General features: G+C 41.8%; 2 protein-coding genes across 2 annotated transcripts; both read right to left on the reverse strand.

Moving 5' to 3' along the window:
* Window positions 1–1,967: 1,967 nt before the first annotated feature.
* Window positions 1,968–51,795, reverse strand: LOC137626505 (kanadaptin-like). The gene is made up of 12 exons (XM_068357542.1): window positions 51,572–51,795; window positions 46,431–46,844; window positions 45,462–45,616; window positions 44,918–45,110; window positions 42,324–42,522; window positions 40,427–40,604; window positions 38,883–39,025; window positions 13,489–13,649; window positions 12,572–12,748; window positions 11,929–12,034; window positions 7,943–8,013; window positions 1,968–3,103 (listed from the first exon to the last, which is right to left on the reverse strand). The coding sequence occupies exons 2-12, from the start codon at window positions 46,806–46,808 to the stop codon at window positions 3,017–3,019; spliced, it is 1,848 nt and encodes a 615-aa protein (XP_068213643.1). The 5' UTR covers window positions 46,809–46,844; window positions 51,572–51,795; the 3' UTR covers window positions 1,968–3,016.
* A 14,473-nt stretch (window positions 51,796–66,268) lies between these two features.
* Window positions 66,269–121,653, reverse strand: LOC137626506 (MBT domain-containing protein 1-like). The gene is made up of 16 exons (XM_068357543.1): window positions 121,521–121,653; window positions 115,223–115,395; window positions 102,878–103,066; window positions 101,194–101,287; window positions 99,472–99,653; window positions 90,889–91,134; window positions 90,017–90,134; window positions 87,462–87,714; window positions 85,901–86,025; window positions 84,687–84,952; window positions 81,339–81,569; window positions 80,356–80,590; window positions 74,815–75,057; window positions 70,621–70,821; window positions 68,471–69,123; window positions 66,269–66,655 (listed from the first exon to the last, which is right to left on the reverse strand). The coding sequence occupies exons 1-16, from the start codon at window positions 121,534–121,536 to the stop codon at window positions 66,476–66,478; spliced, it is 3,405 nt and encodes a 1,134-aa protein (XP_068213644.1). The 5' UTR covers window positions 121,537–121,653; the 3' UTR covers window positions 66,269–66,475.
* Between the last annotated feature and the right edge of the window lie 8,396 nt (window positions 121,654–130,049).

The raw sequence follows: 130,049 nt of genomic DNA on the forward strand, positions 1-130,049 counted from the left end.
GAAAACACATATATTTTGGCGGGCAATTCAATCTGATTTGGCGCCAGCGCCATCCTACCTTTCCGTCCGCACCTTGTAATATACTCCCACGCACATTTGAATAAAGTATCAGTTGATCTTGGTGACGTTTGTCTCACTGTCCTTACATTTCCGTTAACTTCTCCTGCATATGTTATTTTCTAATTTTTGCGGGGTCCATCATTGATTAAAGTGTTAAATTAACTTATTCTATATTCTTATAAGCGAGATCTGTATTCTAGATGGGATAGGCTGCATTAGTAACAAGCATATATTTTCTGCCCTACCACAATAAACTCTATTTTATTTTCATTTTTTAGTTTGTAGGTAGTAGGTTGGCCAGGGCACCAACCACCCGTTGATATACTACCCCTAGAGTGTTATGGGGTCCTTTGACTGGCCAGACAGTACTACATTGGATCCCTCTCTCTGGTTACGGTTCACTTTCCCTTTGCTTACACATACTCCGAATAATTTTGCCTCTTCTTTACATGTTCTCCTCTGTCCTCATACACCTGACAACATTGAAATTACCAAACAATTCCACTCAAGGGGTTAACTACTGCACTGAAATTATTCAGTGGCCACTTTCCTCAAGGTAAGGGTAGAAGAGAGTCTTTGGCTATAGTAAGCAGCTCTACTGGAAGGAGAATCCAATATCAAACCATTGTTCTCTAGTATTGGGTAGTGCCATAGCCTCTGTACCACTGTCTTCCACTATCTTGGATTAGAGTCATCTTGTTTGAGGATACTGTACACTCAGACAAACTATTCTATCTAATTTCTCGTCCTCTTGTTTTGTTAAAGTTTTTATAGTTTATATAAGAGATATTTATTTTAATGTTACTCTTCTTGAAAATTTGATTTTTCCTTGTTTTTGTTCCTCACTGGACTATTTTCCCTGTTGGAGCCCCTGGGCTTATAGCATCATGCTTTTCCAAATAGGGTTGTAGCTTAGAGAGTATTAATAATTAATTAATTCCTGGTTACCGATGTATGTTCTATCTCTTGCATTTTCTCTATAATTAGACCCTTAAATATTTCCAATTCGTACACAGTACCTTCTCTCAATGAAGTAATTTTCTAGATATTCTAAAACTTCATTATCAATACCAATGGATTGTGAATCCTTTTTCTGGGCTCAACCTGACTTTCTGTGAAATGCTCCTTAAAGCACCATTTCAAAGGTATAAATACTGCTAAATATACCAGAGAAAAAAGTTGCATGGAATGCTAGGAATATATCCAGCTCGCTCAGCCCTAAAGGGTGTCGGTATTAAAACTGGGGCGAGTGATACCACTACCAGAGATCCCTTTCCAATTAGACTTCTCCCTCCTCAAAATCCCCCGTTACTACGAGGTGTCATTCACTACAGCTACTGCCCCCCCCCCCCCCCCCCACCACCACTACCTAACCTTCTCCCATCATTCCTTGTTAGCACCCGTGAACGTTCGGACGTGTTTTTCGTGTCTCTGTGTTATTTTGTGTTTTTGAAGATGTCAAACGTTTTGGAGATCCACGCTCCCAAATTGAGAATTATATTTGTCTGTTGTTCATGCACAACTGTATCATAAACAGCACTAAGTAGAGTAGAATTAGCACGTCACATTCATCCTCTTCCATTATCTACACCATCCAATACAAAATAAAATGGAGTGGCACTTAGTCGAGAGCATGCCTTTGCCACGCCAAGCAGTCTTATTTCTCTCTTCACACCACTGCATACTTGTACACGAATTAGATCTAAGTGGTAGCGGGATTAAGGCGGTGCGAAACGGAACGAAGAGGAAGGTCCTGGTGCAAGGAGCAAAGGGTCTCAATGAGTATACTGTAGTATTCAATGTTTATGAGAAACAGTTGTGAAATAGTTATCTTTTCAAACTTATACATCACAGTTTCTTTGTTTGGCACAAGAGGGAGTTTGAATAAAAGATATTCTGGATAAGCTCTAATGTTTATTTTGAACCTTGTGGTGTCCCATCTGGAACCCCTTAATACTTAAGTGCATTGGGAAAGAGAACATGATAAGATCTTTAAAGAATATCAACAGTAATTGTAAATAAAGTTTAAAATGCTAAAGGGATTTTGACGAAGGAAAAATCTATTTCTGGGCGAGAGACCTGTGCCGCTCCGTGAAATGCTCCTTTTAGCATCATTTCTAAGGTATATAACTGCTATATATTACCCGAGAAAAAAGTTGCATTGGAATGCCAGGGATGAACCCAGCTCGCTCACCTATATAAGGTGTCGGAATAATAACTGGGGAGTGAAAACAACTGTCAGAGGTCTCGTGCCATTTAGATATCTCCTCTTCAAATTAATACACTGTATAACCTGCACATGTAAAGAAATATTCTAACTTGTGAAAGAAATACCGAAAAACTAAGATGTCAGATAGTAACGCTGAATTGTAACGAACATAATAAAACTAAAAGTTTTTGGGTTGTTTTCAGGTATCAAAGTACAATTCCCAAACAGTTTTGAAACTCCTGTTCTTCAACAGACGAGTACAAGAAGCATTGAAGCCAGAGCACTGAGTTAGAAATCTTACCTCCAGTATCGTTGTCCAAATAATAAAATACAGTATTAACTAAACAAAGATGACAAAAGGCCTCAACATTGTTTGCGAGTTATACCACAACCTTCAAACTTGTGGTTTTATTGATGTAAATTTTAAAAGTTCCTACAAGGGTTACAACTCTCCAAAGTTGAAATTGCCAATCCCGGTTGAAATTTAAGTTGTTTACAAGAAAGTTACGTCAAACATGAACTAAAATTAGAAAACTAACAAGTGATTTACTTTTAGGCAATATAAAATATTAATAACCTGTAACTTAAGATATGAAAAAACACCGAATTCACAAACTTTTCAAAATTTTTGTTTATGAAAAACAATTTCCAATAAAAATTAAACTTATCATTACACAATACGATGAGGGTAAGTTGTTCCTTATAATACTTTAAGCCTAAGTTATTTTCTCCCCTCTCTGGGATTCATTACGTATCTTCGTCAAGTCTGCTCAACTTGATCTTCTTCTCCGGTTCCTCCTCCAAGAAGGCGTGATGTACGCGCAAGCCGCCAACCTGCTGGAGATGACGACTAGAAATTAAAATGCTAAACCTTTTTGTGTGGTTAGAAACAGAATTAACCCTTTTACCCCCAGGCTATTTGGAAATTTCCAATCCTTAACCCCCAGGAGGTTATTTTTTTCCCAGCACATTTTGCAGTATATATTTTTTAAATTGCTCTAACAGCCTTAATTTTTTGTCATAGAGAGGTCAGGTTGGTCTCATTCTCTTTGAAAATGCCTGAATTTTTTCAATAAATTATCAAAAATATGAAAAAAGAAATTTTTATAGCATTTTTTTGCAAGGACGTACGGGTACGTCCATGGGGGTAAAGGGATGGCTTTTGTGAAACGTACCAGTACGTCCTTTGGGGGTAAAAGGGTTAAGCATAAAAAAAGAAATATGTTAAAAAACCTGAATTCCTTTTGTTTCCAGAACCTAAGAACTGACAACATTTACAGTCTGTCGAAAGAATTATTGCACATCTAAAATAGTTAAAAAAGGGATTTTGACGAAGGAAAAATCTATTTCTGGAGAGAGACCTGTGACGCCCGGTGAAAAGTCCTTCTTTCTACCTTTTCTGATATAAATCTTCCAAATATACCAGAGAAAAATAAAAGCATGGAATGCAGAGGTTACTACCCTCGCGCGAGCACCTCGTGAGTATCGTGTATACATCATGGGCGTGTGAAAACCATTATTCACAGGTTGTCTTCCAATTAGATAACTCCTTCATCAAAGGGAAGGGCCGTAACAAAGACCCCAGAAACCACACTTGCACCACGCCACCACCACCTACACAAAAATCCTGTTTTCTAATTATTGTATAGCCAAAATGTTCTCTGTATTTCTTAAACAATTTTGAGTAAATGGAATAGAGTTGTCAACACACAATTCATGACATATGTTAAACTGATATTATTAATATTATTATAACAAGCTAGACTATGATCCATACATCATCGTTGGTACAATCCCTCTCTCATACAGAACTCTCTTTACATTCATTCCTAATCCTCTATTCTTCAGCACTCCCTTCACTTCCACCAACATACTACACGCTTCATTCACTCTCTGACATACATCTGCTTCCATTCCACCATTTGCTGCAACAACAGATCCCAATTACTTAAAACTGATCTACTTCTTCAAGTATGTCTCCATTCAACTTGACATTCAATCACGAACCACCCTCCCTCCAAGTATATAAGTTATAAGTATATTGCACCATGAATGGTACTAGTGGTAACACCTTGTAATACATACATATACCAAGGTACTTCCCCCAATTTTGGGGGGTAGCCGACATCAGCAAATGAAACAAAAACAAAAAAGGGGACCTCTACTCTCTACGTTCCTCCCAGCCTAACAAGGGACTCAACCGAGTTATGACACCTATAAAGATGACAGCAGCTATATTACTGTACTACACACTCTTAAATCTTGTTAATGAAGTGCAATATAGTGAAAGGGATCATCCACCTTTAAGCTTCGCTCACAATTGTTATCATGAAGCAACGTTCATTACGAGAAATTGACAGAAAACTGTTCTATAGTCAAATTCTTTTAGCGATGCAGATTTGCACCACTCGCAGCAGTGCCCTTTTAGCTCAGAAAAGTTTCCGGATCGCTGATTGGTTGGACGAGATCATTCTAACCAATCAGCAATCAGGAAACTTTTCAGAGCTAAAAGGGCACCGCTGCGAGTCGGTGCAAATCTGCATCGCTAAAAGAAATGGACTATAGTTTACGATATGAATCTTTTTACCTCTAAAGCAGAGGGGACTAACGGCTTGTCATTTAATTCAGAAGATATATTTACGCAAAATGCATAATCTTTAAAATGGAAGACTGGCAAAATGTCATCACAATAATAGAGGCGATAATTAAGAAATTAGAAAATTTGAAGGACCATTATCCACATAGAAAGATTTCCGGATGTTATAATCACCAACTCGACTTATTTTGTAGAATTTGAACCAAGCTGTACCAAGATTTTTTATTCACTGAAGGCTGATGATTCACTGAATATACTCATACTCTGCTAGGAAGCTGTACCAAGATTTTTTATTCACTGAAGGCTGATGATTCACTGAATATACTCATACTCTGCTAGGAATTAATCCTTCAAATTTCCACTTTTGGCTAAGTGATATACTGTATACTTCACACATATTACACACAAGATGGCATGATACAGAATCTATCCTACTCGCCAAAGACAGGACCAGAACCACACACACACACATACACATATACCAAGGCACTTCCCCCAATTTTGGGAGGTAGCCGACATCAACAAATGAAACAAAACAAATAAGGGGACCTCTACTCTCTACGTTCCTCCCAGTCTGACAAGGGACTCAACCGAGTTCAGCTGGTACTGCTAGGGTACCACAGCCCACCCTCCCACATTATCCACCACAGATGAAGCTTCATAATGCTGAATCCCCTACTGCTGCTACCTCCTCGGTCATCTAAGGCATCGGAGGCAGCAGCAGGGCCTACCGGAACTGCGTCACAATCGCTCGCCATTCATTCCTATTTCTAGCACGCTCTCTTGCCTCTCTCACATCTATCCTCCTATCACCCAGAGCTTTCTTCACTCCATCCATCCACCCAAACCTTGGCCTTCCTCTTGTACTTCTCCCATCAACTCTTGCATTCATCACCTTCTTTAGCAGACAGCCATTTTCCATTCTCTCAACATGGCCAACAGGACCAGAATCAAGCAGTAATAATAACACATTTAGAACTTGAGGGGCGCTCAGTAGAGAGCAGACCTCTGCCACGGCAGCTTATATCTCAACCTTTTGCTCGACCTTGACCTTGACCTTTGACCTTAACATGTATTAATTGCCATGGATTTTCATACACTCAGATATGAACAAAGTTCGAAGTCTCTGTGACAACCATGTCCAAACTTATGGCTGATTATGTAAATTGGACATTTTGCTTGACTGTGACCTTGACCTTACAAAATTTAATCATTTCCAGCTTTTTATATAACGGTTAATCTCTGCAAGTTTCATTACTCTACAATTAAAATTGTGTCCAGGAAACTGTTCACAAACAAACACAAACAGGGGGGGGGGTTCAAACATCATCTCCTTACAACTTCGTTGGCGAAAGGAATCAAGCCAGTGGCAGTGCTAGACTTATATCTAGGCTAGCCATTGCAAAATCAACAACACTAGGTCCAAAAAACACAGATATTGAATGAAAATTACCCGAAATGAACAGCAAAGAAGTGACCATTAAAAGGAAGAGCTATAGTTCCAAGAATGCAAAGCCTCGAGTTTTTATTGCCCGGTTTCCACAACCTATCGTATACATTGGTATTGTAACAGATATGGTCGTTGATGCTGGCCATCACATTTACTAAAAGTATCAAGAGCATGTTTAGGCTGGGAGGAACGTAGAGAGTAGAGGTCCCCTTTTTTGTTTTGTTTCATTTGTTGATGTCGGCTAACCCCCAAAATTGGGGGAAGTGCCTTGGTATATGTATGTATGTATCAAGAGCATGTGCATCAATAAAGTACTGCTGATGATAAAAGGGGTGTATAAATAATTAAGATATCAGTGGTACAGTACTTAAGTGTTCAAGCAGAACATAAATGTATAATGTTTGTTGATAAGAAATCCATAATTATCCATTATCAATCACCATCACTATTATAACCATTGCCTTGTAGGCCTGGGTCTTCCAACTCTTGTAGTCCCTTGTAGAGCCCAGCTGAACTAATCTCTCCTTTCTTATCATTATCCTTATCATAATCCTCAATATCATTATCATTATCAATCACTATCACAAGCAGCTACACGCAAACAGCATTGCACCACCGATACCGTTAGCTCTGAATCCAGTCTTGGAAAGCCTAAAATGAGTATGTCTCCAACTTCAAGGTGATCTAGCACCAAAAAAGAGACTTCTAGGGGTAGCCATACTAATTCCAGTGACCTTACAATGATTAAAACCATTCTTGATGCTTTAATTCAAATTAAACAAGCAGATAAAGTCTAAAATATAAACATAGTCAGAGTCTTGAATCTGGTAATAAAAGCATAAACCTATCGATTAATCACGTAGTGTATGGAGAATTAAGTGGCCTTCATTAGCCAAATCATCCAACAGCTTTTTAGGCCCATGTGTAGTGACCTATTTTTGAGTAGTCTTCCTACTGTATAAAATTTCAAGTGTAAAATACCAATTGGAGAGGCAGCCAAGTACATTTTTAAACAACCGTAGACCTGCTTTAAAAAGGAAGAAACGCTGTAATGTGAAAACCAAAGCAGGAAGGAAATACCAAAAGTTTAATAACATAGAGTAACAAAAAAGACATCAAACCAAAACAAAATCATGTCTCTTTTTCTGAAAAAAAAAAAAAAAAAAACATAGATGACGTTGGATTTCTTGTTTTCATAAAGATCTAAAAATTGTTGTTGGCAATAACATACAGATAAAGTCTAAAATATAAATAGAGTGCTGTATAAAATTTCAAGTGTTAAACACCAATTGGACAGGCAGTCAAGTATATTTTTAAGACAACCTCAGACCTGTTTTAAAAAGGAAGAAATGCTGTACTGTAATGTGAAAACTAAAGCAGGAAGGAAATCCCAAAGTTTAAAAACAAGACATCAAACCAAAACAATGTCTCTTTTCCTGAAAAAAACATATATGAAGTTTGATTTCTAATTTACATAAAGATCTGAAAACTGTTGTTGACAATAACAGTAAAAACAAGATATCAAACCAAAACACAATCATGTCTCTTTTCGTGAAAAAAACATATATGAAGTTTGATTTCTAGTTTACATAAAGATCTGAAAATTATTCACAATAACATACTGTACCTTGGGAGGTTTAGACGATTCTTTCCGCAACTTCTGGAAGGGATGTTTTCCAGGTAGATTTGGCTGAGAGTCTGGAATAATAGGATTCCTCTTTTACAAGTCTAATAATATAAGTAATAATGATAATGAAAATAATAATACACTGTAAAAAAAGCAATAGGGTTCAAACATTACTTCTCAAAACACTAAAATGTTTAAGGATCTATTAATATTTACGATAAATTTTTAAAGTAATTAGTATTATTCCTAGCTATACATAATTTAAAGGTTTAAAGACCGCCCGTGAATGGCAGAGGTAAGGGACAGTGACATTCCCCTATCAAGCAGCCCTAGAGACTGACCATTTACAAATATGATCAGTGCCCAAGCCCCCTCTTCACCCAAGCTCGGACCAAGGAGGGCCAGGCAATGGCTGCTGATGACTCAGCAGATAGACCTATGGGCTTCCCCAAACTCCCCATACTTAGTTCACAAGGATGATGAGGTTACAGCGACCAAAGGAACTAACAAGTTTGACCGGGACTAACCCCAGTCTGGCATTCACCAGTCAGGGACATTAACGCATCGGCCACCACAACCCTAAGTCCTTTAAAATAGGGAATGTCTTCACCGGAGCTGAAATGGTCGTTGAAATCATCAACGAGGTACTCAAAGACAGGTAGTAAGCGTGGAAAAATCACAAATTTTTAAGTAATTTGTATTTTTCCTAACAGTACTTACCTCGAACTACTTTCTTAGGAGTATCTGGGATTCTCCTCCCAACCGACTAGAATTTTGTGTAGTTTCCCCTATCTCCGTTTTCTATAGTGGGTCCCTCTGTGGCGGATGAATACTCACCCGGGTCAGCGAGAGCGCGTGGCTAGGTCTCGGCCACCAGTAAGCCTCTGGTCGCGGCGTGATTAACATCTCGCCGCTCTCTCACAATTCTTTTTCTTCCCTGGAAGTGTCAGTCTTATTGGTCTAATATGGGAACGAAGAAGATGACTGCCATAACCTATTATTAGTCCATCATAGGGGATGAGTAGGCAGATAAGGCCTGGCTTGTACTTTGTTCATGAAGGCATCTTTCTCCACCAATGAGAAGATGCAGTCTGGAATGAAATATCTGTCACAGAATAGCTAATGTAACGTTTTCATTCCACCAAGCTACACTCACAACAAGAATCTTCTTCTTTTCCGCTGTTATTATTATTATTACTTGCTGAGCTACAACCCTAGTTGGAAAAGCAGGATGCTATAAGCCCAGGGACCCCCAACAGGGGAAATAGCCCAGTGAGGAAAGGAAATATGGAAAATAAAATATTTCAAGAGCAGTAACATTAAAATGAATATCTCCTATATAAACTATAAAAACTTTAACAAAACAAAGGGAAGAGAAATAAGATAGAATAGCGTGCTTGACTGTACCCTCAAACAAGAGAACTCTAACCCAATACAGAGGAATACCATGGTACAGAGGTTATGGCACTATCCAAGACTAGAGAACAATGGTTTGATTTTGGATTGTCTTTCTCCTAGCAGAGCTGCTTAACATAGCTAAAGAGTCTCTTCTACCCTTACCAAGAGGAAAGTGGCCACTGAACAATTACAGTGCAGTAACCCCTTGAGTGAAGAATTGTTTGGTAATCTCAGTGTTGTCAGGTGTATGAGGACAGAGGAGAATATGTAAGGAATTGGCCAGACTATTCAGCATGTGTGTGTGTGTGTGTGTGTAGGCAAAGGGAAAATGAACCGTATCCAGAGAGAAGGATCCAATGTAGTAGTGTCTGGCCAGTCAAAAGACCCAATAACTCTCTAGTGGTAGGATCTACTAAGGGATCCGTTGCCTGATGTGGCCTCTCCAAAGCCTTCTATCAAAGGCATCCTTTTCCTCCTCACAAGAGCAGTGCTTAGAAATGAAATTTACCAGCTGAACTCGGTTGAGTCCCTTGTTAGGCTGGAGGAACGTAGAGAGTAGAGGTCCCTTTTTTTGTTTTGTTTCATTTTGTTGATGTCGGCTACCCCCCAAAATTGGGGGAAGTGCCTTGGTATATGTATGTATGTATGTATCATTGTCTGATCCAGTGTGTAATAGTATAAAAGCTTCATCCCCTCACAAAGAAGCAAAAGACCCAGTCATCCTACCCTTCCACAAGACTTACATCAACCACGTTTCCATAAACCAGACGCAAACTGTACCATAAGGAAGCTTGTCTGTCTATATAACTATAGGGCTGTTATAATATTGTTTTGTCCTTTTGCTCTTTCATACCTCACTCTGAACCGTTTGTCTGGTGATCTTTTCATACTTTGAGGATCTAACATAGTTTGTATTACATTTATTATGGGGTCTGCTAATTATGTTCATGATTGTTTCAGGGAATAATCTACTGAAGTTTAAATTGAATAAAGCTTGGGTAGCAGCAGCCAAGTCTTTTAATGTCACAACAAGGGCTGATACCACAAGGCCAAAAAATAAGTGTTGATGGACTTGTGGGTATACTCCCAGAGGAAGGAATAAGGTTGTTGGTGTATCCCAATTCCAACACCTGTTCAACTACAGGGTAGTTTGTAGCGCTACGGCCAAGCGTCCTAATTTGCTTATTATCGCTCTGACTGTTATCTTGTATAGAATAAAAACGTTTGGAAATGGTCTACGGATCTTAAATATGTGCTTAAACGCACACTTTTATGTTTTTTGCCGAAAACCCTAAATTACGTGAAAATTTGTGGCTCGAGTTCTTACTCCGGCCACGAATCTTCTCGCTCCCCTAGTAGGTAAGGGGGGGGGGGTCCGGTGGGGCAAAGCCCCCTGGGTAAGGATATGGCTTTTAGCATAGGTTAGGTGGCTTTTTTTAAGTTAGCTTCTCCCGCCAAAATCGTTTATAGAACGACGGCTACAGTTCAGAATATTCCAGTTTTCAACGAACTCGATTTTAGAATGACGGCCACAGTCCACCCCACTTTATAATATTCCCATTTTCTATGAATGAAAACGGATCTGGCCGTCACCCTACAAAGGCTCCCAACTACAGATTCTTTGGAGTCTAAGAAGGAAAAATACACAATTATGTTAGCTCTACATTAGGCTGATACCTCAACTCCACACAAGTCAAAGCACATGCTCTAAAAAGCCTCAAGAAGTTAGAAAAAGCCCAAACTGCGACACCGCTTCTTTGGTATTGCCTGTGATAAGGAAGAGACGATGAAACGGTAACGACATCAAAATAAATCATTCATATATAAACTATAAGAGACTTATGTCAGCCTGTTCAACTTGAAAAGATTCTCAGCAAGTTTGAACTTTTTAAGTTCTGCCTGATATAAAATCAAATTTTAGTTAATATGATCATCAGGTCATGAAAGTTAACCCTTTTACCCCCAAAGGACGTACTGGTACGTTTCAAAAAACTCATCCCTTTACCCCCATGGACGTACCGGTACGTCCTTGCAAAAAAATGCTATGAAAATTTTTTTTTTCATATTTTGGATAATTTTTTTTTAGAAAATTCAGGCATTTTCCAAGAGAATGAGACCAACTTGACCTCTCTATGACAAAAATTAAGGCTGTTAGAGCAATTTAAAAAAATATATACTGCAAAATATGCTGGGAAAAATATAACCCCTTGGGGGTTAAGGGTTGGAAATTTCCAAAGAGCCTGGTGGTGAAAGGGTTAACCCTTTTACCCCCACCATAAGGTTAAATTTCGAGCACATTTTGCTATATAATTTTTTAAAATTGCTCTAACAGCATTAATTTTGGTCATAGAGAGGTCAGGTTGGTCTCATTCTCTTGGAAAATGCCTGAAGTTTCTCAAAAAATTATCAAAAATATGAAAAAAAATTTTTTATTGCATTTTTTTGCAAGGACGTACCGGTACGTCCATGGGGGTAAAGGGATGGGTTTTGTGAAACGTACCAGTAAGTCCTTTGGGGTAAAAGGGTTAATATGATCATCAGGCCACTGGTCAAATGAAAGTTAATAAATATTTACACGTATTTCTTACCAAATTCTGAAATGTACGGCTGCATCTCTGGCTTGTTGTACGGTCTCGCAATGTTCACGAGTTTCCTCAGCGACAGCTCCTCCTTGCGAAGTTCGATCACTCTGAGCTGTTGTGATAAAAAGATGAATCATGAAGAAGGATTTTTTTAGCATTATTAACCCTATGAGCCTTTAACACATTAAAACTTTTGGTATTAAACCCCTGGTTCTTTTGGGGGGCATTCTAATTAACTCATCTCAGCACAAAAATTACTAGAGATAGGACTCGACAATTTCTTTTTATCAAATAGCTACGCAAACCTATTTTACATTGGTATATTGTATATATATATATTATTATTATTATTATTATTATTATTCTTAGTATTATTATCATTATTATTACTAGCCAAAATTGGGGAAAGTGCCTTGGTATATGTATGTATGTATTACTAGCCAAGCTACAACCCTAGCTGAAAAAGCAAGATGCTATAAGCTCAAGGGCTCCAACAGAGAAAAATAGCCCAGTGAGGAAAGGAAATAAGGAAATAAATAAATGATGAGAACAAATTAATAATAAATCATTCAAGAAATTGATTAAAGAAATATAGGAAAACATGATTAAGAAGAAATTCGACGTCTTGAAAGAACGACAAGTAACTCGCCTTCCAGTTGACACGTTTATGCTTATCGGGAACTTGGCTCTTTAAATTCTTCATGAAAGAGTCCAAGTCATCCTCTTCCGCGCCATCTCCCAACTCTTGCTTCTCCAGCTGAGACGCTTCGGCCAATTTCTTCTCCAGCGACGAGAGTTCACTTGTGACGGACAGGTATTTCGCAAGCTGTAAACAAACAAGGAAAGTCAGTTCGAATTGATGAGAAGCAGGAACATATAGGGTTACTGGAAGGTGATAGGATGTGTAACGGCTCCTTACTTATCCTTCCCCTTAGTGGATTACATTGGTTAACCCTTTTACCCCCAAAGGACGTACTGGTACGTTTCACAAAACTCATCCCTTTACCCCCATGGACGTACCGGTACGTCCTTGCGAAAAAATGCTATAAACATTTTTTTTTAATATTTTTGATAATTTTTTGAAAAAATTCAGGCATTTTCCAAGAGAATAAGACCAACCTGACCTCTCTATGACAAAAATTAAGGCTGTTAGAGCAATTTAAAAAAAATATACTGCAAAATGTGCTGGGGAAAAAATAACCCCTTGGGGGTTAAGGGTTGGAAATTTCCAAATAGCCTGGGGGTAAAAGGGTTAAGGTCTGTTTAGGGTACAGATATCTATGGTTATCTTAGGATACGTCCCTGATTATACACGATATCTTCAGATAGTCGCACTTATTTTTTCTAAAGAAAATACAATTATTTCACAATAACTTAGAACACTCTTTTGAATAGTAGTTAAGAAAGAACTAGCGCTAATGGACTAGTCTCCCAAGGTATAGTAGGTCTATTAATAAAGAAAGATTGTCTCTATGAATGGCCAGAATAATACAGAACTAAGGGATAAAGAGGAAGTGACGCTAAAAAGTACGAAACAACGCACGTCACAAAAGAAAGACGACTTACCAGGGACTCGTAGTTTTCAGTGACAACCTCATTCCCTTTAGATGCCGCCTTCATGCGCTGCAATCTTTTCCGCTGAACGTCGCCGGTGCGGTCCAAAAACTCGTCGTCGGAATCCGAGTAGTAGTCGTCCCCGGCTCGTTCTTTCTTTCTCTTACGAGACTCTGTAGGAAAAGAGATAGATGAAACTCATTATAAAAGCTGGTGCAGGAAATACCACTTCAACCTCAGGATGGAAAAATATAAAAAATATGTGAAAGGATGTTTTTCTTTATAAAATTTTATTATTCTTTTGTAAATTCAAAAATCAAATAAATTAATTTTTACCTCGTTATTTTGAGATACTGACAAATAAAATATTCAGCTATTTTTTCAATATATTATGTCAAAATGCACAATCCAATCTGATTGATGTATCAGAATTGTTTAAAGACAAACGTAAATTATCAGGATAATCAAAGGGATAGAGAAATGTCATTGCCTACAACTAGAAGCTTATAATCATTACTACTGTATTATCATAATCAATATACAATTGAAATAGACTATCACATGCCATAATCAGCTTCAGTATGGCAATGCACCTCAGGAAATTATCAAATTTTATAAGTAATCTACATTTTCCAAAGCCCTTTAAAATAGGGATGGTCTTCAGCCAAGCTGAAATGACTTGTTAAATTTGTTATTATGATAGTTAACTACGTGGTAAGCACAGGGAAGTGGCCCCACCCATTTTCCAGTCAAAGGCCCTTTAAAAGTCAAAGACTTTTTACTTTTGACCTTTCGCTCCAGAATGAGAAGGTTGGTTGAGGTGGGAAGTTTAACTTTCAATGGCTCAGGTTTGCATACATACATACATATACCAAGGCACTTCCCCCAATTTTGGGGGGTAGCCGACATCAACAAATGAAACAAAACAAAAAAGGGGACCTCTACTCTCTACATTCCTCCCAGCCTGACAAGGGACTCAACCGAGTTCAGCTGGTACTGCTAGGGGTGCCACAGCCCACCCTCCCACATTATCCACCACAGATGAAGCTTCATAATGCTGAATCCCCTACTGCTGCTACCTCCGCTGTCATCTAAGGCATCAGAGGAAGCAGCAGGGCCTACCGGAACTGCGTCACAATCGCTCGCCATTCATTCCTATTTCTAGCATGCTCTCTTGCCTCTCTCACATCTATCCTCCTATCACTCAGAGCTTCCTTCACTCCATCCATCCAGCTTACAGCTGGGACGTTGCCTTCACAGCAGCAAGTGAGAGGCGCTTCTCTTGAAGAAGATAATGAGGAAGTTTGCAATCGGCACTATAGATGCTCAGAGAAGTAGGCCTTCCACGAAACCAAGAACATAGCGATGAAAAATACAATTTACTCATAAAATGTTATTTTTTTCCTATGTACATACAAACCTTTCATCCTAAAAATCGGTGTCAATGACCTTAGATGTCAGGATGCCAGAAAACTACAAATCAATCAATTTAGAACAGAAAGGCTCACTTATCGGATGGAAAAAATCTCACTAGAACTGAACTGGTTGGTTCGTTCTCTTCCCTGGAATATTCCAGTTTCCCTGGTCCTGTATGGGAGAGAGGGAGATGACTCCAGAGCCCCCCTATGCAGTATTCTTATTACAGGGATGAGTAGGCTAAGGCCTGGTTAGCAATTGGTATATACCTTGTATTTAACCCTTTTACCCCCAGGCTATTTGAAAATTTCCAACCCTTACCCCCCAAGGGGTTATTTTTTTCCCATCACATTTTGCAGTATACTTTTTTAAATTGTTCTAACCGCCTTAATTTTTGTCATAGAGAGGTCAGGTTGGTCTCATTCTCTTGGAAAATGCCTCAATTTTCTCAAAAAATTATCAAAAATATGAAAAAAAATAATTTTATAGCATTTTTTTGCAAGGACGTACCGGTACGTCCATGGGGGTAAAGGGATGGCTTTTGTGAAACGTACCAGTACGTCCTTTGGGGGTAAAAGGGTTAAAAGGTCAATGAAGGACCCCGTCTCTCCCGAAGGAGAGATGCAGTCTGAATTGGAATACCTGGCCTATGATGACTAATAAGTTTAGCAATTATTCCACCATCCTCTCCCTCATTAAGGAAGGATGAGAACTACTTACAGAGGTAGTCAAATGAGAGTGGTGCTTAGAAATGTAGCTTTCTAGTCTCTCCCGAAGGGGAGATGCGATCTGGAATGGAACACCTGCCCTATGATGACTAAGTTTAGCAATTATTCCACCATCCTCTCCCTTGTTAAGGAAGGATGAGAAGAACTACTTCTTACAGAGCTCGTCAAGTAAGTGCTTAGAAATGTAGCTTTCTATAGCATTAGCGTCAAATCCAGCAGGTAACAGTATATCAGCTTCATCCCTAAGTGAAGGGAATGAAAGATGAACCAGAAGAGTCAGTTCTTCTACCTTTCATCCCAAACTTGAATCAAACGTGTGGGAGCTATGATGGCTACATAACTTCTTCGGCAGCCACCTCACAAGTGACAAAGGACTTGCAGATACAGTATACTCCCTCTGATAAAAAGCAGTGAAAGTTGTTTAATGATTACAAACTCCTGTCTTAATCGCTTGGTCGATTGTAAGATTCTCTCAGAAGGCCAAGGTATAACCAATATCCCTAATTTCATGAGCATCAGTTGAAGTGTATGCTCATTTGATATCATAAAGCCAGAAAGCGACTGTTCTTCGACACCTCTTCATTGGTTAAGCCAGTTCTAAGGAAGAGTTGCTGGCACTCAGGCCTAAGATGCTGACCCCTTTTCAGAAAGCCCCGCAGAGCTCTCACGAGAAACAAAAGCATCTCTTCTCTACTACCACCAGATGCTTTAAGTAACTAGGAATTGGGGAAGGTCTCAAACCTTGAGCCGTGGGCCGACGGGTTACTAGTTTTGCCCAGAAAACTAACTAAAGTTTTCCTTCCCACACACAGCAAAGAATATTATATAAAAGTCTGTGTAACTAGCCTACTCTCTTCGCTGATACCAAGACTAGCAAAAAGGCATTCTTGAGAGCTAGATAAATATCTAACGACCTTCTCAGAGCCTCGTTCGGGGTATGCGTGAGAGACTTAATAACAAGGGTCATGATCATCTCTGAGAGCCTGAGGTCCAAAGTTGGGAATAACTGCTCGAAGCACCTCACGAGCATAGACAACTTGCACAAGGAGGTGAAATATTTGCCCTTCTGTATGAGGATAGCGCTTACCGCTGGGCTGTTGCCTTCACAGAAGCGACTGAGGGGCGCTTCTCTTAGAGAAGATAGAGGAGGAAGTTTGCAATCTGTACTATAGATGCTCAGAAAAGTAGGCCTTCCACGAAACCAAGAACAGATGATCTACTTTCAAATATGGAACACCAGGGCCTGGGTGCAGGGGTACTGTACACCTTGCCTGGAAGAGAGATGAGATTGCTATGAGTCTCGCAAGACTTCTTGCAATTGGCAATCTCAGAAGAAGTGCCAGAATCAGAAGGAAAAGGGGAAGAGGAAGAACTGTAAGAGGAGAAAGACGATCGTACTCATTTCTTACCCTTAACAAACTTCCTTAAAATGATATTTTGATTATAAAATGAATTTTTGAATATACTTACCCGGTGAATATATAGCTGCAACTCTATTGCTCGACAGACAAACTCTACGGAAAAACTCGCCAGCGATCGCTACACAGGTTGCGGGTGTGCCCAACAGCGCCATCTGTCGACCAGATACCCAGCTCTTATGTAAACAAAGACTCAATTTTCTCCTCGTCCCACTGCGTCTCTATTGGGGAGGAAGGGAGGGTCATTTAATTTATATATTCACCGGGTAAGTATATTAAAAAATTTATTTTATAATCAAAATATCATTTTTAAATATTTAACTTAGCCGGTGAATATATAGCTGATTCACACCCAGGATGGTGGGTAGAGACCAGTAATATATGTTTACATTTTATGAGCTAAGAGTTTTTTATTTCATTTTAGAAGTTATCAAAATAACAAAAACAAAATAAATAGGTACCTGGTAAGGAAGTCGACTTGAACAATTACTCTGCCTTTTAAGTACGTCTTCCTTACGGAGCCTCGCGATCCTCTTAGGATGCTGATCGACCCCTAGGAGCTGAAGTATCAAGGGTTGCAACCCATACAACAGGACCTCATCAAACCCCTAATCTAGGCACTCTCAAGAAATGACTTTGACCACCCGCCAAATCAACCAGGATGCGAAAGGCTTCTTAGCCTTCCGGACAACCCAAAAAACAACATTAAAAACATTTCAAGAGAAAGATTAAAAGGGTATGGAATTAGGGAATTGTAGTGGTTGAGCCCTCACCCACTACTGCACTCGCTGCTACGAATGGTCCCAGTGTGTAGCAGTCCTCGTAAAGAGACTGGACATCCTTTAGATAAAAAGACGCGAACACTGACTTGCTTCTCCAATAGGTTGCGTCCATTATACTTCGCAGAGATCTATTTTGCTTAAAGGCCACGGAAGTTGCAACAGCTCTAACTTCGTGTGTCCTCACCTTAAGCAAAGCTTGGTCTTCCTCACTCAGATGTGAATGAGCTTCTCGTATTAACAGTCTGATAAAGTAGGATAAAGCATTCTTTGACATAGGCAAAGATGGTTTCTTAACTGAACACCATAAAGCTTCAGATTGGCCTCGTAAAGGTTTAGTGCGCTTTAAATAGAACTTAAGAGCTCTCACAGGGCATAAGACTCTTTCTAGTTCATTGCCTACAATCTCCGATAAGCTGGGAATATCGAACGATTTAGGCCAAGGTCGAGAAGGCAGCTCATTTTTGGCTAGAAAACCAAGTTGTAGCGAACATGTGGCTTTTTCTGACGAAAATCCGATGTTCTTGCTGAAGGCATGAATCTCACTGACTCTTTTAGCTGAGGCTAAGCATACTAGGAAAAGTGTCTTTAAAGTGAGATCTTTCAGGGAGGCTGATTGTAGCGGCTCAAACCTGTCTGACATGAGGAATCTTAGTACCACGTCTAAATTCCAACCAGGTGTAACCAAACGACGCTCCTTAGTGGTCTCAAAAGACTTAAGGAGGTCTTGAAGATCTTTATTGTTGGAAAGATCTAAGCCTCTATGCCGGAAGACCGATGCCAACATGCTTCTGTAGCCCTTGATAGTGGGAGCTGAAAGGGATCGTCCTTTTCTCAGGTATAAGAGAAAGTCAGCTATCTGAGCTACAGAGGTACTGGTTGAGGATACAGAGACTGACTTGCACCAGTCTCGGAAGACTTCCCACTTCGATTGGTAGACTCTAAGGGTGGATGCTCTCCTTGCTCTAGCAATCGCACTGGCTGCCTCTTTCGAAAAGCCTCTAGCTCTTGAGAGTCTTTCGATAGTCTGAAGGCAGTCAGACGAAGAGCGAGGAGGCTTTGGTGTACCTTCTTGACGTGTGGCTGACGTAGAAGGTCCACCCTTAGAGGAAGACTTCTGGGAACGTCTACTAGCCATCGAAGTACCTCAGTGAACCATTCTCTCGCGGGCCAGAGGGGAGCAACTAGCGTCAACCTTGTCCCTTCATGAGAGGCGAACTTCTGCAGTACCTTGTTGACAATCTTGAACGGTGGGAATGCGTAGAGATCTAGATGTGACCAATCTAGGAGAAAGGCATCTATATGTATTGCTGCTGGGTCCGGGACTGGTGAGCAATAGATTGGAAGCCTCTTGGTCAGCGAGGTTGCAAAGAGATCTATGGTTGGTTGGCCCCAAGTGGCCCAAAGTCTCTTGCACACATCCTTGTGGAGGGTCCATTCTGTTGGAATTATTTGTTCCTTCCGACTGAGACAATCTGCCATGACATTCAAGTTGCCTTGGATGAACCTCGTTACTAGTGAGATGTCTTGACCTTTTGACCAGATGAGCAGGTCCCTTGCGATCTCGTACAACGTCAGTGAGTGGGTCCCTCCTTGCTTGGAGATGTACGCCAAGGCAGTGGTGTTGTCTGAGTTCACTTCCACCACTTTGCCTTGAAGGAGAGACCTGAAGCTTTTCAAGGCCAGATATACTGCCAACAGCTCCTTGCAGTTGAAATGCATGTTCCTCTGACTCGAGTTCCACAGTCCTGAACATTCCCGACCGTCTAATGTCGCGCCCCAGCCCACGTCCGATGCGTCCGAGAAGAGAACGTGGTTGGGAGTCTGAACAGCCAGGGGAAGACCCTCTCTTAAGTTGATATTGTCCTTCCACCAAGTCAGACAAGACTTCATCTTTTCGGAAATCGGGATCGAGACCGCTTCTAGCGTCTTGTCCTTTTTCCAGTGAAAAGCTAGATGGTATTGAAGCGGACGGAGGTGTACAGTGAACCCTCGTTTATCGCGGTAGATAGGTTCCAGACGCGGGCGCGATAGGTGAAAATCCGCGAAGTAGTGACATCATATTTACCTATTTATTTAACACGTATATTCGGACTTTTAAAACCTTCCCTTGTACGTAGTACTGTTAACAAACCACCCTTTAATGTACAGAACACTTAATGCATGTACTACAGCACCCTAAACTAAAACAGGCACAAATATTAAAGGCGATTTTATATCATGCGTTTCCTAAACACCTAAAAAGCACGATAAAAAATGGCAACCAATGTTTTGTTTACGTTCATCTCTGATCATAATGAAGAAACAAACTCATTTAGTGTACACATATATGTATAGGTTAGTTTTTGCATCGATTATATTGATTATACAGTACTGTATGTTGATTTTTTTATTACCAATGTTTTAGTTTACGTATTTTTCTTAGGACTTCCAAATGAAATCTTTTTCTTTATGACGCCGCCTGAAACGACGGCGTGTACGCTCAGTAAACAACCACGCTCAGAACAAACAAGGCATTTAACGCGCATGATGATAGTGATAAATAATGATACAGTACATACAGTATTTACAGTACAGTAAAAGCATTTACAAAATATGTTACCTTACAAATATAAATTATACAGTACTTGTACGTAGCAAAGCAGGAAAAGAATTTACGAGAGAGAGAGAGAGAGAGAGAGAGAGAGAGAGAGAGAGAGAGAGAGAGAGAGAGAGAGAGAGATTGTTTTACGTACGTAAATGTAAATTTTAAACAAAAAAAATATGATAGGTTACAACATGTAGACTTTTAAAACCTTCCCTTTAACTTAATGCATACAGTACGTACATTACTAAACTATAAAACAGGCAGTAAGAATATTAAAGTAAAAAATAAAGATTGTTACTGTACTCACCACGAAAGAAGTTGAAGAAAAACTTGAATGGTGATGGCGATGAATTTGCTGCACAGTAGAAATGATGATGATGAAGCTGATGATGTGTTCTACTGTGCAGTCAATGATAGTATTTTACGTCTCTTCAGACGGAGGTGTCTTTTCCTGGGACACCTCTTCAACTTCTTCCTGGGAAACTTCTTCAATTTCTTCCGAAGGCGTACTAGCAGGAGGAACTGGCTCTTTTTTGCAAGGCTGGAAGAACATTGTGATCGGAAGTTGTTGCCGCTGCTTCTTTTTTCGATCCAAGAGCATCCTGTAGGGAGTCATGATGTCATCAACCTTGTTGGAGAATTGCATCGAGCGAACCATATCCTCGTCCCACTCTTGTAACATTTCTTTCGCCTCCTTGATATGGTTGCAGAACTTGGCAAGCCGTTCTAATGTTAAGCCCGTTTCTTCGACATTTTCTTGGGTCTCTTCCTGGGTATCACTCTCTTCCTCACTTGCCGATTTCGTCAGGTCTTCGAGGTCTGCGTCAGTTAGGGGCTGGGAATGGCAGTCCAACAACTCGTCGACGTCTTCAGTCGTCATGTCGCCAAACCCGTCACCTCCAATTATGGCAGCCAACTGCACAGATTTCCGTATTGCAGAGTGTTGGATTTTCGACGGAGTAAATCCCTTGTCGTCGTAAACAATATCGGGCCACAGCTTCTTCCAGCTCGCATTCACGGTTGCAGGTTTCATCTCTTGAAGTGCCTTTTGAATATTCTGCAGGCACGTGGCTATGGTGTACTGCCGCCAGTACGCCTTCAAGTTGAAATCTTCATCCTCGTCATCTTGGGCAGCATCCACACACGCAACGAGGTCCGCCAAGGTATTCTTCGTGTAGAGGGCCTTGAACGCCCTGATAACCCCCTGGTCCATCGGTTGAATTAATGACGTGGTGTTGGGTGGCAGGAACTCAACCTGAACGCCCTCACGCGACAGGTCAGTTGCGTGTCCACCAGCGTTATCCATAAGGAGAAGGATCTTGAATGGCAAGCCCTTCTCTAAGAGATATTGACTGACTTGCGGGATGAAACACTGGTGAAACCAGTTGGAGGTCAGCATCTTCGTAATCCATGCTTTTGGATTATGCATCCAGTACACGGGAAGGAGATTCTTATTTTTATTTTTCAAAGCGCGAGGATTTTTCGACTTATAAATAAGCCCCGGCTTTAACAAAAATCCAGCAGCATTGCCACACATCACGAGGGTAACGCGATCCTTGAATGCCTTAAAGCCAGAGGCTTTGGCTTCCTCTTTGAACAGGAAAGTTCTCGACGGCATTCTCTTCCAAAACAAGCCAGTCTCATCCATATTAAAGACTTGTTCCGGCTTGTATCCACCTTCGGCGATAATATTCTTGAACGTCTGGTTCACGTAAGTTTCAGCAGCGGCAGTGTCAGCGGAAGCAGACTCCCCATGCAGGGAAACGCTTTTCAGGGCGAAGCGTTTCTGAAACTTCGCGAACCATCCTTTGCTTGCGGAAAAACGTTTCTGAGGCTGGGAATCAGTGGATGTCCCTGGTTGAGGATCATCTGCATCATCATCATCTTCAGCATGGTTGCCGTCGTCGTCTTTAGGTTCCTTTGCAGCAAAATTCTCATATAAACTCAAAGCCTTTGTTTGGATGGTGTTCGTATCCAAGGCTATGTTCTTCTTCCGGCAGTCGGCAATCCACACAGCTAAAGCACCTTCCATGCGTACGATCGTTTTATTACGCGTTGTAACGACTCGCTTCGCTGATATGCTAAAGGTGATTGCAGCCGTCTTTCTAATGTTCGCCTCGTCCTTTTTGATATAGCGAACGGTGGATTCGTTGATGCCAAAATGGCGGCCGGCGGCCGCGTAACTTCTACCATCTTTTAACATGTCGAGAAGCGTAACCTTCTCAGCTATTGTCATCATCCTTCGGTGGCGTTTAGGCTCACTACCAGCCTTACTAGAAGCAGAACGCTTGGGAGGCATTGTACAGTAGGATTTAACAGAAAGTTCAACAAAAATTTCAACTTAAAACAGTCGCACACAGCACAGATTAAACTTCACAAACTTAAGAACGTCTACTCAGCGATACGCGGTAAGAGAAAGTGAACGATCCAGCCCCGCGAGAACTTTGATGCTGCGGGTAGGAGATGCGGGCAAAACACCAATCACAGGCTAGATAACAAAACTTGAGTTCTGATTCGTCATCTATCAGCGCTTGAACCAATCACAACCCGTCTTACAGTACTATGATGCGTTGGTTACTCATAGAAGATGCCCCGCGCATACTGAACGTACGTAGATTAAGTACAATACCGTAATAATAATAAATAATGATAATAATACTGTACAGTAATAATAATAATAATAATGATAATAATAATAACAATAATAATTTTATTAACAACAACAACAATAATAATAATAATAACAATAATAATAAAAATTTACGTACGCTATTTTACGCCTCTCTCTCTCTCTCTCTCTCTCTCTCTCTCTCTCTCTCTCTCTCTCTCTCTCTCTCTCTCTCTCTCTCTCTCTCTCTCTCTCTCTCTCTCTCGTACACTTATTCGAAATGTGATTTTTGCAACAAAGAATATTATTGGATGCAGTACTGTACTACGTACGTATACATACAAAAGATTCATGGAAAAGAAGCACATCCATTACAGTACACACCATTCTAATATGGTATGACTGCATCTGATTTGCGTTTCATGTTCGATTTAATTTTACTACGTACTGAATTATCGTATGATCACATTCTCTTTTCGTGTTTTATTTCTTTCTGTGCTGAATTATATATCATATGTAATGCAATGAACAATCAGTAAGAGCAGATATTACTAATTACAGTATTAATGGAATTACAGGTAACAAAATATCGTATTTGGGGGTCTTCAGATTTCGCGGTATTTTCGAATTTTCCGGAAAATCCGCGATATGTATTTATATATGGGTTATGGAAAAACCCCGCGAAGTGGTGAATCCGCGATTGTCGAACCGCGAAGTAGCGAGGGTTCACTGTAGTCTTCCTAATGACACAAATTGTTCCAGGGATGATAGCGTCCCTACCAGACTCATCCACAGCCTGACTGAGCAGCGTTCCTTCTTCAGCATCTTCTGGATGAATAACAGGGCTTGACTTATTCTGGGGGCCGACGGAAAAGCCCGAAAAGCTAGACTGTGAATCTCCATCCCTAAATACACAATAGTTTGGGATGGGACCAGTTGCGACTTTTCCAAATTGACCAGGAGTCCCAATTCCTTGGTCAGATCTAGAGTCCACTTTAGATCCTTCAGACAGCGACGACTGGAAGAGGCTCTGAGAAGCCAGTCGTCCAAATAAAGGGAGGCTCGGATGTCCGATAAATGGAGGAATTTGGCAACATTCCTCATCAGCCTCGTAAACACGAGAGGAGCTGTGCTTAGGCCAAAGCACAGGGCCCGAAACTGGTAGACCACCTTTTCGAAAACGAATCTCAGAAAAGGTTGGGAGTCTGGGTGGATGGGGACGTGGAAGTAGGCGTCCCTTAGGTCTAAAGAGACCATCCAGTCTTCCCTTCTGACCACTGCTAAGACTGACTTTGTGGTCTCCATGGAGAACTTCGTCTTTGTGACAAAGACATTCAGAGCACTGACGTCTAGCACCGGCCTCCACCCTCCTGTCTTCTTTGAAACCAAGAAGAGGCAGTTGTAGAATCCCGGAGATTGAAGGTCCGAGACTTTGACCACCGCTCCCTTCTCTAGCAAAAGAGACACTTCCCGTTTCAAGGCTCGTCTCTTTTCTTCCTCTCTGTACCTGGGAGAGAGATCGATGGGAGACGTTGCTAGAGGGGGTTTTCGTACAAAAGGGATCTTGTACCCCTCTCTGAGCAACTTCACAGATTGTGCATCTGCGCCTCTCTTCTCCCAGGCCTGCCAGAAGTTCTTGAGTCTGGCTCCCACTGCTGTCTGAAGTTGCGGGCAGTCAGACTCTGCCCTTAAAGGACTTGGATCCTTTCTTCTTCCCTCGCTTCCCTTCGGCACGAGCACCTCCTCTGCTGGAGGCTCTGCCACGAAAGGGCGGAATAAAGCGAGACGCTGGAGGAGTGTCCATCCTTGGTCTAGCTGACAAGGTAGGCAAAGGGGGAGCTTTGCGAGCTGAGGACGCAACAAGATCGTGAGTGTCCTTCTGCACTAACGAAGCGGCTATTTCCTTTATCAGGACTTCTGGAAATAGGCACTTGGAAAGAGGAGCAAAGAGAAGCTCAGATCTCTGGCACGGTGTAACTCCAGCAGAAAGGAATGAGCAGAGAGATTCTCGCTTTTTCAGGACTCCGGACACAAAGGATGCAGCAAGCTCATTAGACCCATCACGGACGGCCTTGTCCATGCAGGACATAATGAGCAAAGAAGTCTCTTTATCTGTCGAAGAGATCTTCCTGCTTAGGGCTCCTAGGCACCAGTCTAAGAAGTTAAAAACTTCAAAAGCCCTAAAGATTCCTTTCAAAAGGTGGTCCAGGTCCGATGATGACCAACAAATCTTTGAGCGTCTCATGGCAAGGCGGCGGGGAGAGTCTACAAGACTTGAGAAGTCGCCCTGGGCAGAGGCAGGAACTCCCAAGCCGAGAACTTCTCCCGTGGCATACCAGACGCTCGATCTAGAAGAGAGTCTAGCAGGGGGAAAAGCAAATGCTGTCTTCCCTAAACTCTTCTTGGACAGTAACCAGTCTCCTATCACCCGCAAAGCTCTCTTGGACGAGCGTGCGAGGACGAGTCTAGTAAAGGCAGGTGCGGTAGAAGGCATGCCTAAAACAAACTCTGAAGGCGGAGAACGAGGAGCCACAGAAACAAACTGGTCAGGAAACAGCTCTTTGAAAATAGCCAAAACTTTTCTAAAGTCCAAAGAGGGTTGAGTAGACTTAGGCTCGTCCAATTCTGATTGTTGTTCATCTTGATGTGCAGCAACATCATCATCAGAAAGTTCCTCATCCGACAACTGATGAGGAAACGGCAACGGAGTGGGTAACGGCTGGTTCGCTGAGTCCGGTCGCACTGGTGCATGCGTGACTGAGCCGGACGCAACGTCATGGAACTGCTGCACAGTCTGTGAGCTGTCAACAACCATGGTAGCGCGAGGACGCACAGCGTCTACCCGAGACTGTCTAGACTGACTGGGTTGCGCAGTGGAAACCACACTGGGTTGCGGAGGTTGACGCACCGCGTCAAAACAAGGCAACTCTGATGGTTGTTGAACATCCAGAACGTCAAAGGCAACCTCCGTGCGTCGCTTAACGTCAACATGCGGCTGGCAGCCCACACTGGAACGCATGGGTGGAGGAACTCTCTCAACTGGTGTACGTGAGAAGGTTACCTCAGCGTCCACAGGACGCACAACCGATCGCTTGGAGGGTTGTAGGCTAGGTACTGCACTAGCTGGTACGGCAGCAACCTTCTCCGCATGAAAGTCCTGCATCAGAGACGTAAGCTTAGACTGCATGTCTTGCAGTAAAGACCACTTAGGGTCTACTGGAGCAGGTGCGGCGACAGACGGTGTTAGTGTCTGAAGCGGTACCGCTTTGCCTCTCTTAGGCGGTGAGCAGTCATCGGATGACGGCAACGAGTCCGAACTGACCCAGTGGCTACAACCGGGCCGTTGGACTTGTCCTGAAGGGACCGATTTACGTTTTAACGGTCGCGAGACCTTGGTCCAAAGTTTCTTGCGAGAAACACCTTCAGACGACGAGGTATAAATGGGCTCTCTCGTCTTAGGTAGGTAGGGGCGATCTTGAGGAGATACGCCCGATACCACGGAGGGAACGTCTGTTCGCTGATTAAAGCCTCTCGAACCCATGCGTCGTACGACATTGCTTCTCCCCTGGACTTGGGAGCTTGCAAGAGGTCCCGGACTAGGAGGACGACAGGCACGAACAGACGAACCCTCAAGCGCAGCACTGTCCACAACACTATCACTTGGCACTTTAGCACTTCCCACTGCACTTTGGCACTTAAGCTCCTTAACATCCGCCATGAGCTGATTGCGGTCACTTGCAAGGGACTCAACTCTCTCACCCAGAGCCTGGATGGCACGCATCATGTCAGCCATCGATGGTTCCTGAGTGCTAGGAGGGGGGTTAGGAACAACCACTACAGGGGAAGGAATAGGTTGTGGGGCATGAGGAGAGGATACATCAATAGATCGAGAAGAACTTCTCCTAACTCTATCTCTCTCTAGCCTACGTGTGTACTTTTGAAATTCGATAAAATCGAATTCCGAAAGGCCAACGCACTCCTCACACCGATCTTCCAATTGACAGGTTTTACCCCGACAATTGGAACAAACAGTGTGAGGGTAGATAGAAGCCTTCGGAAGACGCCTAGAACAGTCCCTAGCATTGCATTTCCTAAATTTGGGAACTTGTGAAGGGTCAGCCATTTTGAATTGGTCAAGGGAAAATTCCAAAAAACGATCTAAGTCATCAACAAAGAATCCGATACAAAAAAGAGTTCAAGGATTTGTTTGAAGAAAAACCCTGCACAGCGAAAGCTCAAAACCAGAATATATTACTTCACCAATTAGATGTGAAAAACTCCAGTTTAGCAACAGCGAGTAAAGTACGTCTTGTCGACACGTCGACAGAGAGAAAATTGAGTCTTTGTTTACATAAGAGCTGGGTATCTGGTCGACAGATGGCGCTGTTGGGCACACCCGCAACCTGTGTAGCGATCGCTGGCGAGTTTTTCCGTAGAGTTTGTCTGTCGAGCAACAGAGTTGCAGCTATATATTCACCGGCTAAGTTAAATATTTAAAAAGTAGAAGAATCGAGGTCTGCGTGATTACCGATGATAAAATTCCCATTCACACACGGGCTCCTCCAATAGGAATGCAGCACTGGTTTCATATCACTAGCACTGTGGGTTCAGACAATAGCCTTGGGGAAGGCATCACAGGTAAGAGGTTCACTGGTACAGGGATCGCTACTGGAGCCCTGGAACCTGAGTCACTGGCACAAGGGGGAGCAATGGGAGGCACACCTTTAGGTTTTTCAGACAATGGTCTCAATGGAACTAGAGTAACTGGCACAGGATCGGGTACTGGAGGCTTCCTTTTCTCAACCCTCACAGATACCGTCTTAACTGGCGCTGAGGTTACTGGCACAAAGATGGACACTGGGGAGACACTTTTAGGCTCCGAGATCACCGTCACTGGAAACTCAGGGGGAATTAAGTAGCCTTAGCCACCAGCTCTTTCAAAAACTTCATAGAGGGGCTACCTGAAAGATCAAAAGAAGGCCATGCCTTCCTTATGTCAAACTCTTTGGCAGTTGCGAATGGCAACTGGAGAACTCTCAGTGCATATTAGACTCCGGCATTCTCTAGGGAAACTCCACATGCCACCACACCCTTATACACTCGTCAATTTAGATTCAAGTTCTCCTGGCTCTTGACATGTAATCAGATGGACCAAACCAGGGGTGTATATGCCGGAGATTCAGTGGCCTGCACTCTTCATAGAGAAGGGAGCAACAGAGCTTCTTCGGCATTGGTGTGGCCATTGCCATGAATGACATTGAAGAGTCCTTAACCTTTCTACTCTCTCAAAACCAAATACTTGCCACTCAACAAGGAGGTCATCAATTTAAACTGGGCACTTGGAGATGACTGAAAACAACCATACACGTACCCCTCCTTCAAAAAAATAAAGTGTGGATCGATCTTCGGCTTAGCCATAAACCTGTTACATTGTTCAGCCTTTACGGTGTTTTTACAGTACTCATATCCTGCTTCGCCTCCATAATAACAGATGCATGAGAGAATTAATAGCCTTGGTTTTAGGTTGCAAACAGTACATCCGTACTCGTTGCGACTGACGGCAAAAGGGAAGAGGCTTTGATAGGAAAGTGGGCGGGATTACTCGCTCTCTCTCACCACCTCTTGTTAACCCTTTTACCCCCAAAGGACGTACTGGTACATTTCACAAAAGCCATCCCTTTACCCCCATGGATGTACCGGTACGTCCTTGCAAAAAAATGCTATAAAAATTTTTTTTTTTCATATTTTTGATAATTTTTTGAGAAAATTCAGGCATTTTCCAAGAGGATGAGACCAACCTGACCTCTCTATGACAAAAATTAAGGCTGTTGAAGCAATTTTAAAAAATATATACTGCAAAATGTCCTGGGGAAAAAATAACCCCTTGGGAGTTAAGGGTTGGAAATTTCCAAAGAGCCTGGGGGTAAAAGGGTTAACTACCTCATTAACACACTGAACAGCCATTCCAGTCCCACTGAAGACATTCCTGATTTTAAAGGATGGAAGGTTTTCAAACGAGGAACAAAAAATCTACCAAACTACCTATTCAGACATTAAGCCAGGTATAAAAAAAGACTCCAGCTGTCAGCCTCAGTATTGTACCTCAGAAATTATCTTTGGAAGAGTGAGAGATCAAGTAAAGTTATCTAATAATAGAATTTAGTGAAGTTTCGACGGTGTGAAAAATTCAGCAATTTTTTTATCAAAGCAGAACCATTTTCATTTTACACAATAAAAAGGTATTCATCATTCTAAGATAACTACTGTTATCTACTATTAATAATGAATGGAAACATTAGTTACTGGTGAAATAGAATGAATTCTCTGTCAATAAGGAACCAGTTCATAAACTATTGAAGTCATCATCCTAAAAGGAAGACATGTATTATTCAAGTTATAATTGAAAAAGAAACTCACTGAAGGTTGCTGTCTCTGGAAAGATGGCTGATTTAAGTAATTTCCTTGAGCAGTACAGGGTGGTTTTAGAAGAGGTAGGGGTTGTATGAATCAGATTTTTTCAGTTAGGCAGATATGCGAGAAATATTTAGCGAAAGGTAAGGAGGTGTATGTTGCGTTTATGGATCCGGAGAAAGCGTATGACAGAGTTGATAGGGAAGCAATGTGGAATGTGATGAGGTTATATGGAGTTGGTGGAAGGTTGTTGCAAGCAGTGAAAAGTTTCTACAAACGTAGTAAAGCATGTGTTAGGATAGGAAATGAAGTGAGCGATTGGTTTCCGGTGAGAGTGGGGCCGAGACAGGGATGTGTGATGTCGCCGTGGTTGTTTAACTTGTATGTTGATGGAGTGGTGAGAGAGGTGAATGCTCGAGTGCTTGGATGAGGATTGAAACTGGTAGACGAGAATGACCATGAATGGGAGGTAAATCAGTTGTTGTTTGCGGATGATACTGTACTGGTTGCAGACGCGGAAGAGAAGTTTGACTGACTAGTGACATAATTTGGAAGGGTGTGTGAGAAAAGGAAGTTGAGAGTTAATGTGGGTAAGAGTAAGGTTATGAGATGTACGAGAATGGAAGGTGGTGCAAGGTTGAATGTCATGTTGAATGAAGAGTTACTTGAGGAGGTGGATCAGTTTAAGTACTTGGGGTCTGTTGTTGCAGCAAATGGTGGAGTGGAAGCAGATGTATGTCAGTGAGTGAATGAAGGATGCAAAGTGTTGGGGGCAGTTAAGGGAGTAGTAAAAAAAATAGAGGGTTGGGCATGAATGTAAAGAGAGTTCTGTATGAGAAAGTGATTGTACCAACTGTGATGTATGGATCGGAGTTGTGGGGAATGAAAGTGACGGAGAGACAAAAATTGAATGTGTTTGAGATGAAGTGTCTAAGGAGTATGGCTGGTGTATCTCGAGTAGATAGGGTTAGGAACAAAGTGGTGAGGGTGAGAACGGGTGTAAGAAATGAGTTAGCAGCTAGAGTGGATATGAATGTGTTGAGGTGGTTTGGCCATATTGAGAGAATGGAAAATGGCTGTCTTCTAAAGAAGGTGATGAATGCAAGAGTTGATGGGAGAAGTACAAGAGGAAGGCCAAGGTTTGGGTGGATGGACGGAGTGAAGGAAGCTCTGGGTGATAGGAGGATAGATGTGAGAGAGGCAAGAGAGCGTGCTAGAAATAGGAATGAATGGCGAGCGATTGTGATGCAGTTCCGGTAGGCCCTCCTGTTTCCTTCGGTGCCTTGGATGACCGCGGTGGTAGCAGGAGTAGGGGATTCAGCGTTATGAAGCTTCATGTGGTGGATAACGGGGGAGGGTGGGCTGTGGCACCCTAGCAGTACCAGCCAAACTCGGTTGAGTCCCTTGTCAGGCTGGGAGGAACGTAGAGAGGAGAGGTGCCCTTTTTTGTTTCATTTGTTTGGTGTCGGCTACCCCCTAAAATTGGGGGAAGTGCCTTGGTATATGTATGATCTATGTACAGGTTTCATTTCCCCTGAGTTACTACAGAGGCTGTATAATTCTCATACAAACAGAGCTCACCCACCTTTATTTCAACATAGATTGATAGCCCCACACATCAACAGATATGACAAATTCGAAGATAATTTGTATTTTTCCTAACCATACAAACCTTAGCTATTTACAAAGGGTTATTACTTTTAGCGTAGCTGAAATGGCGAGCCATTAGAATTTAACGAGGGTGTATTACCCCCGCGCTAGTTAGCGGGGGGGTAGGGGAGTGGTAGCTAGCTACCCCTCCTCCCCCTCACACACAGGTGAATACTCACTTTCACTTAGAGGTAGGACTTGTCTTGGGGGACAGGGCTGGCGGGCAAATATGTGTAAATAGCTAAGGTTTGTATGGTTAGGAAAAATACAAATTATCTTCGAATTTGTCATTTGTTCCGTAACCGAAATACAAACCACGCTATTTACAAAGGGTGACTTATCCCTTAGGAAGGGTGGAAAGTCCCCAGCCATACTGGCTTTGGCTTTACCCGGGGACTCAGAATCCGAGTGAGTCGCACTCGAGAAAAGGAGTCCCTGCACCTCACAAGTTCCTTGCACCGCAAGGAACCATGTGGCCTACGTAAGCTTGTGTGTGAAGGAAGAAGTGTGACCCGTCTTAGGCAGTTGACCTGGAGTTCCAGAAGGAACTCTGGGTTAGGACGTTCCCAATACCACCTCGTCAGGGTATGGGGGACGCGACAGTATTGACTCAATACTCGGAACACAAGGAAGCATGGTTTACCTGCAGAGGTTCGAGGTCAGCTATGCAGAGACCAGGATGCTGCTTCCCCGTAGAGGGGATGATGAAGAAAGAAGTAAGGGCCAGACATACTTCTTTCGTTCATGCAGACTAAAACCTGATAACAATGCCCTCAACCTTCTGCTACCTGTCCAAAAAGGAGCCTGAGGTTAGACCAGCTGTTGTGTAGCCACCACAGAGCGATAGAAAACGTATCGAGACTCCTGTGGGTCACGCCCTGCAGGAAGCGGGCTGCGAAGGTCATCAGACGCTTCCAGACTCCAGCTTGTAGCACCTGCGTCACAGAGTAGTATTACTCGAAGGCGAGGGACGTTGCGATGTATCCAACATCGTGCTGTAGGGCGACGTGACGGGGGAGGGTCTGAAGACAGGTCGAGATGAATGTCCTTGAGTCCGGGCTGAAGAGGTATACTGGTGACTCTCCCCCCATGTCCTCCTTGTGTTCCCAAATCGGCTGCAACTGAGGCCAAACTGCAGCTGTTCCCAGCGCTAACCTCTCGATTCCTGTACTGGCAAGAAAGAGAAGGTCTTGGGACATCAGACACAGAATGGAGACTCAAAATCTTGAATGAATCGGACCGAAGGGTCGGGACCCTCAGATTCTGAGTCTAGCCAACAACTCAGGAGCGAGCCTGAATGTTGCCTTCCCCTCTTCCTTAGAAAGGGGGGGAGTAGTAAGAGACCAAGAAGATTGCTTACACACTGGCCGTGGCCAGAGTGAGCAGAAGACCCAAGGCGGAATACTATCCGAGGCCTGTCGTAAAAGGGTCTTGAGAAGATCTCTTAAAGGACTAAAAGTCCGAGCCATGCTCCAAGTTGGAGGTCTTCCTCCGACTAGGGCAGGGACGATCGTAGCTTCGCATGAGCGAGGATAGATCCAGCGGGCAGGAAAAAGTTATTCCTTTAAGCCTGAAGGTCAGGGAAAGGCTGAGCGACAGGCTTCATTGCCAAGAGCGGAAAGGAGTTTCCTCCCGCCGAAAGGCAATAAGACCGTTATTGCTGGAGAAGAGGCCTCACGGGAAGAGGTATATCTCCCACGGCACCAACCACCTTAGACTCTTCACTTTGCCTGGGAGACCCCTGTGGATGACTATCGCAGATGACGCGACCTCCGTACCGCGACTGTAGCGGGTTGTCTCTTCTAGAGGAGGAGGCGTAGTGTCTCCAGGCATGAAGCCGAAGCGACGCCCCGGTTCGGGAGAGATGTCGCAGTGTGGTTGCTTGAGTAGTCTGCGCCGTGGGAGAAGCTCTCCCGGGAGTTCCGTCAGGGGAAGCAGAGGGTCCAGAAACCGTTCTGCGCATAGTCCCAGTGGAGCTCTCCCATTGAAAGGTTGACAGACAACCTGGTTTTGTTGAGACCCATTGTCCGCAGACAAAAAGGAGGGAAGACGCAGGCGTCGAAGTTGTCCCACCATCACCGGAATGCATCTTGCCAGAGTCTCGGGGTCTGAGACTGGGGGGAAAACTAGCGGAAGCTTGAGGTTCCAAGCTGTCGCGATCAGGTCCCCCAGACCAGCACTTGCTGGTTACCCAAGGTCAAAGACCCCTAGGTACACTCTCTCTATGAGGCTCTGCTCGGATAGTCTGAGAGAAACATTCCCCTGCCTGGAATGAGAGAGCCGATGGTGGAATTGAGAGAATCTCAATCATCCCGGTATCTCTACTGCAAGATGTGAAGGTGTGAAAATGCGTCCCCTGCTGGTTAGCATGAAGTCGACACGCAACGGGGCGACTTGGCAGGAGCGGTAGGATCTGAAGAGGGGCCAGACTAAGGCCCTTAAGCCTGCCTGAATGATGGAGAGGTATCCTTCAGGTCTTGACCATAGGCCTGGACCGGAACATGCCCCCCCCCCTTTCCTTTGACGAGTCCGAGAACCGCATCAAGAATGTGGGGAAAGGACGAGAATATCCACTACCATCAAGAGGCTCCATAGGTCAACACCCATTGCAGGTTTAATAGTTCCGCTGGTCCCATAGGGCCAGGGAGTCCGGTTAAACATTGCCTGAAGCCACCGGAACTTGGATCGCCCCACATGGAACTTATCCTGAGGCGACCGTTCGGACTATAAACGGGTCAATGAGGAAAGAAGAACTAGGAAACGTTCCAAGGTAGGGCTGAAAATTCTGCTTGACTGAGAACAGGTACTGCGACTCTCCTCAGTCTTGCCACAGTCAACCGAAAGGAAGGCTCGGGGGATGTGGTAACAGAATCTGGCGTCCCCAGGTGGTCACCCATCCAAGTACCGACGTTGCTTAACCTCGCTGGACGGACGAGAAGCGGGGTTTCCAACGTGGTAAGGCGGTTGACTCAATATCATGGCCAGATACTCCAGATGTTGAGGCAGAGGAAGAGAAGGCTCCAAGCAAAATACCATGAGCCCACACTCATGGTCAGCATTCGGAAGCTTTTCCCGGCGCTGAAGAAGGTCGAAACCCGAGCCTACCGGAGTTGACCAGCCCTCCAAACAGCAGAGGAGGCGGAAGTCTGCACCTGAGCGGCCAAGAGGAAGGCAGGGAGAGTTCTCTGGGGAAACAAACCTGCTATGCCACGGCGGGATAGCCACACTGCATCATAAGCAGGAATACTTGCAGTTTAGGCTGAATTCGACGAGCACCCTGGAAGATGGATGGAATGGAAACTGAAAGTACCCGTCCTTCCGATCCAGGGTTAAAGGAGTCCTGTCGCCTCGTTACCAGTCTGATCGATTCTGCTGGTCTACGCTGGCCGAAGTTTGTTCGACAAACTTGATCAGGGCTGAGAGGTCGACTATGGACATCCCCTCTCAGATCCTTCCTTACAAGAAAGGATCGACTGAGGGGGCCGGGGGTGAAGCCGTCGATGATCCTAAGGAAGACCTTCGCCTAAGGTATGGATCATTCTGCCCAACCGGGCAACTCTGCTGATGCTATGGCATAGAGGTTCAGAGACACTGAATTCGCTGACAGAGACGGCAGGCGCGATATCCTTGGCTACTCACAGAGATTGTGCGGGAATGGGCATCGGGAAGCTGTCATTCGGATGAGTAACCTTAAGCATCCTCCCAGCGAAAAAACCTGCAATCCTAGAGTTCGTGAACTCCTTTTAGGACTATGCCCCCCCGGGGGAGTCTCCCGTGCCATCTGTTCCTGACAGGAGGAAACTGCAATTGGACACCTTGTCCCAGTTGTCGTAGCCGATAACTTAGGCCGACGTGGTTGAAAGAAAAGGGAGCTGGAGCCCTGCAGAGTCTGGAAGAAAGCGCCTTGGAGGAGTGAAACCGGAAGTCGATTTACTCCGCACAGCAGATGTTTAAGTCTCTGTCCTTGGGCAAAGACAAAACTCTTCTCAAGGATGGAAGGGTGTCTGAGGTCGTTGACCTCCACAGATGAGACACCCGAAGGAAGCCTTCAGTCAGTGCGTCCAGATGGTACAACATCGAGCTTGTCCGCAAGTAGATACTTAACGACGAAAGGCCAAGGTGCCTGAGCTCGAGAGGAGGAAAGTACCCTTGATCTTCCTGTAGCTTCCTTGAACCAAACCTCGGGCCGTAACCGAGGAGGGAAAGAACCTGGTAAGCTCCTAGAGGAAGAGGTAAGCAGTCACCCCTTGTCCGATGGAGAAATCTTCGACGGAAAGACCCCCCGCCAAAAATCCTTCCAGGGCGGGAGAAGGAGAGAGTACTCGTACAGGAGAGGGGACCCTCGAGACCGACCTCTTGGGAACCAACTTCGCCCTGGGGGAAGTCACCACGAAGTCCACTCCTCTCTTTCTCTTCAGCGTAGGAGAGACAGCCGCTGGTTTGTTACCCTGGCCGGTGAGTGCTGGTTTCATAACCCTCATTAACGCCCGTGCCAGCGGATCAAACCATGTCTGCTGCTCCAAGGACACAGAGTCCGAAATCCTCGCTAAGGTGAAAGGGATCGGGCGATCCTTTGGAGAGGACACGACGGTTCCTGCCTGAAAAGAAGGTGGGAAGAATGCTGTACTGACCTGTCTTCGTCCTGCACTACCAACCTGTGCTTGGATGGAGGTGATCCCGAGTGCCGCCTAGGAGCACGCGTCCCTGCTGCTACCACCGGCTGTGGAATTCGCCGCGAACTATGGTCGCGCGAGGGCGAACGGTCGCGCGAGGGCGAACGGTCGCGCAAAGGCGAATGGTCGCGCGGGCGCACAGGCGAGTGGTCGCGCGGGCGCGCAGGCGAGCGGTCACGAGGGCGCGCAGGCGAGCGATCGCGCGGGCGCGCAGGCGAGCGATCGCGTGGGCGCGCAGGCGAATGGGCGTGACGGCGAGGGATCGTGCTGCCGCGTAGGTGAAGAAGATCGCTGGCGGTAAGCGATGGCGAGCAGCATGTGTAGGTGAATGATCGCGTGATAGGGTGCGATGGTGATCAGCATCCGCAAGAGGGCGATCGTTCAGGGTTGTGCGATGAGGAGCAGCATGCGTAAGCGGGCAATCGTTCAGGGTTGTGCGATGGCGAGCAGCATGCGCAGGTGAATGATCGCGTGAAAGTGTGCGATGGTGATCAGCATCCGCAAGAGGGCGATCGTTCAGGGTTGTGCGATGAGGAGCAGCATGCGTAAGCGGGCAATCGTTCAGGGTTGTGCGATGGCGAGCAGCATGCGCAGGTGAATGATCGCGTGAAAGGGTGCGATGGTGATCAGCATCTGCAGGAGGGCGATCGTTCAGGGTGGTGCGATGAGGAGCAGCATGCGTAAGCGGGCAATCGTTCAGGGTTGTGCGATGGCGAGCAGCATGCGCAGGTGAATGATCGCGTGAAAGGGTGCGATGGCGATCAGCATCCGCAGTTGAGGGTCGCGCGATGGCGATCAGCATCCGCAGTTGAGGGTCGCGCGATGGCGATCAGCATCCGCAGTTGAGGGTCGCGCGATGGCGATCAGCATCCGCAGTTGAGGGTCGCGCGATAGCGATCAGCATCCGCAGTTGAGGGTCGCGCGATGGCGATCAGCATCCGCAGTTGAGGGTCGCACGATGGCGATCAGCATCCGCAGTTGAGGGTAACGCGATGGCGATCAGCATCCGCAGTTGAGCTAGTAGCTGGCGAACCATGTTCCTTCATAAGTGTTGGAGAACGTTGGCGTGCCAGCTGTAACACACGTGGGCGATCCGGAGATCGCTGGCGAGCTGATGATCGCTGGCGAGCTGATGATCGCTGACGAGCTGATGATCGCTGACGAGCTGATGATCGCTGACGAGCAGAAGGCTACGCGTGGAAGCCTGCGCAAAGAAGAAGAGTCCTTGACCCCGACCTGAACCGAAGTTCTAGATCGCGAGGGCGAACGTGGGCGCACAGGGCACGTAACAGGAACCGCAGGGAAGATCATCTTGAAAGCGCTGACGAACAGGAGAGCGCTGACGAACAGAAGGACGCGCAGGGAAACCCTGACACGCAAGGGAAGAACCCCCGTGGGGGCAACCCTTTGCCCCGAAGGGATCGTTGTCCGCCGGGAGACTGATGTCCGTCGGAAGACCGCTGTCCGTCGGGAAGACCGTTGTCCGTCGGGAAGACCGTTGCCCGTCGGAAGACGAGATTAGACTGCTGTCCATCTGCACCAAGACGGAAGATCGAGAAAAAGAAGTTGTAGGCTGCAAACGGAGATTCAAAAAGGCGCCTCAAGCACCCTTATAGGGAGATGAGAGGCCCTTACGACGAGGCGGACGGAGGGCCTTACGGCGAGGGAGGCCAACAGCAACAGCAACAGAAGAAACCTCCGAAGAGGAGTCTCTATGAGTGTACTCTCTCGCGAACGAAAGAGAAACACTTCGAGGAAGAGACTGGTCAGCCAGTGACCTAAAAGGAGCAATCCTCCGAAGAGGAGCTCCTGCAGTTGCCCAGCCCCTTGAGCGAAACTGCAGGTGCGACCGCTCAGCACCAAGAGCATAGTCGCACGAAAAAAAGGCAAGAGAAGAACCCCCCAAAAGAGGAAAAGCTCAAGCCTGGACAGGAAAAAACTTCCCTCGGAAGGAAAGTTATCCGCCCAAGGAGGCAAGCCTCCTGACTGTTCTAAAATGAACTGGAGAGCTGTCCGTCGACACGGGAGTACTACCAGTAGAAGGAGACACGCCCCTGACGACAATACAAGGGGGGAGGCAGCAACAGCCGAATCCCCAGGACTCAACCAGACAGCTCACACCGTTGCTATATTACAGAAACGAACTAGATCGGTAACTGTAAAAAAATAAAACAAATAATATTAGTACACATTCATTCCCCCGGGAAGGCTCCGAAGAGGAATCCCGAGGAAAAGGAACAAGAATTACACAACAGGCACGTGCCCTCACAACCACTTACACTCGCGGAAGGAGAGCTGTAACCAAAACAGAATTATAACAATTATAATTATGTAACTATGTAATTATGTAATTTAAAAATGAATGAACACTAAAGAAAAAACGAAAACCCCGAAAGGAATCGTTCTACAAGCTGAAAAATTAACAACTACAATTAGATTCATAAACTAATTGAGACAAAATGTACGGCGTAGCAACCCCACCCACACGGGAAGGAAGCTACAAGGGCGTAGTAAAACATAGTAAAAGGGTGAACGACCTCAAGATAGAGAGAGAGAAAGACCGAAGTCAAACTCGATCGCAACCCATAAAAAGGCCGTGGTGGCCTAACTGCCGAGGCCTCCACGTAGATATCGCACACTACACACACACATCTGAAAAGGAAACTTACTTATTTCTATACTCAAATATATATACAAACATGAAAACATGTTTACATATATATTGAGTAAAAGAAAAGTAAGCGATTAAGTAAAGACAAAACAGACAATGGCTGCCAAGCGAGGACCAAGACAGAGACGTCTGTCACAGTCCGAGCCAAAAGTGAAAGTGAGTATTCACCTGTGTGTGAGGGGGAGGAGGGGTAGCTAGCTACCACTCCCCTACCCCCCCGCTAACTAGCGCGGGGGTAATACACCCTCGTTAAATTCTAATGGCTCGCCATTTCAGCTACGCTAAAAGTAATAACCCTTTGTAAATAGCGTGGTTTGTATTTCGGTTACGGAACAAACAGCAATTAAAAATGCACACTGTAATCATACTTTTTTAGTATAACCAAGTTGCAATGCAATGAATTTGCTAAAAATACAAAGCGGAAATGAGATCCAATAAATAACCTATTAAGTAATCCAACCTTACCATGTTTCGCTTGGCGGAGAACACCCTGCTTGTCGAGCAGCCGGCAGGCTTCCATGGCACACTGGACAACGGCTGCTTTCTTCTTCCCCCTCTGCTCGACGATTGCTACTAAAGGGCCGCCTCCAGGACCAGGTATGGGAAGCCTGAAGGAAACTATTAATGATGAAGAAGGAGCGGATGATAGTATTATCATTAAAAAATTTAATTTACAAGTGAAGGAAATGCTACGCAGTTTCAAATTCATGGATTAATGAGATAGGAGAACATATTTGAGACAATCGTTCTTGTCATTATAGATTCTTAACCCTTTTACCCCCAGGCTATTTGGAAATTTCCAACCCTTAACCCCCAGGGGTTATTTTTTTCCCCAGCACATTTTGCAGTATATTTTTTCTAAATTGCTCTAACAGCCTTAATTTTTGTCATAGAGAGATCAGGTTGGTCTCATTCTCTTGGAAAATGCCTGAATTTTCTCAAAAAATTATCAAAAATATGAAAAAAAAAAAATTTTATAGCATTTTTTTGCAAGTACGTACCGGTACGTCCATGGGGGTAAAGGGATGAGTTTTGTGAAACGTACCAGTACGTCCTTTGGGGGTAAAAGGGTTAATCAAATTTATTCTCTTTAGGGTATCAAATATGTGAAATTTTGTAGAGTTTTGGCCAGAATTCTCACCTGGACAAGAATCTGTAAGTATCCTTTTCTACATCATTTACTATCACTTCAAATTGGTCTTTATCCATCCAGTTTTATGCTTACTACTTTTCTGACCAAGTCAAAAGTTGTCAACTTAGTGGAAATGTCATCAACTTACAACCTACGCATCCACAGCCATTGCCTGGTCCTCAATGGTGCCAGCTTGGGTGGAGAGGGGACTATGGTACTGATCGTGTGTTCAAGTTCAGTCTTTTGAACATCGCACAAGGACATTTTCATTGGTGTTCATAAGTGATCTCCAGTTGTTCCAAAGTCTTTCATATCACATGCTCGAAACAGTTTAAATCTTGAGATCGCAAATAACACGTAAAGTTACATGGTAAAGTTGTCATTTCAACTCCAGGATGATTAGAGATGGAATTTTCTTATTGAGGAAGAAAACATCGTGAGTTTGAGATGGAATTTTCTTATTGAGGAAGAAAACATCGTGAGTTTGAGATGGAATTTTCTTATTGAGGAAGAAAACATCGTGAGTTTGAGATGGAATTTTCTTATTGAGGAAGAAAACATCGTGAGTTTGAGATGGAATTTTCTTATTGAGGAAGAAAACATCGTGAGTTTGAGATGGAATTTTCTTATTGAGGAAGAAAACATCGTGAGTTTGAGATGGAATTTTCTTATTGAGGAAGAAAACATCGTGAGTTTCACCATGTTTTAATATTGTTTCCTCTGTTTTCTATTTTCCAGCCACCGATGAAACTCGGATTGTTTCTAATACGGTCAAAACTGATATCGGTAGTGAAATAAAAACAAAATGTTACAAACGCTACTCGAGGTAAGACATTTAACCCTCCTACCCTGTAAGGAAAAAACAATTTATACTCACTCTACTTTGCATTTATAAACTCCAGGGCTTACATCTTCAGTGATGTACTCCGGAAGGTCGTATCCCTCCCGCTCGAACCATCCGCGGAGAGTCTTCTTCGGGTCGTTCAGGTAAAGCTCTTCGTTCAAGGTTGCGAACGGATTGACGTCGTCCTCTTCTTCTTCCTCGGCGTCTTCTCCTGCAAGACACATGGTAATAAACTTTATGAGAAACTCAAAAATAACTAGAGGGGTGCTCAGTAGAGCACAGACCTCCGCTGCTGCAGCTTATTTCTCGAGTTTTTACTCAACCTTGAACCTTTGACCTTAACCCTTTTACCCCCAGGCTATTTGGAACTTTCCATCCCTTAACCCCCACTGGTTATTTTTTATTCAAGCACATTTTGCAGTATATATTTTTCAAATTGCTCTAACAGCCTTGATTTTCGTCATAGAGAGGTCAGGTTGGTCTCATTCTCCTGGAAAATGCCTGAAATTTCTCAAAAAAAATTATCAAAAAAATAAAAAAAAAATTGTAAATAGCAGTTTTTGCAAGGACGTACCGGTACGTCCATGGGGGTAAAGGGATGTGTTTTGTGAAATGTACCAATACGTCCTTTGGGGGTAAAAGGGTTAACATGTATTAATTGGCGTGGATTTTCATTCCCTCGAATATGAACTAAGTTTGAAGTCTCTGTGACAACGATGTACATACTCTGGGGTAGTTCTCCAAATACCAACCAAATGGCTCCTGTGTTCAGGACATTTCTAATATCAACCTATCACAAATTCAGAGGGCGCAGTGGGGCATGTCCCATATTGCACTTTCTTTGAATGGATAAACATTATTGTTCTGACTAATCTCCACGCAGCTCTTTGTCGTTCCTTACATTTACATTTACGTTGTGACGGGCCGAGAGAAGGTTGTGACTCAAAGGCAGGAAGCAATCAACTGAGTAAGTTTATTAAAGAACACTCTCCTTTATATACAAAACCTCAAGGCAACAGGAAATTTCATGTTCGAGAAACAGACAATGTTACAGAGGAAAAACGCAGACATGTTTATTCTGGTTCATTTTAGTGCGAGGGAAGAGCGCAGATACAAGCATAATATATACAAAATAATCTATGTACGATCGTGTGACACACGGTTGGTACAACGTCACCAATACGGGGGGGACTATCTTAAATTTCTCAAGCTTAGTCAGGGATTTATTCCATCATAATAATACTGTGACAAATTATAGGGCAGTTTATTTAAGAACAGATTACCGTACTCGGTTAGTTTGGTAAAACCTGTTCCTTTTTAGCTTTGGGCACAGTATTTCCTACATCAAAGTTGGTCATGGGTACAAGGGATTAAAACCCCCAATATGGCAGTTCATGGTTACCAATTATACATTATATACTTAAGTAGAATAGAGTAAGGTTAAATATGTTTCTTCAGGACTGTAATAATTTGGATCTTTATGTTACTCAGCAAAGCAAATGAACTACCGAGTGAAATAAGTTAAGAAAATAGCTATTTTCATAATACAGTACATGTATACCATTTCTGGGTCGATCTGTGTCACCCGGCGAATTCTATGTAATACTACGGAGAATTCGACGACCTAAAGAGTAGTTCTGGACCTGTCCAAACTGAATTCCTACATTCTCTGCGACAGGTTCCGCATGCTGACTGTCTCTCAGGTGCGGACCTTACTTCCCCGTGGGGCCGTCACCACCTCTATCGATCTTACCGACGCCTATTGTCACGTCCAAGATTTTTCATTCGTCAAAATCCCTTTACTGTACTTAAAATTAGTAAATAAAACTAATGAAAGGCTTTGAAAAAAAATTAGCCATTGGAGGTTCCATTACAAGGACTATCATTTATGCTTATAAAAACCCACAATTTGGATTTTTGCTCGACTCACCCATTCCCCAGTCAATGCCGTCGTTCGACTGGCTTCCGTCTTCCTTCTTCACGTCGCCCTCTTTCAGTCTTCGATCCCTGTCCTCTTCCTCTATCTCGCCAGTCTCTAGGGCGTTCAGCTTCTCCGCGCGTTTCGCGGCCTCGGCTTTCAACTCTGTGACCGTCATCTCGGATTCGGGTTCCTGGTCTTCGTCAGGGCCCTGGGGGAAGCATGAACAGTTACAAATACAGTCTAGCACATATACAGTACTAATACAGCCTTTGTATTTGTATTCTCTTGCTTGAGGGTACACTCTAGCACAGTATTTTATCTTATTTCTCTTCCTCTTTTTTTATACCGTTTTTACAGTTTAAATATATGAAAGGTTTATTTTAACGTTGCGACTGTTCTTAAAATATTTTATTTTAATTTGTTCATTACTTCTGTTGTAGTTTATATATTTCCTTGTGTCCATTCCTCACTGGGCTGTTTTTTCCTGTTGGAGCCCTTGGCTTATAACATCCTATTTTTTCAACAAGGGTTGTAACTTGGCTAGCGATGATGATAATAATAATAATAACAATAATAATAATAATAATAATAATAATAATACAATACTGTAATAATAGATAATTCAACACTACAAAAAATTAAGGTAGGTAATATTTACTTAACCAAAATGTATTTTTTTTAAAGATTAAAAAGTTGAATGGAAATCTGAGAAGTAATAGATTTTCAGAAGTCAATTTTTTCTCCCTATTTTCAAGCTAAAGAATTCTACTTGCAGTTTACTACTGTTTAAGGAAACCTCACTAGTTACCTCCAATATAGGAGATACACTAACAGTGGGGCATGTTTAGCTTAACCCTTTTACCCCCAGGCTATTTGGAAATTTCCAACCCCTAACCCCCAAGTGTTATTTTTTTCCCAGCACATTTTACAGTATATTATTTTTTAAATTGCTCTAACAGCCTTAATTTTTGTCATAGAGAGGTCAGGTTGGTCTCATTCTCTTGGAAAATGCCTGAATTTTCTCAAAAAATTATCAAAAATCTGAAAAAAAAATTTTATAGCATTTTTTTGCAAGGACGTACCAGTACGTCCATGGGGGTAAAGGGATGGCTTTTGTGAAACGTACCAGTACGTCCTTTGGGGGTAAAAGGGTTAAGGAAACCTCACTAGTTACCTCCAATATAAGGGGTACACTAACAGTGGGGCATGTTTGGGTTGCTGTAGGCGGCTATTCAGGGTTCTCTGTGCAGCTGCATTTATTTTCTACTATCTAGTTTATTCTTAATAACCTTTCTACCTCACTATTCATCATCCTTTTCCTCATCATCATCATCTCCTCCTACACCGATTGACGCAAAGGGCCTCGGTTCGATTTGGCCAGTCGTCTCTATCTTGAGCTTATAAATCAAAACTTCTCCATTCATCATCTCCTACTTCACGCTTCATAGTCCTCAGCCATGAAGGCCTGGGTCTTCAAACTTTCCAGTGTTTGACTTCACTACTAAATTACTTCAATTTTAACTTACTCTGAACTTTACCTCTCATAGGAGAACAAATCTATCAAGTTTTGTTTCTGCCTGTTAAAGCCTATTAAAAAGAGGCTATTCAATAAAAAAAAGAAAGGATGCAAATGTGAAACAACAGTACATCGTACGTCAACTGAAAATTCTTGTCTGGTATGAACAGGAAATAAAATGCTATATGACACTATGGCTTTCCGATCCTAGTACCACAGGAAATTCGACTCGGCATTGCCACATTTACTGAGATAAGTTGAGAAATTAGTGTAATATCTCTTGAATAAATCAAATACTAGTTATTGATCAAAATCAAATACTTTTTACTGATCAAAATCAAATACTAGTTATTGATCAAAATCAAATAAGGGATAACACCACATCCCTGCCTGACAATCTATCGGACAGGAGTTTGAGACTGGTTCAAGCTCAATAGTTTCCAGCAGTGTCTTTAACCTTGCAATTCTTTTAAGCTAAAGATGGGGGGTTGAGGGAGCCCATAGTTCTACCTGCCGAGTCATCAGCAGGATGCCATAAAAACTCAAAATCAATCAATCTATCAGCAGCTATTGCCTGGCTCCAGCGGGTCCTAGCTTGATAGAAAGGGTGCTTGGGTACTGATAGTATGTACATAGGGTCAGTTTCTTGTCTCTGCTAATCACGATAAATATTCAACCCCTTAAACTCTGGTCAGAGAGTCTGCCATGTTAAGAAAGCCGAGTGATAAAAAGGAGGGGTTGCAAAGACACAGCTTTGAGGTCCACCATTTTCAGGAATCAATCATCAGTGTACTTTAACCCTTTCACCCCCAAAGGACGTACCGGTACATTCTTGCAAAACACTGTTAATTACATGATTTTACATATTTTTGATCATTTTAAGAGAAACTTCAGGCATTTTCCAAAAGAATAAGACCAACCTGTCCTCTCTAGGACAAAAATTAAGCCTGTTAGAGCAATTTGAAAAAATATATAGCAAAATGTGCTCGAAATTTAACCTTATGGTGGGGGTAAAAGGGTCAAAGAAACATACTTCGGTTATAAGATGAACAGAATAAGATGTTTCACACCTGGTCACCTCACCCACCTGTAAGATGAGCATGCGAGAACTCCCGCCAAATTTGACAATGTGGCCGACGTGCAGTCGGTAGTACGTGCGCGGCTTCATCCGGTGCTTGTTGTGGAAGGAGCCGTGGGTGCTTCCCAAGTCATAGGCATAAAACCCTTCCTGGTCTCCCTCCGGAGAGGGTTCTTTACGGTACTGAATCACACAGTGAAACCTGGTAAAATAAAGACATCAATTATTTTTGTTTTTGAAGCCTCGGGACAATATGAGTACAGTATTGTGCTTGGCAGTTATTTCGGTTTTTGTAAAATTCGTCATTCAAGTTTAATTCTTTACAGTCTTGTCTAATCAAACTGTGAATATATTATTTTCTTAATATATAAGAGAAAATAGGACATAAAATTCAATGCTTTTCTTTAGCATGCATCAAAAAAAAAAAAAAAGGGAAGGAACCAAACCAAAATGATAAATTATATCATTCAGAGGTCCAACCATCTACAATGAGAATGGCAATAACACAGGTAAAAAAGCAAACCATCCCTAAACACTAAAGTCAGTTTATTACCTGGAAAGAGAAGGATGTTCCAAGATGATATCGCACTGGGCGAGGCGGCCGATCACCAAGAAAGGTTGATCCAAAGGTATGCTTCCGACAATCACTCCGTTCTTGAGGATTTCGAAAGAATAGTTAGCCTTCGGGAGGCCGCTCCAAGGAGGTTCCTGGAAAAAATGCGATGAAGAGAACATGATACATCACATACATACATATACCAAAGGCACTTCCCCCAATTTTGGGGGGTAGCCGACATCAACAAATGAAACGAAACAAAAAAGGGGACCTCTACTCTCTACGTTCCTTCAGCCTAACCAGGGACTCAACCGAGTTCAGCTGGTACTTCTAGGGTGCCACAGCCCAACCTCCCACATTATCCACCACAGATGAAGCTTCATAATGCTGAATCCCCTACTGCTGCTACCTCCGCGGTCATCTAAGGCACCGGAGGAAGCAGCAGGGCCTACTGGAACTGCGTCACAATCGCTCGCCATTCATTCCTATTTCTAGCACGCTCTCTTGCCTCTCTCACATCTATCCTCCTATCACCCAGAGCTTTCTTCACACCATGATACATGGGATGGGAAATTAATAAATTCATGCATAAAAGCAGAGTATATTTCATGTATCAAAGTAGAAAGCAAATTAGAAGGAAGAGTATATTTTATATATCAAAGTAGAAAGCAGAGTACATTTTAAATGTCAAAGTAGATTCTTTTATACATATTCTACTTAGTAGGTCGTAGGTTGGCCAGGGCACCAGCCACTCGTTGAGATACTACCACTAGAGAGTTATGGGGTCCTTTGACTGGCCAGACAGCACTACATTGGATCCATCTCTCTGGTTACGTTCATTTTCCCTTCGCCTACACACACAGAAAACTTGTAAAGTAAACCAAGGCAATAATGTATCGTTTTACATAAAGTGGAGAGAAGGGTATTTTCCTTAACTTTATAAAATAAAGAAACAAGTTTCCTCACCTTATACGGAAGAGGCACCGACTTTTCTAGGACCAACTGAGCAGGAGATTTCCCGCTCATGCCTGAATTCTGCGACTCTTCTACAGGACAAGTATTTTTCGGCGGGCTTTCGCTAGGTTTCTCGACCGAGACTGGAGCTTCAGCTACGCTTGTTTTGGTCGACGTGGGTCGCTTCTCGCTTGTGACGGCAGCTGTAAATGCACTCTTCTTGGTGAATATCGGTCGCTTGAACGCTATGTCCTCTGGAACTTTAAAGACGTTATCCATTTTGCTGGGAGAGACGTCTTCGTCTTTTTCCTGCGGATCTTGGCCACTCTGCTCCCCATCCTCCGGTGGTTTTGGCTCCTCCATGTTTGATGAGCTTTCGACCTTTTCCATTGTAGCACAGACGATATTTACCCTTGATATCACCAGCTAGCGGAGAAAGCAAAACATCAGAATAACAAACAAAATTAACTCTGAAATATAAATACTGTACAAGAAGTTATTACGGTTCAAATACTGTAAATACATACATACATATACCAAGGCACTTCCCCCAATTTTGGGGGGTAGCCGACATCAACAAATGAAACAAAAACAAAAAGGGGACCTCTACTCTCTACATTCCTCCCAGCCTAACAAGGGACTCAACCGAGTTCAGCTGGTACTGCTAGGGTGCCACAGCCCAACCTCCCACATTTCCACCACAGATGAAGCTTCATAATGCTGAATCCCCTACTGCTGCTACCTCCGCAGTCATCTAAGGCATCGGAGGCAGCAGCAGGTACAAATAAAGACCTAAAATAGATTTTAATATTTTCTAACATAGAAATCTGTTTTTTGTATTATGACAACCTATCTTGCAGTTGGCACTATATTGTATTTTATTTAGCCATACACTAGTCAGTACTGTACAATATTACTAATTGTGTCCTATTGGTAAAGTCTCTGCCTGGTGATCGCCAGACGGGGATTCGAGTCCTGCTCAAACTGGTTAGTTCCTTTAGTGTCTTCAACCTCACCATCCTTGTGAGGTAATGATAGGGGGGGGGGGGGGGTTGAGTCATCCGCAGCCATTGCCTGGCCCTCACTAGTCCTACCTTGGGTTGTCACTATGTACTGTATATATGATCAGTCTCTAGGGCATTGTCCTGCTTGCTAGAGCAATGTCACTGTCCCTTGCCTCTGCCATTCATGAGTGACCTTTATACATTTAACCCTTTTACCCGCAGGCTATTTGGAACTTTCCAACCCTTAATCCCAAGGATTTTCTTTTCAAGCACATTTTGCTATATATATTTTTTAAATTGTTCTAACAACCTTAATTTTTGTCATAGAAAGGTCAGGTTGGTCTCATTCTTTTGAAAAATGCCTGAAGTTTCTCATAAAGTTATAAAAAATATGCAAAAAAAAATTTAAATAGTAGTTTTTTTGCAAGGACGTACCAGTACGTCCATGGGGGTAAATGGATGAGTTTTGTGAAACGAACCAGTGCGTCCTTTGGGGGTAAAAGGTTTAATCTTAAGCATTATTACTTAGGTCTTTCGGATATAACATATTGATATTTTGCATAAATAAATTCTCTTCCTCAACAAGAGCCATTTCATCACTTTACTGCCTTTAGAGTAGGAGGTGTTAACCGTTTTTTACAATGTACACTTTTCTGCATTCAATGCATAAAAAGCTTTCGCATATGTAATCATCTTTCAACAGCATAAGCGTATAAGACAAAGTCCTCTTTCCTACTCCTTCTCTTGTACAGTGCTTGAGTATGCAGTACAGTACAGTACTGTTTTCTATAAACACTCGAACCTTCCATCAGGACAACATGGCTATCTCGCCCAAAAATAGATTTTTCGCTTCGCTCAAAATCCGTTTTACTTTATCCGACTCAGAAACCAAGACCAATGCATAAGATTTGGGGGAAAAAAAAGACAGGTTAGGCAGTGCAAATAGAAATAAATAAAATAAATATTATTCTTGAACTATCAGGCAGCGAAAACATGAAATTTTTTTTTTATATAGTTCTTAAGGAATTTCCCCATCCATGTTTATGGCAAGGAAGAAATGGAGGGTTGGAAAATTAAAAATTGGTGAGATATATGAACATACTTTAGGCCAAACAAGCCTAACTTAAGGCTTCACGTCCTCTCTGACTACAAGACTACTGTACAAGATTTTTGCCCCATGACTACAGTACTTCCTTGCACATCACAGACGCTAACCGTTGGAAACCCGTATTTTTCAAGTAACAGTGATATTTGAAACACTAGAAGTTAAAACTAATAAATTATATTTCACGTGGAAAACACGCACATACCCGGTAAATAAGACGCAACCTGAGACGTCTGTGACACGACCAAGGAACCCACATCCTTACCTTATATCAAATGTCGGGTAGTTTGTAGCGCTACGGCAAAGCGTCCTAATTTGCTTATTATCGCTCCGATTGTTATCTTGTATAGAATAAAAATGTTTGGAAATGGTCTACGGATCTTAAATATGTTGTGTAAGGGGGGGGTCCGCCCCCCTGGGTAAGGACACGGCTTTTAGCATAGGTTAGGTGGGTTTTTTAAGTTAGCTTCTCCCGTTGTACTCGTAGGTAAGGAAACTGTTGTGTAAGCGGGGGGGGGGGGGTTCCGGGGGCGAAGCCCCCCTGGATAAGGATACGGCTTTTAGCATAGGTTAGGTGGGTTTTTTAAGTTAGCTTCTCCCGCCAAAATCGTTTTTAGAACGACGGCCACAGTTCAGAATATTCCCGTTTTCTACGGGATATGGCCGTCACCCTACAAACGCTCCCAAATGTCTTTTAAGATAAGTCGTATCTTCCCATTGGCTTCCCTTTTGAAATATGGCTTTCTGGGCGTCTCTCATGTTTCACTCATTCTCATAAACTGAGAAATAAGGGTTACCGACAGCTATCGACATCAACAGCTTTCAAAACAAATCAACCGCACTTTAGCCATCAGCTGCGTTCAAAAGAATGAGAAGCAGGAATGTATAGGGGCACTGGAAGGTGATAGGATGTGTAACGGCTCCTTGCTTATCCTTCCCCTTAGTGAATTAGATTGGGTAAGGTCTGTTTGGAGTGCAGATATCTATGGTTATCTTAGGATACCTCCCTGATTATACACGATATCTTCGGATAGTCGTTTCCGGGGGTTGGAACCCCATGATACCTGATGGTAATTCTCTTGTAATATCAATCGCAGAAATATTATACTGTAGAAGTTGCCAGAAGGAACTTCCTACAGGACGACATGGCTCGAGCCCAAAAATAGATTTTTCCTACGTCAAAATCCCTTTTTTTTTTCCCTTTATTTACATTCATTCATTGTTGTTTTTTATGAGAAACTTGATAAGAATATAAAATACGTAAGAAATATAAGGCTTCATTTACAAAGAAACGGTATAGATCTGTTGCTTGAGGGTACACTCGGGCACACTATTCTATCTAATTTCTCTTCCTCTTGTTTTGTTAAGAGTTTTTATAGTTTATACTGGAAGGATTTATCTTAATGTTGTTACTGTTCTTAAATCCTCTTATTTTCCTTGTTTCCTTTCCTCACTGGGCTATTTTCCCAGTTGGAGCCCTTGAGCTTAGAGAATCCTGCTTTTCCAACTAGGGTTGTAGTTTAGCGAGTAATAATAATAATAATAATAATAATAATAATTTGGAATGATTAAAAGTGACTTCCTTCCCCAACAAGGAACATGAAAGACCAATTTCAAAATACCGGAGGATATCTTTAGAAGTGAAGGTAGATGATTGGGACGGCGATTGCAAACGGGGTCCAGTTTTGAATGGTATAGAAAATAAGAGGTTAACGTGCAACGGCTTTGGAATTAGGAATTTATAATTAAATTAAATATCTTGATTATAATCAGTTTCCTAGTATAGGTTGTGTGGTTCAAGTAAAAAGATTTGAAGACCTTTATTTAATTATGTAATCTCCACTCCAAAGGCTAATACTATTGTCCTCTTACATTTTGATAAATTGGAAGGTGGTGCATAACCCTCGCTTAAATAAATTGACCCAAACTCATCGCACACCCAAATCTCACCGAATACCCGAGTATCTCTGAGCGGTGCATGGGTAAAATGGGTAATATTACGGTAGACTTCCCCCAGTGCCATTACCGCTTGCCAGTACATAGGAGCTTGATGTTTTTATTGGGGTGTATGTATCATAGCGGCCACCCGTATATATTATTATGGTTAACTTAGATTACGGCAGTGTAAGGGGGGTTGCGGTGGGGTGTTAGCACACTCCCCCCCCCCATTAAGCAAGTAGGTAAGGACACGGCTTGCAGGTTAGGTTAGGGGGGAAAGTTTAGCTTACTTGATGTCTATTTTTAATCCATGCGTGAGGAACTGGCCGCTGATATGCAAAGGCTCCTTTTTATTTTTTCATGAGCGAAAAAAGCCGCGGCAGAGCAACAACCATTCGATTTCGGTAATATTTCAATAGAGTGTCATGGGTTTTGCTTGGCCGTGGGCTCGCTTCGCTCGCGAATAAAGACTAACATTACCATAGAAAAGAACGCCTTATCTTCACTTTAGAAATGAAAGGTTAAGCCAAATCTATCAAATGAGGTCTTACTATAAAAGGAGCCTTTGTAGGGTGACGGCCAGATCAGTTTTCATTCATAGAAAATGGGAATATTATAAAGTGGGGTGGACTGTGGCCGTCATTCTAAAATCGAGTTCGTAGAAAACTGGAATATTCTGAACTGTGGCCGTCGTTCTAAAAACGATTTTGGCGGGAGAAGCTAACTTAAAAAACCCACCTAACCTATGCTAAAAGCCGTATCCTTACCTAGAGGGCTTCGCCCCCTCGGACCCCCCCTTACCTACTACGGGAGCGAGAAGATTCGTGGCCGGAGTAAGAACTCAAGCCACATAAATTTTCAGGTAATTTAGGGTTTTCGGCAAAAAACATAAAAGTATACGTTTAAGCACATATTTAAGATCCGTAGACCATTTCCAAACGTTTTTATTCTATACAAGATAACAGTCGGAGCGATAATAAGCAAATTAGGACGCTTGGCCGTAGCGCTACAAACTACCCCTATGATATAATATTATGCACTAGAATAGCAAAAATATATCTTTAACACTTAAACATATACACTTAACGTTATAACATATGATTTACCTATTCGATGCTTTAGCACAACACAAGAGTCCTGTCTTAGGCCTGGCCTAGTCTAGGCCTCTGAGGGGATTTCACTAGAACAGGCCTAAACTCCAGGTACCTTCTTTTCCATAATTAGCATAAATAATACCTAATAAAGAATATTTTTCTTACACTATAATTATAGTAATCACTGAATGTCAAATGTGTAAAGAGCGTGAAGCCTAAAATAAATAACTTTGAGAATAGTAGTCTTTAAGAGGTTTAACTTTAGAACGGCTCCTCATGCTTGGTATAATTTCATTTTTACATTATTATTATTATCATTATTATTATTATTATTACTTGCTAAGCTACAACCCTATTTGGAAAAGCAAGATATATGCCCAAGGGGCCAAAAAAGGGAAAATAGCCTAGTGAGGAAAGGAAAAATACAATATTAACTTGATGTAATTTCATTTTTACTACATTATTATTATTAATATTATCATTATTATTATTATTATTATTATTATTATTATTATTATTACTTGCTAAGCTACAACCCTAGCTGGAAAAGCAAGATATATGTCCAAGGGCCCCAAAATAGCCAAGTGAGGAAAGGAAAAAAGGAAAAATATAATATTTTGAGAACAGTAACAACATTAAGATAGATAGAATTCATGTAGTCTGTTATAATTCTTTTTATATCAGTTGTAATGTCTGAAAATATAACAGCATCTTGTAGTTTGTAGCTGATTTGTGTGTGTGTGTGCATACTGTATATCTAAAAGGATTTTCCATTTTATGTAATAATTTCCCATCCTATTGTAAATGTGTTCTTTGTGGGCAAGTATCCTTAGTCAAAATCTTTAACAAATATTAAATATAATACTTTCATATGTTTGTTATTTTGCAAAGCATCTAACGATTAGGAATTAACATCATATATTTTAGGGGTAATATGAAATTTTTGTCACACTTTCCTCATTGGTTTTAAACATAAATTAAAGCCTGTTTTTGGTATAAAAATTTATTGTCCCATATCTAATTTAATGTTACTGTTTTTAAAATATTTGGTTGTATATTACTTCTTCTCATATAGGCTAGTTTATTTATGTCCTTTTACTTTTTGTATTATATGACAATACATTGCTAAGTATTTTCAACATACATGAGGGTACACTCTGGCACGCTATTCTATCTAATTTCTCTTCCTCTTGTTTTGTTAAAGTTTTCATTTCTTATGTACGAAATATTTATTTCAATGTTGTTACTGTTCTTAGAATATTTTATTTTTTCTTGTTTCCTTTCCTCGCTAGGCTATTTTCCCTGTTGGGGTCCCTGGGCTTATAGCATCCTGCTTTTCCAAATAGGATTGTAGCTTAGCAAGTAATAATAATATTAAAAACCAAAGGACCATCAGGTCCTACAGGATCTTCAGTGTTCCAAGCAGGTTCATCCTTCGAAAAACACTACGGTCCTATGAATGGGATCATAAGTATAACAAATAATCACTGTGGTGAATCTTGAAGTCCTCTGGATCACACTCATGAGTTCAAAGAACTTCAAGAAATGGTACTTTTCAGTTCAGTGGCTTTTGTGTTGGAGTCACAACATTATCATCATTAGAAGCTAAACTACAACCCTAGTTGGAAAAGCAGGATGCTATAAGCCCAAGGGCTCCAACAGGGAAAAACTAGCCAATTACAGAAAGGAAACAAGGAAATTAATACATCAGAAAGAAACGAATACAATCAAAATAAAATATTTTAAGAACAGTAATAAAAAAAAACAAGATTAAGATAAATAAGATAGAACAGCGTGCCAGAAAGCAGGATGCTATAAACCCAAGGGCTCCAACAAGGTAAAATAACCCAGTATGGAAAGGAAACGAGGAAATGAATACATTACTAGAGAAGAATACAATTAAAATAAAATATTTCAAGAACAGTAATAACATTAAATCAGATCTTTCATATATAAACTATAAAAAAATAAAGAAACAGAAGAATAAGAAGATAGAACAGCGTAACATACTGTACTGTACCCTAGAGCACTGTATAAAGCAAGCCTTCTACCCACAGTTCTACAAGGTGACCACTGGCATTTTAAGATCTCAAACTGTAACAGCCCCTTTATTTTCTGGGTTTAAATTATCACAAGAAATGGCAGTCTTCCTCCTATGTCTCTCAAAATTGGGAAAGGGTTGCATTACTAAAGCCTAATCAAACTTTGGAGTTACAGATCCTGTTTGAGAAAGATTACAACAATTGGTGTAATAGCAGCAGCTGCCACCGTGACTCTCAATGCTGGTTAACTGACAATTAAGATAATACAGTAGCTACTGCTGTGGTAGAGCACCACAGTGGGGGGTTGGGCTTGCCTGGCTGACGTTCTGGTGAGCATCTATTCTGATAAAACTGGAACTGAAACCAGACACCTTAAACCTTTAGTTCTGCAGTAAGCTTCATCACTCAACTGCAAAAAAAGATATTAATTGAAAGCCCTACAGGAATTCTTGTCAGACTTGTAAGGACATCGTCTTACCCGCCGTGTTTCCTCCCCACGTGGAGCGGAGACGCCCAAGGGCTAGATGCCTTCTTGCATGTGCCCATCCGTTCCATGTCTTCGAAGGCACGTTTAGCATCTCTCAGCTTCTGCGGCGGGAGGCGGCGGAACTTGGGCATCTCCGCTCAACATGGGGAGGAAACACGGCGGTTAAGATGATGTCCTTGCAGACCTTACATGGCTTTTCTTCTTGTAAGAAACATACAAGGAGGAAACACACTTCTTTCTCGTACCCTTCAGCAAATACTCCTCAACTACACGCAAGAGACTTAGTGCAAAGAGCTGCTACAACTGAGGAGGAACCTACAGGAGCTTTTGGACTCGCTATCATAAGGGCCCGGCTAGCGACAAGAGGTAATGGCGGCAATTTGAAACCTTAGGCATCTTATGTAGGTGGCCAGATAGGAGGCGTGGGAAGCCTCGCGCCTCCTATCTGGCCACCTACATAAGATACCTAAGGTTTCAATTTGCCGCGAGAACCTCTTGCCGCTAGCCGCGGTTGGTCTGGCCGAGCCATAAAGGAGACAATGTCACAGCGCTGGGTCTGCAAGATACCTACAGATGAATGAGCTTCTTAACCTAAAGAGAACCTCAAACTCTTTAGGTATTGAATCTCTCTGCAATCTAAAAATAAACTTGGGGTATGACTACCTTAAACGGTAAAGTTCTTCCTCGATGACCTCTAACACTACACAAGACAAGTAGCGCCCCAGGCACGGGTCGCTATCTGCATACTAATTCGTACTCCACGTAGACTAACAACCCCAAGGAGTACACATAGCAGATGCAGATCAGGCCTGGGAGATTTAAAAAGCTTCTGTGGAATTAAAAGGTGCAATTCTAATAGTCAGGCCTTCTCTATCATGAGGCTCAATACGACACAGTATTCTAGAAGTTTTGTTCCAGCTGTTACCAAGTTGGGGAATGATCTTCCTAATTGGGTGGTTGAATCGGTAGAACTTCATAAAGTTCAAACTTACTGTAAACATTTTTAATTTGAAGTCTGACATGTCTTTTTATATTTCATTTATAAAAAGATGTTTTAACTGTGTATGGAAGAATGTTATATTTATATTATTCATAAGAGGTTTATTATACATTTAGGGCAATCACCTTACATTTTCTGCCAGGTCTATTACCTACAAAAATGGCAATTATTTTCTTTGGCATCTAACCAGATCTATAGTTTACTGATAACTCTTAAAAAGTGTGAGCTAAACGAGGATTCTTCTTATTTGAAAACTTCCTTCTATATTATCGTGATGCTCAGATGCAAAAGAACCACAGGGAAAATGAAAATACGAAATATACGATTAAGTCCTGACTAGTTTCGTGATAATTCTTCAGAGGACTGATTTCTGTATATATATATATATATATATATATATATATATATATATATATATATATATATATATATATATATATATATATACACATTAAATATTTTTTCAGATTCCCCTTAAGGTTGACGGAAAATTAATGATCTCCAACTTGTCAGGTCTACATAATCATCCAATACCTTTTCCTTTGAATTCCTTGCGACTTTCTTTAATATTCTAAGGTTTAAATGAGTTCTCTCTCTTTTTATCCTACTTGGTGTTGCTTGCCACCATGACTTTGAATATTCATTTATTCTGCCAACGAAGTTGGAAGGTTATGTTTTACACTGTTTGCGTGTTTGTGAATAGCTTCCCGGCCACAATTTGAATTGTAGAATAATGAAACATGCCATAGTCCATTTCTTTTAGCGATGCATATTTGCACCGACTCGCAGCGGTGCTCTTTTAGCTCGGAAAAGTTTCCGGATCGCTGATTGGTCGGAGAAGATAATTCTAACCAATCAGCGATCAGGAAACTTTTCCGAGCTAAAAGGGCACCGCAGCGAGTCGGTGCAAATATGCATCACTAAAAGAAATGGACTATAGGATTAACTGCTACGTAAAAGTTGGAAATTATTAAAATTTGGAAGCTCAAATGTTCATGTAATCAGCCATAAGTGTGGACATTATTGTCACAGACTTCAAACTTAGTTCATATTTGAGTGTATGAAAATCCACGCCAATTAATACATGTTAAGGTCAAAGGTGAAGGTCAAGAAATAAGCTGGTTGGCGGAGGTCTGCGCTCTACCGAGTGCCCTTCTACTTCACAGATAACATTGGCCACAAGTGTAATTCGATTATCATCAATAATTTGTCTTACCAGAACAATAAGTTAACTTTCTTAACTCACACAATATTAGACTAAAATAATAAGAAAAAAAAACCATCGGAAATATAGTTGTCAATAATGGCGTTATATTATTTTCCCATTAACCCTTTTACCCCAAGGCTCTTTGGAAATTTCCAACCCTTAACCCCCAAGGGGTTATTTTTTTCCCAGCACATTTTGCAGTATATTTTTTTAAATTGCTCTAACAGCCTTAATTTTTGTCATAGAGAGGTCAGGTTGGTCTCATTCTCTTGGAAAATGCCTGTATTTTTTCAAAAAATTACCAAAAATATGAAAAAAAAAAAATTTATAGCATTTTTTTGCAAGGACGTACCGGTACGTCCATGGGGGTAAAGAGATGGCTTTTGTGAAACGTACCAGTACGTCCTTTGGGGGTAAAAGGGTTAATATTCAAACCTTTTCCTGAGAATAAATCTGATATACCCAGCAGTATATTTCCACCCGAAAACCGAGGTAATGAAAGCAACCATGAGTATATTTATTATACCAGTTTTACTGTATAAATGATTTTATTGTACAATGAAATACGCATGCAACTGTACTTTGCAAACAAGTCAACTGCGACAGTTCGCATCACATTTTTAATCTATGGCAGTTAGCAGTTGAATGAACACACTGAGTTAACATCATTTCAAAAAAATTAGAAATAAATAAATACATTAAAAAAAACAATCAACAGAAAAGACTACTTTTTGTAAGCCCAGAGAAAGAGAATTTTAACTAAAACACTTTCCTTAGGAAAAATTCACTTTTTGAATGACGATAAATTTGTAGACATTGGAAAAAATATTGAAATTTTACATTAAAAGATTTCAATTTAAATACCGTAACATATAAAAAGGACCTCACTAGTGTCAACAAGAATTTCGTTGCAGTACAAATATGGAGAACAAACTCAAAATTTTACTGCTATATATAAAAAAAAAAAATAAAAAAAATAAAAAAAAAGCCCATTTGATCACAAAATGCCTAATAACTTGAAGCAGTCTACACAAAAAAACAAGATCACTACTACAAATCTATAAAACAAATCAATAGAAGTTTAAGAGATAAGTGAGAGAGAGAGAGAGAGAGAGAGAGAGAGAGAGAGAGAGAGAGAGAGAGAGAGAGAGAGAGAGAGAGAGAGAGAAGCTAGCCAGCCAGCTAGCTTGTTATTAAGAGGTAAATATTAATTGTGTGAGAGAGAGAGAGAGAGAGAGAGAGAGAGAGAGAGAGAGAGAGAGAGAGAGAGAGAGAGAGAGAGAAATTAAATGTGATGACATGAATCTATAAAAGAACAGCTGTCAACCCACTGTCTAGATTCTGGCTTTAAAAGTCAACTTTCAAATAACGAAATCTCATCTCGAGAAAAAGAACCTATCGGATAAATCAGATCAACGTGGAGTTTGCAGCCATTGCAAAATAAGTTTTAAGGACTAATTTACATGAGAAAACTATAATAACGATCTATTTACAATATGAAAACTGAGCAAGAAATGAAGTTTACGCTAACGCTGCGTTTATAAATGGAAATGCCGCTACCGAACTAAAGTTATCGACGTGTTCCATAAGGTCACCGAATCTTAACACTCGAACCTGCTTAGTTTAAACCTGGATGTATAGAAACAAAAAAGGGGGTTTTGAAAAGAATGACCTATTTTTGGGGAGGTGACAATATCAAGATGTGCGGGCTAACGATGGTGGAGTTGGAAAGGAAAGCTCAAGACTGGAATGAATGGAGATGTTTTGTGCAGAGGGCCACGGCCATTCGACATCGAATACCCCGTACTTGATGATGATGCTGTGCATAGTTTTCAAAGAACTGGACGAAAAGGGGGGAAAAAACTAATGTCTAGGCGGCAAATTTTCAAATCCTTGTAAAACAACCCAATTCAAAAGCTTCACAGACTAACTTAAGGCCATCTCAAACTCAGACTTTAACTTTCAAATCCTCGTAAAACAACCCAATTCAAAAGCTTCGCAGACTAATTTAAGGCCATCTCAAACTCAGACTTTAACTTTCAAATCCTCGTAAAACAACCCAATTCAAACGCTTCGCAGACTAATTTAAGGCCCTCTCAAACTCACAGACTTTTCAAGTTATCGTCCAAATATATACAGTACCAAGCAGCGTTATCTGTGCCGTAAGTATTTTTCAAAAATATTTAATAAATATATCTAATTGGTAGGTTTGAAATGGTTCACAATAGTCCCACAGACTTTCTGTGTTTCTTCAAAATAAAAAGTTAAATAGTCTAAATAGTCTGAAAAGATCTCATAATACAATGAGGGTGAAAGGCAAATAATTCCGAGATGTCACACTAATCAAATAACGAACACAACTGACTACAGCTTCATCCCTTTGCAATTACCCAATAACTCTCGAATCGCTCTCTTTGGTCCCCTCTTACCCGTGTATAACTTTACCAGTGACGGAGCAAACCCTACACCCCGAGACTCGAAATGCGACTGCTTCAACAATGGATGGATATACGTCCCTACCTTCTAGGCATCTTTTATTGTCGTTAATTTCCTTAATAAACCGGAAGGGTTTCGATCTTTTCCCCTGGCTCTACCATCTGTCCCAAAGCATTTGCTTCTATCATTGTTACAATTTCCTTTTTAAACATGCATAGTTTAAACTGCTATCACTGAAATAATGCACCTTCACTTATCAAACCCAAGGATATGACGCCAACATACGACACATGGCCACACACTTAAATATCAACTAATTTATATGAAAAAATAGTTACTGTATTTCCATATGAAATTGTCTAGTAATTTTTAGAGACTATAAAAAGGGTATTTGTCCAATTCTATAGCTTTCAGCAAGGAACATCCGATCTCTAGGACTGTAACGCTGGATTGAGAAGTTACGAATAACAAAGTGGGATGGACCAAAAGCAAAGGGTAACGGCACAAATAAGGAGGAGCGATATAGTACAGCTTCACAAGACAGTAAATGCCTTACGAGGTCCGAGACAGGCCAAAGTCTAGGCTTCTCCGTACTGGAATTACTAACTGAAATACCATACGACAATCTAGCAATGTCTAAAACAATGCATCGCTGCTAAACATGTATTTCATCGTCCCTTTTGTACGTTTCATTCAATCACTGCTTTTAAAACTACAGTTTAAAGGTTTAAAGGTAGCTCATGAATGGCAGAGGCAATCAGGACAATGCCCTAGAGACTGACCATATATTATATGATCAGCGCCCAAGCCTCCTCTCCACCCAAGCTAGGACCAGGGAGGGCCAGGCAGTGGCTGCTGATGACTCAGCAGATAGACCTATAGGTTCCCCCAAACCCCCTCCAACCTTAGCTCACAAGGATGGTAAGGTTGCAGACACTAATGGCACTAACGAGTCTGAGCGGGACTCGAACCCCCGACCGGCAAACACCAGGCAGAGACGTTACCAATTAGGCCACAGCAACCCCACTTTTCTTGTTTCATAAACCTTCTGTCTTAAGAATTTAGGCTTTGCTATGTTCCTTCCCGATGCTAGAAGAGAATAAGTATCGATAAGCCAGTTACGTTAGTCTCCGCTCACTGCCGTTGCCCCGAACGCTCGAGATCACTACTGCTTCCGATCACAGTGTGCCATTAAGTTAACAACAGTGGATTGCCATTGGGAGAAAAATAAAATAAGTGGATTATTAAATTAAAAGCTTGAAAGAATCAGCTGGACTACTGCTATTATAATTGTATCCTAATCAAAAGTGGTTTAACAAGGATACGGAGGAGTAGGAAAATTGTGTTTCACGTGTAATTTATACTTTATGAAGTTGGATTAAAAAAAAAAAACATACAGAATATCAAAGCCTCCACTTAAGATAATGGCCCTTAACATAACCACGAAAAGAAACTTGAAATATGGGTATTTTTATTTTAATAAAGTATAAAAATTTTGATTCACAATGAGATACATAACAAAGAAATGTCGAGTATGAGTAAATGATAGCAGGGACCTTGCTAGATATTAAAAAGAGAAATATTTACCAAGACATTTAAATATATAACAGAAAAATGTCAAGTATGAGTAAATGATTGCAGGGACCTCGCTAGATATTAAAAAAAAAATATTTACCAAGACATTTATAAAGGTTTACATACACACCAAAAAAAAAAAAAAAAAAAAAAAAAACCCTAGACTAGAAAACAGGTCACCTTACCTCAGAAAATAATTCAAATTTATACCCACAATGCCTTACTTAAAAAAAAAACCAACGGCTCGACTCGAAGCCGATAAATATCGAGAATACAACTCAATTAATTCAATTTGATCAGAGCATACCATAATGACGATGACGATGATATGGTGAAAAAGTGATGACGATGACATCAGAATTAGTTATTTACATATCTAAAAGCCTCAAAAAAACTGTAAATGTGTAAATGTACAAAAAAAAAATTACAGGGGCAAATGAACCTTAATACTATACATGAAATCAGAAAAACATGCACTACACAATAGGTGAATGGAAAATTGTTAAGTTAATGTACAGTCACCCGAATATATTTACAGAACACACACTGCCATTTACAAAAAAATATACACAACTGTATACAGCACATGGATAAAAAAAATATACTCACCGGGTACATGAAGACTTTACAATGAATAATCTATCACTTTTTTGTTTCATGAAATAGTAATCCATAGAGGGAGGTGTTTGACGAGATTAAAACGAAATGTGACCGCTATCATATTGTCTTTTTAGTTACACTACAAACGCAGGTCTTAATTTTGCATTTTAGTACGGAACGATTCGCGATGCGTAAAAAAATTTTGCCAGAAAGCTAGACCCTACTGAGGTAGTCGATTTAAATAAACTAATGAACGAAGATAGAGATGTCTCGCTGATTTTAAAGAAAACTAATGACCGAAGATGGAGATGTCTCGCTGATTTTCAAGAAAACTAATGACCGAAGATAGAGATGTCTCGTTGATTTTTAAGAGCTTTCTTTAAAACTGGAAATCACACGAGGGTGTCAGTCAAATTAAATAGGGATTCTATTTTTATGTGATTAGGTAAATGTTCTATTTTTCACTATGTCCTTCATATCATAACTATTCTTGAATGCCCACCATGAGAAAATGAAAGTAATTTATAATAACTGGCTGGATTTGAGTAGGATTACAATCTGGTTTGAAAATTTTCAGATCGACAACCTCCGGTCAACCATAAGCAAAAAATCCCGCTACTCGAAAGGTACTCTAACGATGTTTTACCGTTTAACTCGATCCCAAACCTCGTCAGTAATGTAAATGGAGTTAGTCAAGACCGAATTCCATATACCAAGGCATTTCCCCCAATTTTGGGGAGTAGCCGACAAAAAAAAAAAAAAAAAAAAAAAAAAAAAAAAAAAAAAAAAAAAAAAAAAAAAAAAGGGAGAGAGAGACCTTTCCTTCCAAATTGCTATTTCCTTTAATGCCGTCACATTTCCGTCCGAGGTTCCGAACGAATTCTTCGTAAACCGTTTCCTGCGTGTCCCTTACTACTTACCCTAAAAATCACGAATACAAAAAATCCTTAATATTACTAAATAATTTAAGACCATTGAATTTAAGCTGTCCATTCCGTTCGGGGTTGGCATGAACCATAATTATCTACGCTTTTTCCAAATTAAGGACGTCATAAAACAAACTGATTTGTCACAGAGTTAAATTTGCTAAAAATAGATATATTTTTCCCCGATGATAAGTATCCTTTATAATTATATTTGACCAAAGAAATGTTTTATGTGATTTACAACAAAATTATAACCGTTTTCATATTTGCCACAGGTATTATCGTAGTTTTTACCGTATACATAATTTGCCACAATCCTAACTTATTTTTGTATGTGATTTTCGACAAGGTTGAAAACCTTTTTACAAATTCTCCAACCTTATAAGACGGATCAGTAAATTTGGTGAAATTAAATTACTGGAAACCAATGATTACTGTCTGAATAATTTGTCTAGTGGGATCAACCAGGATAAACTCTGAACAAAAAGGGAACCAAAGTTTGTAAAAGTATTACAAAGTTTTTAAAAGTATTACAAAGTTTGTAAAAAGTATTACAAAGTTTTTAAAAGTATTGAGAGGTTTCTTGTACTCTACACCGACAAGAATGATGTTAATTCACCCCATAATATGACAAATTTGTAGATAATTTGTATGTTTCCTAACGATACAAACCTTAGCTATTCATTAGGGATGGTCTCTCTTTCGGCATCGCTCATTAATGAGAAGGGTGATAGGCAATGTTCAGTTTCGTCCCCGAGTATGTCGCCAGATACAGTCTCCAGAGGTGACGGATCCTACACAAGTCTCCACTCGAGAATTTGATCCAGATCATCCGTTACTGTACCCGGGGTAAGGTATGAGGCTCATACCTTACCCCGGGTACAATAAAAGATAATCTGGATCGTCAGTTACCGAGTGGAGAGTTGTGTAGGATCCGTCACCTCTGGAGACTGTGTCTGGCGCCATACTCGGGGACAAAACTGAATGTTACCTTTCACCCTTCTCACTAATGGGCAACGTCGAAAGAGAAACCATCCCTAATAAATAACGTGGATTGTATTCCAGTTAAGGAACAAATAAGACCTTTCTTTGTGCATGTAAACCTTTTCTTCACGAGGGGGAAAGACGCGAGACTTTGTTGGACTAAAGAACGATTCTATAGAAATGGACATGGAATAGCAGTGAACCTATACATACTGTACATTTTGAGTTTAGAAATTCGGAAAGTATTAATCAGTAGTGTCTATTTTTGATGCAGTGCTTTAAACTGAATATATAAAAAATCTATAAAAAATCATTAGCTTTATGTGATGTATTTCTTTCTAATGCGAAGCTTGAAGATTTCCTCTTTCTGACCATCTGAATGGTTTAAATTTTGAAAACTTGAAGGGTCAACCATAAGGTATTAATAAACATATTAAGATATCAAAAAAAAAAAAAAAAAAGAGAGAATCAAATAATGTAACTGTATAGAAACCCATATATCTAACATTTAATTTAATAAAATAACTCGCACAAATTGAAGCTACTAACACAGTAAAATGTTAGCGGTAACTTTTTACGTCTGGCCAAGTTAAACTACTTTACGATAACTTCACGCCTCCCGAAATAATTCACCAAGACATTATCGCCACGAACATTTACCCAAGCTCTTCCCTTTGCGGCAGACGAGACAAAAAAAATATCTATCTGTGTTCGCAGTCTTCCACCTGAAGTCCGAACTTCAATTCTGGATCCTCATTTTTTCAACCGGGAATTTTTTAAAATTCATACAGCTCTGTACTGCCAATACTCTTCCGGACGTCGGTTCTTCGTCTCCTCTCGTCTATATTCAAGATCTCCATTTACTTCCCAACTCTCGAACATCAAGTTTTTCATCCACATCCATGCGATAAGATCTTCCCACTGTTCCCTTCCGGCAACGAATCGCAACATTCTGCCGTTCGTTCTAGTAGCACACTTACAAAACCTTTCATTTTCTGTTCCCTTCCGGCAACGAATCGCAACATTCTACTGTTCATTCTAGTAGCACACTTACAAAACCTTTCATTTTCTGTTCCCTTCCGGCAACGAATCGCAACATTCTGCCGTTCATTCTAGTAGCACACTTACAAAACCTTTCATTTTCTGTTCCCTTCCGGCAACGAATCGCAACATTCTGCCGTTCATTCTAGTAGCACACTTACAAAACCTTTCATTTTCTGTTCCCTTCCGGCAACGAATCGCAACATTCTGCCGTTCATTCTAGTAGCACACTTACAAAACCTTTCGTTTTCTTTCCGTCGAGTGTCCGTGTTTACACCCCAAAAATAGTGCTTGCCTATGTAGGGAACACTATCAACACCACAAGGGTTCTAGGTTAGCTCTACCCTTTGCGAGGTTAGACGTGAAACGGCAATTTCTCTCCCGTCCTCCTGAACACCCATCAACTCCAGGTCTTATTTTGTTTTCTTTTTCAATGATACTAGTGAAAGCTCTATGTATTTAGAAATTCTATAGAACAAACGAAAAACTATAAAGGTATTTAAACATCATACAAAGGCATAGACCATTGGACATCCTTTTTGAACTACTCCAGCATCATGCAATCGTCACTAAACAATTTAACCAGACCAGCAAGTTTAAATATCACTACCTCTTCTCTCTAGAGATTAAAGTGCATCTATTGTAATGGTATGTAACTGTGAAATGAATAAAAAAACAAAAAAACCCTGCAAGAACTTCCAATTGCAACAGATACTCGAGGAACAGTGTAAGAAATAAAATCTAAGAAGGCTTGCTAGCATGAATAGCCTGCTATAATACCACAAACAAATGACAGCAATTTTACAATGTTTTTTACTACAATTTTGAGAAACTGGACAAAATAAATAAACCGAAAATTAGGACAGATACTCTGGGACTTGATAACAAATTTCATAAATGAAAGTAAAGATTCATTAGCATAAGAAAAATACATTTTTTGAATGAGAAAATGATCTTACTACAACACAGAACGCCTCAGTGGACTTGCTGCAAAAAAATGTCTAGTCTTTTTTTTACCACAAAGCGAATCAAGTACAACTTTGTACAGTCTTGTAAAAGATGCTTTAGCACAATGTACCCTTTCTTGGGAGCTTCCACGAGATTGCATAAATTAACAAAAACGGCACATCGAAAAATATCCTGCGTCGACTTCACTGAGGCTTGAGCACTGAGTACAAGATTTCGTAAACTAATCTGCTTTTTGAATATCCAAAGCCGTACTTACTATCCCTGCTTAATAGGTCATCAATTTTGTCTGTCCACCACATAAATCCTATCTTTATATATATTACAGAATCATTCTAATTCACACACATGGATGTATTACTTAGCTCCACACTACGTTACTGCAAACGTTCAATGGGGCATCCCCATAGTAACAGTATCTGAAGAGACATAGCTTATGCTATCGTCTTCAATTTTTGGTACGTTCTTAATACTGCTTCATACTTCTATTACTACTTAAGACAGTATATGGCAAAGAAAAATATTAATATATATTTATATATATATATAATTTAGTTTTATGCATAGTTGCAGAGAAATGCTTGCATACAATCGCTTTACACGGGAGTGCAAATGTCTACCCCACAATCAACGTACAGTGCTTCTCCCGATAATTTCCGTCACTGAGCACTCCGTACCGTATACCGTACGTGCCGTTTGTCGCCTCCCCCAGACTCCAATCGCAGTTAAAACTGATGCCTGATGCCGGGTGTTAACCATTCGGACGTTCCTCGGATGGGGAGAGGCGAGTTTGCAACGACAGAAATCCACAATTGGTATTACAGCAGCAGCCTAAAATTATATTGATAGCAATATAAGGAGTCTCCTACACATATATATACAGCACATTACCTGTAATGCGACACTTGTGTGGTATTTCTCTCTTGACTGTTCTAGCCCCACTCGCTCCGGCATGTGCCGCGGGCTCCCATAAATATCCGAGTCACATTACGATCTATCACAAACTGTTTAATGACAAAACAAGCGACCGCAATCACTAGCAGTCTTTTCTAAAATCTATCATGACTTTCATCGAGACATCATTCTCCACGCGCCGAGGCATCTCTCTCTCGGGAGAAGTGGCCAAGGAGCCTCTACAAATGATCATCAACCTTTAGCCTTTTCAACTACTTCATCTAAGAAGGTGGGAGTAGATGACTGTGTCACCTGCGGTCCTTAAAATTTCGTATTATATACAAATTATACAACTGCACAAAGATGAGGTATAAAAAAGGATTCATGATTAAGGCTGATCATATTTGTTTGCAATAAATAAAAATTTTTATGTACAAAATCACTAGCTATGTGGAGCACAATGCTTTTTGCAGCAGTTACTTAAATTCATCAGCGGTACCAAAATATGTCTCGAGGCTCGAGGAGAGTTGTTCGGAGGAATTTAAACTCGGAGGTGGCGTTGTAGCACTGGCTATTGTAAAATGGCTACAACTCGGAGCTGGCGTTGTAGCACTGGCTATTGTAAAGTGGCTAAAGGCTTGTAAACCCTGACAAAGGTAGGCTACTATTAGTATCATAAAAGGTGTCTATGCACTGACAAGAACCTTCAAACGTGCTATCCCTCGGACATTCAATGGCCTCTCTTTTCTCTTTCAACTTCACGTGAAGGAGAGCCCTCTCTTCATGAGGGTCGCTTGGTAGCGAGCTTGCGCTGGGTTGACGAGGGCCAGCAGCTGTTGCACCAAGTCGTGGATTTTGAGTGACGGCCCTACTTTCATGCCGGTTAGACCCATGACTTCGTTCTGGGTTAGAGTTAGTAACTTTGAACCGGCAATGTTCTGCAAAAAAAAAAAAAAAAATTATAAATAGTACATATATACATATACCAAGGCACTTCCCCCAATATTGGGGGGTAGCCGACATCAACATATGAAACAAAACAAAAAAGGGGGCATATAAAAATTAGAATAGCGCCAACGTTATCCCTGCGTGTCGTAAGAGGCGACTAAAAGGGACGGGACGAGGGGGCTGGGAACCCCCTCTCCTGTATCTACAACCTGTGAGACATCACTCATAAATAGTATTTACATAATTTAAGAAAGTAGACTGAGGTGGTATGGTCATGTCATGAGAGGAGATGAACAGTATATTGGGAGGAGACTGATGGAAATGGAGGTACAGGGAACGAGAAGTTGAGGGAGACCAACCAAAGCGAAGGTGGGTGGACTGTATCAAAGGGATTAACCGGTGATGAGGCGTGGGACAGAGGTAGATGGAGAACGCTGGCCAAAAATATCGACCCTACATAGAAGTGGGAAAAGATGTAGACAAAGAGGAAGAAGAAGTATTTACATAATTTAAGAATGTAGACTGAGGTAGTATGGTCATGTCATGAGAAGAGATGAACAGTACATTGGGAGGAGAGTGATGGAAATGGAGGTCCAGGGAACGAGAAGGAGAGGGAGACCAAAGCGAAGGTGGGTGGACTGTATCAAGGGTGACCTTCGATCAAACGGATTAACCGGTGATGAGGTGTGGGATGGAAGTAGATGGAGAAAGCTGGCCAGAAACATCGACCCCACATAGAAATGGGAAAAGATGCAGACAAAGAAGAAGTAGTAGTATTTACATAATCTAAGAAAGTAGACTGAGATGGTATGGTCATGTCATGAGAAGAGATGAACAGTATATTGGGAGAGTGATGGAAATGGAGGTATAGGGAACGAGAAGGAAGGGAGACCAAAGCGAAGGTGGATGGACTGTATCAAGGATGACCTTCGATCAAAGGGATTAACCGGTGATGAGGTGTGGGATGGAAGTAGATGAAGAAAGCTGGCCAGAAACATCGACCTCACATAGAAGTGGGAAAAGATGCAGACAAAGAAGAAGTAGTAGTATTTACATAACTTGGATTAGGCAGCATTTTAAAAAACAATTCCATATATCGATTATTATATATATGGAATCCGTGGTATAATAATCATTACTTATATGAGAATGCTTAGGTGGATGTCTGGGGTGACAAGAGAAGATCGGATAAAAAATGACTACATAAGGGGGTCGACAAAGGTGGTGGAAATATCAAAGAAAGTGCAGGAAGGGAGGCTGAGATGGTAAGGATACTTGATGAGGAGAGATGAGGACCACGTTGGGAGACATACTATGAAAATGGAGGTTCAGGGAAGAAGAAGAAGAGGGAGACCAAGAAAGAGATGGAGGGACTGTGTGAGAGGAGACTTACAGGAGAAGGGGATTGATGAGGCGCAGAATAGAAAAAGATGGAAACGGCTCATCCGCAACGGCGACCCCATATAAAATTGGGAACCAGCTGGGAAGAAGACTTATACCATATTTATATACAAGGGTCCTCGACTTACAAACTTAATAGGTTCCAAAATGCTGTTTGTAAGACAAATTTTATTAAATTTTAGTCTAGGGTAAGCCTAAGCTGACTCCCATACCAACGATTTCTAACTACAAAACTCAACAAATAGTTCTGTTTCACATGAAATAAATATCAGGTTATTACATATGTTACTAAAGTCTAGAGGACCTTCTTATCAACTAAAGTCTAGAGGACCTTCTTATCAACTAAAGTCTAAGGTACTGCAAAATTTCAGAGGTCACCTCTTGCGGCAAACCACAATACCTACTTGCATAATGAAGTTGTCGCAATATGCACCGCAGTCGTTGGTCCTCAAAAACTCCGCTACGTCGTGCGGAGTCCACAGTTTGGGCTGGACTTTCGACCCGTCTTTGACCGGTCCATCGATTAACCTAGGAATAAACATTTCGCTGGAGACAGCCGTGGATGACACTACAGAGGACTGCGAGGTACTTATTGCTTGTTTGAACATGCCGTTCTCCACCGTGGACAGAGGGGCGACTTCCGCTGCCGGCAGAGGATTGGACGTTCCGGCCGTCGAGTTGCTTTCGCTCGACTCTAAACTGATGTCTTCGCACCTGTCCTCCGATAACGGGAGCTCATTTTCGACGTAGGAACTGGCCAGCAAATCGTCTTCGTTCTTGATGACGTCCTCTTCCAACTCCGTGAGGGAAGGCGATTCTCCTATCCTGTCGTCGTTTAGTAACGTCGACTGGATTTCTAGGTCGGTGAATTCCTGAACCTTGATATCCCCTAAGCAGGAGGACTCCAACTCACTGGGGTCTGGAACCTCTTGGTTTGGAAGCTGCGGAAGCGATGGCAGACTGGCCGAAGCAGGGTTGGAGGAATCGGCATCGAGGTCCCACGGCTCTCTCGAACTGTCGTTGCCGTCCAAGGAAGCAACACCCGACGAGGTTTCATCTGTAGAAAAAGAATTTGCCATCAAACTAATCCCACTTTCTTTTGCTATCTTCAATAAGCTTAGGGAATGATATCTATAGATTGGATGAAGCGCCTGGCCTCTTGATACTGCAAACGAGCCCATTCCTCGCTCTCATAAATATTCGAGTTGTTAAAAGTTCAGAAATATGATTAAAATATTCTAAACTTTTACTTATATCTGCATACATCCACACATTTGAAAATAATTTAATCCCCTGAAGATATAATGATACTTGGGTGACATCAATTTATGACAAACATAACTGTTGTATTATAAATTCATTCAGGTTTCAAATGCAATTTTAAGTTCCTATCTTTATTCCTTTGTCATGACCTAGATCACCAGAGTTAATTAAAGATATAAAAGTTAGTAAATAAGACCAATTACAAATAACTACCCAACAAGAGAATCACACCAGTGATTCTTAAACTGGGGGGCGCGCCAAGAGCTTTCAAGGGGGTTGCAAGTAGTAACAATGAAAATAAAAATATCACAAATTTTGAAGTAATTTGTATTTTTCCTAACATACTTACCTAGAACTACCTTCTTAGGAGTTACTGGTTAACTCTACCTAACCGACCAACTTTTAGTATAGTTTATCTCCCTCTTCCCGTTTTCTACGGGGTCAACCTCTGGCAGTGTGGTACGTGCCCCGAGGCGACCCCGGGGTCAAGTAGTAACAATGAAAATAAAAATGTAGTAATTATGTCTTTTGTTTTACGATACTACATAAATATGGATAAATCAATGACTAAGGAGGATGTGTAATATTTTTTGGTGTGGTCATGATCCATGAATGATTGTATTAAGAGTAAAAATTATGTTTATCTTTGCAGTAATTTGTATTTTTTCCAGTATTTTCTATCAATGTAATAATTGTAGAATGCTAAAACAGTTTGAAAAAAGATCATGATAAAATTTTGTTTCATCATAATATATTTATTTTACCCATTTTCTATGAACAATGTTTATTTTATTGAAATACTACTTTCTACTTTGGCAGAAATTTCAAGGGTGGGGAGGAGGGGGCATGGGATCTATGCTTAACCCTTTTACCCCCAGGCTCTTTGGAAATTTCCAACCCTTAACCCCCAGGGGGTTATTTTTTTCCCAGCACATTTTGCAGTATATTTTTTTTAAATTGCTCTAACAGCCTTAATTTTTGTCATAGAGAGGTCAGATTGGTCTCATTCTCTTGGAAAATACCTGAATTTTTTCAAAAAAATATCAAAAATATGAAAAAAAAATTTTTTATAGCATTTTTTTGCAAGGACGTACCGGTACGTCCATGGGGGTAAAGGGATGGGTTTTGTGAAACGTACCAGTACGTCCTTTGGGGGTAAAAGGGTTAATGCAGAAGGGGGGCGCAAGGCAAAAAAGTTTAAGAACCACTGATCTACACCAACATCTAAAATATCAACGACAGAATCAAAACCGAGATGGAGTAAAAAATAACCAACAAGAGCAAAACTGACCCGAAGCGTCTTCCTCGTCGGAAAGACTGTCTTGGCTCGGTAGGGTCTTAGCTCTGGTCGTTCTGACGGGAAGCGTCTTCGCGATACTAGACGTGGTGGTGGAAGATCCGCGGGGGGAGGACCGCCTCGCGTCTTTCTTGTTGAACCCACGGCGTCCTCTCCCTACGTCCAAGTTTTCTTCCTCTACGGACTCTGAAATATCTGGAAGAGAATATTGCTTTTAGAAGAGGCTAATTCCCAGAAGGAAAAAAAAAAAACTAGTCAAATAAAATAGGATAGCTATCTCTTCCCTGAAGCCTCATAATGTCTTCTGGTTTCCTCCAAAAGTAAAATATCAGGGCATACTATACCAACATCTTGGACTTTGAAATTTCTGTAAAAGAATATTATTTTTAGAAGAGGCTAATTCCCAGAAGGGAAAAAAAAAAGTCTAATAAAATCAGGGCATACTGTACCATCTTGGACTTTGAAATTTCTGTTAAAGAATATCATTTTTTGAAGAGGCTCTTTCCCAAAAGGGAAAAAGTTTAATATAAAAATTAGGGCTTACTGTACCATTGTTTTGTAAAGAATTCACCTTTACTAAACACTTCATTATTTTGGTAAACACAAATGTATTAAAGAAACTTATAAAGTATTGCTATACATACATTTCTTCTTGACCTGCGACCTGGTAAACATGTGGCCTACCTTGGTATTGCCCTCAGGGCACGTATTCCTCCGCTAGGTCTACCACTATAGAAAATGGGAGTAGGGTAAACTACACAAAACTCTGGTCGTTTGAGAGGAGGTTCCAGTAACTCCTAAGAAAGTGTTTCGAGGTAAGTCTGTGTTGGAACAACATACATTTCTTCTTGACTTGACTAAATTTATCCAAATTCATTTCAGATATTGAAATTAAACTCCACATGTTCTGAGATGTCCTATGATGCATTCCTCTATTAGCCTCCGGCTGTTGCAGAAATCTTACCCTTTCAGCATATACTTGGAATCTTTTTAAAATAAATTATTTCTCTTACAAACAAACCCATCATTTCTATATGCTTTAGAAGGTGATAAATGCAAGAGTTGATGGGAGAAGTACAAGAGGAAGGCCAAGGTTTGGGTGGATGGATGGAGTGAAGAAAGCTCTGGGTGATAGGAGGATAGATGTGAGCGAGGCAAGAGAGCGTGCTAGAAATAGGAATGAATGGCGTGTGATTGTGACGCAGTTCCGGTAGGCCCTGCTGCTTCCTCCGGTGCCTTGGAAGACCGCGGAGGTAGGAGCAGTAGGGGATTCAGCGTTATGAAGCTTCATCTGTGGTGGATAACGGGGGAGGGTGGCCTGTGGCACCCCTAGCAGTACCAGCTGAACTCGGTTGAGTCCCTTGTCAGGCTGGGAGGAACGTAGAGAGTAGAGGTCCCCTTTTTTTGTTTTGTTTCATATGCTGATGTCGGCTACCCCCCAAAATTTGGGGAAGTGCCTTGGTATATGTATGTATGTATGTAAATTTTTGGTCTTCGGACGGGCCGAGAAAATCCCAGCGTAGATAAGGAGCATTGAACCGGGACCCTAAGGTATTCATCAATCACATACCTGACATTTCACATGGATTGGATACGACGCTGAGGAGGGACCTCAACACGTGAGGCTCGGAGAATCGACCACTGAATTAGTCATTACTATCATAACTTAGAATCTAACCAGACCATTGCTTTTAGATTCTTGCATATAAAGTCTAGTGTGCGTCAAGAAATTGCCAATCAAGCTAAAAGTCAAGATATATGGCACAGTAATAAGACCAGCGTTTATGTATGGATCAGAAATGTGATCTCTAAAGAGGATAAGAGGAAGCAGAAGCCTGAGAGAATGAAAAAGAGAATACCTGAAAGATTAGAAAATTAAGAAATAAGAAAAATGGCAGGCATAGTGAAGATTACAGAGGTGATGAGAGCGTCACGACTGAAGTGGTGCGGACACGTTTTGAGGATGGATGGTGGGGAGGGAGTGAGGAGAGCTCGGGAGGAACCTGTTAGGGGAGGGGGAGATCGAGTGAGAGGCGGAATGATTAGATGGCGAGATAATGAGAAGGATGATATTGAGAGCAGAGGTTTGGTGGAAGACGACGCCTTTGATAGAAGGCACTGGAGAGGTAACCGTTTATTGAGAAGAGGTTTGTTGGAAGACGACCCTTTTGATAGAAGGCATTGGAGAGGACGCATCAGGTAACAACCCCTAAATGTAGGGATAACAGCGCAAAGAAGGCCGACTTTACGTTCATAACTAAGACCAGGCTGGTCCAAAAAATTAGTTCTTGATAAACATACAGCAAAGGAACTTGATCAAAAGGCCGCAACGCTAAACAGAAAAGTCTGCGAGAACAATTTTGACCCATTACATCTTTCACGTGCGTGCAGGTAACATCGAGCAAGCTCAATGTCTTCAAGCCTTAGCTACCTGATACTTGAGTGAGTTATCTAAAATCGATGAGTTGACACGAATAAACGTCAGGCCTCATCTGAAAACATTTTACACATTCACTGAGGCATCAAAGGTAAGAGAATCCTGTAAAATAATAGCAAAACCAAATAGTACAATGCTATGCCAACATTAAAAAGCAGAAGGACCACTATATATAAAACATGCACATAGAGCCGACATCAAAATGCTTAAATGTAGACTGCAAAAGAATATATTAAAATACAATACTGTATTCACATATAAAAAAAGCGGCAGGATACAGCGAAATCTAGCAAACAGTTAAATAAGCATATTTCTTGCATTACAGCAGACATATAATACAAAATACAAAAAATTGCCTATATAGCCAAAAGCCTGGAACAACACTTAAAAAAAAAAACAAGCAAAACAAGAAGTTCAAATACAAAAGTAAGACTTAGAATCATTGGAATACAGTGCAAGAACTTCAAAATAAAATAGTCAGGGAAGTTATATATAATTGTCCACAAGACAATATATCCACCACAGACTAACAAGCCCAGCAACTCATCAGGCACTTGTTCGCATGTAACCAAACTACTAATACGAAGATTAGTTATAAAAAAATATATTCGTACTGGAACTCGAGCACACAATCCTATCTTGTTTCCCTTCCTCTTGTTATTTTCAAGTCTTTATAGTTTATATGTGAAATATTTATTTTAATGTTACTGTTCTTAAACTTCTCTTGTAGTTTTTCCTTATTTCCTTTCCTCATTGAAAATTTTCCCTAAAGTCCTTAGCAACATATTCCCTTTCCGTCTTTTTCTCATTTGTTCAGAGCTATCCTTTATCATATCGCAGTGTCGAAAGCATACCATACATTCACATACTGTTACAAAACCTAGGTACTGATAGAAGAGTTTGCTTTAAATTTTCTATTTTATCTGTACCTTTACTGAGTATTAATAAAAGATATTTTATAAGCTCTTAAATTTCACAAACGGCTGGGTAAAAACCTTTATATTATTTCTTACAAAATGAAGTACTGTATATTTACAGAATGATGACAAAGTATTAGAAAGAGTTGTTCGTCCAAGTGAGGAGGGACGGGTATTGAATATTCTATCACCTGTGCAGTTCATTAGTAACCTTTGACTGATATACCGAAAGCTTTCATTGCAAATTTTATAACCGACTATTAATAAACTATTGTAAAGATGGAAATGCCTTTTTTGATGAAAGCATCTACCATACATACCTTGCAATGTCACAAGAGTTCATTTCTTTCAAGATCGTGGATGACCTAACGTATCAGTGTAAGCTCTTGAACTTTTAATTTCAAGTAGCATTGAACTTTTAATTTCAAGTTTATATGAGTCTTTCAGTCGAGAAACATGCCAAGTGCCATTTTTAAAAAGTGTCAAAAATCGCGATTGAAAATTGCCAATTTTCAACCCCAAAAAACTGTGCATCGTATTGAAAATATTTTAGGTTAACTGTGTTCTGCATAAAATTTACTCCTATTTATAACAAATATGAAACTCCTAACTATTGTATTTACCGAGTAATTCGCGATTGAAAATTGGCAAGTTTCAATCGCAATTTCTGACACTTTTTAAAAATGGCGCTTGGCATGTTTCTCGACTGAAAGAATCATATAAAGATATCATAATAGCTGGTAGACAAATCAAGCGACACTATTCTCAAAGGAGTATAGAGAAGCCTGAGTACTTCCAAGTAGTCTAGGAAAAAAAAAACTTGCGTATCATTACCAGTTTTAGTTTGTTGCTGCATATGTGGATCGGCATAACCGACATTTCCATACAGACTTCTATCTTTGGGCGGCCTCCCCCTCCGCTTTTGGCTGACGGCCGGTGCCGCAGACGTGGGCGTCGTGACAGGAACTCCTCCGAGGCCCTTCCCCGCCTTCTTAAGGGCGGGCCGACCCCTTTTCCCACTCCTCCCAAACTTGCCGACTCCTTTGACCTTTCTCTTGGGAGCAAGTGAAGTTATGACTGAAGGAGGAAGAAAAAACACAAGGGTAAATAAAAAAGCAAAATAAATAAACAAAGCACAAGTAACATACCGTATATTTCCGCGTATAAGGCGACCTTCATATAAGACGAGGTACAAAATTTGAGCAAATTTTTATGAATTTATCTCATATCGGTAGTATAAGACGACTGCTCAATCATAAAACCATCCGTGTATAGCCTAGGCTAGCTTTTGCAACACCAGATATCTTATGAAATTTAGGTTATGTAAAGATGATGATATTACTTTCATTATACATTTATATATTAACGTAAATCATTTCATGTGTATCAGTGGTTATCGCACCTCAACCTAGGCTAACCTACTGATAAACCAGACTTAGAATTCAAGGTGTGATTTTTATAACGGTTGTATAAGACGACCCCCCATTTTTAATGGTTAAATTTTGGAATACAGGGTCGTCTTATACGCGGAAATATACGGTACGTGTTTTTACTATGGTCATAGTTCTTCAAATATTAAAATCAAAACATTAGATGTAACCAATATGCAAGGGAGAGAGAGAGAGAGTTCCACGGGAAATGCATGCCATCGTAGAAGTAAATTTCGGTTCGCCTCGACTTTTTTTTTTCTATGAACTATGAGCATTTGCATTGACGAAATATAATTGCAAGGTGAAATAATAATAAAAAAATCATATTCTATTCTCTATAAAAGGTCAAGGAAACTATAAATAATGAAAATGAAGATTCAAGAGAATGAATGCAGTACTTACAATGCAGGGAAAACAGAAGGAAAGTGTCAGCGAGATAAAACACCAACATTTCTAAAATCATGTCACAACATTGTTTGTAAAAGACCAACATTTCTGACATTGTTTTGGGCAAATAATCATCACTTTGTAAAGACCTACGCTGATAAATGGGTCGATGCATCACGTAATTATCTAGCTGGACGCGACGTCACATATCAACCCGAGCTAAGTCATTCTAAAAACAAAACCTGAGGATTTAACTTTAGTGGGAATAACTTCAGACCAAGAGGAACCACACTTCTTTGACTAAAGCTTTCCCCGCTATTCATGGTCGCTATTTCTAGAAAGCCATTTCCAATTTCTTGTCTCCGATGTCCTCCACCGTGAGATCTCTCTCCTCCATATCTGCTATTACACACTCCATCCACCTTCTCTTCTATCTCCCCCTCCTCCTTCTCCTACCTGGAGATCTTTCTCCTCCATATCTGCTGTTACACACTCCATCCACCTTCTTTTTGGTCTCCCCTTCCTCCTCCTCCTACCTGGAGATCTTTCTCCTCCATATCTGCTGTTACAAACTCCATTCACCTTCACTTCCATCTCCCTCTCCTCCTCCAACTTGGAACTTCAATCTCCAACAACCTCCTCCAAACATATTCCTGGTCTCTCATTACTTGCCCAAACCAGTGGAGTCTCTTTTCTTGGATTTTCTTTGACACCTCTGTAACCTTTGTCGTTCCCCTTACCAAGTCATTCCTAACCTTATCCAGTCTCGTGATTCCAGCCCTTCAAAAGGAGCCATACGAATATACAAATTCACCATTGCGTGGCACACAATGTTACCAATGTTTTTTTTGCAAAGTCATTTGAACTTCACTTGAACCCGTCTCATTTTTCTTAGCACTTACCTGTCCAGCACCTTTTCCATACTCAAATTTTCATGTTACATTTAACACAACCTTTAGAACTTAGGCTGTTTAGCTAATATATATTTATTTCAGTAGATCAATCTCCTTTCTCTGCGAAGGGTGTCGGCTTTGCCCCCTTAATCTTTCTACTTATAACCTGAAGTATGGCTGTTGATTGCGGGAATAAATCCTTATATGTATCCCTCTTTTCAGTATGCTTCCTGAAGTTAATTGTTATTACAGTACATAAAATGTAATACAGAATACATATTACACATTACTCAGGATAAAGAGGTCAAATTGAAGTACTGTATGTGCTTCCTGCCTCTCCAAGAAACTTGGGAGCACATAACTGAGTGACATTACTGATTAGTCAGTTTTCTACCATACATCTATTCTCTGTTTCAAACCATAATTGTTTTATGTGGTTATTAAGGTAAGATGGAGTGAAGGAAGCTCTGGGTGATAGGAGGATAGATGTGAGAGAGGCAAGAGAGCGTGCTAGAAATAGGAATGAATGGCGAGCGATTGTGACGCAGTTCCGGTAGGCCCTGCTGCTTCCTCCGATGCCTTAGATGACCGCGGAGGTAGCAGCAGTAGGGGATTCAGCATTATGAAGCTTCATCTGTGGTGGATAATGTGGGAGGGTGGGCTGTGGCACCCTAGCAGTACCAGCTGAACTCGGTTGAGTCCCTTGTTAGGCTGGGAGGAACGTAGAGAGTAGAGGTCCCCTTTTTTGTTTTTGTTTCATTTGTTGATGTCGGCTACCTGCCAAAATTGGGGGAAGTGCCTTGGTATATGTATGTATGTATTAAGGTAAGCTTCTAACTCCCAAAATAATTTTATGGATGCAACAAAAAATTGGTATAGCAAGTCACACACCAACCGCTTACTGTAGCCAACAAAAAATAACAAAAACAAGTGGGCCGAACCAACACGTAGTTAGCCAACAATATTTTTAGGGATGACATTTGACGTCACGGGAATCCTAGCGGCCTCAAACCTTGCTTATTTGGTGTATAATTTGGTGTTTCATTTTATTTTGAAGTTTTCACTTAGTGTTGGCTGGGAAGAACGTAGATAGTAGAGGTCCCCTTTTATGTTTTGTTTCATTTGTTGATGTCGGCTAACCCCCAAAATTGGGGGAAGTGCCTTGGTATATGTATGTATGTTTACTTACATATCTTTCTACTCTGTATTAATGGGTACCTTTAACCAGTTAAGCGTCCCCATAGATGACACCAATGCTATTGTACCGTCACCCTATCTATTTTCTACTTTAAATTTCCCCACCGTGATCAGCAACAAATTCGAAGGGACCTCATTCTCTTTCTCTACCTCTCGTCATCCAGTCACTGGGCAATGAAAAGATATCGCTCGGTATCAGAAAGTAAATCGGCTATTTCGATATCCTTATCGCTGGAAGAAATCAGAACGAGAGCTTTCCTTGTCCAATGGGTTATCAATATTCAAGCCCTCTTTTTCTAGTGATTATTCAACTTGGCAATCTCATTGTGAAAAAAAAAAGCAAAAGTTTGAATTTTTATGAAAACACTTGAAGCGTACTTAAGAGAATTTGAACCTTTTAGTGTCAAATTTCAGACTTAAAACACATTAAAACAGGCAGCTTATTACTTATCATTTACATCGTCAGTGCTGAAAACGTCGCCAAATACAACAGAAAACATATCATTACAGGGATGATATCTTGTCACGGGCGTTTAAATTCATAAACGTTAATAGCACGTTGAAGGCGGTGATAAGTAGAGAGCAGTGAACGTATTATCACATTAAAGTAAGCACCGGTTCTACTCGGTTCTCTCCCGCAAATGGGATCGCCGTGACCATGGAATCCACTATTCCAGTTTAACTCCAACAGGGGGAGGGTGGGCTGTGGCACCCTAGCAGTACCAGCTGAACTCAGTTGAGTCCCTTGTTAGGCTGGGAGGAACGTAGAGAGTAGAGGTCCCCTTTTTCGTTTTTGTTTCATTTGTTGATGTCGGCAACCCCCCAAAATTGGGGGAAGTGCCTTGGTATATGTATGTATGTATGTAACTCCAACAGTATTCTCCCTGTAAGTCATCAGCAGCCACTGTCTGATCACTCCAGGTCCTAATTTGAGTGGAGAAATCCTATGGTCAGAGATCAATCTCTAGGACATTGTGTGCCAGTACTATGATGTCTTTAGACCTTGAAGTCTTTGACTGTTCAATATCCCTCTATCCTCTAAGCTTTCATGCATCATGCTAGAACAAAACCTATGCTAATCTATGATATGGTTAAACCCCTACTCAAACGATCACACCGGAACCAAGTGTGAATGTCAATACTACGAACTGAAGCGTGCATAAACATTCCCGAGAGATGAGACGAAAAGGATGTGAAATTGATATATTTTCGCTCGACTAAATACCGAAAGGCAAATAAAAGTGGAGTAGGTCTTACACAAAAACAGCAAATATCACAAACATTACATAAATTAAATACTATACATGCATAACATAACATTCCAGGGTATCGTAAACACAAGGCTGGTGCAAAACAGCCATAGATACTTGTAGAACCCAACAATCATAAATGTAACAAGCAACATAATAAAGAAGACTGTGATATCGCATTTGCGATTTTACTATTTGCAAAATGATACCAGCACGGAAAGATCTAATCAACCAGTTTCTCGTAGCAAAGGTGAGGATTTCCAGCCTCCAATAAAGGGATTTTGACGAAGGAAAAATCTATTTCTGGGAAGAGACCTGTGACGCCCGGTGAATAGGGTCCTTCTTACACTTTTCTAATATAAATCTTCCAAATATACTAGAGAAAGATCAAAGCATGGAATGCAGAGGTTACTACCCTCGCGCGATCACCTTGTGGGTGTCGTGTGAAAACCACTATTCACAGGCTGTCTTACATTTAGATAATCCCTTCATCAAAGGGGAGGGCCGTGACAGGCCCTAGAGAACACAGTTGGACTACCCCACCGACACCTACTACGCGCGCCCTCCAGGGTCATCCTTCTGTTTTGGACTTGCCCGCTAAGCCGTTAATTGTTTTGTTCCCCGATCAGTTTCCTACTCGAGCGCTTAAAGGAATCTTAAGAGAATTACAGAATGTCATAAATAACGCTGTCTTCGCAATGGGCATTAGTTTATCATGAAATAAGTATACAGGACAAATGTGACATATTCAAGTTTTAAGACTTGAGACTTAAGACTTAAGTGTGACAAATGTGACATTCAAGTTTCAAGACTTGAGACTTACGTCTTAAAAGCTGTTACCGAGAGTATTATATTTCAATTCTCTTTCTCAATAACTACGCACACCCATTTGCCCAAAATGTTCCTAAGACTACGGATGTATTTTACTGCTTTGCTCGTCGTATTTGACAACGACATACAGTAAAGTAAAAAAAAAACATTTGAGTGCTGACGAACAAAACGTCTAGCATTAGTACTCCGTACTATCAAAAAGAGGAGACTTACGAACTTAATGAGTCAAGCCACATTACTCAGTAGTACAGTACTGTAGATTAACAACATAGGCACGCTAGCTGCACGATTTCCCGCTTTTTATTTACTAAAAAACACTACGAAACTCGCGAGGTCATACAAACCAATCACATCCGGTCACGAAGGGACTTTTACCGAGACTCTCACCTTCTGATTTAGGTCCCTCCAATCTGTACCCGGACATGTCACACCACCCGACCGGATAGATGTCGGGCGACTGGCAGTCGATCCACTGGTCAAAGTCACTTTCCCACCCATCGAAGTGGATCTTTAATAGCCTCCCTTTGACCTGCTTCACGTTCGCCACGCAGACAAGTCTGGGATCCATCAGATCGGCCGATTCGAGCGCCATGCCTTCCTCGAAGCCGGGATTTGAGACTTCCTGTTAAATTAAAATAAAATAATGTTAATAATAATTTGGCAAAACTAAAGGTAGAAAAATAATCTGAAAAAACATGAAGGACTGAAAAATAATTTAGCAAACTTGAAACCCGAATAAGTAAATTGATTACAAGGAAAAAAATAATATACTGTAGTTCTACTTAGATAACGTTTTTGGGTTATTTCACAAGATTTGATGTTTGAACCTCGTCTCTCCAATCACCCATACATGTGGAGGCTTCATTAACCCTTTTACCCCCAAGGCTATTTGGAACTTTCCAACCCTTAACCCCCAGGGATTATTTTTTTTAAAGCACATTTTGCAGTATATTTTTTTTAAAATTGCTCTAACAGCTTTAAATTTTGTCATAGAGAGGTCAGGTTGGTCTCATTCTCTTGGAAAATGCCTAAAGTTTCTAAAAAAATTATCAAAAATATGCAAAAAAAAATTTAAATAGCAGCTTTTTGCAAGGACGTACCGGTACGTCCATGGGGGGTAAAGGGATGTGTTTTATGAAACGTACCAGTACGTCCATGGGGGTAAAGGGATGAGTTTTGTGAAACGTACCAGTACGTCCATTGGGGGTAAAGGGATGAGTTTTGTGAAACGTACCAGTACGTCCTTAGGGGGTAAAAGGGTTAACAGTAAGTCAACCCTCCTTCAAATTATACTGAAGGATACAATGTATACACATAAGGACATGCACAAAATCATATAGGAAATTCACGAAGCAAATAAACCTGCTTACTCTATTGAACAGAGCAGGTGGGGCTGCTCTTGCTTGTGTTTTTGTAAGGTAGTTGTACCAGGAAAACTGGCCTTCGTAGCCTCTCGGCGGCGTTAGGGTTATGCTGTTCATTTCGCAAAAGCCGGCGGGAAATATACACGGAGAAGTGGCGTGGTAACAGAACCAGTCTGAACACGTATTGTCCGACTCGTAGCTGTCTATTCTTATCATGAGGTAATTGTTGTATAAGACCTGAAATGGAGAAATTTAGAGGTAATTGGCGTTTTAACAAAAGAAAGTAACTGCTCAACGTCAATATACAAACCTGAGATTTCCATATTATTATCAATATATTAATACGATAGCGTGTGTGTTATTTATTTTATATGTCACGCTTTAAAGAAAACAGAAATAATTTCATGGTATACTCTTAAAAATTCACGCTTTAAAGAAAACAGAAATAATTTCATGGTATACTCTTACAAATTCACGCTTTAAAGAAAACGGAAATAATTTCATGGTATACTCCTACAAATTCACTCTTCAAAGAAAACAGGAAATAATTTCATGGTATACTCTTACAAATTCACTCTTCAAAGAAAACAGGAAATAATTTCATGGTATACTCTTACAAATTCACGCTTTAAAGAAAATGGAAATAATTTCATGGTATACTTTTACAAATTCACGCTTTAAAGAAAACGGAAATAATTTCATGGTATACTCTTACAAATTCACGCTTTAAAGAAAACAGAAATAATTTCATGGTATACTCTTATAAATTCAAGCTTTGAAGAAAACGGAAATAATTTCATGGTATACTCTTACAAATTCACATTAGACTTTGATTACTTAACCAAAGTACATCTTATATAGTTTTCCCAACTCATGTATTGCTCATTTTTTAAATTGAATATACAAGTAAAACCTTATCACAATTTATTCAAACATGTATAGGTTAGGAACAAGATAATTAGTATTGAAAATATAATTTCGTGTAATTTACACGGGTTCCGCTAGTTATCATTATTATTACTTGCTAAGCTACAACCCTAGTTGGAAAAGCAGGATGTTATAAATCCAGGGGCTCCAACAGGGAAAATAGCCCAGTGAGGAAAGGAAACTAGGATAAATAAAATATTTCAAGAACAGTAACAGCATTAAAATAAATATTTCCTACATAAACTATAAGAACTTTAAACAAAAAAAGAGGAAGAGAAATAAAATAGAATAGTGTGTAGGAGTGTACCCTCAAGCAAGAGAACTCTAACCCAAGACAGTGAAAGACCATTGTACAGAGGCTATTAGGCCAAGACACTAAAAGATATGAAGTCCGTAGAGTCAATGGTTTTGAGAGAGAGAGAGAGAGAGAGAGAGAGAGAGAGAGAGAGAGAGAGAGAGAGAGAGAGAGAGAGAGAGAGAGAGAGAGAGAGAGAGAGAGAGAGAGGGGGGGGGGGCCAATTAACTTGTTACACCGTCATCATCTCCTACGCCTATTGATGCAAAGGGCCTCGGTTAGATTTCGCCAGTCGTCTCTATCTTGAGCTTTTAATTAAATACTTCTCCATTCATCATCTCCTAATTTGCGCTTCCTAGTCCTCAGCCATGTAGGCATGGGTCTTCCAACTTTTCTAGTGCCTTGTGGAGTCTAGGCTGAATGTTTGGTGAACTAATCTCTCCCGGGGATTGCGAAGAGCAAACTATTTTTCTAATATGGATTATGAAGACGACTTTGGTTTATTTTCATGATTCAAGCAAAATTAATTTCCTATTATTGAGGATAAACCATATACTTAATTACACTTTCAAAGCAGCCTAGGTTAGACTTTCTATAAAATAAAAGTAAAATTTTATACAAAATGTGGTTTAAAGGTCGCTCATGAATGGCAGAGGCAAGGAACAAGACAATGTCTAAGAGATTGGGCACACTGTTTTCTCTCGTTTCTCCTCTTCCTTCTTTTGTTTTTAGTTTACATAGGAAATATTTATTCTAATATTGATGCTGTTCTTAAAACAATTAATTTTTTCCTTGTTTCCTTTCCTCACTGGGCTGTTTTCCCTGTTGGAGCCCCTGGGCTTATAGCATCCTGCTTTTCCAACTAGGCTTGTAGCTTAGCAAATAATAATAATAATAATAATATATACTAATCAGTGCCCCAGCCCCTCTCTATCATGCTAGGACCAAGGAGGGCCAGGCAATGGCTGCTGATAACTCAGCAGGTAGACTTATATGCCCCCCAAAAGGACCCCATCCTTAGTTCACAGGATGGTGAGTTATATGCTCCCCCAAAAGACGCCATCTTTACTTCACTAGGGTAGTAAGGTTGCAGACACTGCTAGATACTATCGAGCTGAAGTGGGTCTCCATTCCCCATCCAGTATATTGCCAGGCATCGACATTTCCAATAGACTAAGACTGTAAATAGAATATTTTGTGGGCCCTATCCTTCTGCTGTACTCTTAAAGAAAGTGTACTTTATATAAATATACTTGTAAACCCTATGTATAAATATACTTATATGCCCTCTATATAAATATATACTAGTATACAGTACCCTCTATATAATATATTCGTATACCCTCTACATAAATATACTTTTATACCTTCTATATAAATATAAACTTGTATACCCTCTATATAATATACTGTACTTATATACAGTACCCTCTATATAATATATTTGTATACCCTCTACATAAATAAAATTGTATACCCTCTATATAAATATATTTACTTATATGCCCTCTATATAAATATATACTAGTATACAGTACCCTCTATATAATATATTCGTATACCCTCTACATAAATATACTTTTATACCTTCTATATAAATATATACTTGTATACCCTCTATATAATATACTGTACTTATATACAGTACCCTCTATATAATATATTTGTATACCCTCTACATAAATAAAATTGTATACCCTCTATATAAATATATTTACTTGTATACCTTTATATAAATATATACTTGTATACCCTCTATATAAATATATTTACTTGTATACCTTTATATAAACATATACTTGTATACCCTCTATATAATATACTTGTATACCCTCTATATAAATATAATTGTATACAGTACCCTCTATATAAATATATACTTGTATACCTTCTACATAAATATACACTTGTATACCCTCTATATAAATATATACTCGTATACCCTCTATATAAATACTGTATATTTACTTGAAAACTTTTATATAAAAATATGCTTGTATACCCTCTATATAATATACTTGTATACCCTCTATATAAATATAATTGTATACTGCACCCTTTATTTAAATATATAATTATACACCCTCTATATAATATACTTGTATACCCTCCATATAAATATACTTGTCTACCTTCATTACAGTGGCAACACATATCGCAGACAGATTCAACGGATCGATAGCTTCCAGCTTCAGGCCATTAGAGAAAGCGAGTTTGGAGTTACGGATAAAACTGGGGACAGGAGGCGCGAGAAACAGCTCAGGAGGGGCGTCGTTCGTGTCGTAGGTTCCGCGGATGCACTTCTCGTGGTAGGACTGACTCGCGACGATCTCGTGGCCCACTTCCCTCGACCAGCCGACTGGATGGATGATGGGGGCATCTTCGTGACACCAAAATCCTGAAAGAAAAACGCATGTAAATATTATAGCATATGCTGACGACTAACTAAAATTAAAATCTTATTCTGAACCAATCGTAGGGCTATCTACAACTCTGCAAGAATCTTACAGCAAACACTAGGGTTCTGGTGTGAGTTGGGATAGGCCACAACAGGGTCAAAGAATAATAATAATGTAATGGTTCCTTAGCACTAATACAGCATCATCTATTCTCCGCTAGTCAAACGTTCACTTAAACTCGCCTCTGACGACTACTACCGAGCTAAAATGACTAGTATCTTACAGCAAACACTAGGGTACTGGTGTAAGTTGGGATAGGCCACAACAGGGTCAAAGAATAATAATAATGTAATGGTTCCTTAGACACTAATACAGCATCATCTATTCTCCGCTAGTCGAACGTTCACTTAAACTCGCCTTTGACGACTACTACCGAGCTAAAATGTTTAGAATCGATGCTTAGAATCTTACAGCAAACACTAAAGTTCTGGTGTGAGTTAGGATAGGCCACAACAGGGCCAAAGAATAATAACAATGTAATGGTTCCTTAACCCTTTTACTTCTAAAGGACGTACTGGTATGTTTCACAAAACACATCCCTTTACCCCCATGGACGTACCGGTACGTCCCTGCAAAAGAATGCTACAGTATTTACAATTTTTTTTTTTTTTTTTGATAATTTTTTGAGAGAATTCAGGCCTTTTCCAAGAGAATGAGACCAACCTGACCTCTCAATGACAAAAATTAAGGCTGTTAGAGCAATTTGAAAAATATATACTGCAAAATGTGCATGAATAAAAAATAACCCTTGGGGGTTAAGGGTTGGAAATTTCCAAATAGCCTGGGGGTAAAAGGGTTAACACTGATACAGCATCGTTTATTCTCCGCCAGTCAAACGTTCACTTAAAACCAACTGTGAAAACTACTACCGAGCTGCAACAACTCACCATTGTCGTCGGGTGGAGCACCGTGGTACTTCAAGTGCAATCTCTTCCCAACAATCTCCGTAACAGTGGCCACCCTCATTTGAGCAATCCTGTTCTTGTCGACGACTTCCACGTTGAGACCGGGTCTGTTAAGAAAGAGGAGGGAAGGGTTAATGTTCATTTTCAAAAAGTTATTTAATACTGGGGACGCCCTCAAAGGTGTTGACACTCGAGGCGTGAAACCTTCAAAAAGATTGACCAAAACATTGTGAAATCCTGGAGAGGGGGGTCACCCCAAATGCTACAAATAATTATAAAAAAAAAAAAAAAAAAAAAAAAAAACCACCTTCTAGTATATACATTGTTCCTAGAATAATTCACATATCCAAATGAAAATTTCAGGGATTGAAAAGAAATATATTTACCATCAATCTCCTGAAAAACCTCATATTCTCGATACTGGATGATGTTACCAAACACCTGATCTCAAAGTTACTTGAAAATTAGGAACTCTTACTTGAGAGTACACTTCGGCATACTATCTTATTTCTCTTCCTATTATTTTTTTTTTTTATTTTAGTTTATATCTGAAAGACCTATTCCAATGTTGTTACTGATCTTAAATATTCTATTTTAATTGTTCATTACTTCTCTTGCAGTTTCTTGAAAATTAGGAACTTTTGCTTGAGGGTACACTTGGGCATACTATCTTAATTCTCTTCCTATTCTTTTTTTTTTTTTATTTTATATCTGAAAGACCTATTCCAATGTTGTTACCTAATCTTAAATATTCTATTTCAATTGTTCATTACTTCTCTTGTATTTTATTTCCTTGTTTCCCTTCCTCACTGGATTATTTTTCCCAGTTGGAGCGCTTCTAGCATCCTGCTTTCCCAACTAGGGTTGTAGCTTAGCTAGTAATAACAATAACAACTGAGAATGCATAGATCCTTGACATACCTAACTATGAAAATAGACTCTACCAAGATCTTAATTCCCTAAATTGGTTAGTTTTGTTAATATTTTAAACCAAACTATCACACATATTTTTAAGACATACACTCTTTGTTTGCATATCTTCTCAATCACATAGATTTCACAAAACAGCAGAACAGAAAATTACATTTCCATGAAATGTGAGGTCTTTTGTTTCTGATAAAAGTATAATGCAAATCTGGATAAATGAAAAATGTGTAGATGTAATATAAATTTGGATATGAATATAAACGAGCGAATATATATGACGGGACGCTGAACACAAGGTTAGCTAAATTCAAACAGATTTGACACTGGGAATGAATGAATGAATGATCGGAAGTTCTCCGGCATCCTGACATCGAATGTCATTGACGCCGATATCGTTTATTAAAAATAAAAGATTAAAAGACCCTAAGAAAGTAGTTCAAGGTAAGTTCCTGTGTTGGAACAAACAAAAGATTAAAAGAATATTTAATTAAAACCAGAAAAGTAAATATAAATAAACTTTAAAGCTAAGTACCAAAACAAAATATTAATACCCCAAAAAGAATTGCTAAAGCGTTGAAATAATTAGGCAAAAAATCAACGAATCGGAAGCGCTTACCTGAAGCGGGACTTTTGACTCTCGACAACGCGAGACATGAAGTTCGTCGGAAGCGTCCTTGCGCCGGTCAATCTCTTCATCAAGAATTCTTTCCAATCTCTGTACTTATGCTGGATGGATCGGGGAGGTATCAACGGCCGGCCCTGCGTGGCGCACCAGCCGACGGGGTGGACTTCCTCCGAACAGAGGTCGACGAAGAAGTCTTTGGAGTGGTCTTCGACGAAGCCCTCAAATCTGAGCTTTGCTTTGTAACCTGAAAGTGATTAAAATATTAAATTTGGAGTGTAAATAATGTAAGCATTTAAGGTACTGTAAATAAATTTAAAGCGTACGCAATAAACATAAGGAAAATTAAAAAGGGATTTTGACGAAGGAAAAATCTATTTCTGGGGAGAGACCTGTGACACCTGGTGAAAAGGTCCTTCTTGTCACTTTTCTGATATAAACCTTCCAAATATACCAGAGAAAGATAAAAGCATGGAATGCAGAGGTTACTACCCTCGCGCGAGCACCTTGTGGGTGTCGTGTATACATCAGGGGCGTGTGAAAACCACTATTCACAGGCTGTCTTCCATTTAGATAATCCCTTCATCAAAGGGAAGGGCCGTAACAAAGGCCCTAGAAACCACACTTGAACCACGCCACCGTCACCTAACAAGGACGACGCCCTCTAGGACATATTAAAGAATTAGTAAGTAGAAAATTAACGTCCTGACCTAAATGACGTACCCTGAACTTATAATGTCGTCTATCAAATTTGCTTTGACACCAAATTAAAAAAAAAAGTTGAAATAATCAACCTGACAGAATTCCTGTTGTTTACATATTTGTGATGAGAATTTTCTAGTTTCATTTCATATACAGATACAAGAGTAGTTATTGTGATAATGATATCTTTAAATTTTGACATTTTCATGTTTTTAACTCCATAATTTACTTAAAACAATATCCTCTGTTGTATGAAACCAACTGAAATGTTTAATCTTCATTGAATGATTTATAGATTTCAGAATTTCCAGTCCATAACATCGGATTGAGAGGACATTCAGTTCACCAAAATTTGAAAGGTTGGACAGCAAAAGGGAAAGTATTTATAGTGAAATAAAGAGGTCAAATGGATGCCATACTGCGTAAGTGATGTACGCTATCGACAATAAAATGATTGGGATTTCTTATTACAAGTTGCGAGGAATAGGTCAACTTTAGTCGATTTCTTTTAGCGAGGCAGATTTACACTGACTCGCAGCAGTGCCCTTTTAGCTCGGAAAAGTTTCCTGATCGCTGATTGGTTGGACAAAATAATTCTAACCAATCAGCGATCAGCAAACTTCTCCGAGCTAAAAGGACACCGCTGCGAGTCGGTGCAAATCTGCCTCGCTAAAACAAATGGACTATAATTAACAATAAGGGTCGTTTCTTTGGTCGCTGGAACCTCACCATCCTTGTGAGCTAAGGAAGCCTATAAGGTCTATCTGCTGAGTCATCAGCAGCCACTGCCTGACCCTCCTTGGTCCTAGATTGGATGGAGAGGGGACTTGGGGACTGATCATATGTATAAATGGTCAGTCTTTAGGGCAATGACCTCTTCGATAGGGAAACGACACTGTCCCTTGCCTCTACCATTCATGGGCAACTTTTAAAACCTTTAAATGAATCATTCGACTGTAAGATTAGAATTACTTAAGAGACAAGTGTAACAAGCTATTGAAATTAAGAACTTGTCTAGGTATTATTACTACTGTAACTACTACTACTAGAGATACCTTGGTTTAAAGGTTTCAAGGTCACCCAAGAAAGGCAAAGGCTAAGGCCATTGACAAAGCCATAGGTACTGACCACATACATATGATCAGCAAAGGAGACTGACCGTATATACATATGATCAGCATCCAAGGCCCCTCTCCACACAAGCTAGGACAAAGGAGGGTCAGGCAGTGGCTGCTGAAGATTAAGCATGCTCCATCCTTAGCTCGCAAGGATAGTGAGGTTGCAGCGACCAAAGAAACTAACGAGCTTAAGCGTGACTCGAACACCAGTCCTACAGATAGCCAGGCAGGGATGTTTCCTATAGGCCACTACTATGTAGTGAGTGAGCATCTTTCCAAGAGAATATCTTATATCCTGAAAGAAATTGCATGACACACTATACAATTAGCAACGCTGCAGATTTAAAGGTCGCTCATGAATGGCAGGGGAAAATGTAGAGTGACAGTGCCCTATCAAGCAAGACAATGCCCTAGAGAATGAACATATACACATATGATCAGCACCCAAGGCCCCTCTCCACACAAGATAGGACCTAGGAGGGGCAAGCAATAGCTGCTGATGACTCAGCAGATAGACCTATAGGCTCCCCTAAAACCCCCTTCCTTAACAAGGATGGTGAGGTTGCAGCGGCCAAATAAATGAACGAGTCCGAGTGGGGCTCAAACCCCTGTCTGTCGTTTACCAATCAGATACATTACCACATCCGCCACCACAACTTGGAACTATAACTTTGTGTTATCAGAAGTCGACAGATAAGCAATCCAAAATCGATTCACGTATCGACCTACCTGCGATCGATATAACGGTGGCGACCCAATAAGCATCTTTCGTGACAGCTTCCTCCCCACACGAAACCTCGACTTTCATTCCGGGGCTCATCTGTTCCCAACACTCGGACATAGGTGCCTGAAAGGAATAAGTAAATAAGAAAAAACAAAACACGGACATAAACAGTTAAAAAATGATCATGACGAAAATTTAATATGACAAAAAATAAATAGGCAAAAAACAGGATGAACTACAATATTAACAATGAATGACAACTACAGGGTATACTAGAAATGTAATTAAATAATTTAATATGGAAGGTTTGAGCCAATCACTCTAAAACCTCTTCTGTACCTTTTCTTTACTCGATAGATTACTATACTAAGAAGAGGACGTAGTGTCAGGTTCTAAAACATTTTAAAAAATACTTTTAATGTTGAAATTTATAACATCTCTGAGGACAGAAATGGATTCTACCGAATCTACATAGCCAAAGACTTGCCCTCAGTTTGAGATAACATCACCAATCTCAAGGTATCTTCAAGTGGAACCAGAATGCGTTAGAGAATTTGGACCATCTAACCAGGTTACTGGGACTGGGGCAGGGAATTCAGCTCCGAGGAGTAAACGTGGTACAGCAAGTTTAATAAAAAATTATTGAGAATGGAGATAGAGTGGCCACAAAGTCTATAATCTTAGAGCTTTAACCAAGTTATTGGAACCGGGGTAGGGAATTCAGCTCCAAGGAGCAAACGTGGTACAGCAAGTTTTTCAAGAATTATTGAGAGATGGAGTGGCTACAAAGTCTATTATCTTAAAGCTTCTTCAAAATAGCAAAGACGAAAGAAAGCCAATATCTGGTGAAATTGACCAATGGAATCTAAATGCTCACATGCTTGAAGGAGCTGACAGGTACGGCTAAGAAATTTGGATCCTTCAAGTACGACTCGGACCACTGGAAGCTCCCTTCCAGGTCCACGGTGGATTCAGCGGGGGGTAGATACGTGGGGGAGGCCATCTCCTCTTGCGGAATGGCAGGCTGCAGTTGCGGCATCGCCTGATTAGGATTCGAAGGAGACGGCTCTAAGGGCGAGGCGGGCTTTTCGTTTAAAATTGCGGTAGCAGGATTGGGCACGACCTGTAAAGGCGGGAAGAGAATTAAGTGATGGATGGCTGTTCTCTGCCAATGTAAAATTTGTTAACCCTTTTACCCCAAAAGGACGTACTGTACTGGTACGTTTCACAAAACTCATCCCTTTACCCCCATGGACGTACCGGTAAATCCTTGCAAAAAACTGCTATTTAAATGTTTTTTTTTTGCATATTTTTGATAATTTTTTGAGAAATTTCAGGCATTTTCCAAGAGAATGAGACCAATCTGACCTCTTTATGACAAAAATTAAGGCTGTTAGAGCAATTTGAAAAAAAAATATACTGCAAAATGTGCTTGAAAAAAAATAACCCCTGGGGGTTAAGGGTTGGAAATTTCCAAATAGCCTGGGGGTAAAAGGGTTAAACAAATATTGGAAATAAACAATATTAAACAAATTCTTATTCTCTTAAAGCTGACCTGACGTCTTTGGTCTTAAAAAAAAATATAAATTGAAATACAAGAAAGACCAAGTTAAAGGAATTAGAGAAATAGGTTTGAAAAAACCAAAGGTAATTGAAAAATACTCAAAAGTCAATTAACCCTTTCACCCCCAAAACACTGTTATTTACATGTTTTTACATATTTCTGATTATTTTATGAGAAACTTCAGGCATTTTCCAAAAGAATGAGACCAACCTGACCTCTCTAGGACAAAAATTAAGCCTGTTAGAGCAATTTAAAAAAAATATATAGCAAAATGTGCTCGAAATTTAACCTTATGGTGGGGGTAAAAGGGTTAACGTAACAGCCAATATTAAACATTGATTATCCTTATTATCTTTAAAACAAGCAAAATTAACGATAGAAAATGACAAATTCGAAGATAATTTGTATTTTTCCTAACCATACAAACCTTAGCTATTTACAAAGGGTATTACTTTTAGCGTAGCTGAAATGGCGAGCCATTAGAATTTAACGAGGGTGTATTACCCCCGCGCTAGTTAGCGGGGGGGTAGGGGAGTGGTAGCTAGCTACCCCTCCTCCCCCTCACACACAGGTGAATACTCACTTTCACTTAGAGGTAGGACTTGTCTTGGGGGACAGGGCTGGCGGGCAAATATGTGTAAATAGCTAAGGTTTGTATGGTTAGGAAAAATACAAATTATCTTCGAATTTGTCATTTGTTCCGTAACCGAAATACAAACCACGCTATTTACAAAGGGTGACTTATCCCTTAGGAAGGGTGGAAAGTCCCCAGCCATACTGGCTTTGGCTTTACCCGGGGACTCAGAATCCGAGTGAGTCGCACTCGAGAAAAGGAGTCCCTGCACCTCACAAGTTCCTTGCACCGCAAGGAACCATGTGGCCTACGTAAGCTTGTGTGTGAAGGAAGAAGTGTGACCCGTCTTAGGCAGTTGACCTGGAGTTCCAGAAGGAACTCTGGGTTAAGACGTTCCCAATACCACCTCGTCAGGGTATGGGGGACGCGACAGTATTGACTCAATACTCGGAACACAAGGAAGCATGGTTTACCTGCAGAGGTTCGAGGTCAGCTATGCAGAGACCAGGATGCTGCTTCCCCGTAGAGGGGATGATGAAGAAAGAAGTAAGGGCCAGACATACTTCTTTCGTTCATGCAGACTAAAACCTGATAACAATGCCCTCAACCTTCTGCTACCTGTCCAAAAAGGAGCCTGAGGTTAGACCAGCTGTTGTGTAGCCACCACAGAGCGATAGAAAACGTATCGAGACTCCTGTGGGTCACGCCCTGCAGGAAGCGGGCTGCGAAGGTCATCAGACGCTTCCAGACTCCAGCTTGTAGCACCTGCGTCACAGAGTAGTATTACTCGAAGGCGAGGGACGTTGCGATGTATCCAACATCGTGCTGTAGGGCGACGTGACGGGGGAGGGTCTGAAGACAGGTCGAGATGAATGTCCTTGAGTCCGGGCTGAAGAGGTATACTGGTGACTCTCCCCCCATGTCCTCCTTGTGTTCCCAAATCGGCTGCAACTGAGGCCAAACTGCAGCTGTTCCCAGCGCTAACCTCTCGATTCCTGTACTGGCAAGAAAGAGAAGGTCTTGGGACATCAGACACAGAATGGAGACTCAAAATCTTGAATGAATCGGACCGAAGGGTCGGGACCCTCAGATTCTGAGTCTAGCCAACAACTCAGGAGCGAGCCTGAATGTTGCCTTCCCCTCTTCCTTAGAAAGGGGGGGAGTAGTAAGAGACCAAGAAGATTGCTCACACACTGGCCGTGGCCAGAGTGAGCAGAAGACCCAGGGCGGAATACAATCCGAGGCCTGTCGTAAAAGGGTCTTGAGAAGATCTCTTAAAGGACTAAAAGTCCGAGCCATGCTCCAAGTTGGAGGTCTTCCTCCGACTAGGGCAGGGACGATCGTAGCTTTGCATGAGCGAGGATAGATCCAGCGGGCAGGAAAAAGTTATTCCTTTAAGCCTGAAGGTCAGGGAAAGGCTGAGCGACAGGCTTCATTGCCAAGAGCGGAAAGGAGTTTCCTCCCGCCGAAAGGCAATAAGACCGTTATTGCTGGAGAAGAGGCCTCACGGGAAGAAGTATATCTCCCACGGCACCAACCACCTTAGACTCTTCACTTTGCCTGGGAGACCCCTGTGGATGACTATCGCAGATGACGCGACCTCCGTACCGCGACTGTAGCGGGTTGTCTCTTCTAGAGGAGGAAGCGTAGTGTCTCCAGGCATGAAGCCGAAGCGACGCCCCGGTTCGGGAGAGATGTCGCAGTGTGGTTGCTTGAGTAGTCTGCGCCGTGGGAGAAGCTCTCCCGGGAGTTCCGTCAGGGGAAGCAGAGGGTCCAGAAACCGTTCTGCACATAGTCCCAGTGGAGCTCTCCCATTGAAAGGTTGACAGACAACCTGGTTTTGTTGAGACCCATTGTCCGCAGACAAAAAGGAGGGAAGACGCAGGCGTCGAAGTTGTCCCACCATCACCGGAATGCATCTTGCCAGAGTCTCGGGGTCTGAGACTGGGGGGAAAACTAGCGGAAGCTTGAGGTTCCAAGCTGTCGCGATCAGGTCCCCCAGACCAGCACTTGCTGGTTACCCAAGGTCAAAGACCCCTAGGTACACTCTCTCTATGAGGCTCTGCTCGGATAGTCTGAGAGAAACATTCCCCTGCCTGGAATGAGAGAGCCGATGGTGGAATTGAGAGAATCTCAATCATCCCGATATCTCTACTGCAAGATGTGAAGGTGTGAAAATGCGTCCCCTGCTGGTTAGCATGAAGTCGACACGCAACGGGGCGACTTGGCAGGAGCGGTAGGATCTGAAGAGGGGCCAGACTAAGGCCCTTAAGCCTGCCTGAATGATGGAGAGGTATCCTTCAGGTCTTGACCATAGGCCTGGACCGGAACATGCCCCCCCCCCTTTCCTTTGACGAGTCCGAGAACCGCATCAAGAATGTGGGGAAAGGACGAGAATATCCACTACCATCAAGAGGCTCCATAGGTCAACACCCATTGCAGGTTTAATAGTTCCGCTGGTCCCATAGGGCCAGGGAGTCCGGTTAAACATTGCCTGAAGCCACCGGAACTTGGATCGCCCCACATGGAACTTATCCTGAGGCGACCGTTCGGACTATAAACGGGTCAATGAGGAAAGAAGAACTAGGAAACGTTCCAAGGTAGGGCTGAAAACTCTGCTTGACTGAGAACAGGTACTGCGACTCTCCTCAGTCTTGCCACGGTGAACCGAAAGGAAGGCTCGGAGGATGTGGTAACAGAATCTGGCGTCCCCAGGTGGTCACCCATCCAAGTACCGACGTTGCTTAACCTCGCTGGACGGACGAGAAGCGGGGTTTCCAACGTGGTAAGGCGGTTGACTCAATATCATGGCCAGATACTCCAGATGTTGAGGCAGAGGAAGAGAAGGCTCCAAGCAAAATACCATGAGCCCACACTCATGGTCAGCATTCGGAAGCTTTTCCCGGCGCTGAATCAGGTCGAAACCCGAGCCTACCGGAGTTGACCAGCCCTCCAAACAGCAGAGGAGGCGGAAGTCTGCACCTGAGCGGCCAAGAGGAAGGCAGGGAGAGTTCTCTGGGGAAACAAACCTGCTATGCCACGGCGGGATAGCCACACTGCATCATAAGCAGGAATACTTGCAGTTTAGGCTGAATTCGACGAGCACCCTGGAAGATGGATGGAATGGAAACTGAAAGTACCCGTCCTTCCGATCCAGGGTTAAAGGAGTCCTGTCGCCTCGTTACCAGTCTGATCGATTCTGCTGGTCTACGCTGGCCGAAGTTTGTTCGACAAACTTGATCAGGGCTGAGAGGTCGACTATGGACGTCCCCTCTCAGATCCTTCCTTACAAGAAAGGATCGACTGAGGGGGCCGGGGGTGAAGCCGTCGATGATCCTAAGGAAGACCTTCGCCTAAGGTATGGATCATTCTGCCCAACCGGGCAACTCTGCTGATGCTATGGCATAGAGGTTCAGAGACACTGAATTCGCTGACAGAGACGGCAGGCGCGATATCCTTGGCTACTCACAGAGATTGTGCGGGAATGGGCATCGGGAAGCTGTCATTCGGATGAGTAACCTTAAGCATCCTCCCAGCGAAAAAACCTGCAATCCTAGAGTTCGTGAACTCCTTTTAGGACTATGCCCCCCCGGGGGAGTCTCCCGTGCCATCTGTTCCTGACAGGAGGAAACTGCAATTGGACACCTTGTCCCAGTTGTCGTAGCCGATAACTTAGGCCGACGTGGTTGAAAGAAAAGGGAGCTGGAGCCCTGCAGAGTCTGGAAGAAAGCGCCTTGGAGGAGTGAAACCGGAAGTCGATTTACTCCGCACAGCAGATGTTTAAGTCTCTGTCCTTGGGCAAAGACAAAACTCTTCTCAAGGATGGAAGGGTGTCTGAGGTCGTTGACCTCCACAGATGAGACACCCGAAGGAAGCCTTCAGTCAGTGCGTCCAGATGGTACAACATCGAGCTTGTCCGCAAGTAGATACTTAACGACGAAAGGCCAAGGTGCCTGAGCTCGAGAGGAGGAAAGTACCCTTGATCTTCCTGTAGCTTCCTTGAACCAAACCTCGGGCCGTAACCGAGGAGGGAAAGAACCTGGTAAGCTCCCAGAGGAAGAGGTAAGCAGTCACCCCTTGTCCGATGGAGAAATCTTCAACGGAAAGCCCCCCCGCCAAAAATCCTTCCAGGGCGGGAGAAGGAGAGAGTACTCGTGCAGGAGAGGGGACCCTCGAGACCGACCTCTTGGGAACCAACTTCGCCCTGGGGGAAGTCACCACGAAGTCCACTCCTCTCTTTCTCTTCAGCGTAGGAGAGACAGCCGCTGGTTTGTTACCCTGGCCGGTGAGTGCTGGTTTCATAAACCTCATTAACGCCCGTGCCAGCGGATCAAACCATGTCTGCTGCTCCAAGGACACAGAGTCCGAAATCCTCGCTAAGGTGAAAGGGATCGGGCGATCCTTTGGAGAGGACACGACGGTTCCTGCCTGAAAAGAAGGTGGGAAGAATGCTGTACTGACCTGTCTTCGTCCTGCACTACCAACCTGTGCTTGGATGGAGGTGATCCCGAGTGCCGCCTAGGAGCACGCGTCCCTGCTGCTACCACCGGCTGTGGAATTCGCCGCGAACTATGGTCGCGCGAGGGCGAACGGTCGCGCAAAGGCGAATGGTCGCGCGGGCGCACAGGCGAGTGGTCGCGCGGGCGCGCAGGCGAGCGGTCGTGAGGGCGCGCAGGCGAGCGGTCGCGAGGGCGCGCAGGCGAGCGATCGCGCGGGCGCGCAGGCTAGCGATCGCGCGGGCGAGCGATCGCGCGGGCGCGCAGGCGAATGGGCGTGACGGCGAGGGATCGTGCTGCCGCGTAGGTGAAGAAGATCGCTGGCGGTAAGCGATGGCGAGCAGCATGTGTAGGTGAATGATCGCGTGATAGGGTGCGATGGTGATCAGCATCCGCAAGAGGGCGATCGTTCAGGGTTGTGCGATGAGGAGCAGCATGCGAAGCGGGCAATCGTTCAGGGTTGTGCGATGGCGAGCAGCATGCGCAGGTGAATGATCGCGTGAAAGGGTGCGATGGTGATCAGCATCCGCAAGAGGGCGAGCGTTCAGGGTTGTGCGATGAGGAGCAGCATGCGAAGCGGGCAATCGTTCAGGGTTGTGCGATGGCGAGCAGCATGCGCAGGTGAATGATCGCGTGAAAGGGTGCGATGGTGATCAGCATCCGCAAGAGGGCGATCGTTCAGGGTTGTGCGATGAGGAGCAGCATGCGAAGCGGGCAATCGTTCAGGGTTGTGCGATGGCGATCAGCATCCGCAGTTGAGGGTCGCGCGATGGCGATCAGCATCTGCAGTTGAGGGTCGCGCGATGGCGATCAGCATCCGCAGTTGAGCTAGTAGCTGGCGAACCATGTTCCTTCAGAAGTGTTGGAGAACGTTGGCGTGCCAGCTGTAACACACGTGGGCGATCCGGAGATCGCTGGCGAGCTGATGATCGCTGACGAGCTGACGATCGCTGACGAGCTGATGATCGCTGACGAGCTGATGATCGCTGACGAGCAGAAGGCTACGCGTGGAAGCCCGCGCAAAGAAGAAGAGTCCTTGACCCCGGCCTGAACCTAAGTTCTAGATCGCGAGGGCGAACGTGGGCGCACAGGGCACGTAACAGGAACTGCAGGGAAGATCATCTTGAAAGCGCTGACGAACAGGAGAGCGCTGACGAACAGAAGGGCGCGCAGGGAAACCCTGACACGCAAGGGAAGAACCCCCGTGGGGGCAACCCTTTGCCCCGAAGGGATCGTTGTCCGCCGGGAGACTGATGTCCGTCGGAAGACCGCTGTCCGTCGGGAAGACCGTTGTCCGTCGGGAAGACCGTTGCCCGTCGGAAGACGAGATTAGACTGCTGTCCATCTGCACCAAGACGGAAGATCGAGAAAAAGAAGTTGTAGGCTGCAAACGGAGATTCAAAAAGGCGCCTCAAACACCCTTATAGGGAGATGAGAGGCCCTTACGACGAGGCGGACGGAGGGCCTTACGGCGAGGGAGGCCAACAGCAACAGCAACAGAAGAAACCTCCGAAGAGGAGTCTCTATGAGTGTACTCTCTCGCGAACGAAAGAGAAACACTTCGTGGAAGAGACTGGTCAGCCAGTGACCTAAAAGGGGCAATCCTCCGAAGAGGAGATCCTGCAGTTGCCCAGCCCCTTGAGCGAAACTGCAGGTGCGACCGCTCAGCACCAAGAGCATAGTCGCACGAAAAAAAGGCAAGAGAAGAACCCCCCAAAAGAGGAAAAGCTCAAGCCTGGACAGGAAAAAACTTCCCTCGGAAGGAAAGTTATCCGCCCAAGGAGGCAAGCCTCCTGACTGTTCTAAAATGAACTGGAGAGCTGTCCGTCGACACGGGAGTACTACCAGTAGAAGGAGACACGTCCCTGACGACAATACAAGGGGGAGGCAGCAACAGCCGAATCCCCAGGACTCAACCAGACAGCTCACACCGTTGCTATATTACAGAAACGAACTAGATCGGTAACTGTAAAAAAAAAAAACAAATAATATTAGTACACATTCATTCCCCCGGGAAGGCTCCGAAGAGGAATCCCGAGGAAAAGGAACAAGAATTACACAATAGGCACGTGCCCTCACAACCACTTACACTCGCGGAAGGAGAGCTGTAACCAAAACAGAATTATAACAATTATAATTATGTAACTATGTAATTATGTAATTTAAAAATGAATGAACACTAAAGAAAAAAACGAAAACCCCGAAAGGAATCGTTCTACAAGCTGAAAAATTAACAACTACAATTAGATTCATAAACTAATTGAGACAAAATGTACGGCGTAGCAACCCCACCCACACGGGAAGGAAGCTACAAGGGCGTAGTAAAACATAGTAAAAGGGTGAACGACCTCAAGAGAGAGAGAGAGAGAAAGACCGAAGTCAAACTCGATCGCAACCCATAAAATTAGGCCGTGGTGGCCTAACTGCCGAGGCCTCCACGTAGATATCGTACACTACACACACACATCTGAAAAGGAAACTTACTTATTTCTATACTCAAATATATATACAAACATGAAAACATGTTTACATATATATTGAGTAAAAGAAAAGTAAGCGATTAAGTAAAGACAAAACAGACAATGGCTGCCAAGCGAGGACCAAGACAGAGACGTCTGTCACAGTCCGAGCCAAAAGTGAAAGTGAGTATTCACCTGTGTGTGAGGGGGAGGAGGGGTAGCTAGCTACCACTCCCCTACCCCCCCGCTAACTAGCGCGGGGGTAATACACCCTCGTTAAATTCTAATGGCTTGCCATTTCAGCTACGCTAAAAGTAATACCCTTTGTAAATAGCGTGGTTTGTATTTCGGTTACGGAACAACTCACCTTTTGCACAGGAGTAACTTTACTTTCAGGCTCCTCACTCGCCTCTTCTTTCAACCCTTGACTTTCCACCATGTTCTGCGTGGGCGGGAGAGGTCCCCGGGCACAGGCGAGGCTGCAGAATTTGCGCTCCTTGCCGTAAAAAGCATGTTTTACACCTATGGCACCACATTTCTCACAGACGGCTGCAAATTATCATCGTTATTGAAAGGATAATTTAACCTGAACGATGGGTTCATATTTCTAATTCTCATATCACTGATAAAATTCCCGACTCTCAGGCCAAGCTTAGAGAGGGTAAGTTTTTAACCAATTATTATTATTAGCAAAGTTACAACCATAGTTTGAAAAGCATGATGCTATAAGCCCAAGGGCTCCAACAGAGAAAAATAGCCCAATGAGGAAAGGAAATAACGAAATGAATAAACAATTAACCCATTATTATTATTAGCAAAGTTACAACCATAGTTGGAAAAGCATGATGCTATAAGCCCAAGGACTCCAACAGAGAAAAGTAGCTCATTGAGAAGAGGAAATGAAATGAATAAACAATACGAAAAGTCATGAATAATGAATATAAAATATCTCGAAATCAGTAACACTAAAATATCTGTCTCATATAAACTATGAAGCGAGACTTATGTCAGTCTGTTCAACATAAATACAATCACTGCAAAATTTTAACTTCTAAAGTTATCTGTAGAAAATATGTTTTAAAAATAGGATACATCTATTTCCTGCTTGACCCCTAAACAATCGTATATTCTAATAGCCAGGCCTTCTCCATCATAAGACTCAATACTACACAGTACTCTAGAAGTTTTATTCCAGCTGTTACCAAGTTGTGGAATGATCTTCCTAAACGGGTTGTTGAATCAGTAGAACTTCAAAAGTTCAAAGTTGGAGCAAATGCTTTTTTGTTGACCAGGCGGACATGAGTCTTTTTATAGTTTATATATGACATATTTGTTGTTGACGTTGTTAATAGTTTATATATGATATATCTGTTTTGACGTTGTTACTGTTTTTAGAATGATTTATTGTTAATTTGTTCTCTTCAGTTATTCATTTCCTTATTTCCTTTCCTCACTGGGCTATTTTTCCCTACTGGAGTCCTTGGGCTTATAGCATCTTGCTTTTCCAATTAGGGTTGTAGCTTGGATAGTAATAATAATAATAATAATCCTTACAATCGTACCAACCTCTCCGAATAATTAGCACTTAACCTTATGGTCTTTTTTTCAGTTATCTGAACCCATCTTAGCACAAAATCTATTATTATTATTATTATTATTATTGACTGCTGCCTCAGTGACGTAAATTTTGTAGTTAACTTTTTCTATTGTTCTGATTATCTTTTTCTCTTCATTTGAACAATCCGCCAGTAACTGGGAAAGGGACATATCAATAGGAAGGTGATGATATGCCTGGCGGATTGTTCAAATGAAGAGAAAAAGATAATCAAAGTTAATTACAAAATTAACGCCACTGAGGCAGCAATCACTTTCAATAAAACCTGCTAAAAAGAGGGTCTACTCCCGAAATATATTATTATTATTACTAGCCAAGCTACACCCCTAGTTGGAAAAGCAAGATGCTATAAGCCTACAAATATTAAAAAAAAAAACTCAGATATTACAAAAACTCCCCTAAACATTAAAAAAGCTCCCCAAATATGAAAAAAAAATTCCTTCGAATATTAAAACCACTAAAAATCCAACTCACCCATCCCCTCTCGCATGATCGGAATGGCGTCGAGGTCCGTATCCTTCTGGTAGGCTATAGGCGTCTTTAGCTTCAGCGCTGGGTGGTGATGAACCTGGTATAGAAAATGGAAGTACTGTTACACCTCTCTTTATTCAGTTAAGGTCAGATTCATTGTTTTAAGTAAGCCCTGTACGTTACGAACTTCCTGGTTAAGGGGTAACTAACTCACTCTATTCAGTTAAGGTCACTTTCATTGTTTTAAGTGAGCCCTGTACGTTACTACCTTCCCGGTTAAGGGGGTAACTAACGCAAATTCAGAAACGTGGCTGAAGAGCATCTTCTGTCTATCACTGCAAGTGAGTATCAGAAGCAGAAATTAGGGACAAAAGTAAAATACGGTTCGGAATTCATGAAATAATATATACCGCTGCTAAGAATTATAATAGAAGCAGCCATTCATACCCAAGATTAGAGTACAGTATATAAGAGAAATTTTAATTCAAGATACAAAAGGTTCTTGGAATATCACAAATTTTAAGTAATTTGTATTTTTCCTAACAGTACTTCCCTCGAACTACTTTCTTAGGAGTATCTGGGATCTCCAGAAGGAGATCGTGTTCTTCGACTCGGCCTTCTTTACCGGACCTGAGGAGACAAACAGACTTTTGATGCCCTGACGGAGTCTGGCTGTCCTGCCGAGGTATTTCCTGACCGTTCTCACTGGGCACAGGAGCAAGTCTTCCGGGTTGTCCGGGTGAGGGATTGGACAACCCGGAAGACTTGGAAATACCTCAGCAGGACAGCCAGACTCCGGCCGGGCATCAAAAGTTTGTTTGTCTCCTCAGGCCCGGTAAAGAAGGCCGTGTCGAAGAACACGATCTCCTTCTGGATATCAGACTAAGTGGAAATGTAAAATTCATGTTGGAAACTACGTTAACTAGAAGGGCACTCAGTAGAGCATAGGCCTCCACCCCGGCAGCTTATTTCTCAACCTAGACCTTGACCTTTGACCCTAACATAGGCCTATATTAATTGGCGTGGATTTTCATACCCTCAAATATGAACCAAATTTGAAGTCTCTGTGACAACGATGTCCAAACTTATGGCTGACTACGTAAATTAGATATCTTGCTTGACCGTGACCTTGACCTTCCAAAATCTAATCATTTCCAGCTTTTTACATAACAGTTAATGCCTGCAAGTTTCATTCCTCTACTTTTAAAATTGCAGCCAGGAAGCTATTCATAAACAAATACGCAAAAACATAACCTTTTTCCAACTTTGTTGGTGGCATTAATAAAACATACACTCACTTTATTCATGTGTAAGTTTAAATATCGTCACCCTCATAAACTAACTACCCAAGTCATTTTCTCCACTTGTTGGGAAATAAAAAACCTTCTCATTTCCTAATTCTTTATATCATTATATTGAGCTTCAATTAACAAATTCTAATTCACAAATTCTTCTGCTAAGAATTTGTGAATTGAAACAAGAAAATGAAAGAATAAGGAAATGAGAAGGTTTCTTTTTTATTTCCCAACAAGTGGAGAAAATGACTTAGGCAGTTAGTTTATGAGGGTGACGATATATAAAACACAAAGCCGGGTAAACCATGCAGATGAATTAAAAATAGATGCTTCATAAACAATGGCCAACTTTGCCCTTGCAGAATTCAAAACAAACAAACCTCTCACATTACCTTGGGTTTCTTAGATTTCGGCAAGGCAGGAGGCGACTCGTCGGCCGCCTGCATGGCCGAGGCATCGGTCGTCGGCGTGCCTTGCTGCTGAATGACCTGACTTCCGGACGAGTCTTCATCGTACCCTTCGTAGGACTCGTAGATGTACTCTGGCTGGGACACGTAATCGCCCGTGTTTGGGTCGTACAGCTGCAAGTTCATTAGACATTATAGAAATTGATTTAGTAATTCACTCTTAAAGAGTTCATAATACTGTACTGAAATTTCAATACGTAATATCACAAATTAAGTAATTTGTATTTTTCCTAACATACTTACCTAGAACTACCTTCTTAGGAGTTACTGGTAACTCTACCTAACCGACCAGCTTTTTGTATAGTTTACCCTCTTTCCGTTTTCTACGGGCTCAACCTCAGGCAGTGTGATATGTGCCCTGAGGCGACCCGGGGTCGGGAAGCGTGCTAGCTCAGGTCGTCGACTCGTCAATAAGTTTCTGGTCGCGACGTGATCAACATCTCGCCGCGCTCTCTCTTACCTTGTGCGACCATGTTAGAACAAATTTCACTAACTACAGTACTTTGTTGAGATTTCATGATCGTTTTAACATGCTCTCCAAATTGTTTTTTGCTAGCAAAAATTGCATTTTACCTATTAAAATTTCAGTACTTCCTCTTCTTCGTTAACATCGACCGCACATAAAAGTGGGAAAAGATGCAGACAAAGCAGAAGAAGAAGTACTGAAATTTCAATGGGTAATTTGCATTTTTCCTAGCTATAAAAAACAATTTGGAGAGCATGTTGGAACAATCGTGAAATCTCAAAAAGATACTGTAGTTAGTGAGGGACAGGTTAGGGGTTTTCTCAATTGTGCGCCCAAAGTCCAGCCACTTTTGTTTTTACTCCTCCCAAAGGTGGATTGGTTGAGGGGAGAATTTAATAATACAATAATAAAGAACTCTGGGTTTCTAGGACAAACAATATATTTTCCCTAGCTATACAAACCCGGGTCCTATATAGCGGTGCCATAGACATGAAATGGATATTATATTTAGAACTTGCTAACAAGATTGTTAATTGTTGATAAGAATGGTGAGGTACTACCGACACTCTTTACATGAACTATTCACCAAAGGACTACAGAAGAATGGAATGACCATCAACGGACTCGCCTTTGTAAAGTTAAGAATATCATATATCTATTTAAAACAACCACAAAATGTCTTTTAATACAGATGATTGGTAAGAGGAAGTGCCTCTGAATCAACCAAGATGCAATCCCTTCTCAAAATGTAATTTTGTTGGCCCAGGAACGGACCAAGGAAAGATTGCTTCCGTGACATATTCAGCAACACACATCGGATGCTAAAGCAGTTAAGGCCCAGGCCAGTACTAGTTTGATAAAGATAACCAGTACATAGCAAAAAAAAAAAAACAATCGATGGAATCTCTCGCAAAAAGAAAGAATTGACAGTAGAAGGCTGATGACTGGTCCGTTGCGACATCCACCACTCTTACGTGGCTTCTGACTTCATCAACAAGGCCACTGCATTCCGCAATCCTGGAAGGTAGCGTCAAAGCATTCACTGAAGGAAAGTAAGTAACTGACACTAAGAACCTAATGTTTAGCCTACTGTCATTACCACAAAGGCTGACAGTCATCTCAGCACTCATGACAGCTGAAGAGGGGGAACTACGTAACTCTATGTCTCACGTCCCCCTCCCACCTTCCACTAAAAACCTTTCTGATCTGAGCACGAGAGGGGGAACACATGCCTTTAAAAGAATCCATCACTGTTAACAAAGAAAATTCTTAAGCTCCCTGACGAGGTTTTGAAGAAGCTTCTGAAGCTCCCTGCCGAGGTTTTGAAGAAGCTTCTGAAGCTCCCTGCCGAGGTTTTGAAGAAGCTTTGCCGTCTTCAAACCAAAGCCAGCAGGCATAGCCTCCTTTTACAGCTTGACTGCAGTTCCCTTTATGGATCTAAGAGTCCTGAAGGAAACTGGCAATGCGTCAGTCCTAAATGTCAGTCCTTCCAGACAGCAGTTGTCTCAACTTGAATGTTTCTAATAAAGCGAAAGGGAACTTACTCTTAGTACCATCTAGTTGAGAAAAGTAAGATGCAACTGTAACCATTCTAAGACAAAGTTGGCCCCCCTTTGTCATCTCCTGAGGTGAGAAAAGTTTGCCAAATGGGCAGTTTGCTACGAAGGGTGACCACCACTCAAAACGGAACAGAAACAGGAGAAATTACGGGAGACAACTGATGGCGTGTCTCCGTCACCGAAGTCGGAGAATCCTCAGCTACGGGCGAACTCTGTGCATGAGGGACAGCAGCTCCTCCGTAATGCCAGGGAAGGACACACCCAGGTGGAGCAGTGGTATAGAAGAGAATGTTTCTGAGATCTAGCGATTGTCAATATCAGCAGTGGCTCCGTTGATGGGGCACCATCAATACCAAGGTCCAGGTCCTTGCAGGTTTAGTCATAATTAGTCACACAAATGGAAGAGCCTTGAGAGAGACGGGGAGGGATTACCTTCCTCAAGGCAAGGGAATACTATCTCTCACAGAAGTACCCAAGGGCAGGAAGAAAACTTCCGTTCCCTTCCTATCTCCTACGTTGGTTTTAGCCTCAGGGAAGGAAAAGAGAAAACAGCAGGCTCTACACCCGAAGGAGATATTAAGGAGCTTGAGAATTTCTTTGCCATCAATTTGGGGGACACCAAGTCTGACACAGAAGAGTCCCTCTTCAACTTCTTACTCAGTCCACTGCACAAGAAGAAACTTCTAAACCTGGAACAGGGGGAATGGAAGCCTACGAGCTTGGAGGGAAAATAACTGGAGGTGCCCTGACCCGGATTAAGAGAAGCCAGTCTTTACCAGTCAAGACTGTCAGTTCTTGATCCCCCCAAGTTAATCTGTGTCACTGTATTGGAATTTTTAGTCAGTTCTATTCAGACCTTTTTTAGAGACGGTAACCCTTATTGTGCTTTCATTAGCGATGGCTCCTTCCTGCGCTGCTCTTGGTTGTACGAAAAAATCAGTTGCCTGCCTTTAGGCAAAAATCAGTAACAACAGTTGTGAGATTATCACAAGCAGTGTTCAATGTCATCCATAGAGGGCTATAAAAGTCAACGACTTTACTGTAGTTCATTATTCCAAGGAGTTGAGCAACAAGTTTAACATTATTTTCTTTTTTTAATAAAGCATCACAGGAAGGGACCATCGCTAATAAACACACATATATATACCAAGGCACTTCCCCCAATTTTGGGGGGTAGCCGACATCAACAAATGAAACAAAAACAAAAAAGGGGACCTCTACTCCCTACGTTCCTCCCAGCCTAATAAAATAGCACAAAAAAATAGTTATCGGCTATAAACAAAGGTCTGAGTAAAACAGACTAAGTTCCAGTACGCTGTCGGAGGATTAACTTGAGATCGAGATGTGACAGTCTGACGGGTGAATCTGGCCAAACCCTGGCCTCACGGGTTCAGGAAAGAATTCTGGGCAAGGGAATCTCCAGTAGTATTCATCCTCCTAGCCTACGAGCAATCGCCACCCCTTGCAAAAACTACACAAAAGATGTGGATCCACTTTAGATTTGCCCGTGTACCGGCCGCAACCTAGGGGAGTTCAATAGGGCCAGAGTCACATATGCCTAAGGAGCCAACATCATAAAGCACAACCAACGGCAAAGAGGAAGAAAAGCGTAAGTTGAGCCACAGCAGAATGAGGGGCAAGCACGTCAGAACACCACTGTTGCCAAATTGAAGTGACGATAGCATCGCCTGATGGGTGGGCGGAGGTACCTACCATCCAGCAATCAGCCGTTTACCTTGTTAAAAACCTTAACAGACGATCCAATTTCAGTGAAGCCACAATCATTAAAGGTCATTGGATTTTTTCACGAATAGGAACCACTACCTCCTCCTGAAGTGTACTCCCCCCAGACTAAGAAGCCCAATATTAACTTGGACTAGCAGAAGGTGGAGAGGTTATGAAAAGCTCCTTTGAAATCAAAGTAGTATTCACCCAACTATAAAGACTGCTGTGGCACCCTAGCAGTACCAGCTGAACTCGGTTGAGTCCCTTGTTAGGCTGGGAGGAACGCAGAGAGTAGAAGTCACCTTTTTTTGTTTTGTTTCATTTGTTGATATCGGCTACCCCCCAAAATTGGGGGAAGTGCCTTGGTATATGTATGTGTATAAAGATGCTTAACACAATCCTTTTTGTTCTCCTCTTCCTCTTAAACCTCTCCCACTATGGAGGAGACCATATCCAGCAACGTGAACAGGGGAATACCTATAGTGTTAAGTGAAACTTGTAAAGTAAGATATCTATGAGACATGTAAACTATATCTGTAAATCTTTGTATGAAAGCAGTATCCATCCGCTATTTATTCTAAATCTGCTGATTCTTTTCAAACATGTTATAGAGAATAAAGTCTTGAGTTAGGATGTGACTTTTCTTTAAGAGGACCCCACATGATTATCAACAGGCTGGGAACCAAACAAACAGGAATGACCTATAAAAAACACACAACTGGTAAGAAGATCTAGAAATAAGGTCGACATAAGCTTTCCAAGCGAGTTAACTGAACCGGAAGGCTGTTTGTCAACTTTCTGACTATCCATGTAAGGAAAGATTCTTATAGAACCACCAAACCTACAATACAGTACTTGGTGAAAGGGTAAAATAATGTCTCAACATTATCTAGGCTTAGGGGAAAAAATTAAGTATAACATGAAAAATTTTAAGTAATTTTTATTTTTCCTAACATACTTACCGAAGAATTACCTCTTTGGAGGGTCCTTGATCCTCTCTCAAATTCGACCAAGATTTTCCCGCGCTACCCCCCTTTCTCGCTCCCGATAGTTACTACCCCCGCCGCCAGGATAATTCCTTCGGCCCAGATTAGGGCAGGTCACTGCCTTTCCCGGGTCAAGACCTCATTAAGTTCTCCGTTAAGCCCGACTTGGCAATGGAAGAATGGCACTCGGGGCCAGAAGGGAGGGCCATTACTTCAGAGGTAATTCTTCGGTAAGTATGTTAGGAAAAATAAAAATTACTTAAAATTTTTCATTTGTTCCGACACGAATACTTTACCTCGAATTACCTCTTTGGAGACTTACACTTTAGGAGGCGGGAGAGCCATTCTGCTACTTGGTTAGGCACATGGTGCCCGGAGGGCTACGTAATGCGGGGGTACAGAGAGCGGTAGGGGGTAGCAGTGGAAAACTTACACTTATAATTTAAGTCTTACCTCTTGACATGTTCTCTACTGAATCTTCTCCTGAAGAAGTAGGGATGAGTCTATTCACTTGTTGGGGACGTCTTCCAGCCTGCCACTACACAGCTTGGAGGGCGGCGATGACTGTCCCAATGGAGAATCCATCCAAAGACTTTCTTGAGTAGTCTTTGAGGTAGTGGGCCGTGAAGGTCGACTGGTGTGACCAAGTGCCGGCCTGCAGGATCTGGCCCACTGCCATATTTCTCTCAAAGGCCAAGGACGTGCTCAGGCCCCTGATGTCATGGGGACGGGGAGTGCCTGGTACCGCCACCTTGTCTTCTTCATAAGCCCTAGTGATGACTTGTCTCAGCCAGAAGGAAATAGTGTTCTTGGACACTTGCTTCTTATTAACGCCTGAAGAGACGAAGAGGTTCTTGGCACCTGGACGGAGATGGGCCGTCCTTTCCAGGTACTTCCTGATCGTCCTGACCGGGCATAACTTCAGGTCGTCCGTATTACCTGTCTTGGGAATGGCCGGAACAGAGAAACCTTCGAACCTCGGGTCCCAGACTGCTGGGTTCTGAGTTTTAGCTACAAAGGAGGGTACGAACTTGAAAGATACCTCCTTCCACCCTTTGGAGTGTGCCACGTCGTAGGAGAGACCGTGGATCTCACCTACCCTCTTAGCCGAAGCTAAGGCTAGCAAGAAGACTGTCTTGAGGGTGAGATCTTTGTCTCCGATATCTCTGAGCGGTTCAAAGGGAGGAAGACACAACATTTTCAGGACCTTGGCCAGGTCCCATCTAGGCACTCTCCTGGCTTGGGGAGGACAGGATTGTTCGAAACTCCTAATCAGCATCCCTATATGTCTTGATGTCCCTAGGTCGATGCCTTTCAGGAGAAAGACTTGGCCTAAGGCTGCTCGCACTCCTTTGATAGCTGGGATTGACATTCCTATTTTATCCCTAAGATACACTAGAAAATCAGCTATGTCAGGGACCGAGGCTTCGAGAGGTCTTATTTGTTTTGTCGCGCACCATTTCGTAAAGGCGGCCCACTTCGCCTGGTAGACTACGGTAGAGGATTTTCTTAGATATAGGGACATCCTCTTAGCTGTGGGGGAGGAGAACCCCTCCTTCCTCAGGAGTCGCTCGATAGTCTCCAGGCGTGAAGGCGAAGAGAGAGAGGGTTGTCGTGGAACCTGAGGAAGTGCGGTTGACTTAGTAGATCTGACCTGGGGGGCAGAGGCCATGGCTGATGGCTTGCCAGGTCTTTCAGATCCGCGAACCACTCTCTCTCCGGCCACCAGGGCGCTACCAAAGTCATCTTTAGGTTTTGGGCGGTTCTTACTCTGTTGAGCACTTGTCTTAGCAGCGTGAAGGGGGGAAAGGCATAAACGTCCAGGTTGTCCCACCTGTGCTGGAAGGCGTCTTCTAGGGCTGCTCCTTCGTCTGGTACCGGGGAGCAATAAACCGGTAACTTGGCGTTGAGCTTTGTTGCAAATAGGTCTATCACCGGGGAGCCCCATCGTTGAAGGATGAGTCTGGCTACCGCTGGTTGTAGGGACCATTCCGTCCCTACTATCTGACCTACCCTGCTGAGGCCGTCGGCTAGCACATTCTTTTTCCCGGGGATGAACCTTGCTAGCAGTGTTACCTGGTGTTCGTCCGCCCAGTGCAAGATGTCTACAGTGAGGTCGCACAGTTCCTTCGACTTCATGCCCCCTTGTTTCTTGATGTAGGCTACCACCGTGGCGTTGTCGCACATTAGGGCCACGGTGTTTCCCTTCAATCGACTTGCAAAGTGCAGACATGCCTTTTGTACTGCTTTTAGCTCTAGGACGTTGATGTGGTGATGCTTTTCGGTCTCTGACCAGGTCCCGCTTGCTGTTTCTTCCCTCAGGTGGGCTCCCCACCCTAGGTTGGAGGCGTCCGTGAACAGGAGAAACTCGGGAGGACAGGACCCGAGGGGCATCCCCTTGAGGGAGTTCGACCGGCATCTCCACCATTTCAAGGCTGTTTCCGTGTGCGGAAGGACTGGGATCGATATTTTCTGAGAGCCTGTCTGGGACCATAGAGCCTTGAGGTTCCATTGTACGGGTCTGAGTCGTAACTTCCCTTGGGGAACTAGCTTCTCTAATGAGACCAGGTGGCCTATCAGCCTCTGCCAGTCTTTCGCTTTCCTGGGAAGCCCCGCCAGGAACGGCTGAATGATCTTGACGAGGTTCTGTATCCTGTCCTCCGAGGGGAAGGCCTTCCCCTGCACGGTGTCCAACGTCATCCCCAAGTACCCCATTTTGTTGGACGGCGTTAGGTTCGATTTCTCCAGGTTGATGATGACTCCTAGACTCCTGCAGAAACGGAGGAGGTCCTTTCCTTGTTCTTCCAAGAGGGCCTTTGAACTGGAAAGGAGCAACCAGTCGTCCAGGTACCTGATGAGGCGGATACCTCGTTCGTGAGCCCATACTGAGACTGTCGCGAAGACCCTCGTGAACACCTGAGGGGCCGTCGACAGTCCGAAGCAGAGGGTCCGGAACTGCAGGATCTGGGAGCCCCATTTTACCTGGAGGAACTTCCGACTCGACGGGTGGACTGGAATTTGGAAGTACGCATCCTTGAGGTCGACCGTCATCATAAAATCTTTCTCCCTCAAGGACATCAGGACGGATTTTGGGGTGTCCATCTTGAAGTCCGTCTTCTTGACGAACTTGTTGAGGGCCGACAGGTCTATCACCGGTCTCCACCCCCCCGTTGCTTTCTCCACCAGGAACAGGCGGCTGTAGAAGCCTGGCCCTGGGAGAAGGACTTCTTCCATGGCTCCCTTTTCCAACATGGAGGAAACTTCTTTTGGTAGGGTAGCCCTTTTCAACGGGTCCCTGGGAGCTAACCATTCTGTTTGGGTGGCTGGGATCAGAGGGGGTGAGTCCGCTATGAAGGGGATCCTGTAGCCTTCTTTCAGGACGGACACCGTCCAAGCATCCGCCCCATACGTTTTCCATGCTTGCCAATGGGGTCTGAGGCATCCCCCAACCCGAGGCTTGGGCGGGAGTAGGGGGCCTCTCCCTCTACCTTCTCCTAGAGGAGCGGCCTGATCTGCCCCTCTTCGAGGCGGAGTAACCCGACCTGAAGGAGTTGGCAGAAGTTGTAGTTCCCCTGCGGGAGGGCTGAGGAGATGATGACCAGGAAGAGGAGTGGGCGTCCCTCCTTGAAGAGCTGGGACCCGCTTGAGGGGTCACGGTCCTATCAGAGACTGACCTCTTATACGGAGGTCTCCTGGAGGATGATTGCTTAGGGACGTTGACTTCTCTCCTCTTGGACACCTTCTCCATCAGTTCTTCCAATTCCTTCAAAGGAAACAGGGACTCTCCTCCTAGGGGTAGGGTGCGAATGGCTCGCGCCTGCCTGTCTGGGATCTTCCTTGCTACCCTGGATAGCACTGTGTCCCTCTTCCGGAGGACCCAGTTGGCCGTCAGGGAGAGAGCCTGGTATGCCATAAATTTTAGCGCTTTCCCCCCGGAAGTGATAATGTCCGACAGGAGACTCTGTTGTTCCGGGTCGTCGGGGTCTGTGGAGGCCTGTACATCCAGTAACGTGGAGGCCCACCAGTCCAGCCATGAAGAGACATTAATCATGTCCCTCGACATCTCCTCCATCATGCCCGCTTCAGAAGCCGAGAAGGACACAGGGGCTGAGCTGGCCCTTTCGTCCGAGCCTCCTTGTCCTAGGACATCTACGGCTGAGTCCACTCTACAGGGACCCGGGCGACGTCTTTCTGGAATATAAATTTTGGCCTGTAGTTTCAGACCCTGGAGGAGTTTGGAGGAACTCTGGGACCTGGGGGCCTCCGCAGTGCTGGCCACCAAGTTATCTATGTACTCCTGGCCGAGTACTAGGTCTGGGGCGAGGGGCAGGGCCAGAGAAGACTTCGGCAGGACGTCCCGATGTGTGTACCTCAAGAGGCTCGACCTCCAGGTATTGACCTTCGGCACCTCGGGTTCAGGAATCCCGTGAGTCCTCCTGATGCGGGCTACCACCTTCCTGTAGGCGGAGTCCTCCGACGGGGAAGCCTCGCCTCCGTCGACCGAGGTATCGGCTTGGCTGGGGGGAGCCGTGCTTGGTAGGTAGACTGGCTTCTCCCTACCAGGTCCCAGGGAGGCCGTCCCGCAACCGTAGGGCGCACCGTACCCGGACGGGTCTCGCCGTGTGGCGGGTGCCACCGACCCCGGGAAGCCTTTCGACTGGGCCAAGGCTCTGGACGCGGAGGACACGGTCCCGGTGGGAAGACCCGAACCCGGCAACCGGTCCCTCCCGCTCGTCGTCCGACCCGGTTGGGCTGGTTCAGTCGGGCTGTCCTCTCGGAAGCGCGCTTCCTCCCGACGGGTGGGGTGAACCGAAGGCCTCGAGGACTTGTGCCTGATCGTGAGGTCCTTCTTGCGTGGCCGGTCGAGCGGTTCCAAGTTGTATGTAGGCAGTGACAACTTGGAGGCTCGATCACTGGACCGAGAGTCTGGCGAGCGGTGCTTCTTGGAGTCTCCTGGGGGCACGTAAAACCATTCGCCGCCGCCGGGAGAGACCTCCCTCTTGTACCTACGGGAGTGAGAGCGTGGGCGCCTCCTACCGTGCCGCGACCTCGACCTAGAGCGAGAACGATCGCTATCGGTCCGCGCTCTCTTACGGTGCCGCCTTTCCCTGCGTTCACCCTCGGAGGATGAGCCTTCTTCCGACGAGTCCGAGGGCGCCACGTTCTTCCCGTAACGACTGCTAGAGTGATGTTCAGGGGAGGCCCTTCGCCGCCGACCGTCCGAGACCGGGTGCTGGAGAAAATCCTCGGGAACTGCCGTGGATACCGAGGGTACTGAGACCACTCTGCCCCTACTAGAAGGCCATGGACCCAGGGATACGTCCATCCTCAGCGGAGACCTCCCTGGAGTCTTCGGTAATTTCCAACCGAAGGAGTCGCTACTCGGGCGACGAATTCTCGAGTGGTTCTCTTCTGGCGGGGGAAGACCCGACGCACCGGCCCACGAGGGCGGGGGGGAGACCGAGAACGCCACACTGTCCCATACCGGGTCATCCGAGGAAACGTGCTCCCCTTCCACGTGGCCCGATCCGCCCGAAACACTCGCGGCCCTTCCGTTTACTCCCGAGGGGCCAGCCCTTGGTTCCTTCGTTACACTAGGTTCACTTGGGAGGACACTATGGGTCACAATTACACTGGGGGCTTGCTGGCCACTCCTCTGCGAAGGAGACGGAGAGGCCGAGGCTTCGTCGGACCGATCACTGACCGACTGTAATGAAGTCACGCTATTCACTTTCTTAGGGGAACGCTTAGATGACTTCTTTTTCTTAGTACCAAAACGTACCCACTGAATTCCGTCCCAATTCACGCACTCGGGACATGTGTCCGAGGAGGAACAAACTTTACCCCTACACGTGGAACAAAGAGAATGCGGGTCCACCTCTGGTTTAGAGAGGAAAGCCCCACACGACTTTCCTGCTCTAGGACCAGGACAACGACGCACGTTCTCCATCGTTCGCACACGAGTTACAGAAAAGCCTGGATAACACAAGGGAAACGGACTGAGGACACTATTGCGAAAACGCACTATCGCAGCAAAAAACACAAGTCCGTAAACTGGGAACACGTGGGAACACAACGCGCTGATCGAAAGATTTAAAACGAGAGAGTGAGATGCTTCGGATCTCACGACCAAGAACTTAATGGGGTCTTGACCCGGGAAAGGCAGTGACCTGCCCTAATCCGGGCCGAAGGAATTATCCTGGCGGCGGGGGTAGTAACTATCGGGAGCGAGAAAGGGGGGTAGCGCGGGAAAATCTTGGTCGAATTTGAGAGAGGATCAAGGACCCTCCAAAGAGGTAATTCGAGGTAAAGTATTCGTGTCGGAACAATCTACAATTACACGTACAGTCCACATTTAGAAATTTCTTACAACACAAATGCAAACCATCATATTTTGATAAGTAACGATTTTTAACCCTTTTACCCCCAATGGACGTACTGGTAAGTTTCACAAAACTCATCCCTTTACCCCCATGGACGTACCGGTACGTCCTTGCAAAAAACTGCTATTTAAAATTTCTTTTTGCCTATTTTTGATAACTCTATGAGAAACTTCAGGCATTTTCCTAAAGAATGAGACCAACCTGACCTCTCTATGACGAAAATTAAGGTTGTTAGAGCAATTTAAAAAATATATATTGCAAAATGTGCTTGAAAAAAAATGCATGGGGGTTAAGGGTTGGAAAGTTCCAAATAGGTAAAAGGGTTAAGAAATGTAAGAAAGTAGTTGTAATTGTAGAAGGTAGTAAAGAATTCTCATACTTCTCCAGTGGAGGGGGAACCCCTCTCTATCATTCGTTAATTGCCTTAATAAATATCAACAAAAGTTCCTCTATCATTCGTTAACTGCCTCAATAAATATCAACTAAAGTTCCTCTATCATTCGCTAACTGCCTCAATAAATATCAACAAATGTTCCTCTATCATTCGCTAACTGCCTCAATAAATATCAACAAAAGTTCCTCTATCATTCGTTAACTGCCTCAATAAATATCAACAAAAGTTCCTCTATCATTTGCTAACTGCCTCAATAAATATCAACAAATGTTCCTCTATCATTCGCTAACTGCCTCAATAAATATCAAAAGTTCCTCTATCATTCGTTAACTGCCGTAATAAATAGCAACTGCCGTTCAAATGCACATGTTGACTCATCTCCTACGTAGCTTTGTATTTGTACAGGAACAAAAATAAAACCATGTACTGTACCTGTAAAAGTAAGACATGAGGATACTGTACAGTATATTGAAGAGATGATTTCACATTACTTACATCGTCTTCATTCATGAACTTTTCTTATTTACACCTTTTAAGAAGATGGTCATTTACTCTAGAAACTTGCTGATCCACAAGAATGATCGTAAACAATAATATTTATATAAACAATGCTTTAAAACCATTAGGTTTAAACGTTTCAACTTTCTAATTCGTATAAATACCTCGGACTTGACATCCGAAAACCTACTTACAACGCGACTACCTTTTTCTGATAAGACCCAAAAAAGTACCAGGCTCAGAATCTACTTGCCCATACCATTGGCGTGTGCTGCGTGGCCGTCGCCTCGCTATAAGACACTGGCGTCGGGACGAGAGGACGCGGGTGGTCTGAGAGGAGAGGAGCCGCCGTGCCCGTGTTCAGCATAACTTCGGCCGGATCAGCCGGATTGAAGGACACCCCTGTCACCCCATACCAGAGCATTCCCAGGTCTGGAGGGAGAGAGAGTTTGTTGATTAGGAAAGATTAGCAACGAAAAATACAGACAAAATAGTAAAAACAATGTTACGTAGCTGGGATAATCACACTAATTTAAGTATAAATACATTAAAAAATTGGGTAACAGAAAGCATTCCCAGGTCTGGAGGGAGAGAGAGAACGCAAACATTAGGAAAGATTAGCAACGAAAAATACAGACAAAATAGTAAAAACAATGTTACGTAGCTGTGATAATCACAATAATTTAAGTATAAATAAATCATGAAATTGGGTAACACACACACAAAAGGAGTACATTTTTTCTGGTACCTAAAAATAGATGATTAACCCTTTTACCCCCAGGCTCTTTGGAAATTTTCAACCCTTAACCCCCAGGGGGTTATTTTTTATCCCGGCACATTTTGCAGTACTGTATATATTTTTTAAATTGCTCTAACAGCCTTAATTTTCATCATAGAGAGGTCAGGTTGGTCTCATTCTCTTGGAAAATGCCTGAATTTTCTCAAAATATTATAAAAAATATGAAGAAAAATTTTTTATAGCATTTCTTTGCAAGAACGTACCGGTACGTCCATGGGGGTAAAGGGATGGGTTTTGTGAAACGTACCAGTACGTCCTTTGGGGGTAAAAGGGTTAATCAATGCAATGAAGATCTGTAACCGTTTTATGCACCAGAAAACAACGCAGCGCACGATACTTTAGAGGAGGTAACTGTATTATCATAATAATGACGACATATGATTAGAAAATCCTTGACTTTAAAGCAAAACACAATGATAATTTAAACCATTAGGCATTACAGTTCATTAACCCTTTCATCCCCAAAGGACGTACTGGTATGTTTCACAAAAGCCATCCCTTTACCCCCTTGGACGTACCGGTACGTCCTTGCAAAAAAATGCTATAAAATTTTTTTTTCTTCATATTTTTTATAATTATTTGAGAAAATTCAGGCATTTTTCAAGAGAATGAAACCAACCTGACCTCTCTATGATGAAAATTAAGGCTGTTAGAGCAATTTAAAAAAATATACTGCAAAATGTGCTGGGAAAAAAATAACCCCCTGGGGGTTAAGGGTTGGAAATTTCCAAATAGCCTGGGGGTAAAAGGGTTAAATATTTCAATAAAGTGGGGAAATGTTATCTCAGGTCTTCCCATGTTAAGTGTTCGGTATGGTTTAGGGCATTTCTTTACAATGACTTAATTTTGACGCTGTTATTCAACCGACCACCATAACCAGACAGGTGGAAAAATGGTCTATTCTGCCCCGCTGTGCAGCGATTCAAACGAGTTGAGTCTTTTTATAGTTTATATATGACATATTTGTTTTTGACGTTGTTAATAGTTTATATATATTAAGACATATCTGTTTTGACGTTGTTACTTTTTTTAGAATGATTTATTGTTAATTTGTTCACTTCATTTATTTATTTCCTTATTTCCTTTCCTCACTGGGCTATTTTTCCCTATTGGAGCCCCTGGGCTTATAGCATCTTGCTTTTCCAACTAGGGTTGTAGCTTGGATAGTAATAATAATAATTACCGCTAGAGTGTTATGGGGTCCTTTAACTGGCCAGACCAATACTACATTGGATCCTTCTCTCTGGTTACGGTTCATTTTTCCTTTGCTAAAACACACCGAATAGTCTGGCATATTCCTACATATTCTCTTCTGTCCTCATACATCTGGCAACACTGAGTTTACCAAATAATTCTTCTTCACCTAAGGGGTTACTGCGCTGTAACTGTTCAGGGGCCACTTTCCTCTTGGTAAGGGTAGAAGAGACTCTCTAGCTATGGTAAGCAGCTCTTCTAGGAGAAGGACACACCAAAATCAAACCATTGTTCTCTAGTCCTGAGTTGTGCCATAGCCTCTGTATCATGGTCTTCCAATGTCTTGGGTTAGAGTTCTCTTGCTTGAGGGTACACTCGGGCACACTATTCAATCCTATTTCTCTTCTTCTTCTTTTGTTAAAGTTTTCATAGTTTATATAGGAGATAATTTTAGTGTTAATGGTCATTAAGTATTTTATTTTTCCTTGTTTCCTTTCCTCACTGGGCTATTTTCCCTGTTGGAGGCCCTGGGCTTATAGCATTCTGCTTTTCCAACTAGGGTTGTAGCTTAGCAATTAATAATAATAATAATACTGTAATTGAAATCTAAATTTGAAGTAGGATTTTTAAAAATAGTAATTTCTCCTATTTCATAGCTCATGTGAATGTCTCGTTCACGAAGTTTTATATTCTTAATTCATTATTTTCCATATATTTAATTCATTTCTTTATTTCCTTTCCTCTCCGGACTTAGATGAAAATAATAACAATAATCATGTCCCGTAGGAAACTCAAATTCTCTCTCATATGTCAAAACAGTCCGACTTTTGGCCCAGCCAAATACTGTACCCGCAAATGACATAAATCCGCGAACTATTCGTGTAACACAACTCAATACATTTTTCACTCGGTCAACTCAACACCTTTCAAAAGGTCACATCTGTGTTTGCGCAGTCGACTCGCAGCTTTCGCCGAGCCACGGCTTCAAGGAAACGGCGAGTTGATAAATGATTTTCCTAAAGTAAAAGACTTGATTGTGCTTTGGCAAATCTTCCTTCGCCAACTCGCTGCCACCTTAAGGTTACTATTGGGTGGCGAGTTAACCATGTTCTATAGAAAACCTAGGTAAATAAGGTAGAGAAGCGTACTGGGTAATAGTTTACAACACCACGCTCTCCATTTACTTCAAAATAATGCAATCCTGCAGTTTTCATCTTCTTGCACAGTAATTTTCTTTTTATAACCCCTTCCCCCTTCCTCAACATATCTTGCTAATTTTTGCTTTCCCATAATTTAAATAACCACCTAATTACTGTGCAAGAAGATGAAAACTGCAGGATTGCATTATTTTGGAGTAAATGGAGAGCGTGGTGTTGTAAACAATTACCGCGTACTGTATATTACTATATGTCTGTACTATCACTAACGTACCAGTATCAAACAATATGGGGTCATGGCATTAAAGAAGCACTATGGATGCTATAAAAGTTCAAAACAGGTGACGTTTACCCTTGCCGAGAGTCCCTCGGCACTGCTGCACACTTAGCACCGCACTACGACACTTCCATTTACGGCAGCACAAATGTCTGCCTCATTCTTCTCGATGTATCACACTGTACCGTACTCTCCTTCACTTACAAGTTTGCAACCTTAAGCTTATGGCAGCAAATAACATACCTTCACTGTGCCTATTTGACACTTTATATTGCATGGGCATCAAATATTTTAGGTGATAAAGTTCTCTAGGAGGTCAAATAACCAAATATACTCGGTCTTTACAAATTATACCTCGTGACAAACACCACAGGCAGTAGACGTCGAAACTTCACATTATTGACTGACCTAAACAAAAATATGTGTTCAAAAGTATCAGGGGATAGAGGATGCCACTTACCTAACCTGGTCTAGGACATTGTTCTTACAGTGAACAATTATCTTTGACACACTGAAAGTTCTATCCAGGTTAATTGACAGAGACGACAAAAAACCAGTTTACACTGCAGGGGTCTGTATGTAAGAGTGGCCACCTGTATCTATGATGACAGCTGACTAAGAATATGGCAGTGTAGGGGGGTGTCGGAGCCCCCCCACCTTAGGTAAGTAAGTAAGGACACAGTTTGTACGTTAGGTTATTTGGCGTCCATTTTTTAATGTAAGCAGGAGGAACTGGCCTTGGATAAACAAAGGCTCCCACTGCAGTTCCTCTTAATCTGATAAATATAGGCGTGAGTAAAGTTATCAAAGATCGCCATGCCCCATAATTCTCCTATTTTCAACCTATTCGCTAAGAATACGAAAGTCTAAGGTGGGTTGCAGGGGGTGTTAGCCTGTTAGGTAAGGAAACGGCTTGTAGGTTACGTCAAGTGGGGAAATTTAGGTTAGATGCTGTTCCTGTCCGTCGTTATATAAAGGCTCCCATTGCAGTATCCATTTGTATCATACATTAGTATGGTTTTAAATTTGAGGGCTCATTTTCCCCAACTTCAAGACCTATAATTTTTAAAAAAGTTAGCTAGAAGAAAAACAGTACTTCACAATCGAAGAAGCCTAACATGAACCTAAAAAGCTACATAGACAAACCTACATTCGCGAAAGTTAAAGTCCCGTTTTCTATGGTGACTGCTTTAGCCGTTAAACTCGAGTTGAAATTAAAATAGCCTGAATTTAATCTCCAGATGATGATGTTTTTACATAACGTGGTTGGAAGGTTACGAGAACAATCAAAGTACTTACATCATCAGAAGCCGATGAGGTCGTAGTTTCCCTGGTGGCAAAATTATCCGTTGTTCAATCTCAAGACCATGAAATTAGAATCATCTTCATAATCAATTGGTAGGAATTCTCTTTTTACTTATAAAAATCATCCAAACAAACTCACAAAGACAATATTAAAACCGCGACAACTCAACACCAAATACGCGTGCAGGTCGCTTACCCGGCCTGCAGTTCACATAGAAAATGGGAATCCTTACTGTGTCCATCATAACCCAAACTTGAGCGTACTTATGCGTGTAGATCCGCCAAATTAACAGTAATTATTCATTCAATGGCCTTTGCTTCACAGCGATTAATTTAATTTGCAATTCGACATCATCTCCTTACACCTCTAGTCAGGCAAGGGAGCCTTTGTATAATGACAGTCAATAACACAAGCATCTAACTTAAACTTCCCAACCTAACCTAACCTACAAGTCGAGTCCTTTACTACTAGCCTAAAGAGGGGGGCTAATGCCCCTTGCAATCGCCTTTAGACTGCCGTACTCATAAGACCAGTTTACAGGGGATAGTTCCCTGGCGCCAATAACTAGCGGCAAGTAACCTTTCAAGGATGGTAAGCGTTTGCAAGCGGATAGTTTGCAAATGCCACTGAACTAATCCCTTGTTAACGGCCCTTTAACGATAGGGTTTAAAATAATCCATGGGACAAGATCGTCAACCTACATACACCCCCTTTGCTCCGCCGTGACATATTCCACATGCAATTTAACGTTTTTCCTCACACCTCTGTTCTGGCAAGCGGCACATGTTGCGATACGCGCGTAACTGTGTGGGCGAGCGTTCTGGCAGACAAAAATTCAACGACTCATTAGACTCCACAATTGAAGACATTAACATCATGAAATAAATTACGAAATCGGTTGCGTCAACGAAAAATTCCACATAAAGCCGTTGTGATGGTCGGAACGATCCCCCGGTCTCAGAATTCTCCTTGATAATCTGCGCATGCGCGAACATTACCATTTGCCAATGCATACGAGGTTGATGTTTTATTTTCCTGTAATGTTAGCGTGCGCAGCTCAACATTACCGCTTGCCAGTACATACAAGCTGAGGTTTTATTTTCATGCGAGCAAAGCGAGCTAATGGCGGAAAAGAACCATTATACAATGTCAAGGAGAATTCTGAGACCGGGGGATCGTTCAGACCGTCCCTAAGAATGGCATAGAATACGAATATCACTAAATTATAGAAACGGGCGCTTTGCTTAATATTGATTCGCAGAATGCAAGAATTGAATTTAACATCAGATATGTATGAGCTTAACCAAGCTAAAGTTAACGTTATAACTTAAGTAATAATGATAATGTGTTTAGCAAGGCTTAGGCGACCCTAAGGCCCCAGTTATTTACCAATTCAACTTGTATATAACATTTCCTTATTATTTTGATTTACCGCCTTAAGGATAATTGAAGGCTTTTCTTTCATTACTGACCAACTGTTTTCCACCCATTTTCATCACATGTCCAAGCCATCTCAGTCAGGTGTTAGACTACCCTTTGTGAAGGTACCACCATGGAACGAATGAAATAATACATTAAGTATGACTGTATCAATACACGGCAATATGGCAAAATAAACCTGGCTTATTTAACCGTGAAATGCGACAGACAAACAACATATTAATCATTTTAATCGAGAATAATAAACGAAATAACGATCTATAGGAGACGTGGTTTTCAGACCATAAACATGCCCATCTCAGACAGGTCTATTTCCCAATTTCCCGCCAACTCCAGAGCCATTTCCCGTCTAATTTAATCTCCCCCGCTTCCAGATATACCTACCATCTTGGGATGCCATCACTGGGATGAGGGACACAACCTAAGAGCATCAATTTAAGGGTTTTTTTAGAGGATTTTTCTGAACTCTCAGTTACGACCACATCGATCAAGCCAAACAATACAAATCAGGGTTGCCAGATTATTTCGACTGGATTATCGTACATGAGCCTTAAAATTGTCGTTTTTCAAGCAAAATTATCGTACACAGTTTCAAAATAATAATTAGGGAGTTACATGATCGACTTATTTCAAAAGATTTTAGTATAATTGTTTAATTAAACCCACACACACCTACATTATTTATACCTTAGGTATGTATCGTACATCGTACCGGACCCAAAATAATCGTACACGTACTATAATTATCGTACGAATGGCAACCCTGATACAAATACGAGTGCGCATGCGCGAGCATTTTGGGCTCGAACTTAAACGTTGAGTTTTAAGTGGTTTAAAAAGGTTTATATCTTTTTATTTACGTTAAATAATCAATATTAAAATTAATATATAATCTATTTATAATATATTATATCATAATATATCGTTAATTATACTCTATTAAGCGCTGATATAAAAATAAATCGAATGCTGCAGAATTGCTGGAATCAAATCAAATCAGCATGATGTCGTTATGTGCTTGAAATTTTGATTTAGAAAGTATATTATCAGCAATACTCAGTGTTTAGAATGATTTAAATAAATATAAATGATAAAACAAAATAAAATGAGACTATATAACCCAGTTCTGAAATTGAACAAGGAATATACTAATTCAATTTGTAAACAACGCATTCTCAAGGAATGTTGTTACTCCGGATTTTTCTTTTTTTTTTAATCTAACTATTAAATTCTAGTATTGCTAATATATTCTCATTGCTGTATGTTATGTATTTATTGTATTATGGCCAAAATACTTAATAAATCATGTTTATAAGTCATAATATATCACCAATTCTATATTGATGATGAAATATCCACATGACATATAGTACAGCATGTTTTTCTTTCTTTTAATCTAACTATTAAATTCTAGCATTGCTAATACATTCTCATTGATGTATGTTATATATTTATTGTATTTTATCCAAAATACTTAATAAATCATGTTTATAAGTCATAATATATCATCAATTCAATATTGATGATGAAATATCCACATGACATATAGTACAGCATGTTTTTCTTTTCTTTTAATCTAACTATTAAATTCTAGCATTGCTAATATATTCTCATTGCTGTATGTTATGTATTTATTGTATTTTGTCCAAAATACTTAATAATTCATGTTTATAAGTCATAATATATCATCTATTCTATATTGATGATGAAATATCCACATGACATATAGTACAGCATGTTTTTTTTTTTCTTTTAATCTAACTATTAAATTATAGCATTGCTAATACATTCTCATTACTGTATATTATGTATTTATTGTATTGTGGGCAAACTACATTCATAAATCATGTTTATAAGTCATAATATATCATCAATTCAATATTGATGAAGAAATCTCCATATGACATATAGTACAGCATGTTTTTTTTTCTTTTAATCTAACTATTAAATTCTAGCATTGCTAATATATTCTCATTGATGTATGTTATGTATTTATTGTATTATAGCCAAAATAATTAATAAATCATGTTTATAAGTCATAATATATCATCAATTCTATATTTATGATGAAATATCCACATGACATATAGTACAGCATGTTTTTTTTTTCTTTTAATCTAACTATTAAATTCTAGCATTCCCAATATATTCTCATTGCTGTATGTTATGTATTTATTGTATTATGGCCGAAATACATAATAATTCATGTTTATAAGTCATAATATATCATCTATTCTATATTGATGATGAAATATCCACATGACATATAGTACAGCATGTTTTTTTTTTCTTTTAATCTAACTATTAAATTCTAGCATTACTAATATATTCTCGTTGCTGTATGTTATGTATTTATTGTATTTTGTCCAAAATACTTAAAAAATCATGTTTATAAGTCATAATATATCATCAATTTAATATTGATGATGAAATATCCACATGACATAAGTCAACATTTCAACTAAATTTCTATGACATTCCAATACAGAGAGAATTATGCCGCTATGCAAATTATTATTATTAAATTTAATATCATTTGCTTTATTTGCTTCGGTTTATTTGATTAAAGTGGCCTTATACCAACACGAACACTTATTCAGGGAAATCTAAATAGGAAATGTAAGCTAGATAAGAATTATTTCAATACAAGCAGCGGTGTATATTGTTTTTTTTTTCCTTTTTTGTTGTTGTTATAGTTATTGTTTAGATTTCAATATAAGCAGCTGAATATATTGTTTTTTTTCTTTCTTTCTTTTATAGTTATTGTTTAGATTTCAATATAAGCAGCCTAATAGCTATATTGTTTTGTTTTATTTTTAGAAATTTTGGGGTTATGGTTATTGTATAGATTTCAATATAAGCAGCCGAATATATTGTGTTTTTTTTTCTTTTTAGAAATTTTGTCAACATTTTGTTGTTATAGTTATTGTTTATGTTATAGTCAAGTGAATCCAATTGTTGAAAATCTTTCTTATATAAACAAAGGTCCCATACTGTTATTTTAATTGGTATGCTTGGAAATATTATTATTATTCTTTTTATTATTATTATTACTTGCTGTTCATCATTTAATTTTTCTTCCAAGTCAGGCTGTCGAAAGATTTTAAAACTTGTTTTGATGTTAAATGGCAGGACAGGATTAGAAATGAAACTATAAGAGAGATTACTCGAGTCCCATACTTGGATGAGATTATGAAGAGGGGTAGATGGAGATGGTTTGGACATGCTCTTCGCACTCCCCCAAGAGATTCACTAAACTTTCAACTGGGCTCCACAAGGCACGAGAAGAGTTGGATGACCAAGGCCTACATGGCTGAGGACTATGAAGCGTGAAGTAGGAGATGATGAATGGAGAAGTATTGAATTAAGAGCTCAAGATAGAGACGACTGATAAAATTATTATTATTATTATTATTATTATTATTATTATTATTATTTGTTGAGCTAAAACCCTTATTGGAAAAGCAGAATGCTTTAAGCCCAGGGGCTCCAATGGAGAAAATAGCCCAGTGAGGAGAGGAAACAAGGAAAAATAAAATATTTCAAAAACAGTAACACCATAAAAATTAATATTTCTTATATAAACTATAAAAAAAAGAGAAACATAAGATAGAATAGTGTGCCTGAATGTACCCTCAAGCAAGAGAACTCTAACCCAAGACAGTGGAAGGCCATGGTACATAGGCTATGACATTACCCAAGACTAGAGAACAATGGTTTGATATCGGAGTGTCCTTCTCCTAGAAGAGCTGCTGACCATAGTTAAAGAGTCTCTCCTACCTGAGGTTTTGTTTCTCATTAAAAATGTCTGAATGGGTCTATGTATATTGCAAAAGAAGCAGGTGAACAAAGAAAGTTCGCGGGTGGGGACTGGCATAAAAAGACCACAAACATGCGTGAGTGGAAGGACACGTCCGAGGCCTTTATTCCGCAGTGGACTAGTAATGGATGATGTTAAAGGTTAAAGGTGTCTGGTTTCAGTTCCAGTTCCATCAGAATAGATGCTCACCAGAACGTCAGCCGGGCAAGCCCAACCCCCCACTGTGGTGCCCTACCACAGCAGTAGCCTCCCCAGTAAACAGCTTAAACTCACGGCCCTGGGCAGGGATCGATCTCTTGCCACGCGAATGCGAGGCAAACACGTTACCACTGTACTAGCCAGGAGGCTAGTTGATGATCCGTATTGAAGAACAGGATTGTTCACTGGATACTGTCCGCATTGAAAGTAAGGATTATATACTGAATACTATATACACTGAAGGTTACTATTGTACGCTGTTTACTTCTTCTTCTTCTTCTTTGTCTGCATCTTTTCCCACTTCTATGTGGGGTCGATATTTCTGACCAGCTTTCTCCATCTACGTCCATCCCACACTTCATCACCGGTTAACCCATTTCATCGAAGGTCATCCTTGATACAGTCCACCCACCTTCGCTTTGGTCTCCCTCTCCTCGTTCCCCGTACCTCCATTACCATCACTCTTCTCCCAATATACTGGTCATCTCTTCTCATGACATGACCATACCACCTGGTTGCTATCTGCTTTAAATGTCGGGATTGTACATGGGTTACTACATGCACTGAAGGCGCTGATTGGTCTTTGTCGCATCGGAAGAAATTTGGCTCCAAGAGGAAGCGATGCAAAAGGACCCTATCTTTGTTTTGCATAGGAAATACCATGAAATACCATTCTTTTTACCATTATACCACTTTGAGGATCTAAATCTATCATGAACCCTGTTTTCTTTCTTGAAATTGTTCCTGGATGTAGCCCCCTTAGGGTCGATTCACACTATCGCTCCAGTCACGCTCCAGTCTTGGTTCGCTCTCGATTCACACTTTCGGTCCGATCAGCGTCTTGGCAGGATTATAAATATAAGGAAAATGCATAATTGTATAGGAATGTTGTTCAGTGATACAAGGAAATGTATTTACACAGTGAACATTAGCCAGTTATTGTACATATTCATTTTTATCTATCATGCCCGCTGCGAGAGTGGAGCAAGACCTGTCTGAAGCGGCAGTGTGAATGCTTCTGTTTAAAATCGTGTAACAATATTTGATTGGACCGTGACTGGAGCGAGAGCGGAGCTAGACTGTACCGGTGAATGCTTCTGTTTAAAATCATGTAACAATATTTGACCGGACCGTGACTGGAGCGAGAGCGGAGCTAGACTGTACTGACAGCGTGAATCAATCATTAGTCTCTGTTTAAGGAGGAATAAGCAAGGATGGCGGGTAATCAATCCAATTTTTCCTACCTGGACAGCTTGTAGGATTTTCGAACCTGGTAGATATTCCAGCAACAGTCCTCAATCTTTCCGCTCCCTCTGTCTTTTATCCTGAATCAATGACAATTCCAACATATCCAAAAGAAACTATGGGGTTGTTGAATTCTTTACCTGGGATCATCTGATAGCCCATCCATGGTGACGTTTCTGGAATACAGAGCCATGACTTTGAGTTCTACACTGTTCGAGGTGGCTGTTAGGTTATAACAGAGAGGCGAGATGAATGCAACAAAACTTTATTCAACAGACAACAAGCTTATATACAAGTACCTGAGAGCAAGAACGTCACAAAAATTCAAACAAACCAAAACATGAGCTAGCAAGCTTAGGTTACACAAGTCAGGGATTGTCAAGAGTTGTAAAACTAGCAGTTGTAGACTATTTACCCATTGACGGCATTGACATTATTGTTGGTAAAGATTTAACTACATCCAAATGTGTGAGTCCTATTTTAAGTGAGGTTCCATTGCCTGAAATGGTAGTAACTAGGTCAGGTTTAGATATAGATACAGACGACAGTCATAGTTTGTCCGAGGATTTGAACGTGTGTGATGGAGGCGGCGAGGTTGATTTTAGTTAGCGTGGGGCTGAGAAGACCGACTCCATCGGTGTTGACAGTGTTAGCCAAGTTGATGACGTAGCTGTCGAACGTAGTGACGTAAACGTAGACGATGTAGTGAATTCAAGTAATAGTTACTGCAGTAGTTTCTTCTTCTTTGTCTACATCGTCTCCGCACATGTTTGAAACAAACTAGTACACTGAAATGGTACTACTTTTTGTTTGATTGCTCACTCTTCCTCACACTGATGATAGAATATTAGTGCCTAAACCACTCACTGACCTTAGTTGTTTTGGCTAATTTTTCATGACTGGATGCCTTTCCTGCCGCCAACCCTCCCCATTTACATGGGCTTGGGGCCGGCACCAAGTTGAGGCTGGCTAACCCAGCCACTGAAGGGGGTAGGGGGTGGGGGCAAGCCAGCCTCAACTTGGTGCCGGTCCCAAGCCCGGGTAAATGGGGAGGGTTGGCGGCAGGAAAGGCATCCGGCCATGAGAAATTAGCCAAAACAACTATGGTCAGTGAGTGGTTTAGGCACTAATATTCTATCATGAGTATGAGGAAGATTGAGCGATCAAACAAAAAGCAGTACCATTTCAGTGTACGAGTTTGTTTCAAACACGTGCGGTGCAACCCCTATATTGGTCTTGACAGATATCCTCGCTTAGCCATTGGCCTCTTCCGCCAAAACGACTTCTGCTGACCCTGCTCTTTCTGACTGTTACTGATGCTGTTGTAGCTTATACTCCTTCATTACTGACCAACTGTTTTTCATACATTCTCTTCACATGTCCAAGCCATCTCAGTCTTTTGGATCTTTGGTTATATTTCCTGATTAAGGATATGAATCCACCAATTCAAACTTTGTTCTTGCCATGAATGTTAACATATCATAGACCTATCTTAACAAAATATCTTGCATTTGGCTAATAAGTTTTTGTTGCTAATAATAATAATTATTATTATTATTATTATTATTATTATTATTATTATTATTAGTTGGAAAAACAGGATGCTATAAGCCCAAGGGTCCCAACAGAGAAAATAACCCAATTGGGACAGAAAATAAGGAAACAGATGGAATAATGTGCCTGGGTGTACCCTCGAGCAAGAGAACTCTGTCGTAGTACTGGACCACTTAGCCACAGTGATTACACCTTGTGTAAAGGGTCGGTAGGACAGTTTCAGTGAACGCTATCAAACCTGAGTGGGATTAGAACGCGGAGCCAAGTGTCCGAGAAAACATATAGGAGATACTTGGAATGTGATATGTGTTTAAATATCAGTGAAAGAAGGTGGCTTATATCTGACCATCTCCTCCTACGCCTATTGACGCAAAGGGCCTTAGGCACAGGAGAGAGAGAGAGAGAGAGAGAGAGAGAGAGAGAGAGAGAGAGAGAGAGAGAGAGAGAGAGAGAGAGAGTGAGAGAGAGAGGTACTTCTGTTGTTGGGCTGAGATAAGAACTTAGGAGTAATTGTTCTCCTGAAAGCATAGCTATATTTAAGCTTACCTGGAGATGCAATAAACGAATAACTCTCTCTCCTCTCTCTCTCTCTCTCTCCTCTCTCTCTATATATATATATATATATATATGTATATATATAGATTATATATAATATATATAATATATATATATATATATATATATATATATATATATATATATATATATTCATCATCATCATCTCCTCCTTCGCCTATTCGACGCAAAGGGGCCTCGGTTAGATTTCGCCAGGTCGTCTCTATCTCGAGCTTTTTATTCAATATTTCTCCATTCATCATCTCCTACTTCACGCTTCATACTCCTCTGCCATGTAGGCCTAGGTCTTCCAACTCTTCTAGTGCCTTGTGGAGCCCAGCTGAACGTTTGGTGAACTAATGTCTCTTAGGGAGTGCGAAGAGCATGCCCAAACCATCTCCATCTACCCCTCATTATGATGTTATCCATATATGGCACTCGAGTAAATACAATATATATATATATATATATATATATATATATATATATATATATATATATATATATATATATATATATAAAACACATACCCAATATCAAAATATCAAACTCATCTTGATTTTTTAAATTTCTGGAATCACTCGAAACCAGTCTTAGAATACTCTCTCTCTCTCTCTCTCTCTCTCTCTCTCTCTCTCTCTCTCTCTCCTCTCTCTCTCTCTCTCTCTCTCTCTCTCTCTCTCTCTTCTCCTTCTTCTTCTTCTTCTCGGTAATGGAGTTTGAAAACCTCATCTTTCGTCCTATGATGGAAGCATCGTCTTCGCTCTTATACTCCGAGACCTGATTCATTTGCCTGGCTTCGTCACTTTACTGAACTCTATTGTGTTTTCTCTATTCGTTTTATGCATCTTTGAGATGAGACTATGCAGTGGAAAAGGGGGGGGGGAGGGGTGTCTTTCGTGTGTGTGTGTGTGTGTGTGTGTGTGTGTGTGTGGGCTGGAGAACTTTTTGGAAAACAAAACGAAATTATGAAAAGTAAAATGCCACTTTCTCTAACAAGAAAATATTTAATCAGATGGTCCAACCAGTGTTAGATTATGCATCTGAAACTTGGTTACGGCTCATTTTGTCTTTGCCTACACATACACCGAATAGTCTGGCCTATTCTTTACATATTCTCCTCTGTCCTCATACACTTGACAACACTGAGATTACCAAATAATTCTTCTTCACCGAAAGGGTTAACTACTGCACTGTAATTGTTCAGTGGCTACTTCCCTCTTGGTAATGGTAGAAGAGACTCCCTAGCTATGGTAAGCAGCTCTTCTAGGAGAAGGACACTCCAAAATCAAACCATTGTTCTCTAGTCTTGGGTAGTTCCATAGCCTCTGTACCATGGTCTTTCGCTGTCTTTGATTAGAGTTCTCTTGCTTGAGGGTACACTCGGGCACAATGTTCTATCTAATTTTCTCTTCCTCTTGTTTGTTTTGGAGTTTTTATAGTTTATTTATGAAAGATGTAATTTGGTGTTGTTGTTATTAAATATTTTACTTTGTTCATTACTTCCCATGTAATTTATTTATTTCCTTATTTCCTTTCCT

This window comes from Palaemon carinicauda, chromosome 34 (genome assembly GCF_036898095.1).
Source record: "Palaemon carinicauda isolate YSFRI2023 chromosome 34, ASM3689809v2, whole genome shotgun sequence".
Taxonomy (NCBI): domain Eukaryota; kingdom Metazoa; phylum Arthropoda; class Malacostraca; order Decapoda; family Palaemonidae; genus Palaemon; species Palaemon carinicauda.

Excerpts from the sequence above, each read along its gene's own strand:
- LOC137626505 (XM_068357542.1), bottom strand. The coding sequence starts at position 46,808 with ATGGAAAAGGTCGAAAGCTCATCAAACATGGAGGAGCCAAAACCACCG. Across the intron at positions 42,523-44,917 it reads CTCGCATGCTCATCTTACAG|GGCCCTGACGAAGACCAGGA; the intron begins GTGGGTGAGGTG and ends TGCTTCCCCCAG. Across the intron at positions 13,650-38,882 it reads TCTCCGCCAAGCGAAACATG|AGTCTCGTAAGAGAAAGAAA; the intron begins GTAAGGTTGGAT and ends CTTTTCCTACAG.
- LOC137626506 (XM_068357543.1), bottom strand. Across the intron at positions 91,135-99,471 it reads AAGTTACTCCTGTGCAAAAG|GTCGTGCCCAATCCTGCTAC; the intron begins GTGAGTTGTTCC and ends CCGCCTTTACAG. Across the intron at positions 66,656-68,470 it reads GCGACAACTTCATTATGCAA|AACATTGCCGGTTCAAAGTT; the intron begins GTAGGTATTGTG and ends TTTTTTTTGCAG.